General features: G+C 40.8%; 2 protein-coding genes across 4 annotated transcripts; both read left to right on the top strand.

Moving 5' to 3' along the window:
* Positions 1-24960: 24960 nt before the first annotated feature.
* Positions 24961-84190, top strand: LOC148017075 (phosphatidylinositol-3-phosphatase SAC1-like). Of its 3 annotated transcripts, XM_087662643.1 has the most exons (17): positions 24962-25293; positions 25384-25590; positions 25734-25938; positions 26066-26231; positions 44781-45003; positions 45942-46018; positions 46133-46320; positions 46427-46524; positions 46757-46890; positions 47038-47166; positions 47280-47688; positions 48005-48126; positions 48225-48338; positions 48596-48814; positions 49006-49191; positions 79394-79502; positions 83380-84186. In XM_087662643.1, exons 2-17 carry the CDS (start codon positions 25483-25485, stop codon positions 83620-83622), a joined length of 2730 nt encoding a protein of 909 aa, XP_087518769.1. In that variant the 5' UTR covers positions 24962-25293; positions 25384-25482; the 3' UTR covers positions 83623-84186. The 3 variants fall into 3 exon arrangements, with proteins under 3 accessions (XP_087518770.1, XP_087518769.1, XP_087518771.1); XM_087662644.1 differs by lacking the exon at positions 48596-48814 and having other exon boundaries at positions 24961-25293; positions 83380-84190; XM_087662645.1 differs by lacking the exons at positions 24962-25293; positions 25384-25590; positions 25734-25938; positions 26066-26231 and adding an exon at positions 44543-44630 and having other exon boundaries at positions 83380-84185.
* Positions 36847-39719, top strand: LOC148017076 (E3 ubiquitin-protein ligase NLA-like). Its single transcript, XM_087662646.1, has one exon. It carries the CDS (start codon positions 37025-37027, stop codon positions 37784-37786), a length of 762 nt encoding a protein of 253 aa, XP_087518772.1. The 5' UTR covers positions 36847-37024; the 3' UTR covers positions 37787-39719.
* Positions 84191-144179: the final 59989 nt, after the last annotated feature.

The raw sequence follows: 144179 nt of genomic DNA, 5'->3' as shown, positions 1-144179 counted from the left end.
TAGTAACCTTGTCTTAAACATGAAAATATGGTATAACCAATTTACTACACTTTATTAACGCTTGCAACCTCTAGAATCCAAGAATTTGCAATATTTCCCCTAAATAGATCAATGAGTCATGCAAATAGATTAATACTTGCAACCTCTAGAATCCAAGAATCTGTAATCTTTCCCTAAATGAGTTATACAAATTGATCTAAATGAGTCATACAAATTGATCAATTACATGTTCAAACATCCTAAAGAGTAGGAAATATAGCTGCACTAAGTAAATCAAGAGGGGATATGCCTATTACATAATCTTTTTTGAATCTCCAAATCATATATTAGTGCGAACTTTATTAGCTAGGAGAGGAATATCTTGCTGTATAATGCAGACTTAAAATAACAACCATTATACCATGGTTATTAAGACTTGAATGCCCTAGAATCATGCAATTTAATAGGTCTATGATCTTGTCCTAGATGAGTCTAATAGATGGAGTGCTCAATTATTAACATCAAATGACATAAGTCAATATCAATACTATGAAAGTTATAATAGGGATTAGTATGAAAGAAAGAATGTACACATGTAACCATGATTGAACTATTGAAGTAGTTACATGGTATAAGATCTTTAGTAAGCATTTATGAGAAGAGATAGTAATAAAACATTTCATTGAACATCAAACCCCAAAATTTCTACATGCAAAGGTGGGTCCAAATATCTCTCGTCTTATGGATGTGACAAAGAACAATAGGAGTTGCAATAGCCATGGAAATTTGTTCCTTTTGACAGGAAACTTTATTTGGCACATTTTGACTAATAGAAATGATGTACTATTTCAAGGTAGTTTTCATTTCTCCCTTCAAAATTGTAAATGTCATATTTCGTGGTAAGTAGGGAGCATGCAATAGAGTCCCATCAACCAATCAATGAAGGTCAACAAAAAACAAAAGAGATACCCTAAGAGTGTTGTTGCTATTGTTGCCTTATCTCAACCCCCACTTGTAAGTGAAATATGAGAGGTGGACAACATATTCATCCTCATCAAAGATGCAATCACAAGACATTCAAATATGACCCTTAGAAGACACTTGTTTTGGAACCACCTCAACATTTTGAAGGCATTTTGGGCTTCCTCATATGTACGTATAGAGCCATAATGATACATGCCCTAAGAATTGTGCATAAACCTTCACTTCTTAAGACTCCGGAATCGAAAAATCTATGGATGATCATTCTAAATAAATATTGGAGTTGGCTTCTCTTTTAAAGCAACTCTAGTCATGATTGAGGTAAATTCATTTTCATGTTAATTGTCTTTTAGCATCTTTAGATTAAAAATAGGTATAAATTTTTTGTATTTATTTACTTACCAAGTAGAATATGCACTTTCATTGGACCAAGTGTGCTCCAATAGTTATTTGATTCCATCAATTTGCACTCGTGACCTTTAACAACAAAGTATGTCACCTAATCCAAGTAGTTGAACGTGAATGTGCCTTGTCTTCATGTGCCAATCAAAACTCCTCTATAGCAACAAAACTATCATCATAGTATGATAAGAAATAACTCTTGAATCTAAGAACTTTTTCAAGCTACTTCCCACTCATCATTGTTAGATTACCTAGTTATAGTATACCTTTCTATTGTAAGCTAAGGCAATCACTTGTGCCTTCAAAGCCTCCTTCAATCCATTTACAATATACCTTTATACCATAACCCACTGTAGTCACCTGCATTGGCAAAGCCTCCATTAACTCTATCTAAACATGTGCAAACAGCGAGTCTCCAAATATCGAAGCATTAAAATATAGGTTGTTATATTATGAATCTTGCAAACACCAAGATTGTGGATGATGCAAATTGAACAATCAATTAACTTGAATCATCTACCATGTGAATTCCCCATACAATGTAGTGTGCTCACAATAATAATATGATTCACTTAATTTTTAGACTTAACACTTCAAGAAAATAGAAAGAGCAAATACATGAAGTTGAATTATGATAATTATTCAAAAAGTTATAGCCATGGATGTATAAAGAAATGGAGACAAGTTGAGGGTTAAAGAACACCCCCCCCCCCCCCCCCCCAACCTCTTCTAGTCCCCACCCAAGAACGAATGTATTTCTACTCAACCCAAGTTCCTCAGGGATGAGCTTAATTACAATCAACTTAAGAGTGAATAGTATTCTCACTCTCATGAGATCATGCAAATATGCACACATTCACCAAATGCATGAACTTATTTTGCTATAAAATAATCAATTTCTTTTCAATGTGAGAGTAGGAAGAGAAGGAAATTTGGACTCTTTATATGGTTGATTGTACACTAACATGACTCTTTTCTTTTTCTTGAAGTGAAAGTGATCTTCACAAAGAGGCATTGAAATGGATTTACAAATCTATTGTCCTGTAGAATGGCTAACTATTGTACATTAGTTTATAGCTAAGGAACTTTATCTAGAATGAGAGGAAATGTGCTCTATTTATAATAGAAAGATAGAGTTAATTAAAAGAGGAAAAGGAGAGTACCATAAGACAAGTCTCAAACAACCAATTTCTTTTCAAAGTGAGAGTAGGAAGAGAAGGAAAATCGGCCTCTTTATATGGTTGATTGTACATTGACATGGCTCTTTTCTTTTTCTTGAAATGGAAGTGAGCTTCACAAAGAGGCATTGAAATGGATTTACAAATATGTTATCCTATAGAATGGCTATCTTCAACCATTGTACATTAGCTTATGGCTAGGGAACTTTATCTAGAATGAGAGGAAATGTGCTCTTTTTATAAAAATGAAAGGTAGATTTAGTGCAAAGAGGAAAAGGAGAGTAGCATAAGACAAGTCTCCAACCCATGTCATGAATTGGGACAAGTGGTGGAACTCTTGAAGCTTGTGTGACAAGTGTCTTGAAACTTGTCTCGTCGTCTTTATGGCTTTTCCTTTTGGGTTGAGAATTGTTAAGAAATAGAAACAAAATCAAATGGGAACTACCAAAATACAAACTTGTTATTTCTACAATGTCATTCCCATTCTTAAGGATGAGCATTTCTAGGCCAATTCAAAGCTCCTATAACCTAAATTTAGGGACCCCAATATGGGTCTCATATTGAGAGCTCTTTTCAAGTACTTGACAAAAAAATCCTCATATGAGTTTTCTCTGCGAAGATATTGCATTCTAAACTTTTTGTCTACATATGCATATCATACAAATCTTTCATGATCATGCCATCTTACTAATTGTAATTGTCTCTTATGATGATATATCTAGCTCGCACTTCAAGGCATTAATTATTTGTGTGTGTAAGTATGACCTTTAGATTCTTATGTTTTGATCACAAACACCCAATGGGGTCATATGAGTGGAAGTGTGCATTATCTTTCTTTTAACCCATCGCATGGGACCACCATAATCTGTAAGACCACCCTCATTAGTAGCTTGCTCTAATGCACTTCTTTAGATATCTATTAATTGCAAGAAAACAAATTCAATATATGACTAACTATGAAAGTAATTAGACAAATACAAGTTTCTTTTTTTTGTGTTGTGACACAGCATGTGATAGTAGTCGTGTTTACAATCACTAACAAATAAGAGCTACAAGAGAATACATGAAATATAACTATTGGTGCTAAATTAGATTTACATGCAATCCCATTGTCTTTATTACTCTCAATAATAATTTAAATAAGTGTTCTTAGCCTTGTATCTAGGAAAAGGACAACATTTTCCTAAAAAGCATTGCATGGCACTATTCATATGCAATAGTCGATTTTCAAAGGTTCGATGAGCTACCACCATCTCTTACTCTTTTGTATTACACAATTAGATTCTTTATGCATAGAAATTCACCAACATGCATATAAGTTCATATTGAGCCAAAAATATTGATTCATCATAAGTGTGAATATTTTTTAGCAAAATACATCAATCAAGTCAAACTGCAAACTATAGAATGTAGAAGCTTTGTATAATCACCTACAACAACCTTATATCTTCCATACTTTGACATAGTCTTCCCTTTAAAAGAAAAATGTTGTTAGTGATGTATGTTTAATGGGTGCTAGGTGCTCTTTTAGAATTTGTGTTGGTTGCCTTTATGGGCCATTGGGCAACTCATTTAGGGCTAGCTTATTTCTCTTAGGCCTCATCATGGAGCCTATATGTACTCCAATCCTCCATTCTTGCTATATCATATGACGTCCACTTGGAGAGAGGGAGAATGAAGGCATTCCTCAACAAACCACCTATCTCATTCAAGCATGTGCTTTGTATGTTACATCTCGTGCATTATGTTATGGTTAACATTGCATGTGTATTTATTGTTTTCTATGTTCTCTCTTTCACTGTTCATTCTACTTAGTCTCAAGGAGTTGTGATCCTTATGCTTTTATTGCTCATTCTCGCATAGTATCAAGTGATGAGGGTTATTAGATTTAGTGATTTCTATTGTTCTTGTTGTGTCATATAGAGTGTTGGTTGTGTTTCTCACTCAAGGGGTTGAAACCACTTGTGTTTTGTCATTGTAACCTCTCATGTGAGCTAATGACTAGTTCCCTTGTTGGCAACCTACTAGCCATACTGGTTCTAAGCTAGATGACCTATTAGATGCTATTTTTTCAATATGGTCGCTCTTCACAATGCCTCATTAGTTGTATACCTTGCATTTTCTACTTTGATCTCCTTATAATAAGTGATATAGATACTTTGATTCAAGCCATGTAGGCCATTGTCTGCCTATTCTATTAGTCATGATCAATGTGCTTTTCATTGGACTATTGACATCATGGTTCAAAGGTGTTGTTTTGACGTTACATAAACATTTTGGCTATTTCAATTGACCGTTTAACTTTCATCCACATATTTTTTTTAAATTAATATTTTATATTATTTGATTAAATCCATGCTTTAGAGAGAGTTTGCATATATTGATTAGCATATTTCATACACTACAATCTATTCAATATTGATCCTATTTGTATATACTTGATTGAACTACATTTTTGAACTACTAAACCTTTTGATTATTTCAAAATACTCTTCAAATGCCTAGTATGGGCAAAAAAGAAAAATAGTACTTGGCTAGATTGGAGACAAAGATGTGAGTATGTGCATGTTTAGGTGATACACTAGTTGCCTATTTCTAGGATGATTGACAAGGGGTTTAGTATCTTGCTAGTAGTGAATGGAGAGAAAGGCTCTTTTCGTTATGGAGAAAATAATAATTTAATTTTACGAGAGGGAACATTAAGAAACCATATATATCTGTGAAAGGGAAAAAACAATTGTATAATACATGAAGAGCTATAAGCAATTTTGTTATGACTGCAATAGCTCTTGAAAGCTCAAAGTAGTGGTTTGTGCTACAAAGAAATGGATACGGTGGACCAATTTCATAAATCTACAATGACATGCATGCCATTTGGGAAAGAGGAGGTGTGGACAACAGAGTACCAAGGATAGAGAAGGAATGAATGCTTATTAGAGGTCACCGAAAGGTTGGAAGAGACCTCTACCTTTCTCTCTCTCCCAATCTGGTTCACTAATCTCAATTTCATCATCCAATAGTGATTTGGATTCTGCTCCATCCTCTAACAAGAAGATACACATCTCAAAATCTTCATCCTTTCACTAGCTAATAGTTCAAAGAAGCAAAAGCGCACCACAATAGATCCAAGAATCTCTAACACAGAGATACTAAATGCATTGTGTTTTACAATTGCAATTGCATGATTGTGTTGCTACATGCATGGATATTGTTCTCATATTGGTGCATGCATGCATCTATGTTCCTTTTAGCATGCATGTTTGTGTAAATTGATGTGTTACATGCATTTTTCATTGTTACTTTATTATTACGTTCTACTCATAGATTTTTCTCCTTGAACTTTGCAAGGAAAGTTGCATTGATGTCCCAAACGTACCATTCAAAAGAAAGTCATAATAGAAAGTTGCATTGATGTCCCAAACGTACCATTCAAAAGAAAGTCATAACAGAAAGTTGCATTGACTCCAAGAAGGATGCCTGAGTGATTGCTAGGTTTATGGCCTCTGATGATTAATTGTGTTGCTTCAAGAATATGCTGAAGAGAGAGGTTACCACCATAAAGTGAAGTAAAGGGATATAAAGGCAAAGTTTTGGCCTAAATTTAACAAATTATTCACTTCAATTTATAGCATGAAGGTCATGTAAGCCTTTGCTAGGGGCCTTTTATATGAGCACCTCAAGAGCCCAATTGATTAGATATTGTTTGTAGAAAGTATTGTTGCAAGCATGGATGCTATTAAGTTATAGGCTAAAAAATAGAGCTGGAATGTGTTTCATTTCTCCTCCACATAGCAAAATTCTTGATGATTGTCGAGGGTCCTTCATAAAGTTCATTCACATAAGTCTATTCCCGTAAGTTTCTTTCCTACTAGTTCATTTGCACATGTTCCTTTGCACTAGTACATTCACATAAGTCATTCGCACTAGTTTATTTTTTTAAATTAGCTTTAGCTACTCTTAAGTGAGATGCCTCTTGATAACAATATCTATACCATTATATTCGCCATTTCCATGAACTAAACCATAAAAATGATGTGATGTTCTTATACATATCATTATACCATATCGACAACGAAGTAGAAAGGCCTGTTTGCCTTAAACTGTGATACTACTCCATGTGACCATATGTTCATTGAGCAACATTCCTAGCTCTTTCAACCATCCAAAATGAAGCATAGAACAATGTTGAATAAAAAAGCCTCTTTGCCTTATAACTGTGATATTGCTCCATGTGACCATACTCAATGTTCATTGAGCAACATTCCTAGCTCTTCTAACCATCCAAAATGAAGCAGAACAAGTATGAATAAAGGGCTATCATGGATTTTATCATCAAATATACAAATTATACTATTTTTGGACAACTTGCAATATGCATACATGTGATGTGGACAAAGATTGTAACATGGGTAGAGCAACACATAGATTGCACCTGATTTTGTTCTTTGAATGTGTAGTTTTCTACAAAATCTACTATAGATACAACCACATATTCAAGGAATTGAAGTAAACACTCTTGAAATTACTCTCCCTACCATCTATAAATAAAGTTATGCTTTATAAACTTTCTCAAATGATCCTTAAGCAATACTAAATGTTCCCTGCACTACATCTCTTTCATTGATAGACATTTTTCTTTTTTCTTTCTTCCTCATATTTGTATTGCCAACTTGAACATCCTCAAATATCTGTGTTGCTACCATGTGTACTATATGACTCCTCTATTGGATAGATAGATAGTTTTTGTAAAGGTCCACATGACAAGTAATCCTCAATCAAACAATTCTGTGCAAAAAAGTCATTGGGACATAAAATAGATTCCCAAAGCCATGTAATGCTAAAGAAAGTTTTTGCATAAGCGTTGCATTTCTCATCTTGACCACAAATATCGCATTGACAATTGCACTCTTTTCCATGTAAACCATAGAAAACTTGTCTTATATGATTTACAAATCTCTCAAAAATGGCATTTGCATATGAGAGATGCAACAACAAGTGTATTAATCTTAAAGCTTGCATACAAAGTAAGGCTTTAACTTCTCTAACTTCCTTTGTTGGATTTGCACCTTTGGATGACTATGTCTGAAGGTAAGGAAGCCCTCTACTTATATTAAATACAAAAATTAGTAAATGTATTGAGAAAATCCTACCATATTATGGATGAAAACAAAATACTAGCTCTCTTGGATAGCAAACTAATAGCAATCTGGAAGCAGTAGAGTGGTATCAGGTTGATAGTAAAATTTTAGCTCTATTAGGTAACAGACTACTAACAACATGGAACTTGTAGACTAGAAGTAGTAGAATGGTGTCAAGTTGAAAACCAAATGCTAGCTTCCAATTTACCAATCTACTAGCACCCTAGTAGCAAACTGGTAACAAACTAGTAGCATATCAAAAGTAGTAGACTAGTGTCGAGTTGAGAACAAAATGGTAGCTCCCACTTTACTAATCTAGTGGCACACTAGTACTAACCTGAAGCAACACATTGATAGCACTCAAGTAGCACACTAAAAGTGGCAAACTAATATGAAGTCAATAATAAAATGGGGCTCCCAAGCCACCAACCTACCAACACATTGGTAGCATACTAAAAGTAGCACACTGGTATCAAGCTAAAAATAAAATGATAGCTCCCAACCTATCAATTTAGTGGCACACTAATAGTATCACGTTAGCACATTGGTAGCAACTAGTTGCCAACTAGTAGGACCCTAGTAGTACACTAAATGTAGCACACTAGTAGTAGACAAAGCATAGTACTATCAAAAGTGATAGCTACCAATTTGCTAAAGCTAAAAGTGAAATGGGGATTGGCAGTGGACTAGTAATTGATGCAGAACTGGTATCATCCATCCTATAATCTCCCAAGCTAGACACAAAAACTGATAACTCTCAATCTATAACATCTGAAACCTTGAACATAGTAGCAATGTGATAGAACATTTTGTGAACATGGTAATTGAAATGGTAGATTCCAATTTGTAATCTTCCAAACTTTTTGATTGGTGGCAATATGTTAGCTTCCAATGAATAAAAGTGGCACGTGATATTGGTGTTGAATCAAGAGGTTTTCCTAATTATACCTTCTATATAGCCTAATAGTTAAGAGCAGTGCATGGGGCTCAATTAATTAAATGTATGGCAATCGTAACTACCTCAAACCAAAAGTGGTACAATAAGCCTGCTTGGCTAAGCATACTATGCACTTGCTCCTAAATCATCATGTTCATGTGCTTAGCTATACCATTCTGGGGTGGCATATATGGGGTGGTAAATGGACTCTTAATGTCCCTCTCATCATAAAACTACTCAAAGGCTTTAGATACATACTCACCCCCATTGTCAAATCATAGGCTTTTTAGCCCATACCCAAACTCGTTCTCAATAAAAGCAAGCTAATGCTAAAACATAGCCAAGAATTTTGACTTCTACTTTATGGAGTATCCCCAAACCTTATGTGAGTAATCATCAATGAAAGTAACAAAATACTTTACACCTCCTAATGACTTGTAAAATGTAGGTCCACAAACATCAAAATAAACAAGAGCTAGAGCCTCACCCATGCACATAATGCCAAACTTTTTATGTGAACTACGTGTTTGCCTATTATAAAGACAATGATCACAAGTACCAAAACATTATAGTCAAGGGACAGAAGATACTAAAAATAGATAAGCACTTTCATTCCCTTTAACAACATGTACACAAGGCGATGATGTCATAATGAGACTTGTGGTACTATAGCCACTGTCAAAACATGGTCGATAGACCCAAATATAAATAAGGGATAAAGAGTGCCAAACTTGGCATATTGTGCCAAGGCAAGATTTTCATAGCTAATCTTCCATGAGGAATCCCCAAAGGATACAACATAACCTATATCATCCAACTACCTGAGAGAAATTGGACGTTTAGTCAAAGTCAAAACATGACATACATCATGCAAAGAAAAGATACCACCTGAAGCAAACTATAGCTAGATATCTCCAATACTAACAATATTCAATGCCAAGTCATTTCCCAATCTAATAGATCCTATCATGCTGGATAGGAGTGAACTACTCTTGATGAGGGGTAACATGAAATGATACCCTTGAGTTAAGTAGCCAACACTGAGCATAGGTGAACAAGGCATCAGTCAACAACGAAATATCAAGAGAAGAAGATGCAAGTATATAATCATCATAAAATCAATTTGCATAGCATTAATCTCTTCGATATTGACACTGGACTTACTAAGGTCAATGCTATAATCATTATTCTTTTCCTACACTCTTCCCTTTCCCTTTTTCTTGTGCTTGTTATCACACATTTTATTGTGAATATTGCCACAATAATGACAAGTTAATGCTGGCTTATAACCACGGGACTTACTATGAGACTATTCAGGTGACTGAAAAATGAGGCTTTTGAGAGTCTCTCCTATGGCAATGATTACTACTTTTACCATTATTGCCTCCTCTGACTATCAAAGCATGAAAACTATGAGAAGCATCAACATTCTTTCTATTAACCTCTTCACTCAATAATAATGCACCCTCTACATCCTACAATTCTAGCCCATCAACAAGGCATATTTGTGCAAATAGCTATATGGAATATGTCCCATGATTCAGACAAAGTAAATAGCAACAAGAACAAGGGAGAAAGGTTATCCTTAAAGTCAATCCCCTACGAAGACAAGTGGTTGAATATAGAACGAAACTCATTTAAGTGGGTGGACATGGAAGTCCTTTCCTTCATATAAAGGTCCATGAGTTACTTCAGCCAATATCATCTAAGTGGCAGGGCTCTACTTGTCATAGACATTATGAATCTTGTCCCATAACTACCAAGTGGTTTGTCCCTTGGAGACATTATTATTATAGACCTGCTTAGAGAGTAAAAAAATGACTGTAGATCTATATAACTCATCCAATTCATCCCAGTCCTCTACATCAAAGCATTCACGCCTTACATCCTCAGACCTCAATGGCTTAATCTACAATCTTTGCACTAAAATTTGTCATATTTGTGCCTTCAAATAGTTGTAATTAGTGCCATCCACCAGCCATAATGCAATAAATGAAAGCATAGTCCAAGACAAATAGACTGATGTAAATGAAAGAAAAATATACCAAGACAATGTTTAAACATATAAAATCAATAATGAGTAGGACTCTCTGTTAACCTTAGTTCAAGATGATGGAAAAATAAAGCAAAAAGCAAAAAAAGAACAGAAAAAGAGCAAGGGTACAAAGGCGGCCCTTAAAAGACTAAGCTGATGCGAAAGCACAATTTTAAAGAGAAGGCGCCTCAAAAAACTCTAAAAACTCTTGTAAAAGAGCACCCAGCTCCCTCCTATCCCATTTGTAAAGGAATAGATGGGTGTAGGTTTAAGGCATGAGGTGAGAAAAGGAGAATAGGGGAAAGGACCTTGCCACAAAGGCCAGTCATGTAAAAAGGATGGGCGTCCATGGAATTTTAGGCCTTGTATGTATAAAGTTCAAAAAGTGAATGGAAGCTCATTCTTTTGGTGTGTGGCTAACAAGAGACCTCTCTTCTTCCTTTCTTCCCTTCTCTTTGCTTATGTGTGTGCTCTTGAGGGAGGGAGTGTGATAGTGTGAGGGAGTGAGTATGTGGGAGTGAGGGATCAAGAGGGTGAAGCTCTTCACCATCTCCACTTCTCTTCTTCTCCTCTCTTCTCCTTGCTCACACGAGCAAGGCCATGGTGGATGGAGCTTGATAGAGGAGGCTTGAGGGTGCTTGAGCTAGCATCAAGGATCATGGAGCTACCGATGTGCGTGAAGGAGGAGGCAACTCATTTCAGCATTGAGGTAAGCTCACTACATTTGTAGGTTTGAAGGCACGTCGGCTATGTGAGAGGTAGCCATTAGAGCTCACTTGGAACGCTTGAAGCAATAAGTGGTCCATGGGTCTTGGCAGTTAAGTGAGAGCTCCCACATTTTGGTTCCGTTGCCGGGACTAACGGATTCAAGCTTGAGCACTTGCATGCCTCATATCAAGCGTCGAAGTAAGGGATTCATCCCCGAACTGGAGCTTGAGATAGGTAGGAAGTTGGGGCTTTTGATCTTCGATACAAGTAAGTATTCTGGTTATTTTGGATGTTTAATGATTGGGAAAGAAGGGAGATCCTTTCAGTCATTTGCTTTTGATTCTGGTTGCATTTAGCATAGGATAGGATTACGAGATCGATTTGGAGAAGCATACATTTACTGCTATAAAACAGGGCAAAATAGGCACAGATCGAGGTGAATGGGAAAAAAGAGTGGTTGGAACGATTAATACCAGCAAGGGAGTGATTGGGGATGGCAAAACCCTGCTCGGGAAGGGGTTTAAGGGCCAGAGGACTATAGAGGAGCTCATTTTTCACCATAGCAGTGAAAGAGAGAGAGAGAGAGAGAGAGAGAGAGAGAGAGAGAGAGAGCGAGAGAGTGTGTGTGTGTGTGTGTGTGTGTGTTCTAGCATTGATTCGATTCAACCTTGCCATTGGGGATTTCTTTGCATGATTCAGGTATATCAAAACCTCCCTACTGTGTATTTGTTGTGATCTGGAAGGCAGTGTGCTTGGTGTTTGTGCAGATCATTGGATTCAACAAGATCATCCCCGGCGCAGCCGTCGTCGTGCGCGGCTCGGCCTGTCTGAGTGGATTGGGTTTGGGCCGAGTCCCAGAATCGGACCATTCGGTCCTCGGCCCACTCGGACACTAAGCTCTCAATCAACCTACTCAGACAAGTTACCATTCGGCCCTTGGCCAAATCAACAACTTGGCCCATTGTATTCGAATGCCTTTCGCTCAACCCGTCCAAATCAAGCAATCGGACCAACTTGATAGTTGGTCCTCGGCCCACTTTTGTCATTTGGCTCTCAGCCCACTTTTGTCATTCGACCCTCAGCCCCGCTCGGCCCTTGGACATATCTATTCGACCGTCCAAGGTCACCATTCGACCCCTATAACTTGGACAAGTTGGGCCGAGTCAAAGTATTGCACATCTTATGGAAATTTATACTAGACCCAATAAGATCTTAATGGCGCTAACCTTTGTGAGCCACCCTGATGGTCGAAACTCGATTTTGACTCAAAGAATAGGCAATTTCGCAAGATGCAACTGCTTAGTAACTAGAGTAGGTTGTCAAGAGAGTCAGCGCCTGAACGACAGTTAGTGGAGACATAAATAGACAATAGGAGCCCAGTGTAGGACTAAGCAAATAGCAACACAATACTTGGCTCTTCCCGACCTCCTTAGACTTATCAACAGTTTAGTGGAGCAAGAGAACCTAACCATGTTAGAGGAAAGATCAGACCTCAGGGGGAACAAGGAATTCGACTTAGGAGCTTTTCCAGAAGCGATCCAGCAGTTGGTGAGTAGCTATGACTCTCACGCTTGGTGTGAGCACCGTGGTAGAGCGGCAGAAGCCATTATAGCCAACCTAGAGGAGGAAAGAAAACTAACCCACAAAGCACTGTGAGGCATAATGGAATATAAGCGGGATGAGCATACTAAGAGCTTGAGGTAGAACGTGGAGATGAGAGAGATACAGCAAGTGCTGAACCTAGAGAGTGCTGAACCTAGAAGGAGGTTTGACGCTAAGTGAGCTTCTCACGAAGCGATTGCTAGACAACACAGCAGCAGAGCAGAGCGTTGAGCATTGACCACATCACTACTAGTGGGGTTGGGGGTGAACCAAGGCTCTAGGAGCCAGCCTAAGATACCTGTGGTCGCGAAGCAGCTTGATAAGTACCAGCTCCAAGACGATCCGTAGTACGGATTTATAGAGCAGTTCGAGTAGGTCTGCAAGACCAACGGTCTCAACTACTTGACTTAACGCTCTCAAGCATTCGAGCTTTGCTTGGGAGACAAGGATTGGACTTGGTACACCAGTCTAGATGCCGCGGAGCGAGTAAACTTCAATGGATTGAAAAACCTCTTCATTAAGAGATTTTTCGAGCCCGAATACTCGGATAACTTGCTACTATGCCTTATGAACATCAATTAGAAGGAAAAAGTGGACATCCGTGACTATGTGACCCATGTAAGGAGTCTCTTCAACAGAATCCCGATGGGCAAACGGCCGACTGAAAGAGCAATGTCGATGGTATTTATCAGTGGGATACGAAATGAAGAGCTGTATAAAGCCCTAGCAGGAGCTCAAGCTTGCAGCGAGACACGCTAGCAAGGGTGTTCGAAGAGGCCATTCGGGTCGACGACCAATTGAAGGAGAGGAGCTCTAGGACCCAAGATGAGAACCACTTGAGAAGTTTGGAGAGAGCTTCAACATCCGACGAGAGATCAGGCACAAGCACCCAAGATAAGGAAAAGGCTGCAGAAACCAACCAAGAATTGGCTGACATGAAAATGGAAATAACCAAGATGTAGGAAATGCTAAGTATGGTACAAAGGATGAGTCTATTTGATGCCCAAACATCATTCAAGCATTGTATTTTGCAAGAAATGCACTCCTCACCATTGACAAGACATCATGGCTTGTTTGAGTCATTTGATAATATTCATAAAAGTTTTTATTGAAAGGGAATTTGGCAAGTTGTCAAAGATTATGTCATGCAATGTTTACCGTATCAACAAAATAAAAAATCCACCCAGCGGTTTGCTTCAACCATTACCGTATCATGGACTGATTAACTAAACCAGCCCATTTCTTCCCAATGAAGGCCCAAATTTTTGCAAAACAAGTTGTTGATCAATTCATGGAGTGTATCTTCAAGCACCATGGGATACCATTGAAGTTCAATTCCAATTGTGATACCAAGTTCATGGGGAACTTTTGGCAAGCTTATTCACTTCTATGGGGACACACTTGACTTCTATTATGGCCTATCACCCCTAAATAGATGAGAAAATAGAGTGCATTAATAAGCGGACATCCTTGATATTTTGTCATGATAGTCAAGCCTCATGGGACCAATTGCTATGTCTACCTAGCTTTTGTTTCAACAATACTCATCATATGAGCATAGGCATGTTGCCATTTGATTTTATCGATACAAAGTGCAAATACCCTCCATCCTTTTCCATGAAGACATGAATCCACAAGCCAAGGCCAAACTCCATAAGATGGAAATATTAATGAATCGATGTAAAGAAAACATTCACAAATCACAACATGTCATGAAAGCTTATGCAAATGAGAGGAGGAGACATTTAGAGTTTGAAGAAGGCAATTTGGGTCTTTCTAAAGGTTCCTAAATCTATATATATTTCTTTGAGCATAATAAGTTGTCTCATAGGCTCTATGGGCCATATCAAATCCTCCAGTGAGTTGGTGAGCTTACTTACGAACTCAAGTTACCTTCTTCAACAAGTTACCTTCTTCAACACAAATCCATGATATCTTCCATGTTTCTTAGTTGAAGAAGTATGTGGGTTTAGCAATTCAAGTTTTAGAGGAGTCACCTCCAATGGATGAAGATGATGTCATTATATATGAGCCTGAGAAGTTCATTGGAAAAATAGGAAAAATTTAAAGGGGTCGATTAGTGCTAGGATATCTTATAAAATAGCAAGGCTTACCTATGGAAGAGTCTACTTAGAAGCCATCATCATATATTGACTTTTCTCCTTAGCTTTCACAAGAGGACGAGTGAAAGCTTACTGTATCAATTTCTATCATAAAACAGATTGTCATAACTTGATCAAAATGCAGAACAAGCTATACTTTTCCTTATGATAGTCATGTTTGGACGGTTACAGTAATTTGCACACCACACTTGTAGGTCATTGATTCAAGGGGACCTTCTTCAGCATACATGCTAATATTTTAACGTGAATCTACATTCTGCAAAGCTTTCTTTGTAAATTCCCATTGTAACTCTTTCCCAAATTACAAGCTTTGAGGACAAAGCTTCTATAGGTTGAGTAGGCTTGTAATAAAGCATAGAGTTAGGGCTGAGTATAAAAGGCTTGAGTTACAATTTGTGCACATCTTTTTGCACATTAATCAACCTTCCATTAACGATTTCAAGTTTGGACCTCCCAACATAGCAAAGGGTGCGTTCCTTGCTCCACCATAACAAGAGGTGGATATCTTGCTACCTTTCTTCTATTTTCTCCATTGGATTACTTCTTCATGATCATGATATTGGATATGGCTATTGCAAAATTTCTTGGTGTATTTTGAGTATTCCTTAGTTATGAAGAAAGTCCCTTCTTTACAATGCATAAATTACAAAATTCTAATTTTGGGACAAAAAGAAAGATAGAGTGCCCAACCCAATCCTATGTATAAAGGCCAAAAAATGAATAGATAATATCATTCTTGCAATGCACAATCTTGGGAGACCTCTATTCTTGCTTCCTACTTCTATATTTCTTACTTGTGTGGAGAGAGAGAGAGAGAGAGAGAGAGAGAGAGAGAGAGAGAGAGAGAGAGAGAGAGAGAGAGAGAGAGAGAGAGAGAGAGAGAGAGAGAGAGAGAGAGAGGGGTGTGTGTGTGTGTGTGTGTGAGGAAGAGTGAGGGACTAGTGTGTAAAGCTCTTTTTTTCTGCTCTTTTTTTCTACTCTTTTTTCTTCTTATGAAGTGATCTTAAAGCAATCAAAGCTATGTAGATGGAGCATGCTTGAGGAACATTGCTTGAATAGTAGAGCCATTGATGAGCCTTTATGGATAAATTGCAAAATGAAGAGATAAATCCATGAGTTTGCTATAGTGTTCATGAGAGTATACAATAGTTATGTGAGAGGTAGCCATAGCCGCATCTCTTGAAGTGCTTGAATCAATAAGCATTTCGTTAGATCTAGCATGAGCTTGGAAGAGCTCCAATATTTTGACCCTGTCAAAAAGATAGAAATGAAATCAAATGATTGGGTGCATACTCTCTGCACTGAGTGGTGGAATAAAAGCTTATATTTCGAAATACCAAGCTAATCTAGGATGAGTGGATCAAGAAGAGATTGATTTGTAGTGGATTTTGTATTGTATTGTTCTTGTTTTTATAATTAGCATTGAGTTCATAGAGGTTATAAAAGCATTAAAATAAAAAAACTTTGAGCCTCTATGAACCCATAGGGAAAAGAGTGAAACTAGGAGGTTTAAGAAAGCTAAGGGTTTCAAAAAGTAGGGGGCTTCTGCAGGGAGTGAGCCCTGAAGTGGAAGCATAGAGCGGAAGCAAGAGCTATGGTGAAAGGAGTAAGAGCAAGAGAGAGAGAGACACACACAAGATGTGGGAACTCCAATAGTTACAATGTGTGACTGGCCTTCCCTTTATTCAAACATCATTGAAAGAATAAAGAATGAAGTGACAATGATGGGCACCTGCTAATTGCAATGTGTAGGTGTGTGGGTATACTGCCAATGTAAGTAATACACGAGTGGCTAGGCACATGCACCTTTACCCCCAACAACCTCCCATTTAAAGGCAAATGTATCCCTAATGAGAAGAGAACAAGAAAAAAGTGACAAAGTATAAATGTACATAAGTACAACAAGATGAGGAAAGACGTCATCTCATCCAATGCCCATCAACTTCCTAAGGAAGGCAAAATGCTTTGTTGAGAGAATTTTAGCGAGCAAATCTATAGATTTTGGTCAATTGAGATATTGGCAAGCTCAATGGACTTGTCCTCAACAACCTCTTGAATAAAGTGATTCCGCACCTCAATATGCTCTGTCTTAGCATGGAAGAATGGATTCTTGGCCAACTGAGTAGCACTCATAGAATCCAAATGCATTGTAGGGACCACATCGCTAATGCCAAGGTGTGCTACCAAACGGCCTAACCAGAGAGCCTCCTTGCAAGCCTCAATGGCTACAATATACTCTACCTCTATAGTAGATAGGGCTGTGCATTTCTACACCCTAGACATGCAAGAAACAACATCTCCAACAAAGGTAAAGACACATCTAGAGGTGGACTTCCTACTATCTGTATGTCCTGCATAATTAGAGTCTGTATATTCCATGACTCCTATATATTGGCCACCATAATAGATGCACATAGCTATTGTGTCCTTTAGGTACTTCATGATACCCTTGACCACATCCCAATTTTGTCTACTCGATGTAGCTATATAGCGTACCACAACTCCCACTGCAAATTTTATGTTAGGATGAGTGGTTATCATGGCATACATCAAACTATCCATTATGGATACGTAAGGGATCTTGGCCACCTTGGTCTTTAGCTCATCATTAGATTGTGGACAATTGGCCTCACTAACCTTCATGTGAGAAGGTAAAGGATAGCCAGTAGGCTTAACATCCTGTAGATGAAATCGCTCAAGGACCTTCTGGATTTTCTCCTTCTGTGATAAGTAAAGAAGCCCCTTAGAGCGATCGCGCATAATATGTATCCCAAGAATATGTGAGGCTTGTCTCATGTCCTTCATCTCAAAGCTCTTCTTGAGCTAACCTTTCAAGGCATCCAGCTCATCATGAGTACTCCCAACAATTAACATGTTATCTAGATAGAGGATTAAAATCATAAGGCTACCATCGCAAGCCTTATTCGTTATAAACATGGATCCATATCATTGCGAGAATATCCCTGTGAATGCATAAAGGCATCAAACTCGTGATACCATTCCCTAGTTGTCTACTTAAGGCCATAAAGGCTCTTCCTTAATCTACACACTAGGTGTTCCCTACCATGTTCTGCAAAGCTCTTAGGTTGCTCCATGTAAATCTCATTATGCAAGTCCCCATGAAGAAAAGTTTTCTTGACATCCATTTGATAAAGATCTAAGTCAACCTAAGCAACCAAAGTCAATAAAACAAGCGCGTTCACACGCGACACGAGAGACGTGGCCACACGTCAAAAGGAAGAACGAGCTTTGTCAATGTGTAGTTTTGCTCTCTGTCAGTTACTTTTCAACTTGCATAGTAGATTGGCTGATCCAGCTTCGAGGAGCCTTTCGAGCATAAGACTGTGCCTAAGCCTTCAATGGATGCATCAGTGTGCATATGGAACTCCTTTGTCCAATTTGCAAGTCAACGTGCAGAAGCAGGGACCCACGATCACACACTCTCTCTGGGCGCAAGGGAACCCATGACGAACAGAAGGGCGCTGAGGAGCCAGATGTGCAAAAAATAGGCTGAAGACAGACGCGAGCGACAGGCGGGACCCCAGCCGCTAGGAGAAGCGACCAATCTGTTTTAAGACCCATAGGCTTCATGCGATCCTCAAGAAGCTCTCCTAATTCTTCCTAAAGAGCAGGATCTGCAGCTTGTAAGAAAAGCTCAACTTTCTCAATATCCAATGCTCTTTGTTCAGTGGCATCAAGCTAACTATACCTCTCTTCAAATTCTCGTATCGATTCTGAAGTAGCTAGACCTTTGTTTGGCATGTAGACCCACTCTCAAAATGATCGTCGTTTATCCATCCCAAAGTCCTCAAGAAAATACTCCTCTTTCAGGGCCTTCTTAAAATCTTGCCAATGCGAATTTTGAAGGAAAAGATCAGTCACTTTTACCCTCAAGGCGGGTGTGACAAGGTGAAGAAAATATTTGCTCATAAGTCCTGTCGGTACTCCAAAAATTCCCATCTTAATCTCATATGTCTTCAAATAAGCCGACACATTACGGCCATCAAATAGCTTCTTTTCATTTTCAACTGCTTCAATCACCTTAGTCGCGCTGATTGCATTCTCTTGCTCCGAATATTCAAGGGACGAAAGATACTACAAATGAGTAAGCATTTTCATTCCTTTGAAGGACATATGCCCAAAGCGATGATACCAAAGAGATACATGTGGAATTGCATCCATTGCCAATATATGGTCAACTAACCCAGATACAAGCAAGGGATAAAGAGTACGGGACTTAGCATTACTTATGTGCAATGATAAGATTCCCATGAGTAATCTTCCATGACGAATCACCAAAAGAACCTAGATAACCTACATCATCCAAAGTGCTAGTGCTCTTTGTGAGAGCTGATACATGACATACATCATGAAGAGTAAACATGCAACCTAAACCAAACTCAATTGGACATCACTAATACCAATGATCTCCAATGCCAGGGAATTACCTAAATGGATAGATTCAATCAAACTGCGATAGGAGTGAAACCACTCTTTATGAGGGGTCACATGAAAAGAAGCCCCTAAATATATAAGCCAACATTGAGTATACCTTGATAAAGCATTGATCAGCTGTTGTGAAGTATCAAGAGAAGAAGCTACAAGTATGAAATCATAATCAGAATCAGTCTCTACACAACATTAGCCTCTTCAGTCTTAACAATAGACTTGTTAAAGACAATGTCGTGATCATCATTTTTGTCCAGTGCTTTATCCTTGCCCTTTTCTTTGCACTTATCTTCATGCATTTTATGGCATTGTGGTCGAATATGCCGTGCTTGCCCACAGTAACGACAAGTCAATGAGGACTTATAGCCACGGGACTTACTGCGAGATTGTCCATGTGATTGAGAGCGAGATTGCTGAGAATCTCTACCACACGTTCATTACTGCCCCTACCATTATTGCCTCTAACTATCAAAGCATGAGAGATGCAGAAAGTATCGACATTCTTATCTTTAACCTCTTTAGTCAAGAGAGTGCACCATCAACATCATGCAATTATAACCCATCAGTAGGTATATTGACACACATAGCAATACAAAATGTATCCCATTATTCAGGCAGTGTAACTAAGAGAAATAAGGGAAGAAGAGTGCCCTTGAATTCAATCCCCTGTGAAGACAAATGATTGATAATGGAATGAAACTCATTTAAGTGGGCTTACATAGAAGTGCCCTCCTTTATGCAAAGGTTCATGAGTTTCTTTAGCCAATACATCTAAGAAGTGAGGCTTTGTTTGTCATAGACATTGCGAATATTTTGCCCATAATTCCCATGCAAACTCATCTAGAGAGGGACAATATGATGGTAGACTTGCATAACTCATCTAATTCAGCCCAATCATTTGCATAAATAAGTTCGAGCTTGACACCCTTATGATGGTAGACTTGCATAACTCATCTAATTCAACCCAATCATTTACATCAATAAGTTCGAGCTTGACAACCTTATGTTTCAAGGGCCTAACCTGCTTGGAGAGGGATAATATAATGGTAGACTTACATAGCTCATCTAATTCAAGCCAATCATCTGCATCAATAAGTTTGAGTCTGACACCCTTATGCTTCAAGGGCCTAACCTGCACTTTCTGCATCAAAACTTTGCTAGATTTGGGCCTCTAGTAGCTGTAGTTGGTGTTGTCAAACTTGTCAATATTAAAGATAGCACTATTAGTCGAGCCACCAATCATAATGAAGGCAAGCAAGTGCATAAACTGTTAAAACGGGCTGCTATAATTATTACAAATAGCCCTAGAACCACTGCCAAGTCAAGCTAAAAACAAGGGGTACTGACCAAGTAATGAAGTGTCCACAAAGTGAATGTAGAGAATCATCAAATGAAGGTGATTGCTTGCCAAAACAGTGCAGTAAATTGCAATTACAACATGTTGAAGATGAAGTAAATCGGTAAGAAATCAATCCAAAAGAGGGGTAATCACTTACATAAGGCAAATTGCAACTGCCAAGGAATAGCTCCAACTAGTAGTGAGTGAATATGCAACTGGCATTGAGAATCAGTGTAGTAGACAAAGATACATCCCATAGGCATAACCTTCATGCATAGAGTAGGTCTCACGGGTAACAAAAGAGACCAATTAGAGGCACAATGGATTGAGCAATATAACGGAAGCTCAATACGTAACCAACCAAGATGCATACATCACTGACAACATCGTTGATAGATATATGTGTTAGCCCAAAAGCAATGTCAGATCAACCTACTAAGCATCAACTCCATACATAAAGCATGACAAGAGCATGTACATGTCACCGAGCCCCACGGTCTCACTATAAGACCCTCAAGCTCAACTGTATAACCAAAAGCTCAATGTAATCTCCAAAAGTCAAGAAGTGGTTTCCACAAGAACAAATGTCGAATGCCATATGAGAAAACAAACCTCAAAACATCATGTGGAAGGCATCCATACATCCAAGATCCAAGTAGCATATATCTGGGAGAATTTGACCCAAGTATCTTGCAAAGCTCTTATTGAAGCATCAAATGACCATATATGATAGTAAATGACAATCAATGGCAAGATTCAAAGTTTCAATATTAGCTCAAAGGCAATCAATCCAAAAGCATAACCAAGCATGCAACATGAACCACAAACATCAATAATTCACCCAGAATAATCAATATAAGCACCGGGGAGTAAAGGCATATGCTTTTATTGATAAAAGAGCATTCAGCATTGCTTATTACAACAGTAAAAAAACCTTTGTAAAACTAGGGAGAAGAGTGCTCAAATCAGTCCCAAATCATTTCAATACATTGACATAACATCCTTAGATGATCTGACATCAAATAGACATTCCGGGAAGCATAAGTGACCTCCAAACAATGAATGAAGCATCGTCTTGAATTGTATGACAATGAATTGTCATAAATATGAATCAATGGTGGCTAATCCCAATAGCTCCAATTGATACCCAAACTCATGCCAAGAGATTTCAAGGAAGTTTCCAATGATTGCCAAGGGCTGGAGGATGGGGCAGACTGATTAGGAAGGAGGGGGACAACAAAGAGGTGCAAATCACGCCGATATTGCTGCCCTTGTTGCTACTCCTACTGCTAGTGTTGAAGCTTTGGAAGCACTCTAAGGTGCTCAAATAAACTGGGAGAACTAGTGGCAAAAGAGGGGGAAGAATCTGAGTAGGAGATAGAGCTCAATGCATACCTCGGGATGAAGAGTCCATGGCTACCTTTGAAACTGTGAGTTGACACTTTTCTCCACAAGCTATCAGGTTAAAAGCTCAAGCTCTTGGGGAAGATGGCTCTGATACTAGTTTAAGGGTATGAGCCCTAAAGTGGAAGCATGGAGCGGAAGGAAGAGCTATAGTGGAAGGAGCAAGAGCAAGAGAGAGAGACGCACACAAGATGTGGGAACTCGAACAGGCATAATGTGTGATTGGCCTCCCTTTATTCAAAGGTCACTGAAAGAATAAAGAATGAAGTGACAATGATGCACACCTGCCACCTGCAATGTACATGCGTGCGGGTATATGAGTACTATCAGGGTAACTAATACATAGGCAGCTAGGCACGGGCGCCTTTACCCACAACAACTTGAAGGCAACTTATAGCTTTCTACTTTTGAGAACACCCTTGCTTTTGGGCTTTTGGCTTTTGCTTTTTGTGTTTTTTAAAGGAGGCAATTTACATCTCTGTGAGATCAAAGGGCAAGAAGAAGAAGAGAAGACATGCAACTACTCACAGAGGGAGGTGAAGTAGGTGAATGCATCTCTTGGTTGCAATTAAGACATCCACCACACTAGCTCTTGCAACGAATATGTATGGAATTTGCAACTCTCTCCCGGGGTGATTGTCTTGTTTTGGATTTCCTATTTGAACGACATCTCACTCGCTATCTCTTCATCTATAGCTCTACTCACCATCTCGGCCACAAAAGGCATTTGGATCACATTCCACCTCTCATTGCTTCTCCTCATTGTCCATAAGGGGCACTCCACCCATGACTTGACTATACTCGACCTAAAATAGATGTGGCCTTCATAGCCACTCAGCTTGGATAGTCATGACCTCCATGTCACTCAACCATCCATGCTATACACTTGGCCACCCTAGCTAGTCTCTAGGCCATTGGTTAAATGCTTTTGGGCACTTGGCCTCCACACTAGGCCTCTCGGACCTAGTCGGCACCTTAGCCCCACTAGATGACCCCATGAACCTCCTCAAATGCTTGCATTGCCCTCGGCTAGCCCCTTGACCCTACTCCCATCAAACTTGGATGGCGAAGCCCAAATATTTCAGCCTAAACTTTCTTTGCCCTTAGATATTTTGGCCCCAACTCAAACAATCGTGTTCAAGCATCCACTACTCAGACTTGGATGTCACCCAATTGAATTTGCACAACCAGTGCCATTTAGACTTTGTGATCCTCAACCCAAATGGCCTTGGATAACCATTCACACTTCAACATGCTACAACCTCCTCAACCTTGGACCTACCACATTTGACCCTCATCCTATTGCATACCTACTCTAATTTGAACAACCACTTCATGCTTTGATGGCCATATACTAGCCTCAAATGGCCAACCACGGACTTGATTTGGCCCTCAGACACACCAAACACCCTTGGATGTGGTCTGAGTAGGCCACAAACAACCCTTACCAACTACCTTTTCCTTAGACAATAGGCTTGCTTGGATACCAAGGTTCTCCTCAACCCGCCATTAATGAAGTCCCCGCATGGGCCTTGACTTGCACACGCTAGCACGACAAGAGTGCCAATTGGCCATAATTAGGTCCATGGACTTTATGACTAGTCCATGAATGGGGGCTCCTTGATTTAGCCTTAGATGGACTCTACTTGTGGAAGTGAAAATCAATCACCCTTTACCATTGTGTAGTTGAAGGATGGAAAGACTCTATTTGAGTTTCTTGCTCTTTAAACTCCTAATAAAATCAGGGAAGAGTGCATTCTTAATAGCTTACAATGCATCAGTTGAATGCCATCCACTTCTAGCCTTCTATCATTGGTGTTTCATACAAATGATCAAAAGACCCCCTCAACCCATTTCAATTCATTTTGTTATTTCTCACATATCCACATAGATTGCAATCTAACACATTGGTGCACTTTGTTTGTTAAATGTCCCCAGTGGGTCATCCACTTTATTAATCATAACCTCCCTCAAACTTTTGATGGTTTTCTTGACCATTCAATTGAGCACCATTTACTTGAAATGTGTAACATTAGCCACTAGCCATTTGCGATGCCATTAACCCTATCCAACTCTAAAGAATTGAGGGTCCATAAAATTGGAGCATGATCCAAAATGAGGCATCCAAAGCCCACCTCCATGGTAATCATTAGTGGGAGCCTTTGTGTGAATTAGCATCCGTTCCATAGTACTTCTAGTCTAGTTGATCCAATGGGATCCTTGTTGAGACACATGGACATGACTAGCAGTTCAGAAACCAATAGTGGGTTAGCTTTGATGCCAAGCTTATTCTTGTCCTTTGTGTTGATGGAGTGCTCTTTCGAAGCCCATGCCTCTTCCAATAGTTCAGTTGAGGTGATGCTTTCACCATCCATGGTCCTCTTGTGCTTGTGTGAGCTTGATGCTTATCCACCAAAGTTGACTAGGCCTATGTATGTACACTCTGACCCTCTATAGCTCCATACTTTTGAGGAGGCTTGTAGATGAACACATTTGCCAACTCCCATATTAATTTCCTGTGGAGTAAATGCTCACTAATCTACTAACCATTCTTACTCTCCTTCCTTCCAAGTTTTCTTTCTTTTCTATTTTACAAAAGCATTCAAAGAAAAAATATCAATAGAAACCCCCCCAACTTGTGCATCATTGATCTAACCGATTAGACAATAATTTTTCTTTCTTTCGTAATACCATCAAGCAAGAGATCGATACCCTCAGTCACCCTCCAAGAGAAGCAGGCTCCGGAGTCCGTGTATGACAACGTGGGCTTTCGCACCGGCTAGCCTGCGTTTAATCCAGCAACGCACGTGCTTCGCCCCCCTCTCACAGACATCTCTCTCTCTCTCTCTCTCTCTCTCTCTCTCTCAGATCTCTCTCCCCTTGGTCAGGAGATGAGGGAAAAGTGGTCTTTTTGTTTCGAAGAGCAATGTTCCCCCAAGGGGTGAGGCACGACGACGACGGCGGCGATGATGCAGTACGGCAGACGTATTTGATGGTTTCTCTCTTTAAGCGTCGGTGGTAAGTGATTATTGCTACTTGTGAACAAGCGCTCACAGCAAGGTTCGGGGTCCTATACTCATTCAGCTTTTTTGATTGCCTCTATCACAGCAATGTTCCGTACAAACAGACACTGCAAGTGATCCCAAGCTTCTCGGATTTCCAGAGATTGCTTGCTTGAGCATTCTATGATCGTTTCCATCTTGCATCATGCCTCAGCTGAAGCTTGCCAGTCCAAGACCCAAAGCTGAATCCAATCAGGATCCAATCAGCAGCCCCTGCTCCCTTGAAAAGTTTCGCCTCTTCGAAACACGACAGGTTTGTGCCTTTGCACGCTTCGTTCCCATACTTGCACTCACTCATAGTTCCTCTGTGTGTGTGCACATAAGTGGAGGGTCGTTTGCCTGATGTATTGCATTTCATTCAAATGCCATTTATCGGTGCCTTCTTGTTGCAAGCAGCGGTTTTATTTGGTTGGAACTGACAAGCTCAAAAAGCACTGGAGAATACTGAAAATTGACCGATCAGAGCCATATGAACTTAACATTAGTGAGGATCCTGTTCAGTATACACTGCAAGAGCGCAATGACTTGCTGCATCGTATTGGTGAAGGCAATCGTGCTGTAGGTGGCCTCACATTTGTCACCAAGGCTTATGGCATTGCTGGTCTGTAACTCTATCCGTGGATGAGCCTTGTTTCCATTGTAACTCCTTGATGATATGTCAGAGTTTGATTACTGTATTCGCTTATTGGAAGAATCATTATTTAGACCAATTATGTTGTATGTGGCAGGTTGTGTCAAATTTTTGGGATCTTACTATCTTATTCTTATCACCAAACGACGTCAAGTTGGAAGCATATGTGATCATGCAATATATGGTATCGAAGAGAGCCAAATCATTCCTATCCCCCATGCCAGTGTGCAGACCGAAATATCTTCTTCAAAGGCTGAGCTAAGGTTCTTTTCTCATGTGCCTGAAATTGTGCAACTTTGAAACTGTGTTTGCATCCACTTTTGCAAGTGTCGAAGGTGTCTCAAAACATCCAAATTGTATATTGTGTCTAACTGTCAATTGTATGTGACTCGATCTTTCTGGTTGGCATGCAGTCAGATAGCATAATGCATCCAAACATGGATTTTACATGGCACACTGAATTTGGCTTGCATACAGCATGATCATGTCATGAGTGACTACATTCACCTCTTCAATTTTTACACTGCTCTTCTTAGGCTGACTGTCCTCCTTCTCTTTCTTGCTATCATATGTGTTCTTGCCTTTTCCTTTCTCTTTCTTCCATTTGTAGCAGTCACGTTTAAAGTGACCCTTCTTGCCACAATGATGGCATTCAACATCTTTGCCATGTGATTTACTGCGTCCCTCACCATCATATTTGCCCTTTTGTTGTCATCTACCCCTAGTATGCAAAGCACTGGAAGACTTACTGGATGCATTGTTCTGCCGATTCATCTCTTCCATAAGCAAAGCACTCTCTACATCAGCATACAAAAGGATTATATTAGAATTGCTCATGGCAGTCCTGAATGTATCCCAACTCTCTAGTAGAGTGCAAAGCAAGAAAGTGGCCTTAAAATCCTCATCAATAATGAACTTCAAGGCAACCAGCTGGCTGAAAATGGAGTTAAACTCACTCAAGTGAGTAGACATTGCTGTACCCTCTTTCATACGCAAATATATAAGCTTTTTCAGCCAATACACTTTGCTTGCAGCACTTTGTTGTGCATACAGTTCTTCCAGTCTAGTAATGTGGCATATGCAGAATCCAAACCTTTAATGTTGAAGAGCAAGGCATCAGAAATCGATAGCTCTATGGTTGAGCGTGCAAGCTTATTTAACGCATCCCAATCGTCCCGATCCATGTCCGCTATAATGAAGGAGACCTAGGAGAGAGAAGGAGAGAAGGGAGGGACTGCATAGAGGAGAGAGAAAGAGGAAAAAGATGAAAGAAGAAGAGAGAGCAAGACTAGCAGAAGAGAGAGAAAGATAGGAAAATAGAGAGAAAGAGGAGGGAAGCCACGAAAGCTGGAAGGAAGGAGAAAAGAGACTTGATTATTGATAAAACTGATGCCCTAATTGGGTCTCTCAATACCTTATATACCCTGTTAGTATAACTGGGTATTCCCATGCTAATCCGTTTCCTACCCGTCTATCCCCACTCTTTTACATTCCATCCCGACCCCGAAGGTTTTTGCCCTAAAAAAAAAGAGAGGATTTATGGCTCACAGGGAAAAGGGGGGGGGGGGGGGTGGGGTTTGCAGAGTACTACTTTGCTCAGCATTACAAAGGAGAATATAGGTATGGTGAAGTACAATCTCATGGGGAATTGGGGCATAGAATCGTGTATATGATGTATATGACATGTGCAAGTTGATAGCATATGAGTTTGGCCTCCATTTCTTGACAATTAGGGGCTGACAGCAGTGGACAGCATGCTGTCCTGAACAGGCCTGCTGGAGAAAACTGGTTATAACTTCCTATGGGCAGCTCCGATTGAGGCGTGTGACATGTCAAAATGAAGCTCATGCAGCATACTTTCAAGTCATATAGGTGACACTTGATTGTCATTAATGTAGGGTAAAAACTGTTCTGAAATAATATGCTGTCTGTAAGTTGTCTGCATTTCAGACTGGGGCAAATTTAGCTACTGCTTAACCAAAATTGCATCCTTGAAGTAGGGAAAGAACTGCATTGGTGAAATGCTGATCAGGATAGGCTTTTTCCAAGACCATTCCGTTCCCCGGGATCAAATGGATAACCTGCATAATAAGCATTAAGAGCACAAGGGTCATCCATACAAGCATGGATCACCATACTACCACCGGGGTCAAAAGGGTAATTGTGATTCAATGCATCCACTGTATCATAGAAGTAATTCATGGTGTCATCGTCAAGCACTGATGGTGGCACAAGATCCTTACCGACCCATACAGTAGCATGCATTGACTTGTCCATAACTCATTGGGAACCACTAGGTCAAATCAGACTGGAGCAGATGAGGCTGCAATCACTACAACATTCAATGCATCAATCCCTAGGCATTTCATGTCCATGAGTTTCACATGCGTGGCTATTACTGGGCATTCAAAGTTAAGAGCCTTGGGCTGATGGGGCATCTGCTAATGAGCCTGTAGCAGTGAGATGCTCTCATCATGGCATCGTTCTTGAGAAGTATCATGTGGCTCATAAGGATGCGCATGTTGCTTATAGTAATGATCAAGTGGCTGACGATATCGAGCACTCCATTGTTGATAATGATGCTGCTCCCCATGTACATACTCGTATACATTTGCATGATGTTGTCCATGTACATAATGCTGTCTAGATGGTTGTCCATGTATGTGACTAGAATGTAGTTCATAAGAACATATATAGTCATCAGATGCATGCTGCTCAAAATATTCACACTCATCATATGCATGTTGACCATAAGTAGGCGCATGCACTTGCCTTTGCACATCGAACCCATGCCAATGGTCATGGTACTCATGTCCGTGAGAATGCCCATACATGCCTTGTTGACCAAAATGTCCATGGGTGCCATGCTGCCCATGCATTATATGTGGACCAAACTGATTATTAGGGCCTTGTTGCCCAAAATTCCCATGCTACCTATGTGCACCTGCATTAGGGCCTTGCTGCTAAAAATTTCCATGCTGCCCATGCAATACATGCAAACCAAACTGAACATTGGGTCCTTGCTGCCCAAAACTGCCATGTGCATGCTGCCCATGTGCACCCTGCATGCTATGCTGCCCAAAATTTGCATTTTTTCCTTGCATATAGCTTCCACTACGGGGGAGTTGCTGTCCCAAGAATGGGATAGAAGGGTTCGTCACGGGTGATGGGAGAATGGGTTCATCATGTCGCATAGAGGGCTCACCCAGCTCATAGGTGCTATGGAGAAAGCCATGGGTGCCACCAAAACCTTGTGGGCTACGCTTGGTCTCCAAGGTAGGAGGGAGGTTGGCCTCACGGAGAGGGACATGCTCCTTGGGCTGAGCCAAGGAGGGTGCGATGGCGGGGATGAGGCTACCCATGCGCTCGATGAGTAAGTCCATCTTGGCCATCATCTCGGAATGACGATGATCTTGGCGGGTTTCCATCTCCCTATGGCGTTGTTCCAACTCTCGATGTCGTTCGGCATGACGGGTCTCATGTTGGCATAGAGTATGGTTGAGCATAGAGAAGCAGTCTATCTCGGGGGCACCCTCTTCAAACATGTCTTCACGATCCTCTTCGGCTGAGCTAGGATCATTCATTGAGGCACAGGAGTCCCTTATTTCATGTTGGAAGTCCTCTTGGGCCTTTGCTTTACCCTTGTGGCCTGCTATCCCAAGTGCAGTCCACCAGACCCCTTGTTACAGAAATGGCAATATCTTGAGCTAGGGAGCTCCGATCGCCAAAATTTTTGATTCAATTTAAAGCTCTCGATCCCCTCTATGAGGCTATTAAAAATATCTTTGACAATAAATGATCAGGGCTTTGCTGTAATTGACTTTTGTGGGCTGACTGTGTAGGACTGCTGCCTGTCCCACAGTACCTCTGAGCACAAAATTGGGCGTATCTCCCAAACCTTGGGGTGGAATGGGAATATTTTTGGCTTAAATCGAAGGGGACGATGCCCTCTTCGAATCAAGCCATGGGATCCGCGCTCAGTCACATAAGAAGGCTTTGCTGTAATTGACTTTTGTCAGCAGTTTTCCGAGTCTGCATCCCTGCAATACTTTGCAACTTCCATGCATCACTGTGCGCAGGAACCATTGCCAATATAAACCAAATCCTTGCTGATTAGGGCTAATACATTGCCAACAAGAGCATAAACTTGTCAAACATGATCATCTCATGACCACATAAGTATCACTGCAAAATAGGGGTACATAATTGCCAACATAGACAAGTTCATCGATATCTCAATGTTAGCATGAGCATATGAGTGCCACCATAAGTGTCATTGCCAAAAAAAGTCAATGTGTCAATATCCTTTGCAATTATGATATAATCTTTGAGGCATAACCATACCACATCCATAGATCAATTAGCATCAAAACACCTATCATGCATTCCCATGTCTAACACTGTCATTGTCAACATGTCAAATGAGCTAGTCTGAGGTTGACTACAGGGATGCTTGTTGTGATACATGCAGGATAGCACACTGGGATTCCAAGCTTGCACAATTGCATGCGATCATATGTTGTCTGGTGTGTACTCTGATCCAAATAGATCATGCCTTGTTCATCACATTAGTATGTTCAATCTTGCCCGCATACATGATCTTTTGATGGAAGTCAAGCATCCATATCCCCATATCAGCATTGAGCCAATTCTCTTTTTTTGAGTCCTGGACATGTTCAGGTCAAGCAATCAATTTCATTACAAATACTAGTAATTTGCACAAAAATCCCAAATTCTGCACATGGTCTTCTGTCTCAGCATGCTGTATTTGTCCTCTATATCATGCTAAGAATCCCCTCATACATGGGTTGTCATCCACCATATACAATACCATATGTATTGCTATTCTGCTACTAGTGATCGCAACTATGATGTTGGCACCATAGGAACAATAGGAACCAGAGCAGCAATAGCAGTTGTTGTTCAAGTTATTGAAGCTCAAGATAGTCTTGAACTTTTATTGGCTACAACAACATCTACATGCTGAGCTTGAGCATGTGTCTTATTTGCTGACAGTCCAGGAGTAGCTTCAGTTAGCCTCTTTGCTTGCCAAACCGGCCATAGCAACTCAATGGTTGCTTGACACTGGTGTGGTTGGAAAGATTAACTTGCTACTATATAGTTAGCTAGGACATACATGAAGAGGATTGCATCAGAATTAGATACATCAGCAGCATCTGCTGCTAAAGAACCAGAGAGAGAGTTCCTATTACTTCAAGGAATGCGATTTCCTTTTCGTGTCCATCAGCTTGTTGGAAGATTCGATCGAGAGAGCATGCACACTTTCAGAAAGCTCAAAGATTATATAGGTGCCCCAAAAAGAAGGATCCAAATGTTTGGATCAAAGCATGAGGTGGCTACAGAATTGCAAGACAGCATGCCAACCTGAAGCTGCGATATTAATTATATGGCAAAAGGTCAAGGAGGACTCTGATTCGGATGCAATTGATGGGGCCCGAGGTTTTGGATCATTGTCGCATTGCTTGCTTCACTACTTCCTTTCTTCTTGCTGTACCCTCTACATTGCTGCCTACTTTCCTTTGCAGAACCATTGATAGAGTTCTTACTGTCAGAGTGCAGCGGTGCGGAAGCGTAGGACTGAGAGAGAGAGAACGCAGAGAGAGAAGAGAGAGAAAGAGACAGTGGAAGATGAAGATCTGCTGTATAAAGTGTGCTGAATACAAAGATATGCAGATATATACACGGGCACAGTGCGCTGGACTGCGTGTCTCCACCTCGACGATGCAACCTGCTGTTCACCTCGAAGTCCGCTGCAGTTTGCATTGTCTCTTGTCTGAAATCTGCGAACAGAGACGGAATCTACGCGTGTCACCGGTCAGTAATCTGCGAGCAGAGAAGCGTGGGAGATTGCTAGAGATGTCGGCTATTTATAGCCAGAATCTGGACAAAAACAAGGCGTAGAAAATATCCAGCCGACTGCTTGCACAGGTCGGACTGCCACGTGGCAGTCCGACTGCCTGTCCGACTGCACACCTGTCTCTGCCTGGCTGTGATCTCTAACACCCCCTCTTAGAGCCTGGGTAGGGTAGAAGCCTAAGGGATCTAGAATGTCGCCAAAGCCTGGGGAAATGCCTTCGTAAACAAATCCGCAAGATTGTCCTCCGTCTTGCAATACTCCACAGTGATGGTCTCATCCAGAAGCTTCTCTCTGATGAAGTGGTACTGGATCTCTATGTGCTTCGTCCGGGCATGAAAAACAGGGTTCCGTGCCAAGGCAATGCAACTCTCATTGTCACATTGTAGCAAAGTAGGATGAGTCTGGGGGCACCCAAGCTCCTCCAATAATCTCCGAAGCCACACAATTCACATGTGGTGGAAGACGCGGCCCGATACTCCGCCTCAGTAGACGAAAGGGCTACCGTGGGCTGCTTCTTGCTACTCCATGAGATAACACCTGCACCCAAGGTAAAACAGTAACCTGTAGTAGACCGCCTGTGGTCCACATCACCTGTCCAATCCGAGTCGCTCCAACCTGCAAGTATAAGATTTGAACCATCTGTCCTTGCTGGGTAATGAATCCCTAAATCAGATGTCCCCCTCAAATACCGAAGTATCCTGTGAGCAGCCTGCCAATGCACCGTCTTAGGTTCACTCATGAACCCTGCCAAGAGTCCAACAACAAAACAAAGATCAACCCTAGTGTTGAGAAGCCAAATCAAGGACCCAATCAACTGACGATAGCGGGAAGCATCCGCCATTCGAGAAATTGAATGGGAAGTGGCCTTCCAATTCGGATCCATAGGAGTAGAAAGGGCCCGACAATCCTCCATCTCAAAAGACACTAAGAGCTCCTGTACATATCTCTGTTGAGAAATGAAGATCCCCATCTGAGGCTGATAAATCCCATGGCTCAAAAAGAAAAGGAGTAGACCCAAGTCCGTCATCTCGAACGTCCGATGTAAAGCTGACTTCGTCTCTTGGACCTGTTGTACATCATCACCTGTGACAATCAAATCATCAACATATAATACAAAAAGCACACAACCATCCTCGGAAGTGTGAACATAAAGCTGCGGATCGGCCTTGGAACGCCGATATCCCAACTGAGACTGGAGGAACGAATCAATCTTCTCGTTCCATGCACGCGGAGCCTGCTTGATTCCATACAAGGCCTTCTTCAACCTGTAGACTTTCCCATCTGAAGATCCAAAGCCAGGAGGGTGCTCAACATAGATCTCCTCCTTCAAATCACCATTGAGGAAGGCCGACTTCACATCCAACTGGTAAACAGGCCATCTCCTATGGCCAGCCAAGGCAAGAACAGCTCTAATGGTCGCCATACGAGCTGTGGGGGCAAAAGTATCATGACAGTCAATCCTTGGGCGCTGTGCAAAACCTTTAGCAACAAGGCGAGCCTTGTGCTTATCCAAAGAACCATCGCTAAGGTATTTGGTCTTGAAGACCCACTTGACGCCAATCATCTTCTTATTCGGGGGGCGGGGCACGAGTGACCAAGTGCCATTCCTCTCAATAGCCTCCAACTCGGCTTCCATAGCTTTTTTCCATGGTGCGGACTGTAAAGCCTCCTTCACGGAGGTGGGCTCTCGATCCTGCATAACACGGGTCATCAAACAATAGTTAGAGCAAACAAGCTCCATAAAATGTGCCTGGTGCCGCCGTGACCCCCGCAGACCATCCTGCAGTCCCCACTCCTCAGGAACCCCCTTGATCCCTGAATCACGGAGTGTATCACGGGCCCAGCGAGGAGGAGGCCGAACCTCCCCTCGTCTCTCTCCATCAGCAGAAGACTCGGGAATATCCATCGGTGGTAACTCCTCAAGGGTGACCGGTGGAATGGTAGACTCTGTGTCAGAAACAGAATCATAATCAAAAGGCACGGCCTCCAGTGAAACTGTAGAAGGAGCCCAACTCTCCCCTGGATCTCCAAGAACGGGATGCTCCTCACCCGTTGATATGGCCGGAACCTCCACAAACCGCACATCGCGGCTAGTGTACACATCCCGCTTGACGGGATCATACAATCGATAGCCTTGGGACTGGGAGCTGTAGCCAACAAATACCTGTCTTTGGAAAGCTGCTTCAAATTTATCACGGTGAGCCTTGGGAATGTGAACATAGGCATCACACCCAAAGACCCTGAAGTAAGAAACATCTGGCTTCGTCCCAAAGTAAGCCTCAAACGGGGTCATCCCTTCCACGGCCGAAGTAGGGGATCGATTAAGGATGTGGACTGCAGTAGCCACAGCCTCGGCCCACAGAACTTGAGGGGTCTGTCGGTGCTTCATTATGGTGCGTGCCATCTTGATCACACTGCGGTTCTTCCATTCAAGAATGCCATTTTCTTGAGGAGTGTTGGTATTGACAAACTCCTGGTGAATTCCTTTATATGCACAAAATCGAGCAAACTCATTGGAAACAAATTCACTGCCCTTGTCGGAGCGCAAGGTCTTCAATTTCCGGCCCGATCGGTTCTCCTCAAAGAGGAGCCAATCCTTGAAGTGTGAGAAAGCTTCTGACTTTAGTGCCAAAAAATAGGCCCATGTCATCCTGCTGAAGTCATCTACGATCAGCATGAAGTACGAGCTCCCACGCAAGGACTCATTCCTCATAGGGCCACATAGATCCGTAGATACAAGCTTCATCGGTGAAGTAGACCGCCGCGAAGCTGTGTGGGGAATGGCATCCCTATGCTGCTTCCCCCGTATGCAGAAGACACATGGCTGCTGGCTCACCACTATATTCGGCAACCCTCCAACAAGGTGTCCACGTGACGCCCTCCGAAGATAATCATAGTTCAGGTGACCAAACCGAGCATGCCATAACTCTGACTGGGACTGAGAGGTAAGAAGAAGAGTAGAGAGGGCGGTGGAAGACTTCAATTTATAAATGCCGTTCTCCTCATATCCGGATGATAGAACCTTCCTCGATCCACGATCAAGGACTCGCACTGTAGAACTGGCAAACTCCACCAAAAGGCCAAGGGAGCAAATCTTATGAACTGACAGGAAATGGTACCCTAAGCCTGGTACATGCAAAACCTCTGAGGTATGGGTGCCACCTCGTCCATCTGGAATAAGCTGCATCTTACCCCGACCTACAATAGATACTGAAGAGCTGGGAGGCACTACTATCAACGATCCACTCTCGAGCTTGGGGAGCTGTCATCGCAGCATCAGAAGCATTCGGTGAAGCGTCCTCAATGACAGCTAGATGAAGAAATGCAGCTGATGAGGGTGTAGCCACCGCTCTAGAATCCTTGGTGTCCTTGTCTTTGTTAGGGCAATCCTTCTTCCAATGGCCAGTCTTTCCACAAATATGGCATGTGGATTCTTTATCCTTGTCCTTCTCCTTGTCCTTCTTGGACTTGTTATCCCTCTTCTTCTTCTTTTGGTCCTTCCCCTTCTTCTGAGACGCTTGACCTGTCAGCGCCTCCGACTTGGAAGCATTCTGTCCCTTTAACTGTTCCTCTTGGTCCAAGACCATAGGAACCAACTCTTCCCACCGAAGAGTAGACTCTCGCCCCGAAGCAATAAGGGCAGAGTAAAATGTACCGAATCGTGGCGGCAACTGGGCCTCAAAGAAACCCGCTTCATAAGGGTCATCCGGTTGTACATCTGATCAAGCTCCAGCCATATCTCCCGAGCCACCATCAAGTGCTCGATGTGAGCGATCACGGCTGTAGTACATGATAGAAAAAGAAAGGAACAAATCGTGGCATTCAGTTTGTCCCAATGAGACTGAGCCTTGGCCAACTCCGCACGAGCATCGGAAGAGAGTTTGGACTCATCTCTTACCGAGGGCTGGTCGATCTCCTCCTGTACCAGCTTCGCCAAATCATAGGACTCAAGGATGGCCAACATCATGACGCGCCAAATGCGGTAGTTGTCGCCGTCGAGCTTTTGATCTGCAGGAAGAGCCGGTAACACAGGCACCTTCCGGTCCATATTCGACTGGAACTCCAAGTCAATCTCTGTAGACATGTTCACCTGAAAATGCCGTCACAAACGCAAAAGCAACCCCCTCTAACTGTGAAAACTCAGCCTGCTAAGGCTCTTCCGCGTCCTGAAACTTCTTCACCCGCCGGAGGCGATGAAAAAGCAAAACCTGCACTTGTAGGCTGAAAACTCAAACTTCCTCCGCGTCAAACAGCAGTAAACAGCAGCAAATCCACCACCTGGACTCCTTTCCTGTGCGCCCACACTCGCTTCAGCCTTGTTCCAAGGCGCAGCCCTCCTGTCTGCCCTCAAACGCAAAAAACGCAAATTTGTGTCGCGATAGAAACTCCTCTTCAGGTTGATTCTGTGCTCAGTCAGCCCTCTAACACTGCTCTGATACCATGTCAGAGTGCAGCGGTGTGGAAGCGTAGGACTGAGAGAGAGAGAACGCAAAGAGAGAAGAGAGAGAAAGAGACAGTGGAAGATGAAGATCTGCTGTATAAAGTGTGCTGAATACAAAGATATGCGGATATATACACGGGCGCAGTGCGCTGGACTGCGTGTCTCCACCTCGACGATGCAACCTGCTGTTCACCTCGAAGTCCGCTGCAGTCTGCACTGTCTCCTGTCTGAAATCTGTGAACAGAGACGGAATCTGCGCGTCACTGGTCAGTAATCTGCGAGCAGAGAAGTGTGAGAGACTGCTGGAGATGTCGGCTATTTATAGCCAGAATCTGGACAAAAACAGGGCGGAGAAAATATCCTGTTGGCTGCATTAAATGCAGCCGACTGCCTGCACAGGTCGGACTGCCACATGGCAGTCCGACACTGCGGTCCGACTGCCTGTCCGACTGCACACCTGCCTCTGCCTGGCTGTGATCTCTAACACTTACTCCTCGTGTGTTGCACAATCCTGTCCTTCAACATAGCAGCAGATTTCCAGCCTATGAAACATAGCAACAGTTTTCCAGCCTGCGTGTTGCTCAATGGTGGACAACCTCTCATGAGGCAATCTGGGAGCTGTTCTGACTTTGAAAGAGTTATTTCCAGAGCCTGATAGACTTCAGTTCATCCTTGCTGACTTAGGAGATAGCAAAGCTATTGATGAAATTTTTGCCAGCAATGCAATTGATGCAGTCATGCACTTTGCTGCTGTTGCCTATGTTGGAGAAAGCATGGAAGAACCTCTGCGGTACTACAAGAACATTACAGCAAGCACGATGATACTTCTGGAGTCATGCACTTTGCTGCTGTTGCCTACATGGGGAGCAACATCCACAAGTGCAGCCCCAACCACAGCTACAACAGCCCCAACCACCGCAATTTCAGTCAACAACTATGATGGAAAATGTCGAGGCAGAGTTCGGGTTATCACCAGCTTCTTTATAGAGCTGGGAGGTAGCAGCCGTCCTGGGATGCTTCAACATGCAAGCACAATGCCTCCTGCAAATTCATCTTTCCTCAGGCCTGTAGAAGTATATTTTAAGGTTGAAGTCCAGACATGCAGCCAATCACCTTGGCTGGTTGAGTTGATTGCCTTCCATTTAAATCTGAAGGATAGTGCACTTTCTGGTCAGGAGATGCCCCTTCGATGCTCATGTGATTTAGAAGGACCTAAGTCGACAATTTCTTGCTGGCTGTCTGACTCAGTCACTGTCGACATTGATCTCACTTGCTCTATATGTTTAGATCTGGTTTTTGACCCAGTGTCCCTCAGCTGTGGGCACATTTTCTGCAATAGTTGTGCTTGTTCTGCAGCTTCTGTTCCAACAGTAGAAGGGCTGAAATCAGCAGCTCAAACTGCAAAATGTCCACTATGCAGACAGGCAAGAGTATACGAGGATGCTGTTCATTTGTCAGAGCTGGGCTCCTATTGGAGGTTCTGGTATGCCAGACATTGAGGAGGCAGAAGGCGAGGGCATGCGTGCTTGTGATGGTGTCCAAGCTTGCTCGAAAGGCTTCGTGTCTTGCTCGGAAAGAGCTTACAATGGCCTCGTCTTTCACTGGGAGAGATCTTTTGGCTTCAGCAACGTTTCGTGTGAAACTTTCCCCCCACCGCTTGAAAGTTCCCTGCTCGCATTGTATGTCTTCCGAACCTGCCGTTGAAGCTGATGCTGCTTGACTCGAGAAAGAACATCAGAGAGTTTGCATTGAGGACCAGCTTATATATACACGGCGATTGAGGCTCTTGCAGATGGTGGTGTAGCAGCTGGGCTGCCACGAGATCTGTCCCTTGCTCTTACTTCTCAAATGGTTCTTAGGGCTGCAAAGAGGGTGTTGGAATCAAAGAAACATCCTGGACAGCTCAAAGATGAGGTTGCATCACCTGCACGCACCACTATAGCTGGAATACAAGCACATCCTCCTTCAATAATGGTGGGCATGCGATGCCTTCTATGGCTTTTCTTGGCTTCCTGCATCGTCTCAATCTGTGAAAGCAGCGTTGGAGACCGGAATTCTGCATATAGGTCTTGTGTGGAAATATGCGAGAAAACAGGCTGCATCAATGGGAATTGCTTTTCAAGATGTTGGCTCATACTAATAATCTTTAGGGACTTGTGATTCGAGCTCTTCTCGCTGATTGCATCTTGCCACATTGCACTGTCTGCTGAGGTATGATTAAGAATTTCTGGAGTACTGGTTTCACAGTCCAAGAAAGTGACATCCTGCCTCAGCACAGACCGGAGGTATTTGGCTCGTATCCTCACAGTTTGCCACTTACCCTCAATGCATCCAACAACTGACCTCTTCAAAATTGGCTTGGGATTGAAAAACGAGCTACCATCTTTGTCTTTTGGCCTCCAAATTCAGTCAAACCTCCTACCATAGCTCTTGTGTGTCTTCCAAGAAAGTTGCCATCTTTGCCTGTGTACCTGCAAAGTAGGGTTTATTGTTGGAAAATGAGTCTAGATTTGAGGGAAAGGAGAGAGAAAGGAAAGATCAAACTAAGCTCCGATACCAACTGTAATGAAGGAGACCTAGGAGAGAGGAGAGAAGGGAGGGACTGCAGAGAGGAGAGAGAAAGAGGAAGAGGATGAAAGAAGAAAAGAGAGAAAGACTAGTAGAAGAGAGAGAAAGACAGGAAAATAGAGAGAAAGAGGAGGGAAGCCATGAAAGCTGGAAGGAAGGAGAAAAGAGACTTGATTATTGATAAAATTGATGCCTTAGTTGGGTCTCTCAACACCTTATATACCCTATCAATATAACTGGGTATTCCCATGCTAATCTGTGTCCTACCCGTCTATCCCCACTCTTTTACATCTGCGGGCTTTGTCTCTTTGGTTTTGATCGGCTTTGCTTGCTTCTTTTGTAATAGGTTATTGTAGCACTGCTTTTGCCAAACTGCAAAATTGTGTGCGCCTTCAAGCTTCTTTATGTGCATCAGATTATTGTTGTCATTGTTGCCAGCCATTATTTTCAGCCCAAATGTGACAAAAAAACCAGCAAATGGAGGCCCAAACTGTCACCCAAGTGACCAAGGTACAAACAAGTAACAATCAGCAATAAATGACCACGTAGAAGCACAGATTTCAGATCTGTAATTAAATATTCAGAAGCACCAAACCATGTGCTACAGCATTATCCAACTGATTACAGCTGTTGCAAGGGCGTATACATCACATTACATGAGGAATCCCAAAATTTCAGCTGCAATTTTTGTTGTACATGTACCCACGGGCATAAAATTTGACACGAACGGTCAAAAGCCCCAAATTTTTGTGCTCAAAGCATCAGACACACATCTGCATTCCCTGTGTCATGCATAGGACGCCAGTTTTGCCAAAATAGAGCAATTTCCTAAATTTTACCAAGTGTTGATGTCCAAATTGCGCGGAATTCAATCTGCATGTACATAAAATGACCAAACGCTGCATAAATTTTGCCCAAACTGCAAAACCTCCAAATTGCACGGGGTCTAATGTGCCTCAATGTCAAGAAATTGGGTAAATTTCAGCCCAATTTGTGCATGTACATTAAAAGCCCCAAATGTCGGAGGCAAGATTTCACAAATTCCTGCAATTTTGAGACAAATTTGCTTGTCTTGCATCACATTCCCCAAATTTGGAAAAAGCCCCAAATTTTCGGGCCAAGATTGCACAGATTTCAGTGAAATTGACTCATCCAAGAAAAAATGTCACTTGCATTTGAGAATCCCTCCCAAAATTTTTTTATGAGGCATGCGCATTCAATGTTTGCAATTTCTGGTTCAAAGAACATTGCAGTGTGTGTCGGGCACAAATTTGGAAAAAACCCCCAAATTTTAAGAGAAAAATTTGCACAGATTCGGACTCTGTGCTTGCTCACGTGAACATCCAGAAGAAGGGAAGTAAATCTTACTGAAATTTTCTGATTTCAATTTAAAGGAAAACTGGCGTTGACTGCCCGTGGTTCAGTTGCACGACGTCTGTCACTCGTGCAGTCCCCCCCATTGCCCGTTACGCGCGAGTCAATCGTGGAGCCCCCCGTCGTGCAGCAGGTTGACAGTTGCGTGGTAACCTGTCAGCAAAGCCCGCTGGCGTCGTGGTCCACGCTAGACCCTTGACTAGTTGCCTGGCCCGTTACGCTTGCACCTAACTGTCCCGTCAGTCCTTGCTAGTTGTCGCCACGTTGGTCAGCTCGTTTCGTCAGTTGCCGTTGCCTATTCACGACCTGTCGCACCCCATCTAACAGTTCGTTGACTTGGACTTCGTCAGTCCTGTCGCCCACGATGCTTGTAGCCCAACCTGCAACTTCGACTCTGTCGTTGACTCTTGCAAGATTGATGGAGTGTTGAGCATGTGGGCTCTGATATCAGTTTGTAGTGATGGGTTAGGCACGGAGATCGAGACAGACTGTCGTTATGCGCAGTGAGAGATAGAGTGAGAGAGAGCTGAGTAGAGAGTGAGCACGTTTGTAGGTATAATGACGAGAGTGCCTTTAGGTTTTTTAGATAGATATATCTGTGCAAGTACAAGTGCTAAGGGTGTGTTCACACCTGAGCACATTTAAAAGGCACGAGGCCTTTATTCTCAATACTATTGGTCTGACTCTATAGCCTAAAGTCCTAAGAGTGCGACACTGAGAAAAAGCTAAGAGGGTTGCTACCAACACATATGCCCACTAGCGGGTAGTGGCCAGTGAGACGCCTAACGAGGTGGTGAGGTAGTCCCAGATGAAGGCAAATGTGATGTGGATGCATAAAGTGCGGTGGGATTGGTGCTAGCAGACTACTCAGTTAGCCCTTAGGAGTAGAGAAGGATGGCCACTAAGGCTGTTTGTGTGCCACATGTCCAGCAGCCGTGGGGGTTGAAGGAGTAGATGGGGCAGTAGTGGGAGGCGTAGCCCCACTAGATGGTGTAGTCATAGTAGTTTGCTGTGGTTTTCTAGAAGGAATAACTTGGGCTTTGGTATAACACTTCTCGTCCACATGGCCCCCGACCTCTGGCGGTGTATGTAAAATCTATTTTTCTTAGGAATTTGTTGCCAAAGGCAGAGGAAGTGGTGTCACTCTTGTTTTGGCTTGTCTTCGCATCTTGCGAGTTTTTGCCCATGGTGGTATTCGCTCCCGAAGAAGAGGCAACCAACCCTTGCCCCTTTGAATACATGTGAGTAGAGGACTTTTCGTGGACTTGATCATGTAGCCTCGTGTAACGCAAGAACTGATACTCAAACTTGTAGAAGGTCGGAAATCTAGGCAGTGAGATAATGTGCTGGATAAAATGGAAGTATTTGTTGTGCAACTTGTTGAAGAAGAACTTGAATTGATCGTCATCTGACTTTGGAGAGCTAGTAGTGGCAAACTCAACTAGTAAACACCGATATTTGGCCACTTGACTTTTAGATCATTCCCTTCCTTAACTAAAAACTTTTGAAGCTCAAAGGTGATGTTTATACACAGAGTATGATCTCTAGCCGTATAGTGGTCAATGAGATGACTCCAACATTCCATTGCAAGAGGGAAGTGCTGTAATTGAGAGTGAAACTCAAGAAGCATACCCTACATCAGCTCGACATTGGCTATGGCATTGCGAGCTTACCATTAATGAATGTAATCAAGATGGGCTAGGTGAGGGTTAGGCATAGGCTCAAGATCAACAACGAGGTCCCAAAGATGTTGCGACTCAAGCACTTGTTGCATATAGTTTGACCAAGTAGTGAACCCATGGTTTGTGAAGGCATTCTTGGTCGAGGCAACAAGAATGGTAGTGCTTGGATAAGGTGGATAGGGTGGATAGGGTGGGTATTGTGGTGGAGAGGAGTATACTTGAGAATGGGTCTGAGAGTGCCCACCGGGCATACGAGAAGTGTGCACGGTGGATTCAAATGTTTGCACAGGATGGCTAGGCATGGGGATTGTTGCCACATGAGTACCCCATGGTGGAGGGGTAAGGATGCGTGGAGTAGAGGATGGAAAGTCTTGTGCAAGAGTGACCATGGAAAGTTTGATGACGCACCATAATTAGAGGATGGAAATCCCTACATCTAAGGGGTCAAGGTGTGTGTGTAGCTGGGGGTAGTGAGGAGGATGCCTATCACAGCCGTCCCAGTGAGAAAAGAGGTCCCGACATGAGGAAAGGTAGAGGAAACCATGTTAGAGGGTGTCATTCCCTAGAATGAAGCCCCATAGTGCTTAATGGCTTGTGGGAAAGGGTAGATGACAACGTTAAGAAGTGGGATGCCCCCTGACAAGGCACCGTGCTATGAAGTGGTAGGTAAGTGTGAATTTGGAATAGAGAATGAGAATGTTCTAGGAGTAGAGACAAAAGGTCCAACTCCCAGTGAGGTGGAGGCAGATGTGGAATGTAAGTGGAGGTTTTGAAATGAGTGTGATATGGCTTCAAGAGGAGAGGATAGGATGGGAGGGAGAGAAAAAGAGTAATTGACTTGCTCAAATGAAATAGAAGATGTAGGTATACTTGATGATGAATGTCTGCTTCTTGAGCCTCTATTAAGATTTACATACATTTGACGATCTAGATTCTCTACACCAAAAGGCAAAACAGGAGAGAGTTTTGATTTGAACAACTCAAAAGGGTTGTACGAACCTAACACAGGGCCTGGCAAAGATGATGAAGATGGATTGCTAGTCGTCCCAAATGTTGTATTACTTCCATGATTAGAAAGGTGGCTAGCCTCACCAACCGGTTCGGAAGGAGTAGCAAAACTGGAAGAAGGGATGTTTTCTGGTCCATACTTATTGCGTAGGTGCTCCTCAAACTGCTCCTCTATGAGGTTAGTGAAATTTGGAATATTTGGCATGGGTGTAAACATAGAGGGTGCAGCGATGGCAAGCGATTGGCGGGTTTCTTGAAAGGATGGACTAAGCTTTATAGATGCAAGTGCCGCTATAGGGAATTGTTAGAAATAGCTGAAAACCCCTTGCAACAAAAAGCAGGGTGAATATGGAGTGTTGCCTTCATTGCGGAGTTCATAATGCTTCGTTAGTGCCTCCAGTGATGGAGAAGCTTGATAAGACATCATGGGGTCATGAGAAGAAGGTATCTGTGACATTGTGATTTGGTTACGAGTTGTATTATGTGCCTTGCGCAAAGACTAACACTCCACAATAGCTGTAGGACACTCTTTATAAGAGCTCCAACTTTGATACTATGTGAAGAAGATTGTGAAGGCATTACTAGGTTTTGCATTGAGGAAACACAGAGTGTACGACCATGACCAAAGCACAACGAGACAAACGCAAATGCAGAACACAAAACACAAACCCTAAATGTAAAACTCAAAACTCAAACACAGAAACTCAAACACAAACAAAAGAAGGGATAGAAAGAACACAACTTTGAAGTGAATGAATGCTGTAAATGAATGTAAGAGTGCATATTGTGCCCAAGAGCAGAGCAGTGTGTCGGAGAGTGACGTCTATTAGAGACGGATCCCAAGTCTGTGACCACCTGTTGGAGTGTAGGATGAAGAGGATGCAGCAAACACAAGTGTTAGGAGGGCCTGAAGCATCAAACACATGTAGGACAGGTGTGGAAGAGGGTTGGCAGCTGTCATCTGATGTGGAGGAAGCTGTCGCCTGATGGAGGAAGCTGTTGCTTGATGTGGAGGAGCTGGTGCCTGATGTGGAGACGCCAAACGCAAGCTGAAGATGCAGTCGCCATTGTCAGGCAGCTACAAACACAAGGAGAGGAGGGTCAGAAAACTGTCGACAATGTTGATGGAGGAGTGCTAGATGCAGAGGAAGGTGTGGCAGCAGTTGTTGAGGCTAGACAGCCATGTGTGTGTGGACTGATGTTTGAAATCTGCACTCAAGGGTGAGAAACCTGCGGACCGGGATTTGGCTGAGTGGGGGCAGCTTGTCTATTTATAGATGAGGATGGACCCTCCCAAATTAGGGTTTCACTGAACTCTCTCAAACTGCTCGGTGTTTTAGGGTTTTCATTAAATTTAGCTTGTTTTGGGGCTGTTTAAGTGGCTAATTAGCATAGAATGCATTTCTTAGCTCAACAGCTTCTTCATCCTTTCTGCTCATCAGATAGTCATGGAACTGCTGACAGCTGCAATGCTAATAGTGCAGAAACTGATCAGCATCTTTTAGTTCAAGGATAACCATGACAATTACAGCTACCAAGACTTGACAGATTCACGAGATCTTTAGGTTGGAGGATTTTTTTCTTCCATGTAATCAAGGAGTGTGATCATGCATTGATGATGACTGACAACTGTGGCTGTTTGCTCAAGTTTCAGACAATGACATGATCAGGGTGGCAGTTGCTATACTTCTTGTTATCAGTTTCAAGATATGTATGTCCTTTCTGCCATTAAATTTTGATCTGCTAAAGGGGTCAAAGACTTTGAAGAATATTTCATTTTCAAATTTACTAGTGGAGACTTTCTTTCTACAGAAAACATGAAAAAGAATAACTAACATGGTTTCACATTTATACATTTCAGATATAAGAAACTCCTGTCGAGCGTTGACTTGACAAAAGATTTCTTCTTCAGTTGCACTTATCCAATGATGCAGTGTTTACAAAGAAACATGCTTGTGGACGAAGCTGAGCGAATGCCTTACGAAAACATGTTTGTATGGAATGCATTTTTGACTCGTTCTATCCGCCAAAGACTTAATAATACTCGGTGGACAGCTGCTTTGATACATGGCTCATTTGAACAGGTTATAACTACTTAATGTTGCAAAAACTCTCAGCTGGGTTGTTATGTTTCGTTGAATGCATTTTAACCCCCAAAAAAATCTTTTTGGCCCATCAGAACTTTAAATCACCTCTGGCTAGTGCAGGTTTTTTAATCAAAGGGTCCCTTCAGAATTTTGAGTTTTGCTTAACTTTTCTAGGCATTTTGCTAGTGTGTGTGGATTTTCCCCGTATGCGACTGTTCTCCTGTGTATGATAGAATATTGCATATCCTTCTAAACTGCGTAAATTGTTTGTTGTCAAACTTGTTGCATGCTATTTAGCTACTCATCTATTGCCAGAAAGTTAAGATAGTTTTGGTTTCCTTGTGCTGTCCCATGATGATATGTGTATTAGAGATCTATAAGAAGCATTAGGTGTGCCACAGAATAGCTCAGTGGTTGATCTGGCAGTATGATAGACATTGTTGGAGCCTATCCTGATTTGGACAAGTTATTTCAAGTCGTGTTGAAACCCATTCATATTACTTGACCTTAGAGAAAACTCTTCATTTTGAAAAGCTGGCCTCAAGATTAGCCTAATTTCAGTAGACTACTTGACTTCTTATCAGCCAGGACTCTTAACCTTGAAACGAGTGCGTGTTTTGTGGGTACTGGCTGCGAATGTGATCTAGGAGAGGCCAAGATTGTATTCAGAGTGGACCTGCCAATGTTAGCCTGGCTAGAGGACCGAGAGATGTGGTCAACGTATTCAGATCTTTAACACTCTGCATATCGGTGTCTATTTTCTCCTGCTTTGATAGCTTTGTTTTGCACCTAACTCATGAATCAATCATATGCAGCTTATTTTGCTAGTGTGTGCCTGGTGCATTAGCTGATATGTCATAGGTCTCTCATTCAAAAGGAATTTCAGATTTTCTATTCAACTACTTGCTCTATCTCTACTGCCTTTGTATTTGTAGGTTAAAATGTCAATCTTTGGACGAGTCTTTGCAATAACTCTTATTGCTAGAAGATCCCGTCATTTCGCAGGAACGAGGTAATCATTTAAACCTAATTTTTATCTTAATATTCTTAAGAGTATAGTCATCTATTTGGATGAATACACAGCTATTCAGCAATTTACTTAGCCATGCTTCTTACACATGTTCAGATATCTCAAAAGAGGTGTTAATGATAAAGGAAGAGTGGCAAATGATGTTGAGACAGAACAGATCATAACAAAAGAAGAATCAGGGTTATCACGTTGGGAGGTGACATCAGTGGTTCAGATGCGAGGATCTATCCCTCTTTTCTGGTCTCAAGACACATCACGTCTCACTCCAAAGCCGGACATAATATGTGAGTTGTTTTCCAAAATTCATCTCTGTAATTTATTTAAAGGAGACTTTTCATGGGATTTCCTGTATATAGATCTAACCAGTGACCACTTTCTCCGATCTTTCAGTGCAAAGATATGATCCAACATATCAGGCAACCAAATTACACTTTGAAGATCTGGCCAGACGATATGGAAACCCCATTATTATTCTCAATTTGATCAAGGTGCTTACATGAGTGTCAGTCTTTTCTAACAAGTCAATTTTGGAGTACAGCTTGTCTCTTTCATCTATGCCATTCGAATCTTCATGTTTTCTGGAGTTCAAAGCGATTTTCAAGCTGTAGCCAAACTTATTGAGTTTTCTTGTCCTTCACAGAATCTGCATATTATTTGGCATCAGTGCAATTCATGTATGCATTAAAAGTAGAAGTTGAAGGTGTATACTGGGTGACACAGACTGTTGAGAAAAGACCACGCGAAATGATGTTGCGACGTGAATTTGCAAATGCTGTTGGCTACTTAAACCAGATTCTACCCAATGGAAGTCGTTTGCAATTTATCCATTGGGACTTCAACAAGTTCGCCAAGAGGTTCTGAAAATTTTCTCTTGATATCTGTGATAATTAAAAACTTATTCCAAATCTGGTCTCAAATTTATTTCCTGCAGTTTGTCTGAAGTATTGTCCTTGTCCTTGTGATTTGCTAACACTCAGTCTCTGTGTTATTGGTTCTTGCAGTAAATCTGCAAATGTTCTGGCAGTTCTTGGTGGGGTAGCCAGTCAAGCCGTTGAGTTGACTGGTTTTTACTACAGTGGCAGACCCTCCGTGGTGAAATCTCGAATGTCGAGCATGCCTTCTTCATCAAGGTGTGGACACAAGTAAAGATTGACTCTGATTTTTGGGAGCTATGCAGCTTTATGTACAAGCACATGCTATTTTGTGTTTCAGTTACTTACCTGATTTGATATGTCATGAACAGAGAAAGCATATTGAGGCGAGTGTCTCCATTGAAGGATTTCAGTGGATCTTCAACTGATTTAGCTGATATCTCAAAGTATTTGGATATTGGGTCTTTTCGGAGTAGTAGAGGGAGTCAGCAATCATGTGAAGATCGCCTGAAAAGAAACAATGAACAGGAAAGGGCAAAGGAACGGAGGTATCAGAGTGGTGTCTTGCGAACAAACTGCATTGACTGTCTGGATCGCACAAATGTTGCACAGTATGCGTATGGGTTGGCAGCTTTGGGACTTCAACTATTTGCATTGGGCCTGACAGATGTGCCCAAAGTGGATCCAGACAGTAGCATTGCTGGGGCACTTATGGACATCTATCAAAATATGGGAGATGCATTAGCTTTACAGTATGGTGGCTCTGCTGCTCACAACACCGTAAGTGTTGCATGTGACTATAAAGATTTCTTGAATAACTTCTAAAGCATGCCTATATGAAGGATTGGCATAACCAGACAGCAAAGCATTCCTATACGAGGGATTGACACATAGGCCTAAAAACTTATTAGTGGTCTCCTGTTCAGCAGAATCTCCTAAGGCTTCATATGTTTCCTGCAATATTCAAAATTCATAGTGGTATTCTTTACAAGGAGACTTGAAAATAAGCTGCAGTGCAAAACCCATATTGCAGGACTCAGGCTTATTAGTATTTAGTGATGCCCAGTTTCATGACTAATTAGCTGGTTTTCGATAGGTATTTCCTGAGAGGCATGGAAAATGGAAGGCAGCGACTCAGTCTCAAGAATTTTTGAAATCAATCAAACGCTACTACAGCAATACCTACACAGATGGTGAAAAGCAGGACGCCATCAATCTGTACATTTTCTGACCTCAAATTTTTGAGGTGCAATATGTTTCTATAGGTTTGTATCTGGTTGTGGAGATAATGTTTCAAAATTCTTCGTGTTGCACAGTTTCCTAGGTTATTTTCAACCACAGGAGGCAAAACCTGCACTTTGGGAATTGGATTCTGACTACTATTTGCATGTTGGAAGCAATGGAGATGACTCATATGTGACAGATGCAGGGTAAGTACTGTAGCTTAATGTACGGTCTGCATTGTTTGAGGAATTGTGAAATCTGTTATTCACTTTTAAGGATGGCTTGTACAGTTACAATTAGCTTTGTAAAAATCACAACACAATATGCAACACTTTTCTTCACAATGCTGCTTGAGCCTTTTAAAAAACTGCTTTGCTAGAACTAGAATCCTTTATTTTGAGAAGTCAAATATTATCTGTAAAGCAGTTGTCAGGGTCTGAAATCTTTCTGTTTTTGGGGGAAGATCATTGTTGCAGCTCAGCACCAATACAACAACGTTGAAGAGAGCAGTTAGTGTATTGTGTAATTCCATTGGTGGAGATACAGAGCGCATAAAGCTAACATCATTTGATAAACTTATTGAAGCTACTTGTGGATCGATCAAGAATGTACGCATGTGTAGTGAATCTGATGCCAAAAGTAAACTGGCTGCTCATGTAACAGGAACTGCACCTGATGCAGCGTAAGTCTGCTCTATTTCCTCCCCTGTTAGGCACACACACCCGAATGCCCACAAGGGGGAGCACCTGGTTATGTTATCATCATATACATTCAAATCAATGTGTTTAGCCTATGCTAGTTACTAATAATGGTACCCTATGTTTATCATTAGCTGCAATTAATCTTACCCTTTAGTAATTGGCATTTGTGCAGTGAGATCCAGTTGAAAAGTCCAAACTGGCTATATGGAACACGCAAACAGGAAGAAACTAGGCTACAAAGAAACATTGTGGGAAGTTCTCCAGGGAAAGCGAACAACAAGTCAGAACATCAGGAGAACAATGATTTTAACAGACTGTTTGCATTAGAGAACTCTTGTGAATTGGAGGTATTTGAAAGGTAATATTGATCTTAGAGGCTTATGTATATGTTGGTTATAAAAGTCCCACTGCACCGGGGAAGAAGTTTCTTAGTGCTTCTGATCAATACAGGGTGGGGAATAAGTACTGTTTTTGGCTAGTATTTACTGAATGCTCCTTTCAATTTAGAAATCCAAGGAGCAGCTTTAAGTCTTTTATGGCTGCTTTTTGCACTCTTTTATTTTCTGTGTATACTTTCTACATTGAAAATTTGCTGAATGAAAACAGACACCTGGATGGATAGTCTAATTCCTTATGGTTAGGGTCTGATGAATGGCATAATTTTGCAGGATTAGGGTTAGTCTTTGATTAAGGTTCTTGCAGGCTGATACTAGGACCATTGGGTGTAATAGGATATAAGCAAGTGGTAAAGCAGAGAGGTACTGATAAGGTTGGTGGACCTACATCCAATAGGACCTTTGCGTTGGCCTGGGGTGTCCCTTATAAGGATTTCAGTATCATCAGGACGAGTTGATAGTGGTGGAACACAAGTGGATAAAAATGTTTTCAAACTGGCACGTGCATAGGTGTCATACTGGGTTGTGAGAAGGTCCTGGCTTTTTTTCCCGACCCTTGCCTCTTCCCCATGGCATGCCTCTTTGGTCGTCTCTCCTTTTCCGGCCTCTTCTTCTTCCCTCTGTCCTCTAGTTCCTCCCTCTTTCTCCATCTGCTCCTTCTTGTTTCCAACCACAACCAACACACCCGTCCCCAATGCCTTGAGGTGTGTTGGGGAGGGGTGGCCGGGGGACATGGGGTGGGGAGAGGAAGAAGAAAAAGTCACCCTTCTTTTGTGCTTGGTCCCCTACATGCGTAGTGTTTTTCCCCGTAGTGACAAATCTCTGAATTTTCTCTCTCTACAGCATTCTCTCTCTTTCTCCAGCCTTTTCCAAGATTTGCTCTAAGTTTTACAAGAATCCAACCATTGGAGGTGGAGATTCTGGTGAATCTTTGTTGTAAACCCTAATTTACAGAAATTAAGGTTTGACACTCACCTTGGGAAGCATGCCTAGATTTGAAGGCTTTGGACTTGAATTCTCAGAGCCGAAATTAGTGTATTTCAAGAGGATTCAAGGGGCCAGCGAGGCAACATTGAATTTGGGGCTAATTTATTTCCCAAGGAGCATGGGTAAAGGCCATTTTCCTAGCAAATCAGGGGGTGAATTGATTTTATGGCCTGCTGGTCATTTACAATAGTAAGAGGCTCTTGGATTAGTGGAGGAGGTTGAAAAATTTCAGTTGTACTCCATCCATTTGTAACACAAGTTAAAAAAATACTGCAAGGGGCACCAAGTATTGGGGTGAATCGTGTGTCGGTTGTCCAAGATTAAGTGGTAAAGTGTGTATTTTATTTTATATATGAATTTACTTTTTGTTATAATCAAGTGTTAATCATGTCATTATCACCCTTTTGAAGAAGGAAGGCTGGTTTCAAGGTTCCATTGCAGAATACTATCAAATCCTTTGAATTAGTGGGTTGAGACACGTGATTGGAAGTCAGAAGCTTTACTCAAGTGCTGAATTTATTCTCAGTTGAGCATTTATAGCAAGATGTCTTCATATAGTGAGTTGGGATCAAGCAATGATGATGCCTCTTAGTATGCACATTCACATGGGGAAGAAGGAAATGAATTGCTTGATCTTGGACAAGGCACAAAGCATTGACAGGAAGTTGAAAATGTTGTTGAAGATCAAGTTGTAGGGTCTTCAAGACAAAAAGATGCTAATGGCGAGCAAGGGGAAGAGAAATTTGATGACCTGTTCTAGAATAAAATGAAGACAGCAGCAAGATCCTTAATTTAATCAACTTTTGAATGCTCCAAAGAAAGACAATAAGGGTAGGAAAAGAAAGCGATATTCTAAAGTTTCAAGTTAGTAGGATGCACCCAAAGAAATGCCTAAGCCGTCTCGAGATGCTTCCAAAGCTATGGATGAGGAAAAGCAATTGGTGCCAGTGGGGCAAGAAATGCAATTGCAAGGTCATCATGGAAGTGCCAATTCCATGGATTTGGGGCAGCAAGGCATGCATTCAATTATGGGGCAGCCGGGATACTTTGGTGGTGGCACCACTTTTCAGGCTATGATGGGTCAATGATTGTGTACAGGGATGTATGGTATAACTTCTTATGGTATTTAGCAACCAATGCTTGGTGCGTAAGGCCCAATGTATCTAAGTATGGTTGGTAGTATGCATAACCCCATGTATGGCAGCATTGACATGATGCTTGGGGCACAAGGGGCATGTATATACACTTGCACCTGCTAGTGTTTCTGGGGCTCAAGAAACGAGTGTTATGCCAATGTTTCATTTGGTGTTGGTCATGATGCGATTACAACAAATGCACCCTTTTTGCAATAGCTGGTGTATGATAACTTAGCTTCCAAAGGGGTAGCAAACGACTACGATGAGGGTGGAAGAGGGGTGAAGTTAACTTCCAAGGGGCAACAAAAGACTATGATGAGGGTGGAAAAGGGGTGAAGTTTAAGTCCTTCAGCGGTGCACAAGATAGGTTGAAAGTGTTGACTTTTATTTAGTAGTTTGATGCAACCTATTCGGGAGGCAACTTCACCGAATCCTTAGAGATTTAGAAGGCAGTCACTTTCTTGAAGGGAAATGCATTGGAGTGCTGGTTCATATTCTTAATGAAAGATAGAGCACTATCAACATGGGTATAATTCAAGCAAATATCTGGTGTCGAATTGGTCAACTAGTACATTTGAGGTGGATATCATGACAGCTTGAGTAAGCTCGATGCAATGCAATGCAAGAATCTGAAATAGTACAATAAGAAGTTTTGGGTGATTTGCTACTAGTAACTTTTTATCGTTCAACTCCTCTTCATGAGCAAGCTTTTTATTATCCAATTTCTCTTCATGAGCAAGTGGAAAAGTATGTATGTGGGCTACCTAAAGTAATTAGGGATTTTTGTATCAAATCCATCGCATCTAGCATGTCTTAGCTCATAGAGACTGTTATTACAGCTGATGTTTTGTTGTGTGGGAAAGATATGGGCTTTCAAGAGAGTGGTTAGAAGCTGAATAAATTTTTGCAAAGGATGATAAAAAAAGTAGATTTACAAAGAGGACTGAAAAGAGCCAAATATAGTAGGATAGACCCTATAAAAGCGTTGCACAATGTTTTATTTGTGAGCAAGAGGGACACATGGCAAGGGGTTGTCCTAATAAACAACAAGCAAATAGGGCTGAAAACAAGGAAGATGCAAAAGGGATGAGACCCAAAACTTCAACAGGTTTAGTGCCTAATGTGGTTAGTGATTAACCCAATGATAATGCTATGGAGCTTTGTAGAGCATGGGAGAAAATTAGGGACCAACATGCATTGATATTCTTTGATAATGATACTAGAGTCAATTTTATCTCCATAGACTTAGCAGCTTGTTTAGGCATCAGAGAGGATGAGATGGGATCCATGGGAGAAATTCAAATAGCATATACAGGACATGCAAAGCTTGTTACATCTCTCATTGGGAAGCTTTGGTTGCATATGCAGAGTTATGTGAACAACGAAAACATTTTCATTGCACCACTCTAGGGTTGTGATGTTTTGCTTGGTATGCCATGGTGCCATAGAGTGCATGCAAATTCTCATGATAGTGATTACTTTACAACATAGGGGCAAGATTCATATCCTTGATGTAAAACTTAAAAGGGGAATTAGTCCCTGTTGTATTTGCTTCTTTAGTTTCAAAAGTATTGAAAAGTCATCTTTTTCTATGCTTAGTCTTTGTTAAAGATAAAGATGATAATGTTGATGGCAAGAATGTGACTAAGTTGGATAAAGATTGCATTTCATTTCTGAAAATGTATGTTGATTGCTTTTCTTAGTCACTTCTGTGACAGCTACTCCTTGAAAGGCCTGAAGATCATGGAATAGATTTGATCTGTGGCAATAGCTCTCCTAATAAGCCACCTTATAGAGGTAGTGGAGCCCAACAAGAGGAGATAATAAGTCAAGTGAATGACTTGTTGAAAAAGCGATGATTCAGTTCAACTCATTCTCCTTTTGTTCTCTAGCTACTTTTGGTGTAGAAAAGGATGGCCCATGGCGTATGTGCATTGAATGAAATCACGATAAAGAATCAATCTTGAATCTCGTGGATCGATGACATTTTGGATAGATTGCAAGGGGCAGCCATTTTGAGTTCATTGATTTGAAAATGGATATTGTCACATACACATTCGACTAGAGAATGTACCAAATATAGCTTTTTAGACATCTTTTGGGTCGTATGAATTTCTTGTCATATCGGATGATGGATTATATCTTCAGGTCACATAGGGGATTTGTGGGCACCTTCTTTGACGACATGATTGTCTACTCAAAGAATGAGATAGAGTATAGAAAGCATTTGGACATTGTGTTCAATGAATTAGGTAAGCTTAAAGCATTTGGACATTGTATTCAATGAATTAGGTAAGCACAACTTGGTCGTTAATGACAAGAAGAGTAAGTTTTACTTGTACGAGATCCACTTTTTGGGACATATTGTGTCAACTGATGGCATTTGTATGGACCCTACAAAGGAATACGTTCATGGCCATTGTTGAAAAACGTGCATGAGATTTGTAGCTTTTTGAATTTATGTTCCTATTATAGGAAGTATATGTGCAGCTTTGCTGAAATTGCATCTCCATTGTATGGTTTATAGAAAAAGGGTATGCCTTTTAAGTAGATAGTAGTGGAAATTCCAGCATTTGAGAAGCTAAAGAAAAAAAAGACCTTAAATCTTGTGCTTGTGTTGCTTGATCTAAGGAAGTCATTTGCTGTTTAGTGTGATGCATGTGGGAACAACATAGGGGCTGTTTAATGTAGGATGGTTGAGTTATGGCATATGAGAGTCATGTTCTCCATGTTGTAGAAATGAATTTGTAGGTTTATGAGAAAGAGTTGCTTGTTGTAATTCGTGTACTTTCAACATGGAAATACTATCTCTTACGGGCTCATTTCACAGTGCAAATTGACCATCAAACATTGCACTATTTCTTGACTCAGACTAAGTTTCTTAGAAGCACAAGAGATGAGTCAACTTTCCATCTATGTTTCACTTTCAAATTGTACATATAGATGTAACAAATAATGTGGTGGTTAATGCATTGCCACTTAAGCCTTAGATATCAGCTGTTACTGTGGTATATCACATTGAATTCGATGCCATGAAGGATTAATATGCTGTTGATTTAGACTTTGCGATGTATATGATCATCTTTGCAATGTCTTGAGGCACAAGCACTTAGTGCTTAGAGACGGTTTTTGATGATGTATGGACTACTGTGTGTCATAAAGTAGTTGAGGCCTAAGGTGATCATGTAGAGTCATGCTCCTCATTATGTTGGACATAGAGGTATTGATACTATACTTAAAAGCAATAGAACAATTCTTTTATTGGTCTTTGTTGAGACATGATGTTGAGCAGCTTATCAAGACATGCATCATATGTTAGAAAGTGAAGTATAATATGTAAAAGATGTCAGGTTTATTGTAGCACTTGTCTATTCCAAATCGGCCTTGGCAAAACTTTGATATGGATTTTATCCTTGAGATTCCCAGGATACCTATAGGGATGGGATATGAATCATTATTTGCAGGTTCAGTAAGTAGGCCCATTCCATTCTAGTGAGAAAAAAGATAAAGGCTGATCATATGGCATGCTTGTTTTTGCAGCATTTGTTTAAGTATCATGGCATGCGAAAGTTAATCACATCAATGATTGAGACCCTTAGATGACCAATTTGGTTCGAAAGAATTGTTTAAAAACACGAATATCATGCTGAAATTTTCTTTGTTCTTCCATTTGCAAATAGATGGTCAATCACTTAGAAGAAGCAAATCTACAGTGCTTGACCTCTTGACATGCTATGTATTTGAGCATAAGTCATAGTGGGAGCAGTATTTGCCTTTGGTAGAGGTTGCATACAATAACACTGTGCATAGTTCCTGTTGGGGGTAAAGGCGCCTCCGCCGTGCCGCCCCGTGTATTACTACACTGACAGTACCCGCCACTGCACACTGCAGGTGGCGGGCGCCCGTCACGTCACTTTATTCTTTATTCTTTTAGTGACAGTTTGAATAAATGAAGGCCCGGTCACACATTGTGATTGTTGGAGTTCCCATTTCTTGTCTCTCTCTTTCTTGCTCTTGCTCTCCCGCCATAGCTCGCGTGCAAGCTTCGATCCTTCTCACCTTTCAACTGGTATCAGAGCTTGGCATTCTCTTGCTCGAGCTCGACTCGGTGCTTCCCGATCTTCGCATCGACTCGCTTCACACATTGGGTCTCCATCCCGGCAGCCATAGCCGACCTCTTGAGCTCCCGACTCTCCCCGGCTTCCCGAGCTCCATCCTGGCCTTCTTGAGCTTCATCAGGGCCTTGCCCTTGAGGTATTGCTTCAGCATTTGCAGGCATTTGAGTGTATTCTCAGATTGAAACAGGGCAGGAACAAAGGGCAGCCACTCTTCTTGAGCTCCATAGCTCATATCTTCCCTCCCCTTTGCATTGGGCCTTCATGGCTTGGTATGTGCCTACCTTGGGCCATCATTGAGCCCCCCATTACCCCCTTTTCAGCCCATGTGGAGCAGCAGCAAGTTCAGCACCAACAGGGCAGATTGCATCATTTTTTCCAGGCTGTGAGCACTCATCTACTTCAGCTCCACACTTGGCCATTGCTTCTTGCTCTCTACCTTGATCAAGAGGGCTATAGACTTCATGTTTGATGTCATTCAAGCTTTGGGTATTGGTCTTGATCTTTCGGGGCTGATTTCTTCAGATTTGGGACTGTCATAACAGGCTGAAAACAGGGCAGCACCATTGGCATTAGCATTTGTTGCTTATACTCCATTCCGGTTGTGCTATTTGATGCCCGTATGCGGTCTACATGATGCCTAGTGCCTTGGGAATGTATGCACATGATTATGCCATGATTTTGGCTTGAAATATTGGCTGATTTGGGACTGTTATTTACTGTTATACAGTGTTGGAAACAGGGCAGCCACACTTGGCATTGGCATTTAATGCTTATACTCTACTCCGGTTACCTTGTTTGATGCCCGTATGCGGTCTACTTCCTACCCGGATGTATTGGGGATGTATGCATTTGGTTTGACCATGATTTTGGCTTGAATTTGGGGCTGAAATCTACTGTTTAGAATAGTAAATACATGCTGGAATAACAGTGGGCTGAAGGTACTTTACATGCTTTGGCACTTACCTACCGATACCGGATGTATGCTTTGAGCTTTGGCATGATGTCTCTAACATTTGGGGACGACTTGGAGCATATGTATGAGATTATGGGATGCTTTTGAGCTTCGCATTAGCTCCGTCTTCATTGGCATTTGGACCAACTTGGCATGCTCGTGGACCACCTATGCCTCATGTCTCTGCTTGACAGTTAGGCTTTTGCATTACATGCTTTGGTTCGTGACATATGCTATTTGGTTCGTGTATGCCATACCGACATTTGGAGCTTAGATTTGGATGTATTTGAGCATTCTCGGCTTACTTGATCACTGATCTTGGTTGTAATTTGGATGTCATTGAGTTGACCGAGAGCTTATTTGGGCTTATGTATTGCTTCATGGTTAATACGACCGGTGCTTCATGTATGTCATGCTCTCTCGGATGCGCTTGATGCATTGACAGGGTCACTTATCACTGGTGCTTTCTCTTGGGTTGTTTGAGCTTCTGAGCTCGCTTTGTATGCCTTTTGTGCCAGTGGGAGCATTTTACATGCTTTCTTGACCTTTGACAGTTGCATGCTATTGGAGCACTTACATGTATTTGAAGCAGTTTATGTCTTGAGCAGCTACATACACATTGAGACTTTGGGATCATACTCCGATCTTTATGGATATGCATTGATGTACTCTTGGTTCACAGGATGCTTATGAGCTGAGTCTCATATTTGGATCTTTCTCTTTGAGCAGATACCTATTTGTGTCAGGTTTTGGCAGTTACAGGAACACTTTGCCTAGAGTGTCTGGGGGTGTGCCTTTCACTGGCAAATGTTATTTTGACATGCTTGGTGTTGAGCTCATGTTCTTTTCACTGTCATTGGCCTTGCTTATGTCCGTTTCATGCCGGCTTTGGACCTAGCATTGTTTGCTTGACATTGGATCCTATTTTGGGACAGTTTGCTCTCTAGACTGCATACCTGCAATTTATTACAGCAAGCAGTTATTGGTGGACTGAGGTGTACTTTTCATGCTGAAATATCTTGATTTGGTGTACCGCACCTAGTACTAAGTGGGCAGCAACTTTTGGCACACTTTGCTCACCCTTTGGACCCCGTTTTGGTCATTTTTGGGCAGTTTCTGCAGTAAAACACAAGCAGTTTTGGACTGTTTGGGCATTTCCAGCCTGCATAATGGCGTCATCTTCGCATGATAGTGCCATCTTTAACATTACAAAGTTGGATGGTACCAACTACTCTTACTGGAAGAGTCAAATATGGCAGGTTTTGGTGCAGAAATCTCAGATTAAGCCACTTCGGTTGAGTGGGGAGCAGCCTGAAACTATGGACATTGACGACTGGCTTGAACTTGATGAGCTATGCAAGTCCACGATTGTATTGTCTCTCACTGAACAGGTACATTATAATGTATTTGAGGAAGCACAGAGTGCATGGGATCTATGGAATAAGATCAAGAATCTTTATGATAAGAAAAGTCCGGCGAGTCAGATGTACTGGTTGAAGCAGCTTATGGATCTGCGCATGAAGGATAATGCGACTATGTCTGCTCACTTGAGCCAGTTCCATGCTATACTGAAGAACTTGACTTCGCAGGATATCACCTTTGGAGAGGAAGTAACTCCTCTTTTCTTGCTTGGAACTCTGAATGAGTCATGGGATGTATTCCGCACTGCTCTTTGTGCCTCTAGTGCTACTCTAAAATTGGCAGATGTTGAGAGTGCTCTTCTTCAGGAAGAGGTGAATCGCAAAAACTTGGATGCCTCTCGTGGTAGTCATGCTTTGACAGTTAGAGGCAGGAATGACAGGTATGACCGTGGTAATGGCCGAGGCCGTGACTCGCAGAAGGGTCGGTCTAAATCTCGTGGTGGCAAGTCGCGTAGTAAGTCGCGTGGACGCAATGCAAATGTCACTTGTCATCATTGTGGGAAAAAGGGCCATATTAGACCACAGTGTCATGAGTTGCGCAATGAGAAGCGCAAGGATAAGGGGAAAGATAAAGTGCAGGAGAAGTCCTCTGATCGCAGCATAGTACCTGCGAAGTCCAACGTCAAGATTGAGGAAATTAATGTCACGCAGACTGAAGAGTCCGATGGTGGTGATGAGTTTATACTTGCAGCTAGTTCTTCTGATGCTTCACACTTGACTGAGACACCTAGTATGTATGCACAGTGCTGGTTATTGGATTCAGGTGCGTCCTTCCATGTGACGCCTTACCGTGAGTGGTTTCACTCTTACCGTACTGTATCTGGATCAGTCAAACTTGGAGATGACAGGTCTCTTGATATTGTGGGCTGTGGAGATATTCAGTTGCAGTTTTCCACTGGCAGTTCCTTTTTGCTCAGGGATGTACGTCATGTACCTGCGCTTACGCGTAGTCTTATGTCTGCAGGACAGTTGGATGATGCAGGATTTTATGTCTGTTTTGGGGATTCTACCTGGAAGATTACCAAAGGCAGACTTGTGCTTGCTAGAGGCGCCAAGGCTGGCAGCCTCTATCCTCTTGTTGTATCTGGGTCTTCTGTAGACCATGTTTTGGCAGTGGGCTCTATCCCACATGTATCACTTTGGCATGCCCGTTTGGGGCATATGTCTTTGAAAGGAATGAAAATGTTATCTGGTTTGCAGTATCTTCCGCCTTTGGATTATGCATGTTTTGACTCGTGTGATCATTGTCTTTATGGTAAGCAGAATAGGTCTACGCATAAGAAATCGGGTAGGCCACGCATGAGTGAGCCCTTGGCATTGGTGCATTCCGATGTTTGTGGGCCTATGCCTTGCATGTCTATGGGTGGCGCGAAGTACTTCGTTACCTTCATTGATGATTTTTCTAGGAAAGTGTGGGCTTATCCCATAAAGCAGAAGTCCGATGTCTTGGCAGTTTTTCAGAGATGGCTTGCTCTTGTTGAGAACCAGACTGGGTATAGGCTGAAATGCCTTAGGACAGATAATGGGGGAGAATATGTCTCGCATGCTTTTGAGCAGTTTTGTGATGACAGGGGTATTAAGCGTCAGTTGACCGCCCCTTACACCCCACCCCAGAATGGTTTGGCTGAGCGCATGAACAGGACTATTCAGGAGCGTGTGCGCTCTATGCTTAGCCATGCAGGCCTACCCCCGAGTTTTTGGGCTGAGGCAGTTAGTATGTCAGTGCATGTCATAAACCGATCGCCTTCCAGTGGATTGGATTTCCAGGTTGCAGAGGAAGTTTGGGCTGGTAAGCCACCCTCTTATGCGCATCTCCGTGTCTTTGGATGTGAGGCATTCTGCCATGTGCCCAAGGACAAGAGGAGTAAATTGGATCCAAAGAGCATTAAATGCATATTCCTTGGCTATGGTGAGTCAGGAGAGATGGGCTATCGCCTATGGGATCCGCAGGCGCGGAAAATAGTACGCAGCCATGATGTCGTCTTCCATGAAGACAAGATGCACAGGCAGCCTGAGAAGGTGGTTGAGATCCGCAGAGTGATCTTTCAGGAGGAGCCTAAAGCTCCAGCACAGCCAGTAGTACAGCCTGCAGCAGTTCCTCCACAGGGCCAGGATGTTGGACAGGTAGTTAGACAGGCAGCAGAGCCTGCGGTGAGACGGTCTGCTAGAGATAGACGTCCACCTGACAGATTTCAGCCCTCTATGCATTATGTTTTGGTTACAGATGCAGGAGAGCCTTTCACTTATGATGAGGCTATGCGCAGGGGTGACAGTCACTCCTGGGAGAGGGCTATGCAGTCTGAGATAGACTCCCTGCATAAGAATGAGACTTGGGATTTGGTTGCCTTGCCTAAGGGCAAGAAGGCTTTGCCATGCAAGTGGGTGTACAAGCTGAAAAGTACCCCTGGACACCCCAAGCCGGCATACAAGGCTAGATTGGTAGCAAAGGGTTTTAAGCAGGAACATGGTGTGGACTTTGATGAGGTCTTCTCTCCTGTGGTTAAGATGACCACCCTGCGCTTAGTCTTGGCTTTGGTTGCACAGCTTGACTTAGATCTATATCAAATGGATGTCAAGACGGCTTTTCTACATGGGGACTTGCATGATGAGATCTATCTGGATCAGCCTAAGGGCTTTGCAGAACCTGGCAGGGAGCACCTAGTGTGCAAGTTGAAGAAGAGCTTGTATGGCTTGAAGCAGGCACCTAGGGAATGGTATCATAAGTTTGATGCCTTTATGCAGTCACAGGGCTACAGCAGGAGTGCTATGGATCCGTGTCTTTACACGAAGAAAGCCCATGATGGCAGTTTGCTTATCTTGGTACTTTATGTTGATGATATGCTGATAGTAGGGAAAGCTCATGATGAGCTAGATGCTCTTAAATCTCAGCTGAAGAAGAGCTTTGAGATGAAGGATTTGGGACAGGCCTCACATATACTTGGGATGCGCATTAAGCGCGATAGGCATCAGGGACTTTTGTATTTCTCACCGCGGGAGTACATTCATAAAGTCCTTGAGCGCTTCCGCATGCAGGACGTAAAGCCTATTGGCTGTCCATTACCTTCTTATGTGAAGGTATCACAAGCCGATTGTCCGCAGATAGATGAGCAGAGGGCCGAGATGGCCAAGATCCCTTATGCTTCAGCCGTGGGCAGTTTGATGTATGCCATGATAGCCACTCGTCCAGATATTGCGCATGCAGTTGGTGTTGTGGCACGCTATATGGCTACACCTGGCAGCAGACATTGGGATGCCGTGAAGGGTATCATGAGGTACCTAAAGGGCACAGCAGATATGTGTATTTGCTATGGCAGCCAGGATATAGGGGTCGTGGGGTACACTGACTCCGATTATGCAGGACATGCAGATAGTAGGAAGTCCACTTCTGGCTATGTATTCACCTATGCTGGCGGGGCTGTCTCTTGGATGTCCAGGGTTCAGAAGTGTACGGCTTTGTCTACCACTGAGGCCGAGTATGTTGCAGCCACTGAGGCTTGCAAGGAGGCCATATGGTTAGGCCGTCTAGTTGCTGACCTTGGGATTGATGCTACACCTACACTGCATTCGGATTCTATGAGTGCCATTCAGTTGGCTAAGAATCCGGTCTTCCATGCGAAGACAAAACACATTGAGGTGAGGTATCACTTCATACGTGGTGTCGTGGAGGACAGGTCTGTTGACCTTGTCAAGATCTCCACTGACGAGAATCCTGCAGATTTGCTCACGAAGAGCCTCACTACTGAGCGCTTTGCCTTCCTCAGGAGGTTGATGGGCGTTGGATGAGATGTCACCTTTCCTCATCCCTTGTACCTATGTACATTTGTACTGTCTTTTCTTTTTCTTTTCTCTCTCACTAGGGCAGATTCGCCTTTAAGTGGGAGGTTGTTGGGGGTAAAGGCGCCTCCGCCGTGCCGCCCCGTGTATTACTACACTGACAGTACCCGCCACTGCACACTGCAGGTGGCAGGCGCCCGTCACGTCACTTTATTCTTTATTCTTTTAGTGACAGTTTGAATAAATGAAGGCCCGGTCACACATTGTGACTGTTGGAGTTCCCATTTCTTGTCTCTCTCTTTCTTGCTCTTGCTCTCCCGCCATAGCTCGTGTGCAAGCTTCGATCCTTCTCACCTTTCAATTCCATTGTCAAAGCTCCATTTGAGGTTGTGGATATTACATCTATTGTGTTTCTCTTAAGTTTTAGTGTGAACACTCCCTTATCCACCATGGGCACATTTTACCTTATAGTTGGAAAAGGGTTTTCCCCTGTGTGAACATGTGTTAGTAGGTGTAGTGCTTAGTGCCTTAGGGACTGTACTTTCATATCGTATTCACATAGTGGATGTAACAATTCAGCACTCTCCTCTCTTGTTGTTTACTTGTTCATTGTGAGTGTGTGTGTGTGAATGCGTGTGTGCTACTGAACCCTAATCTAATAGTGGTATCATAGCCTGTCACCACCACTGTCACCGTCGCAATCGAGCCACACACTCGGCCGTTCTCTGACAGCACGCTTCAGTCCCATCAAATCTTGCCTGCTACGCGTGACATCTGCTTGCTTGTGTTGACCTGCTCGATAGTTTGTGCTGCCTCATCCTGATAGTTCCTGCACTGACGGCCTGCGTGTCTCATATCTGCTGCACACTCCTCGAGTGCTGCCTGCCCCGACATGTCTCAACCCCCACAAGCACTGTCAGTCCACACACGACAGTTTTGTGCCGAGTTGGTAGGCCCAGCAGCTTATGTGATGGTCTCTTTTTTCTTTGACAGCCTGTTCCTCACTTGCACTGACCAGCCATGCTACTCCCAGACAGGTCCATCTCATTACGTGTAGCCTGTCCACGTCGCTGACAGCTTGATAGTGAATGTTTTTAAAACTCAGAATGCTACAGGTTCTTCTAGCTCATCCATTGTTACTCTAGTGGATCTTCTGCTCCAACTCCTCCTGCACCTCCCAATGTAGATTGATTGAGATGGGATAGGCATGATGTCCAAGTTCATGCTTTGATTGCACTCTCGTGCAAGAGAAATGTTATCCCCAATATTAATATTCTGTTGTGCACAACAGCTAAGGATGCTTGGGATAAGCTCGCTTTGTTGTACTGGGTACGTAATGAGGCTCGTGTAGCCTATTTGCATTAGCAGCTTGAGATGGAGTACATGACAGAGGATGATTTTGTGGATGCATACATTACACGTGCCAAAGATATCTCAAAGCAACTTGTAGAAAATTGATGAAATAATTCCCGATGCCTCTCTTATATTTACAATCTTGGTTGGTCTACTTGATACTTAACAGAGTTTTACCACTGTACTTCACTTACTTGTAAAAGGAGATGCCAAGGCATACACATTTGATGCGTTGGTGTCATTGTTATTGTAAGAACAAAAATCAAGATAAATATGGATAATTAGGCATTTGCAGCCAGCCATCAAAACAAAGGGAGGTCATGGCAGCCCCCAAACTCAAAGGGTAAAGGCAAACATCTTCCTCCATGGACTCCTCAAGCACCAAGGATGATGGTGCTAACAAAAAGAGATGCAATTATTGTAGAAAAAAAAAGGGCTTGTTATTGAAGAATGCAAAAAGAGGATGGCAAGTGAAAAGAGGAAACAGTCGGGCATGGGTGTTGCTGAAAACTCAGCAAATACGAAGGATGCAATTGCACACTTAGCAAGCTTGGAAATTGAACAGTCTTATGCTTTTGTTGTGCGTTGTTCATATGATCATTCTAACATGAAGATGGTCTTTTAGTGGCTGAATATTGCAACACATGGTATTTTGATAGCGGAGCTTTCATATTGATAACATCCTTTTGTGACTTGTTTGTCTCACATGCAAATGTATAGAAGGGGGGATCCATTGTATGTGCAAACAATGCTTTGTATGCAATTCAAGGCATTGGTCAGATTCCCATAGATTGGAAAATCATCATGCTTAAAAAGGTGTTGTATGTGCTAGGCATAAATAAAAATTTTCTTTCAGTTTCAGCCATTGCATGTGTTGGTTTTGTGGTTGAATTCCACATAGATCGATGTAGTGCCTATGATTGTAGTGATGGGGATGCCCTCATTGTCATTGATACATTATACAATGGGCAATATTAGCTTGATTTGTGTGAGAGGAGAGCATCAGAGGATGCATTATAAAAATGGCACCAATGTGATGGCAATGAGTTATAGGATGTTGTCACGAGGATGTAAAATTTTGAGATGTTCTAACCTTGTTGATAACATTTGATTAAGATATTAATCAAATGTGCAAGGTTGTTTAGCACATGTGATGTACATGGCAGTTATTTCATGGTAATAGGCCAAGGACCCTAGGGATGCGGTGGGTATCAAAGGCAAAAGTTGTAATAAGCTATATTTGACAAGTACTAGTTAGTACTTGCTGTCAGCTTTTGGGCTAGACCAATTTATTGGCCACTAATGTCAGTGGTGAATGCGAGTCTAATTTAATTATTGGCTAGTAAAATTATTTTTTTGAAAAATAATTATTAAATTAATTTCAAAACTAATATTCTAAAAATTAATATAATAAGCTGAATAATGTTGAAAAATGGGATTCAAAAGCTGTCACTTGGCAAAACTTGCCAATGCTGCAAGTGAGAAAAACGTTTTTAGGGATTGGTAGAAGTCTATTCTAACCATTGTGAGAGAGGAGGCTCTTAGAGAGCAAGGAGATGTTGATGTGATTTGTAGCCACCATGGTGGTATTCATGGAATGCCGGTTAGCCCTTCATGGATTGCAAAAATTGGCCCAATATGGGGCCATGGACATGTTTGACAGTTTGTTGCCATTGTTTAGTAAAGTGCACTTGATTTTGGTCAATTTCAGCAACCTATCGAAGGTCTACAGTAGCAAAATCTGCAGCAAACACATGTTGAACAACAGCCTGATTTTTAGCCTAGTGATCAAGGCATCGTTGATGATGAAGTAGCCAATGAGTAGGCTGCTATTTGGGAAGTTGAAATTGTCCATAGATGGTTGTTAGATATATTATGGAACAATAAACAATCCGTTCCAGTTCCCAGTAGAACTAGAGCAACCACTTACCATGCATAGGGTAACTTGGTTATGCAGACACTCTTAGCTACTGTATGCTATAAGAAACATGTCTCTTACATGATGCTTTGCAAAATGAACATTGAATAGCAGTGATGCAATCAGAAATGGACTCTATTCATAAAAATGGAACATGGGAGTTATGTGACTTTACCTGTGCGCTTGCTGGTTGGCAAGCATGCTATAGGTACAAAGTGAATTTACAAATTAAAATGTAGATTTTATGGTAGCATTGATTACTACAAGACACATCTTGTTGCGAAAGGGTATGCCCAACGACATGGGATTAACTATGATTAGACGTTTGCACCCACCTTACATATAACCACCATTTGCACTGTCATCGCTTTGGCTACTCATTATAATTAGCTTGTGTATTAGTTGGATGTGAAGACTATTTTTTTGAATGGTGATATTCATGAGGATGTTTATGTCACACAACTTCTTGGCTTTGCTTAGAAAGGGTCAGAAAGCAAAGTGTGTCGTTTGCATAAGTCCCTCTATGGTTTAAAGCAGGTACCTAGGGCATGGTATGAAAAGATACTTGCATACTTGATTGCTCTTTGCTTTAATAATTCACACACCTTATGTTCGCAAAGATGGGGATAACCTCTTATGTTCGCAAAGATGGGGATAACCTCTTGATTCTCATTCTTTATGTGGATGATATGTTGTTGACTGAACCTTATGAGACACAGATTTTACACTTAAAAAACTTAATTGTAGGATGCTTTTGATGTGACAGATCTTGGCCACTTGCACTACTATCTTGATATACAGTTTAATGCAACTGAGGGGGATATTATTTTGCAATATTCTAAGTGCATCGGGAAACTTCTTGAGCGTTTTAAGATGCAAGATTGCAAGCTTATCTCTACTCCCATTGAGACGGGCCATAGGTTTACACTTAAGGATGGAGGAGAACCATTTGATGCTTCTCTTTATCAGGAAGCAGTTGGCTATTTATTGTATTTGTGTAATACATGAATGGATATTTAGTTTGGGATGTCTTAGTTGCACACTTCATGCATATAGCCTTGGTACTATACATTGGCAAGTAGTTGAACGTGTCTTTTGTTGCCTCAAAGGCATTGAAACAATGGGCCGTTTTTATCCTAAAGTCAATTCTCTTTGCTTGCATTATAGTTACCAGGAACGGGGGACGGGAATGAGAACGAGACCCCTTGGAACGGGGGGAACACCCAAAGTTAGGAAACAAGAACGGAGGGAACCACACACACACACACACACACACACACACACACACACACACACATATATATATATATATATATATATATATATATATAGAGAGAGAGAGAGAGAGAGAGAGAGAGAGAGAGAGAATCAACACTTAATCAGAAAGAGAGAGAGCGAGAGAACTTCTTCTCCTGATGGCTTAGTGTCATCAACTATCTTGTAATCAAGTAATCTTGTATTTTTCGTAATTAATACAATTACCTTTTACAAAAAAAAAAAGAATCAACACTTAAGTCTTATAATCTAGAGAGAGAGATCGTATTAACCATAATTTGTGAAATTAAAGACATAGTTTGTGAAATTATAGGCAGGTGGGAGAGGCACCAGGTAGGCAAGAGAGGCGGGAGTCCAGAGGTGGGCTTGGTAGTTGGGCAACCAGGCAGTCAGGCTAGGCAGTTGAGAGAGGTACGAGAGGCAAGAGCGGGCCAGTTGGTGCGAGGCGGGAGAGGCGGGAGCGGGCCTGTTGGCGCAAGGCGGAGCAAGAGTCACGACAGGCGAGCTGTGACAATAGTCACGAGATGCGATTGTCGGGCTAGTTGGCGCGAGGCAGAAGACATGACATGATCAACGTTTAAAAAAAAAGCCCCGTTGCTGGAACACCCGTTCCAAATAGGGAAGGGCCAGGAACGGGATAGGGAATGGGCTGGAACGTTTTGCCAGTGTTTCCTGGGTTGGGACCTCTCGGAATGCGTTAATCCATTCCTAAGTGCCGGAACGGGTGTTCCCTGTTTCTATTGGTTGCATGCATTCACGGATGGGGCTAGTTATTTTGATAGGAGGTTTTTCACTAGTGGTAATTGTTTTATGCTTAGTGATTCATCTTGAGAAACACGGATCTAGAGCTATGCTAGCTATGGCAAACGAAAGTTATACGCATAAAACATGACTGAGATAAAGGATTGTAACTCAAGGGAATTAGGTTCCAAGATAGATTAACTTGGACTCATAGACACAATCTTGAGTGTCACAAAAAGATGGTACCTTACATTGAAAATAGAGTCAAGTACATGCTTATATAGCTTTTGGATGGTTCCACTCTTCCTCAAGGTGCTTATGGGATTTAGGACATCTCTTCCTAGAGCATACATCATTGTCTATCTCTCATACAAAGCCACTTATGGGCAAGTCTCTCTCCACCCTGTATGGCATACATTCATTTGATTTCTCAACAATTCATGTATTTCTTGGTTGAGCAAGAAGCAGTCTATAGTGGCCACATCTAGTGCGAAGTTGAATACATGGCAACATTTATAGTTGCATTGGAATGTGTATGGCTCAGATGCCTTTTGACAGCAGTCACATACTCCTATCAATAGACTGCTATGGTAGCTGCGAGGAATCTAGTTTCTCATGCTCGCACTAAGCACATTGAGGTGCATTATCATTACGTTAGAGAGAGGATCCATGCATGAAAGATTGACTTGTTTTATGTCCCTACACATGACAACTTGGCAGATGTGTTTACAAAAGCTCGCACATGACAACTTGGCAGATGTGTTTACAAAAGCTCGCTCTAGAGAGAAGTTTAAAGCCTTTTACTAGGCTCTAGGCTTGATGCCATTTTGATTTGTCTGTATTTTGTGTACATTCACATCATTCACTTGAAGGGGGTTTGTTATACCTCTCATTTTTCTCCTAAGTTATGATATGAATGCTCTCTTATCCATAGGTACTCTTTATCTTCTAGTTGGAGAAGGGTTTTTTTCTCGTGTGAACTCTCGTTAGTGGATGGGATACTTAGTACCTTAGGAATTGCACTTTCATATCATTCTCACATAGTGGATATGATATTCCAACACTCTTTCTTTCTTACTGTTCACTTGTTCATTGTGAGTATGTGTGCGTGCATGTAGTTGAATCCTAACCTAACAATGGAGGTGGGCAAGAAGGTATACTCTATTTTGCACACAAAAAAGGACAAGATCTTTGAGGTTGATTGGTATATGGAAAACATGGATGCATGCTTTGCAGCTTGCAAAGGGCTATCTATGATTAGGATTTCTTGCACCCAGAATAATTGTAGTTTATTATAGGCCATTAGCTAGATCCTTGTTAGCGATTTTTCACATTTTAGACGCACTCAAAAGTGGGGGTATGTGCATTAGGCGTTTATATGGGAGGTATACTTTGGCATATGGGGACAAGCACTTAAAAAAAGGCTATCTATGAGAACCATATGCTCAAGTAAATCACAAATCCTAGACATGTATCTTGTTGGGACTATCTCCTAAGCAATAGTGCCAACATTGTTTTAACTATGATACCCTATAGAAATTGTAGTATAGTATACTTTGCTTTGCCACATTGTAGTGCAATCGAGGACGATTGGTAGGATTTCAAGGGAGAGGTTTGTCACGGGGACGTGAAATTTGAATGCTTTGCTTAGCATTTGATCAATTTAATAATCAAATGTGTAAATGTGAGATGCACAATTGATGTGTGCAAGTAAGTTATTTCACGGTAGTGGGCTAGGGATCCCAAAATATTACCAATTTAATTATTGGTTGGTGAGATTAATTTTCTAAGCACTAGAAAATTTATTAAATTAATTTTTAAAAGTAATATTTAAAAATTAACTTAATATTGGAAAATGGGATAAGAAGGCTGTCACTTAGCAAAACTTGCCCATGCAAGCGGGAAAAACGTTTTTGGGGGCTGGTAGAAGTCTACTCCACCAATTGTGAGAGAGGAGATTGTTGGAGAGGGAGGAGAGGTTGCCGAATTGTTCTATAGCATTGGAGACTTGCCTAGTTGAAAATAGTTGTTTGAAGGCCTATAGTAGTAGGTGATACCCCCAAAAGGGCCAGAACATGCAGGTGATAGTAGGTAGAGGTTGGTTACAGCCATTTTGGTCTCCCAGACTGAAGGTGACTGCAGAATGGACTCTCCTGATCAGGGCAGCAACAAATTGGAGGCGGTTTTTGCAAAGAAAATCACAAAATTCTCTTCACAACATTCTCTCTCATTTTCCAGCCATTTTTCAGCTTCGCTCATCATTTTCCAGTAGTTTGTGTCATCAAAGGAAGAGATTTTAGTCAATCTTTGATATAAACCCTAAATCATAGGAGAAATTAGGGTTTCGACAGCTACATTTGGATACATGCTCAAAATTGAAGGCTTAAGACTTTAATTCCGGCGGCTAAAATTGAAGAATTTTAGGGAGATTTAAGAGGCCAGCTAGCCCATGTCAAATTTGAGGCTGAATTTGTGTTTCAACGAGTAGAGTGAAGGCCAATCCCCAAGCAAACCAAGGGGCAAATCAGTTTGGAGGCTTGCTGGTCAAAGTTCACAGCAAGAGACACTTGGGTTAGTGGAGGAGATCAGAAAATCTTTAGGGTTAAGGGTAACTGAAAGAAAATGAACACAATGAAGATTTGAATGAATGAATAAATATAATACGATGCTCATGTAGCAAACAAATAGTGTAGGGAATAAAAACTGTATCTTGAACTCTCATGTCTCGAGGATCGAGGCAGAGGCAATGAGTTGGAGAGTGTGTCGTATTCCTGAGGGATCTTGAATCACAGGAAGGTAGCCTCTAAGATGTCTCACAATGACAAACATAGCAAGGGAGATGCCGAATCAATATCGCACAGGCAGAGGGGAGGAAACTAGAAAAGGTTGATGATGATGTTGTGAAGAAATGCTCTAAATGTAAAAAAACATAAAACCAATCATACAACAGAGCACAAATTGATGAACACAGAACGCAATTAGGGTTAGGGTAATATAGGGACACTAATATAATGAATGATGAAGTGAATGACTACTGAATATATAGTGCTCATGCAGCAAACAAACTATGCAGTGAATACTAAACCTTGAACTCTTGTTATCTCTGGGATCAAGGCAAAGGTTATGAGCTGGAGAGTGTGTTGTACTCTGAACGGATCCCGAAAGGCAGCAATGCAAGCTTCGTGTGTCGAACAATTGCAAACCTAGCATAGCAAGAGAGACTCGATTTGATGTAGATAGACAATGAGAAGATAGAAAGACTAAAAATACAAGTACTTGAGGAGAGAAAATTAGGCGACAACTAGAAATGATAGACAATTGTGCAAAAAGTATAGGTGACAATTGGAGAAGAGAGAAACTCAGTAAACATAGGATTTGAATGATGGTGATAGCTCTAGAATGATGACATTAGCAGCAAACACAAGTTTCAGATAGTAGGCGACAGCTCTAGGTACTAGGCGATAGCTCTTAGATGCAAGCGATAGCTTAGGGCAGTAGGCAACAGCTCATAGGTGGAGATGAAGGTTAGAATTAGGTGCCAAATGGTAGCAGACAACAATGGGAAGTTCTAATCACGATGTCCTCCATGAAGAGGGTGTGGGCAGCAAAGATATGGCTCATGAAACCTGAGGGAGAGTGGTGGATTGTATGTCTATTTATAGACAGCTTGGGGTACTAAAATTAAGGTTTGGCATGTGGGACACAATAACTCTCTATGTTTACGTTTCTTTCTAAAATAATAATGTTTCTTCATTATATAAGTGTGTTTTGGAGCTGTTTAAGTCAGAGTGATGTAATTTTAGCTCAACACCCCCTCTCAAGGCTAAAATTGAGCCATGAGAAATAAACCCTTGTGTTTATTTTCTTTTACCCCAAGATGTCTCACCTCAAAGTAGTCAAGGCATCGGGCAAAGGGTGCATGTTGGTTGCCCAATGACCTACCAAGACTACAAAGGCGATGATTACCTTACCAAGGGAGTCCAAGTGATCACCCTAGAGAGGCTAGGGTATCAGATTAAGGGTGCTCATCGGTATTTTTTTTTGTTTTGTAGGGCTTTGTTTCAATTTGTTGCAGAATTTAGCTTTAAATGAGGGTTTCAAATTCGTGTTCGTCCCATTGAGTCAGTGTGCCTTGAAGTACGAGAAAAAATGATGGATAGCCCAACTACCTTTAGAAAACAAGCAAAACAATTCCATATACTACTAGGATAAGTGCTTAGGGATTATCTAAGGGTGGGTGTGTGTATGTCAATTATATGGACAATATGTGGAGACAAGCAATACAATGGGGGAGCAAGTAAGACAAGCGAAGCCGGCATGTAAGCATAGGCAAAAAAAAAGTCTGTCTTTGGGGATTGCCGCGTGCAATTCCATGAGTATGGTGGATCTAGAATTGACCGCTCCAAGGGTGTCTGAAAAATGATAAATGCACACAAATGCATATTCATATGAATAGAATGCCAATACATGGGGTAATGTAAAGGATGATGCAAAGTTTCATGCTTATGTAGAATGCAATGCAACGGTGTGTTGGGAATAAAGGGCCATCGTGCCTTTTATATGTGCACGGGTGTGAACACACCCTTAGCACATTGTACTTTCATACATATATCTATCTAAAACCTAAAGTGGTGCACTCGTCATTGTACTGAAAAACGTGTTCACTCTCTACTTTGCTTACTCGCACTCTCTGTCTCTCTCACTGAGCGTAAGGTCTGTCTACCTCTATCTCCGTGCCTAATAGATTCCTTCAAACTGGTATCAGAGTGTAAGGTGCTGAGCGTGCTGAGCACGATCGTCAGTTAGGCTGAGGCACTTGTGAGCTGCAGAAAGCTGACAGGCTGTGGAGAGTGTGCACTTGGCCCCCAGCGTGGAGCAGCGGGAACTATAGCCGTGTGGCCCCAGCGTGGAGTGACGGGCGACAACCGGTCGAGCAGGTTTGCAGTATTGCAGCGTGACGTGGCGGATAGTGGGCAGTAGTCAATGCGTGACGAAACCAGCAGCGGGCAAGGACAGGCTTGACGGGGCGTGCGACGGTGACGGGACCAGCAGGCGAGCGCGCAATGGGGAGGCCTGACGGGTCAATAGACCCATCATTCGAAACTTTTTTTTTTCAAAAAAATCTTTCTCTTAAACTCCTCCCCCTAATCAAGGTTCGCGCGTGCAAGTACAGAACATAAAATTTGTGCAATTTTGGCCTAGAAAGTTGGGGCTTTGCCAGATTGAGCAGTGTTTGTGAAAACTTGAGGTATCTGCGTCGGATTTGTAGACATCATGCGCATTTGAATTGGGGATTTCGCCAAAATTGTTGAAATTTTACTCATCTGAGTGAAATTTCTCAACATTTAGCCCGAAAATTTGGGGCTTTTCCCAAATTTGGGAAATTTGATGCAGAACAAGCAAATTTGTCTCAGAAATTGCAGGAATTTGTGACATTTTGTCCTCGACATTTCGGGCTTTTCATGTACATGCACTAATTGGGCTGAAATTAACCCAATTTCTCGACATTGAGGCACATTGGACCCCGTGCAATTTGGGGCTTTTGCAATTTGGGCAAAAATTGTGCAGCATTTGGTCATTTTATGTAAATGCAGGTTTTTCCGCGCAATTTGGACATCAACACTTGGTGAAATTTGGGGGTTTTGTTGAAATTGCTTTATTTTGGCAAAATTGGACAGTCCTATGCATGACAGAGGAAATGCAGAAGTGTGTTTGACGCTTTTGAGCACAAAATTTTGGGGCTTTTGACCGTTCATGTCAAATTTTATTCCCATGGCTACACGTACAACACAAATTGCAGCTGAAATTTTGGGATTTCTCATGTAATGTGATGCACATGCCGTTTGGAACAGCTGTAATCAGTTGGATAATGCTGCAGCACTTGGTTTGGTACTTCTGAAAATTGAATTACAGATTTGAAATCTGTACTTCTGCGTGGTCATTTATTGCTGATTGGTACTTGTTTGTACCTTGGTCACTTGGGTGACAATTTGGGCCTGCATTCACTGGTTTTTTGGTCACTTTTGAGCTGAAAACCATGGCTGGTAGCAATGACAGCAGTAATTTGATGCATATAAAGAAGCTTGAAGGCGCACATAATTTTGCAGTGTGGCAAAAACAGTGCTACAATATCCTGTTACAAAAGAAGTAGGCAAAGCCGATCAAAACTAAAGGGGCAAAAGCCTGCGGACATGGATCAGGATGATTGGGATGAGTTGAATGAACTTGCACGCTCAACCATAGAGCTATCGATTTCTGATGCCTTGCTGTTCAACATTGAAGGTTTGGATTCTGCATATGCTATATGGACTAGAGTGGAAGAACTGTATGCACAGAAGAGCGCTGCAAGTAAAGTGTATTGGTTGAAAAAGCTTATGGATTTGCGTATGAAAGAAGGTACATCAATGTCTACTCACTTGAGTGAGTTTAACTCCATTTTCAGCCAGCTGGTTGCCTTGAAGTTCATGATTGATGAGGAATTTAAGGCTACTTTCTTGCTTTGCACTCTACCAAAGAGTTGGGATATATTCAGGACTGCTATGAGCAATTCTCATGTGATCCTTTTGTATGCTGATGTAGAGAGTGCTCTACTTATGGAAGAGATGAATAGCAGAACAATGCATCCAGCAAGTCTTCCAGTGCTTTGCGTACTAGAGGCAGATCATAGCAAAAGGGCAAATATGATAGCAAGGGACGCAGTAAATCACGTGGCAAAGATGTTGAATGCCATCATTGTGGCAAGAAGGGTCACTTCAAACGTGACTGCTACAAATGGAAGAAAGAGAAAGGAAAAGACAAGAAGACAAATGATTGCAAGGAAGAGAAGAAGGGCAGTCAACCTAAGAAAAACAATGTAAAAATTGAAGAGGTGAATGTAGTCACTCATGACAGTGATAGTGGGAGTGATGTACTCTTTGTCTCTTCACATTTTGGTGCACATGCTCTACTTGCAGATAGAGATAATGACATGCGTACTTGGATTCTTGATTCAGGTGCTTCCTTTCATGTCACCCCTCATCGTGAGTGGTTTTCCACATATACAGGGGGTTCTATCTTAGGGACAACTATGCATGTGAGATTGCAGGTATTGGCAGTGTGCAGTTACAGTTTCAGCATGGCTCTGTTTTTACACTTTAGTATGTACGGTATGTACCTCAGCTCAAGAAGACCTTGATCAACACAGGGCAGCTAGATGATGATGGTTTTCATATCACCTTTGGTGATGGAAAATGGAAGATCTGTAAGGGATCTAGGGTTATTGCGAGAAGTTGCAAGAGTGATACGTTGTATCCACTTCATGTATCTAGTGTGCGTGACCATGTTGTTGCCGTGATCGAGTAGCCAAGTGTTTCTATGGCCATTGGGATCTTGGATGTACTTGGTTTGCTTCTAGGATACTTTATGTTGATAATATTTTTGCCATTGGGATTACTATTTAGTGTACTAGTCACTATGAGTTGGTATGCAGATGGATATGGTTTTCACTGCATCTTTGAAACTATAAATTTGCATCAGTATGCATCAGTCTATGATCAATAGAGATTATTATCGATTGCTGGTTTTTAATGTATGATCATTAGTTTTTAGTGGTACACAACTAGTTTTGCGGACAACAACATGTTTTATGAACTCCATTGATAGTTCACTATGGCTTATACTTAGTTTATGTTTTCCTATGGTTGTTTGGCCAAAACAATCGTGATATGCTATTGAGATCTGCATTTTATGGGTTTCTTGTAGAAGTTTTGGGTCCTTTATGAGTCTCATGTTATATTTATGCTAGTTGGAAATTTCCAGTAAGTGTTTGGCATTAGCATGGTTAAACAACAGTGGCCAACGTTATTTACACTATGATGCCTTTTGGAAAATTCCAGTGCATTTTACTTTGGCACATTGTGGCTAATGGAGGATGATTGCAAGGGGGGAGGTTTGTCATGAGGACACGAAATATTAATGGTTTGCTTAGCATTTGATTAAAAGTTAATTAAATGTGCAAAGGTGACTTGTACACGTGAGATGCAAGTCGATTATTTTATCATGTGGGTCCTAGGACCTCGAGATAACAGTTGGTGCCAAAGGGAAATGTTGTAATAAGTTACGCTTGACAGGTATTAGGTGGTACTTGCTTTCAAATTTTGGCCTAGACCAATTTTGAAGTTTGCACTAAAATTGGATGAAGAACAGATTGAAAAGGGAAAAAAGATAGAAAGAGTCAGCATTTGTATCATGCTACTATATCAGTGATAACATTATAGATTAGACATCAATCAATTAATTAATACCAGTCTAAGGGTGAATAATTGCTCAAGGACACTTGGGAGAGGAATTGGCTTGACCAATTTAATTATTGACCGGTGAAATTAATGTTTTGAGCTCTAGAATAATTATTGAATTAATTTTTAAAATATTAATTTTAAAAATTATTTAACAAGTTGATTAATGCGGGAAAATAGGATTAGAAGGTTATCACTTGGCAAAACTTGTGCATGCAAGTGGAAAAAACGTTTTTGGGGATTGGTGGAAGTCTATTCCAACCATTGTGAGAGAGGAGGAGGCTATTGGAGAGGGAGAAGAGGCTCCTAAACTCTTCTATAGCATTTGAGACCTGTTGAGAAGCTGGAAGCTGCTGTTTAAAGGCCTACAGTAGTAGGTGATATCCCCAAAAGGGCCAAAATAAGCAAGTGATAGTAGTTGGAGGCAGAGTTCATACCTAAAGTAAAATTCAAAAAACTAAATCACTATTATGTATAGGGGCTAACGTCGAACTTGGTGCCTTTGCATGTCCTTGAAATTCAGCTTGAACTTGTAGAGGCTATCAAGACTATTGGATGGGAAAAATCATTCCTTATCCTAAGCATCCATATTTAGAACATCATTACTGCCAGGGCAAAGTGATTTGGTGGAGTTAGGGTTATCACATTACTAAGTGGCAAGATGGATATTTTACATGTGATATTCAAGTCTATTGCCATCATTGTCATCAAGTTCTTACTAGCATTCTATTGAGTGCAATGTTAAAGGAAAAAATGTACCTGTTTTGTACCCTCTCTGTTGATTAGACTTTGATTATCATAAGTACGAGTAGGTTGACTATGATGGCAAGTTATATCAATGAAGCTTGGGTTTACACATTGTATTTTGATGGAGCTTCTTGAGACCTACTAAGTATGCAAGTATAGGGATTTTGTCATTAAAGATCCTTGTTATCGAGTAGTTTTGAAAATGGGAGTATATTTAGGCACTGCTTTTACAAATAACATGGCAGAATGCAAGGCCTTGATTATGGGATAAAATCTAGCCAGATGTGATGGTATTTACCAATTTATCGATGAAAGGTGACTCATAATTAGTGATCAATCAATTGAATGGGATCTATAGTGTGAGAGATTCCATTCTAAGAATGTACCATCATGCAACCTTGGGGATGCCCTTGAGATCTTTGAGGTAGTGACTTGCCAACTTATTTCCTGATAGTAGAATTGGTTTGCAAATTCCCTAGCTAATTATGCCTTTGTTGAAGATGTCTTTCTTAATTGTGGTCTTGAGGGTTTTGTACAATTGCCTCCTAATGTTAATCCAAGGCTATTGTGGGGACTGCTTGTTGCTGACATGTAAATTGGAGGTGGTTTTCGTGAAGAAAATCACAAAATTATCTCTCTACGTCATTCTCTCTCATTCTCTAGCTAGTTCTCAGCTTCCCTCATCAGTTTTCAGCAGCTTGAGTCATTAGAGGAAGAGATTTCAATCAATTTCTTCTGTAAACCCTATTTGACAACCATCTCGGGATGCTTGCTCAAAATTGAAGGCCTAGGACTTGAATTTTACCAATTGAAACTAGAGAATTTCAGAGAGATTGAAAAGGCCAGCCAGCCCATATCATTTTCAACGAGTAGGGTGAAGGCCAATTCCTAATCAAACCAAGGGGAAAATTGGATTGGAGGCTTATTGGTTAGACTTTATAGCAAGAGACACTTGGATTAGTGGAGGAGATCAAAGAATCTTAGTTGTACTCCATCCATTTGCAATAAAAGCTAAAGAATATTTGCAAGGGGCACCTATTTTGGGGCTAACAAGCTATCTATTGTCCAATATTAAAGTGGTCAAGTGTGCATTTTCAATTTATGTGAATTTTATATCTTGCTGTAATTGTTGATTAATCAGGTCATTACCACTCTCTCCAAGGAGGAAGGTTGGTTCCAATATCTCAACTTCATCAATTTTCATCTCTTCAATCCACCTTGTGTTTTTTCCTCCCTTGTAAAAGCACAAGGCCCAAAACAACTTAATGTAATGGACTTACTTCAGAATTTGTCTTTTGAATGCAATAGAATGCATTTATTCTCATCTTGAGTGTTGTGTATGCTGATTACCTTGCTCAAATATTGTTGCATAAAAAAAAATCCAGCTTAGAAAGTTAGCGCATTTGCTTCAATTGCACACACATCCAAACATTTTGTTGTGGTAACCAGGTTGAAATCCACTCATATTTCATTCATCTCCATCTAGTTAGCATAGGTGACTTGCCATGTAAAAAAAAGCCTACTGGTTGAAACTTGGAGAGATACATCCAATGCTAACTTTTCTCTCCTGGCCAGCTTAGGTTGAAGAAATCAATCTTGAGGTAGAGTTATCATTCCCTAGTCTGTCTTTACAGTTTCTCAATCCACTGTACTTCAGCTTGCCTCCTCTGCCACAGTCATCTTCAGCATTCTAACTCTTCTGAATCTTAGTTCAAAAGCCCTAGTAAAGACTGACCATATAGTTCCTGCAAGATCTGCTGCGACAAATTCCTAGACAGCAGGATTTTCCTGATAACAAGCTTCACACCATTTAACATTGTTATGTTGTGCTTCTGATCTATTAGATGTATCTTCATAGCCATAATCAAACCTACAAGCTTGCAGAAGCAGTTATACTTGCTATTAAATCAAGCCCTTGCTCACTTTTCACCATCTGAGCATCATCTCGATTCTGATCATGTAGGAAATCTTCAAGTGAATTCTAATGGCAAGTTCCCTCTCCATCAAGCAGTTACAATGTGGCTTTCCAGAAGTGTGCTAGTGCTTCAAGTTCAAGCTGAGATTTTAGCTCATTCTCTGCACAAAATCAGTGGATTGTGAATGATTTTGAACACTTACAAGGTCTACTGGTATCTTTAAAATATAAGAAGAAAATGCATACATTTCCAATGTCCAATTGCAAGGAAAAGAAATTCAGAGATGCAAATCAAGGTTAGCTCGAGAGGGACATGATGACCAAGCTTGGTCACTAGGTGAGTTTTTCTAAGTTTTGAGTATACCTGTTCCATGTCGTCTTAAATTCCATGCAGAGTTTGATGACTGAACATGGTATTCCTATTAAGGTAGATACAAGAGATGGTGATTGCAATTTGCCCAAGTGTTTGGGACTGAAGCAAGATGCTAACAACCCTCAGAAATATGTCAATCACTGAGCATGTCACTGTGTGTGCATCCTTTTGATCTTGGCTCTCTTTTGGGCATAGTAGCTGTATCTTTGTTAAGCATCAGTATTCCTTTCGAACCATTGAATCTTTAATATTCTATAGCATGTTGATCAGGTTTCTTAGAATGTGTACTCCTAACCCGTGCAAAGCTCTTGATGTGATTTTTGATACTTGCTGAATTTTAGCAACTAGAATTAGTATACCTTAAACCCACTTCAACTCTGATTTGAGTTTGTCTACGCCTGTATCTATAAGCAAGCCTTCTGTTTGAGGGGGAGTTTGGATCTTTTGAGATTTGCTCTATCATTTGGCCATTGATATTGTAGTCAATGGAGTCGGCATCAGTGTTTTCTTCACTTTTGTTGTCTATAAGTTCTTCCTCTTTGAGTTCTCTTTCCTCCTTGATGTTTACACTTTGCTCTCACATTAGGGCTACAAAGAGGTTGTTTTGGTAATCAAACAGGACTTGATGGAGGGTTATCCATTGCTAATCGAGGCTGTTGACCAAGTCATTGAAGATTGAGAGGTTAGCTTTGGTTTTATCACAAAAATATGGCCGACAGTGGCTCAATAACTTGTGCGGCACAACCTTTTTTGTAGGGATAGGATAGCCTTTGGTATGGGTTTGTGGCATTTAGTCAAGGACCATCATGAAGAGAGGTACAGAGATATAATGTAAGGGAGGAATGATTAATTAAATAGTGGGTTCTCATGCTCCTTACTGGCTCAGGCTTTCAGACTCATGGTGCTTCAACAGGTTGACACCAATTGTTCTTGGTATTTCTCAATTCAAGAAATAAGGATCACTGTTGGTACTTGGAGCAAACTTGATACATATATTTAAAACTTGGCTTCGCTTTGACTTCCTTCTGTGATAATGTGTCTTAGATTTGCTGAAAGTGTTTCTTCAACTCAGCATAAACAGTCATAGCATAGACTCTATTTGAACATCAGATCTTATGATATGTGCTGGAATTGGTTTGTAGCATAGCTGATACAACCTCGTATGGTGCAATCCTGAATCAGGTATCTTAAAGTTGCTACAACGGAAAATGATAGCTGGTATGGAAGTGGTCTTCTTCCGGGCACTGTAGCTGATAGTGAAGCCAACAAGCATTATGCTCAATTCTGTCAGGTGTGTGGAGATCGTGATTATCAAATAAGTGATATAGATATGTGGAGTTGCTGGTTTAGGGCAGTAAATTCTCTACAAGATAGTTTGTTGTTTTATGTACTGCACCATTTAAATGCTTGGTCAACAGTTACCCCTTTTTTGAAATCTTAGGTATAGTCTTATGGTCAATGCCATCACATTAGACACACATAATCATAAGTCTTAGGATGTATATTAGCTTGATGCTGCGTTTTGACACTTGACTGCAGGCAACATATAATTTTTAAGAGTTGCATGGTTTGCCTCATCTTTCTGATTGAGGAGCCGCTGTGGTATTGATGTTTCATAATGGCATGCTTATCACTTTCTATTGGCAAATATTTTCCTGGCAGACATGGATCTGCCAACTAGCATCTCAGTTTACAACATCTATACAGATATACTGTGAGCATTTGAGATGGTTTCCTGAGCAAGAGGATCATGAAAAGAACAAGATTTGGAATGAGTCCTGCAAAGAGTATCATTTGACTTGATCTATGGAGTAGGGTCCATGAAACAAAAACTGGAGAGTTCAACTTGTGAAACAGATGAGAGATTGATAAAGTAAGATCCAGATTGGGTTGGCCACAATTGCAGAGTTAAATCTAAAATCTGTTCTTTCGGAATTGATGGACCTAAAGCAGTGAAAGTCACAGGTGAATCTGTGAAAGTACAGGTCAATGGAGGGCAGATTTCAAAGATTGCATTCACTCATATGCACTCACAAGTGCTGAGAACCTTGTGTGCTGTTTTGGAGACAGATATATAATCCAAATTTTCCTATGTAGAAAGAAAGTTGTGCAAGAAAGGAGTGTGAGTTTTTGTGGAAAAGGATTAAAAGCAAGCACTGACAGGTCCAAGCGAATGGCATTTAGACAGGCAAATATGTACAATGATGAAGGAAGAATCAATGTGTGAATGAGCCAAATATGCACAAATTAAGGAAGAAAGTGTAGGTGGATGAGCTTCTCAGACTTCCTCTTAGATCGTAGATGGGCTTGAAGGCTTAGTGAGCTGAAAAATGCGAAGTATTGTAATGGAAGGCCCTTCATAAAGAGATCTGCAGATCTTCCTCCTCGCCGTTGTGAAGTTATGGATCAGTTTCATGTCTTGTTGAGATGACATAACATGCCTTGTGCAATATGAAGCCACTAGGAACTCTAGTTGTTGCACTGAAGCCATGCTTGGCTGCTTAGGAAAAGGTGATGAGTGTAAGCAACATTCTCAACAGTACTGGGTAAGCTGGGCAGAAACAATAGTGGTCCTCTGCTCTGCCACTTCTGGAGGGGGAGCAACACTTGGCTGCTACCTTACTGCTCAATGATCTGAAAATGACAGGAGCCCATAACAGATCTCCAAGTCTCAACATTCCCAACATGTTTGGAATTTTGACTATCCTCTCAAGGTGAGGCCTCTAATTACATAGTGCAGATGCCTTGTAGATTTCTGAAAACCCTGCAAAGTTGACATATTTGTGATCCCTGTAGTGACAAGCATCCACCAACTCACTCTTGGCAAGTGGAAGGCTTTGACTCTTAAGAGATTGCATGCTTCTCAACCACACAAAAACCCCAAAAGGACCCCTGTCATGTAACACTGCTATGGGATTAATTTTGTAATGGTAACCCTCAACTCGACTAAAGGCTGAAAGTAATTCCATCATGTACCATTGTTGGGAAATGTATATCCCCTGTTGTTTGGCGGTTCTTTTTAAAACCTTTCTTTTGAAGATAGGAGCCCTTTAAGGCAGCGTGTGAAGGTCCTTCATGGTCAATGATCAAACCTTCATGGGCTGCTACTCTAAGTGGCCGCCTCATTCCTTTATGGGTTGTGATTGTTGGCCTTAGTGGGTCGGCATCTAAGCTTTGACTGTTTGCTTCCGGCCAAGCATGTGTTGTTTTGGAGCCCTCCACATGATCAGATGGACTTGACCTGCCATATTGGCTTGCACAGCATCAACTTTGGGCGAGCCTTAGTTGACGAGTGAGCCTTGACTAGCTTTCTCTGATCACTACCCTCCTTCAAACAACCAGGCAACATGCCTGACAAGTACAACTTCGACTTGATCCAAAGTCCTCTTCTTTAATAGAGCCCCATTGATCACAATATAATCAATTATCTTCTTTCTCATTATTGATCACCCATCTCTAGTTTATGAAAATAATGTTGAGGTAAAAATACTCACAGTAGTAAATTCAATAGTAATTTATACTAGATAAGGACATTGAATCTTCTCATTAGTACTACAACCATCATAAAAGAATAACTTTTAATTATGATGCACATTTGGACTCTAATCACATTATGCTAGGGCAAACAAAAAGAGATGCAAAATATATGACAAGTGGAACAGAGTCTGTAGAATGCTTAGGTACAGAATGAATTAATATGAAACAACAGGGGCCGCAAACTGTCTTGAGGATTAGGGATGAGGTGAGGTGAGGGTGGTGTCGGAGATGTTCAGAACAGCTCTGAGAGGGCGCCGTACCCAGGATGGATACCGAAAAGTGGCAGCAATGGTCCCCTGGATGTAGGTGATGTTGTTGTAGCAGTGAAGGGAGTGAAAACAGTCCTCCAGGCAGCAGGATGTCTCTGATGGCTCCGGGCAGCAAAATGCATGTATGTTGGCTGTGTAGGCAGCTGCATGAACACGAGGGTGAGGCAAAAGATGATGACTGCAGGCTGTCCAAGCCAGTTGCAGCAAAATGTGGGTGTGCTGATGTAAAACACAAGGCACAGCAGGTCCTCCGGCTGGAGCAGCAGCCGTAGAACCTCTGGCAGCTGAAAACACATGTGCCCAGGCTGGCAATGGCAGAAGTCAGCTAGACAAAGCAACTTGGATGATAGCAATAGCAGCTGGGTGCTCTGAAGGGGATGGCAAAGGGTGATCCAAGCTGGGCGAGGGGTGTGGCAGCTGGGCAATGGCTGGGATAGGCCTCTGATGTGCTGGTGATCTCCTTGAGAAGGTGTATATAATTTGCATTTTTACAGCAGCAGTCAACGGTTTCATGATGGGACAATCAGAGCTCCTTCAGCTGTTTCCAAGAATCTTATGTGTCATGTTTCCACAAAGCAAATCGAAGTATAGTATCACTATGTTTGAGAGTGGATTCTTGACTGTTTGGAAGTGGGATATATTTTAATCACCTTGAACTGAAGATTCCTCATTTGCCTTCTGTCATTATCATTTGCGCACAGTAGGCATTTCTCAGGCTGTGTACCGTATACTGTTACATACACCTTAATGGTGGTGCTTTTCAGGTCAGATGCCCGTGGTTACCACATTATTGGTAACTAGCAGCCTATGAAACCCTGTTTGTATAAATGGCTGGTTCAGAAAAGCACTGTTTCTCTGATGGTGATGGTACTGCTGTGCAATGGGCTGTAATCAGATTTCAAGCCACTCATGTTTTCTTTTCTCATCTGTTCTAAACTTATGATGCAATGAACCTAGTTACCTATGTATGGGATATCCTGTGACTATTTTAAGAATTGAAGCCACATGAGATGGTGCATTAATGGAGCATCTTTTTGTTGTGAATGTCTCTGTGAAGGTACATTCTTTTGGTAGTTGGTGCAAGTTCTGCTTTCTTGCTAACCACATGCTAATCTCATTCATCAAAGCCCAAGATTTCCCTTTTGCCACAATGTCTTTCAAATTGAACTGTTTATGCATCGGAGACTAGGAGCTTTCATACAGTAAATTGTCATGGATGTATCTCTCAGCAATTGTTAAGCTATTGTAGTGAACGCCGTCTTCACTTTGCACATCTGATGTATTCATTTGTTGGTTTGAGTGGGCTTTACAATTCACATAAGAAAGCTAACCAGTTTTCTTGGTGTTCGTGAGCTATTCCAGGATACGATGTGGGACCCTTTTGAGACAACCCTGGATGAGAAGGAAGATTGCAAGTATAATCTACTGGATGGAATTGGTGAAGCTGATGATGAGACAGTTACCATGGCAATGGAATCTGCTCTATATGAGTATGAGCACATAGGTGAGGATTTGAGTGACATCGTGAACGGATCTTATTCGAAGGACAGAGATCCTTTAACACACTGGATTCTAGGAGGAGATAAGTTACGTGATCTGCTGTAATTGATCCATGGACTCTTTTCTCCCAATCGGGAAAACTTTTGTTCATCCAAGTTTCCAACCTCAAAACAACATAAAATGTCTCCCACACCCTTGTTTGTTCCATAAAGGAATGAACAAGAAAAACCTCGAGGCAAAAGTAAAGAAGCGTAGGCTTCACAGTAAAGTCTATCAAGAAAATATGGAAACAGTGGCAAAACGCGTCCATAGCAGAAACAGCAGAGCCACCAGCATGGCAGCAATCATATAAAGATTGTCATGATGAGAGTCTAGTATAGGTGTAAGGTTGAAATAATGGAGTATCCATGAAAGTCTATATGATCCTTTGAGTCTACAATCTTGAAAGTGCAGTGTGTAGCCCAATGAAAGAAGAGGAATATTGAGAGATCCTTAGAAAAATCTTCGAAAAGCCCACAATAATATTTCAAGTGTTCGAGTAGGAAATTGAGTATGCAACTATTAAGAAAGGGATGCATGTCGCTGTGTTGTAGCCCAAGTGGTTTTTGTGTGTGGGTGTGTACACAGGTGGGTGAGTTCAAGCCTTGGGTACAACCTTGAAGCATCTTGCATCTTTCAAATTTCAAGCCTTCTCTAGAAAAAAGAAAAAGAAAAAAGAAAGGCATGCACGTGAGTATCTCAAATTATGAAGTTTGATGTAGTATTGTTACAAGTAGAACTATTATGCATCTATAGAAAAAGGCAACACTTCTTTTTCAAATTCCATGAAGTTTTGATTTTCACCATGTCAAGGACTTTAGGTACCATAGTGCTTTTCCATGCTTGTCAACCTAGGGTTCAAGTAGGGCTTTAGATTTGTACGGTAAGATGGCTTGCAAAGAAACAAAATGACAACTTATTATGTAAGTTTTTGGTGATTAAAACTTTAAACGCATTAGCTAGAACAATGGCACCACCATAATATGAGTTTGTGGATATTGACTTGTGTAGTAAAATGCTACAAAGGACTCGGGGCGATCTTATTTTATATTGATTATCGATGATTACCGTAGGAGGATGTGGGTGCACTTCCTTCGTGAGAAGACAGTAAGTTTAAAGAATGGCTAAAACTTGTTGAGAATGAAATGGGGCAAAGTGTGAAGAAGTTTAGAACAGATAGTGGTGGTGAGTTCAACTCAAAGGAGTTTGAAGACTTTCACAAGAGCAAAGAAATTAAACATCAATTGATAACACCTCATACACCTCAGCAAAATGACATTGTTGAATGTCAAAATCGCACCATTGTAGAAATGACAAGGTGCATGCTTAAGGGCAAGGGATTGCCTAACTAGTTTTGAGCATCAATTATTAATACTATAGTCTACATTTTCAATCTAAGTTACACAAAGGCTCTTAAGGACAAAACTCCTCATGAGACCAATTTTGGTAAGAAACCATCTATCTTACATTTTAGAGCTTTTGGATGTGAATGTTATGGACATGTTTCAAAGGATAAGAGAAACAAGTTAAATCCAAAAAGCACAAAATGCATATTCTTGGATTATAGTGATGAGTAAAAGGCTTATAAATTGTATGACCAAGAGGCAAAAGAAGATCATAGCGAGCCGTGATGTGGTGTTCAAGGAGCAACTGCATACAATGGAGGAGAATATAAGTTTTTTCACTTTATCATCTAGCGAAGTAGTCCACTATGAATCCATCCCAAGAGTTGTCCCTCCTCTCAAGGAGGATAAAGGATTATCTTGGTTTATGATACTTAAAAGATTTTTTAGATTTTATGAGGTTTGATAGATTACTTGGTGCATTCATTGCCAATGGTTCTATAGTTGACATACTTAATTTTCAAAGAGTTGCCTTGTGAAGGAACATGCCTCACCACTAAATGAAAAAACGTTTCCTTTTAATCTTGCATTAGATAAGTGAGTATTGATAGCATGGCATTTTAGTCGTGAATGTGACTTCCACTTCCTAATGGTCCCTAATGTGGTGTACAACTGCCATTTAGACACATGGCAGTCAACATGATTTCTTAAGGTGTTTCTTTGTGAGAGAGAATAACTACCAAGGTAGTTTTCTTGGTTTGACATGATAATGAATCGCAATCTCAAGTATTTTTAAACTTCAATGTGCTTTGGAAGTATACATTCAAATGCATATTTAGAAATCTTGATGCCTTGAGATCTATAAAAGTCTTCAAAAGAAACTTTGTTGCCTAATACATAAGCGCATAATAATCATTTTTAAATCCAATCAAGTTAGTAAAAGTTCCATGTCTCAAGAATTGATTGGATTATATGAAGCCTAACATGTGAGGGCTAAGTTGAGAGTTCCTAGTATCCTATTTTACTCTAGCTTTTGTCACAACCAATCCATTGGTCGCAATGACAATCACAATGTTCCAAAATCAACAACTTTGGTAGTCTAGTTGCCAATTCAAAGGTAGGTAGTGCTCATGAAAACTTGAAGATCTTGCATATCATTTTTAGATATCAAAAGAAATTATTAACATGGGATTAGATCAAATAATGCTTTGCACCTAATTGCGACTCGTACATTCTAGTGTCAGTAAGTTTGTTCATATATATTGCAACAGTGGTAAATGGGAGTAGCATATAACAAATCACTAACCTAAGACCATGTTTGAGGCATGGATCGATCTTTATTGTTTATACATTGCACAATTGCATCTACTAGTAAACGATATTGAATAGTTTATGCACCATGCCCTCTTTTTACATTTATGCACCATGCTCGCTTTTTACGTAGTATGTGATTTAGAGTCTTAATGCATTGTATTTTCACATGCACTTGCATAATCAATACATCTTACGAAGTGTAGCTTGCATCCTCACTAGTAAATAGTCATTAGTAAATAGGGTTGATGACATTATCATTACTTTTCCTTCTAACCACAAACCCGTGTTGCGTGATGTGTTATAGATTACTTGGAAGCATAATCGACCACAAAAAAATGTAAGGGCTTTGTAGAATTGTTTTAAAAATATCACATGATAACATCATGTTTTCATTTATTAAGTAATTATTGATGTTGGCAGGCAAAATTCATCTTCATTAAGACAATGTATAAGATCATTTTGAGGTCATATACAATTTTATCATCATATCATCCTATTTGGAGGTTTACATTTATCCAAATGTTTGAGTGCACAATCTAATTCAATGTAGGCAAAAATTACTCCAATGCCATTCTCAATTGTGTCAAGTAGCATCATAAGAAAATTCCATATTAACATTCGTAACATCAATTAAATATGGAAGTTGGTGGCTAAGAGAAAGCTTTCGTGAATGTTTTTGTACATATATTTGTTAATTCAAACTTAATATTCATGAGTCATAAACATGTTTTTTAACTCTTAAGAAAAACATCCTTTGTCTACCAGCATGTAAGCTTTTAGAAGTGGAGAATATACCAAACAAGGTAGGATAGATAGCCATATGTAGCACGTCTAAATTCTAGATGTGATTAATAGCTACTATTTATATATAATAATATCTTATAGGTCATAGATGTGCCATCTAGTTGAATATTGAAAAGTTGTACCATCCAATGGAATGTTGAAATGTAGACTTAGTCATTTTGGAGAATGGTCAAGTAATAGGAGGGAATGATATGTCATATTGTACGTTTGAAAAAGAAAATAATATTGAGCAATAAAAAATGTTACTTTTCTATACGAGCTCAATTATTGAGCATTATGACAATAAGTATAACCCATGACTTTGGCTTTAAAATTTTGCACAAAGATTTTTGCAATTTAAGGCTAATCACAATGTTTGATTTTTGCATTTAAATTACAAAACATTGGAATACTAGTAGTATTGTCATTACGATGAGGAGATTTAATAAAATTGCTACATATTAGTGTAGCATGTCTTCCCACATTTGTGCATGAAATCTAGATGTTTGTAAAGTATAATGTCCTAATCTCATAAATCTCTTGCTACAACATATATCGAATTACCAGTCATGTACCATGCTCATCATTTATAAGCTATTGATCTCATTGCAAATCATCCCTTATGACCACACAGATTCAAAAAGTGTTCAAATCCAATATATAGAAGGTGTCATGGTTAGCAAAGAAACCATGTTTTGTAGCCAAATTGTATTGATTATGCTATTGCAACCATAATACATCTTGATGTGTAATATTTACTTAGCCTGCACTTATGTTTCACATCTTATTGATGCAAATGTTTGAAGATGCACAAACAGAATCGAATACACATCAAACAACTATAATTTGTTTTAATTCTTCTTGTTCATTTAATAATTTAGTTTGGTTACCAATTTTAGGTAGCTTTCTTAGGGCCTTAGCCCAAGGTTTGAAACATTGTTATTTAAGTTTTGAATTAAAGATTGTTCTATTTGTTACCAAAAATGGTTTTTGTGAACATTGCTCAACCCATGTTCACACATTGATGATAAGTCAAGTGTCATAATGTTCATGCATGATCATGGTGGCACAATCATCCTTTTTTTGATATAGAGCAAAGGGGAGGATCCTAATAATTTCTTGTTGTAAGCAACTATTGAAGGATGCAAATCATTAAAACCACTAGGCTCCAACACAACAACTCCTAATAGTGGTTTGATCCCTTATGCCACACCATTAGAACAAGGAGTTCACAATTTAAAAAAATTGTTATCCAATTTTTTTTTTGGTTAATTCTTAGGTACACGTGAAAGAAAACATTACAAAGAATCAAGGAATTCTTTATCGTGCAACACACATGGATTGTAATCATAAAAGGCATAATGTTTACTAAAAACAATCTTAAAAAGTTCTCTCTTTTGTGGACAAGCATTGTTAGAAAGCAATGGAGCATTTGTATGACATTGTGCAATGGCAAAGTGTGCATGTTTCTGCGCACAAATCACTTCTCTTTCCTCACAAAAAATCAAGTAGTACACCATGCATAACAAATGGTATTACACATAATGAAATGTTTTTTAAAGGTACTTAAAGCTATAATACTTTTTTTTGGCAATTATTCTTTGTAGCACTTGCTCATCATCCTTTTGAGGGGATTTGGAACCCTAGCATCTTAAATAAGGGCTCATGAAAATTCAAACAGCCATTTTTTGCAATTGGTATTCCCTCTAAGGAGTCCATTAACAAAGACGAAAGGCATTGCAAACCTGCCACCTATTGAAATGTAACAACCTCTCTCTCTCTCTCTCTCTCTTTCCTCCTAGGAACAAAATTATAGATGAATTGATGGTTTCATGTATACTTGCATCAATATCTATTAAAAGTGAACCCGACATATCATGCTAGCAATCGAGTATTTGTATTAAGACAACTTTATGGGTCATAAATCCAACATATCTATGAATTGCATATATTGAAGTACAAAACCCTTACAATCTCAAGAGGTTTAAAATGATTTAAGATGATCACAATGTTTATGTATATGAAAAAACATGGGGTAATTATGCATAGGCAAAGGATAAGGATTTATTGTCTACATCTACATGTTCATTATAGACTTCCACAACTTATGCTATTCCACGCAGAGAGGAGTGACTTTTGTAGTCGTTGCTGCAAATTGTAGCTTATAGACATTCACCAGACCTAATGTTCTCAATACATTTGAAGTCCAATCTGTTTGTATAGATATTTCAAGAAAAGCATATTCTTATCATGTTCGCGTGTGAAAACCGCGACCGTATTCAGGTTTTAGGAAACGTTTTTGGCAAGCGAAATTAAAGAGCGAAGCCTTCGTTGTTGGGCTGATGCCACCTCCCTCCCATACAGCCGCCTCGCTCTTCGAAGCCTCCATCGTCTCGCCTTTCTGTCGCACCCCGCGTGCTGTGCTGCCAACCCCCTTCCATCAACTATCCATACTCTCGATACGCTTCCATACCCTCGGAAGCTCTCCCCTGACATACTTGGCGCAGACCCAGGCGTCCCTCGCCACCGTGTCCTTGGAAGTGCTGCCGCACCTCAAGCTCAAGCCCGCCAGAGTTGTGCCTGCCTCCCAAAGCTCACCCCCCTCAAGCTATGAGCTGAGGCTACCTCCCCAGTGCCATCTCCTCGCCATTGGGTCGCCATTGCCGCCTGCATCGAGATCCCTGCCGTCTCCTCGCCATCACTGCGCACATCGAAAGCACCTGCATCCACTCCTTTCATCCCTGCTGATCCTCTCCTCATTGAGTATCTTCTGGCAGATAGCACACCTCATTGTGCTGCCGTCTCATTTGCTCTGCAGCGGCAGGCTCAGTTCAACCACCGGTTCTTCACATACTTCATTCTGTTGAAGAACTCTCTAAGTCCCAGTAGAGGATGAACTCCCAGAGAGAGAGAGAGAGAGAGAGAGAGAGAGAGGGGAAGAAGAAGAGGTCCATTTAGAGTAGCCCAGCTTCATCGTGTTGAAGAACTGGGTCCCCGACTAGAGGATGAACTCCGAGAGAGAGAGAGAGAGAGAGAGAGAGAGAGATGACCCAAGGCTGCCCTCCCAAGGGTCTTAAAAGACCTCAACGAGTTGGGATCCACAGTCCAAATTGCACTCCATAACCCACCCCGTGCTTTTTGATAAAGTAAACTCAAACCATCGAAAAGTGATTTCCAGAAAATTGTTATTAAAGATTGATATGCCAAAACTTGGTAATTGCTACATACTTACTTTAAAATTTGCCAATTCCTACATGAGTACAATGGATAGTGTAATGATTGAAACTTTCTTGTGGTTAAGGTTGTAAGTTTAAATCCTCCAAATCTTGAACTTCTCTCTTTGTTCATATTTTAGTCTTTTTACTTCTCCCTAGAAATTTTAATATTTAAACCTTACCTTTTACAAGTTTGCATTTTTATTTTGAGCCCCTCTTCCAAACTTTTGAAGCCCAAAGTTAAGGAAATTACTTCTAGGGGGAGAGAACAAATAGTTCCGAGGAAATAACGTTCACAAAGAAACAAAAATTCTAATGGAGAAATAATAAATTACCAAAGAGTTCAGAAGTTTAAAGATTAAGGAAATAACTTCTAGGGAGAGAGAAAAATCCTGATGAGAAATTATAAAGAAATAACTTATAGGGCAAAACAAAAATTCAAAGGAGAAACAGAAAATTACCATAGAGAGAAGTTTAAAGATAGAAAAGTTCGGAGCATTTATAACCTCTCAAAAGCGAGGGAGATGTTCAACCAATATACTATCCATTGTACATATGTTGAAATTGGTCATGATTGCTCACGTGTATTAGGTGCAATTCGGGCCGTAGGTCCCAACTCTTTGGGGTCTTTAAGACCCTCCTCAGAGATAGTGATGAGGAGAGCCTACCATGGTTATTGGTTTCATCCCCATGTGTGTAGACTCTGATAGCTATGGCTATGAAGCAAGGCATGGCATGCCTAAAATTGAAGCTAATTGAGGATTTGAGATTGAGGCATTTTGATGCCATGGAACAAGTTTTGGGTAGGCTTGCATCTCAAAAAGAATAGAGGGGAGATTTGTAATAGGGACTATCTAAAAGTTTTGGGATATCAATTCCTTTTTTTCATGAGAGAGAGAGGAGCTATTCTTACTATGGTTTTTGGGGTTTTTTCGGTGTATGTGAAAAAAAGAAAGAGAGGAGTTGTTCTTGCCATGTTTTTTAAAAAAAAAATTTATGGGGGAGGGGGGGCAAGAGGAGGTCAAGTGGTCAAAACTTAAAACCCCTCCAAGGCACGATTGTTTTCATGCTTCTCCCTATCATGTGCGGTATGCTTTTTACATGCAATGAATAGACTACTTGCACTACTCGCAATGGATTTTGTGGGTCATTTGGAATCGATGATCACCACGAACTCCAACCCCTTTGGTGGCCTTTGTAACATGAGCAATTAATTGCCTTCAATTTATTTCATGCTATGTAATTGTTGTTCCTAACTTTGACAAGTTGTTGGTGGTAGGCCTCTATCTACTTAAATCAAAGTAGCATTATCAAAAGTGTAGTGCCCCTGTGTACCGTAGAAATTGCAATAACCATCTTTATGTAATTATCTCAGAATTTGATGTACTCTTTGGATGCACAACTTGTTAATCCCGCTTCTTGAATTTGACTACAAATGTGACATGCCATCAAAATACAAATAGAACACTAGACATTGTTTCATGCATGTTGTTTGCACAAGGCATGCATAGTCAATACCTGGTACCATGTTTCACGGATGTTGGCATTACTATACAAATGAGGCATTTGCTAAGAAAAGAATTATTGAAATTTTCATGATGAATGAGAAATTGTCAGCATAAGAATTTATAATTTTCAGTTAAGTACTGGTATGTTACTATCCTAGAGCAACCTATTGTTTAGTTTTGTGAAAAATTTTCAATTATGATATTCCTTTTGTAAACTGATCATTTTCTTCTAAATATTTTGGTTATACAGTTCTATTTGGTCATTCCATGAGTTGAGTGGATAAATAGTCATTTTTGTTGGAGATAAAGATACCAGTGCTTATGCCACCCGTGTATTCACTACACTAATAGTAACCACATACTTGTACATTGCCAATTCATTCTTTATTCTTTTAGTGACTAACGAATAAGGGAAGGCTAGTCACACATTTTGATTTTTGGAGTTCCCACATCTTGAGTCTCTCTTTCTTGGTCGCTTGGTCCAGTTGCTATAGCTTGCACCTTCCTTACTTCCTCTTGCTTGTGCTCCCACTCGGGCTTCTCTCTTTAATTAGTATTAGAGCCCTTGATTCATAGCTTCATTAGCAACGATTGCTTTAGCTTGAAACTCAACACTTTAGCTCACTATTCATGGCAACCCTTCAACTAGTATTAGAGCCCTTGATCAGGAGCTTCATTAGTGAGATTGCTTTATTGTCCAAACTCAACACCTATAGCTCATTGTTCATGGTAGTCATGGCTTTCTCCCATTTGAGGTGAGCATTGATCTCTTGCTTCTTCCTGGTCTACTTGGACTTGTTTTAGGACTTCATATGGCTTCCTTGAGTACCTTAGTGTGCATCTTGTGCCCCATCTACCTCAGCAAGAGCAACAACATGTACAATAGGTTCAATGTGAATTGCACTTGCTTTGCTCCCCCATTCTTAGTAAGTTTGCCTCCTCCTTGAGCTCTTGGACAACCTTGGTAACCTTGACAACCTTGGCCATCATTTTGGACACTCCCAATATTGATCTTGTGGGTTTGGGCATAGATTTGAGGTCCTACACCTCTATTATGTGTTGTAATATACATCAAACTTGCTATTGCAGACCTGGAACATTGTACTCTTAGAGATTCTAGCTCTTGTGTTGCTCATACAGATGCCCATTTGATACTAGATCTTTGGTACATACTTGGTGGATGCCTTGAGATGTTTATTAAACTAATTTGAGCTACCATAGCTTAGTTTATGCAAGGTATTTAACTATTGTAATAAATAGAGCATCAAGCTAATTGTTTGCGATATCACTCTTTGATGCCATTTTTGAGTACTTTTGTAATGTCCCCATTACTTAGTTTATTTTAATAAACAATGTGCGTACATTCAAAAGAAAATTGATTTATGTTGCACGTCCACACATGGAAAAAAAAATTGCAGAATCTCTACACAATTTACAAAAAGTAGGACTGGTTTACTAGAATAGTCTGAAATCTCTAGTATCATGTTTAGATGACTTAATTTTGACTTAAAATGGATCCAAATATATACTGTGACTTATTTTGAAGGGAATAAGTTGTCCAAGACAAAAGATGGATAAAAATAATGTGATTTTTAAAAATCTTTATTTTAGAATATTTTTAATGGATTTTCGCAATTCTACTAGCGTCGCTTGTTGATTATATGCATTCCGATCGTTTTAAGTATCCAAACGACTGTATTTGGGGTTCATATGATGAAGTTATGATCCAAACAAGTTGCAAGGCAAAAAAAAAAGAAATCTTTGTCATCGATGATATCATTAAAAATGCCAAAAAGCACGCACCCTCTCTTTACCCCCTTCCCTCTCACTACTATATAAACAGGGGTAGAACGTTATGTAATAGACACACAACAACCCATGCAAAAGTCTCTCTGCTACTATGTGTGAGAAAACAGGGATCTAGAGCATGGCAGGAGCTATGGAGGATGGAAGATGAAGACAAGACTCATGAGAACATAGACACAGACAAGACCAATTGTCACACAAATGAATTAGGTTTCAAGATTGAGACTTGAACTCATAAACATATTCTTATGTGTAAGGACAATGACACTGACACTTGATTGAAAGGACAATAGCATTGCATTGATAAATGAACCAGGTACATGTCTTTATAGCTTTCCAGCTTGTTCCACTCTCCTCACTGTGTTTATGGGATACACAGCACCTCATCCTGCAACATACATCATTTGTCTATTTCTCAACACCCCTCCTCAAATGATGAATCTCTACCCTTGCTGGCTTTTGCCCCCCTGCATACAAAGATGGACCAGGAGACTAGCTCTGTGGCAGCCTAGTCAAGTTAAGGCTTGAAATTGTACATCTTTGGTAGTGTTTTTACAAAGTCAAATCCACTAAGGAAAAGAAAGATCCACTATGGGAAAAAACATATGAAATATATAATGAAAGTTCTTCAAAACAATCTGTCAGAGTTGTTGATGGTAGCGGAAGCATCTTCTTCTTCTTCTTCTTCTTCTTCTTCCATGAACTGGCTCTGGTGATGATCACTTTGCACTTGTTGGGCTCTTTTCTTGTGGAAACATTCATCGGCTACATGGCCAGTCTTACCACAATAGTGACATATAATCCGATCCTTGTTGTTGTTGTTGATGAATCCTCGACCTCTTCCTTTAGGTCCAACAGCTCCTTTGGTGTACAAAAGATTGTCCCTAGATGATGAGACGTCGTCTTTTGCATTCTTGTTTTTTACTTTGCCTTCTTCATCGAGTAGTGAGTGCTCAATATCTTTACGTGTGAGGCTTGGAACATTACTCAAAGGGGACACAAGATTTTCATATGGATCCTTGTTTACACTTGCAAGTAGTACAACTATTGCTTCATCTTCATCAATATTCTTTTTAAGAGTTGCAAGCTTGGTTTTTAAACTCTTGAACTTATTAATGTGTGTGGTCATGGAAGCACTATCTTTTATATCTAGCTTATAAAACTGCATGAGCAATTTTACCTTTGAATTCTTTACTTGAGTTCCAAAGATTTTGTCAAGCTCTTCCCAATACCTTTTTGCATCTTTGATGCCAGAGATATGATACATTACATCATTAGATAGATCCCAGGCAATGAAGCCTAGTGCTTTGTTATTCATCCTCTTCCACTCCTTGGTTCTTGGTGGAGCTACTGCAAGGATCCCACTTTTAGAATCTTCTTTCTCGCCATTTGCATCAACTTCATCATCTTCAAAGAGAATGTCTACCATAGCCTACAGGACCTACCTGCCTTGGAGCTCCTTGATCTCTCCATACAAGGCGTATCTCACTGAGGTGTCTTTAAGGGATTTGTTCCTTGACTCAGGACGCAGCATTATATTACTTCACAGCATAACATTGGGCACTATTCACTTGAGCATTTTGAATTTTCTCCCTTGCGGCCATGTTTTTGATAGTCGTCTGGTCGTACAGCTGAGACGACCTGCACTCATCGTGATCCGTCCTGCGAGCTTAGGGGTTTTAAAGCTTGCCATATGAGCCTCCTTCCCTCCAGAGATCTCGAGAAATAATCGCCTCTAGGAGCTGCTATAAGCAAAAGTTCAGTCGCCTGTCTGCTAAACCCTAGTTCCAACCATAGCCATTGACCTTCAAGGTTATAAAACGTTTTATTTTCTTACTTCTCTCAGTCCACTGAAGACTCTGTCACTCTAGTCTTACTGGGCAATTAGTTTCCAGCAAACCATCACACTAAATCAGCAAGCAAGAAGAAGACCAAGCATCAACATCCGACATTGAGCTCCAAGATAGTATCTTTTTGATACTCATGCAATGTTGTTAAACACTAATCGTCTTGTGTCTCTTGACACGTTGAGGTACAAATCTTTTGCTGGCTAGCTTGTTGCTGATAAAAAAATGGCAGAGCTTGAACAAATAGCCAAGTTCAACGGTGAGGGCTTTCATGCTTAGAAGGAAAAGACCATGTACCACCTCATGAGAAAGGACCTTTGGGTTGAAAATGGAGTCATGAGCTGGACAGAGGTGACCAGAGGTGAAGAGAGAGTAGAGAGGTAGTGTATGAGCTGTGCCATGCTCAGCTGAGCTTTGATATTATGTGAGAAAACATGGATCTAGAGCATGGCAGGAGCTATGGAGGATGGAAGATGAAGGCAAGACTCATGAGAACATAGACACAGACAAGACCAACTGTCACACAAGTGAATTAGGTTTCAAGATTGAGACTTGAACTCATAAACACATTCTTGTGTGTAAGGACAATGACACTGACACTTGATTGAAAGGAAAATAGCATTGCATTGAAAAATGAACCAAGTACATGTCTTATAGCTTTCCAGCTTGTTGCACTCTCCTCACTGTGCTTATGGGATACACAGCACCTCATCCTGCAGCATACATCATTTGTCTATTTCTCAATACTATGGACATGATGAAGCTCTGTTGTAATCAGTCGAGCCTCTGTGTGTGTGTGTGTGTGTGTGTCTCTCTCTCTCTCTCTCTCTCTCTCTCTCTCTCTCTCTCTCTCTCTCTCTCTCTCTCTCTCTCTCTCTCTCTCTCTCTCTCTCTCTCTCTCTCTCTCTCCTCCAACCCTACACGGAAGCGTTGCCCGAACCCATCAGGCTTCTTCCATGGCTCCCATGAGACGAGGAAAATGGAGCAATCCTGACAGGACGAGACACTGATCGAGAAGGAGGAGAAACTGTTCCACGAGACGAAGAGACATAATCCCGTTCAACCCAAGGAAAGGGATACACTGAAGGTCTCTCATCCTCTTCTACTGTGATTCGAGAAGAGAAGACACTGAAGAACTCTATCCCATTCTATCATACCTCTATTTCGTCATGGCCCCGAAAAGAATTCAAAAGCAGAAATTGCGAATGACCCTACTAACGTAGAAGCAACAGTTGGAGTTGCGAGCACGGGAGTCACTAATGGAGTCACAGGCGTGGATAACAACCCTTTACCAATCGCGATACCACAGGTTTTTCTTAAAAAGTTCTATCCAAATTCAATAGAAATACGATAAGTCTCTTGAGAAATACGGACTTAAGGCCAAGAAACTTGGTTGCAAGAACTGGGAAGTTACAGGCCCCAAAATCTAAATGCCCCTGGTTAAATTCCAAGGGGAAGATTTCATTATGTTAAACTCAAATATCGATTGCTACTAGAATTAAGCATCACTTGAAAGTTGCATGATTGATTGAAGTCATAATTGCTTGTAGACATCAATCTTGTTTGTCATCTTCTAGATTAGATCCTCATTGAATTAAGAATTGGAAGAGATAAGAATTGAGGAGCCCTATGCCTCCCCCAAGGATAGTTGCTAAATCCCCATACCAAGAGGGGATGTTTTTACTTTCGAGAAAGCATGGAAGGACCACCTACCTGGCTCCGATGGCGAGAGGTCTCCCAGCAAGGATTGTATTAAGTAGGAGGTGGATAGGGTGCCAGGGGGGGTCTGGCTAGTAATTCCCTTTTCGCACCTAGGAACTACTTGGTCCCCTGTATGGCCTGAGTTCTACTTGTGACACCTATGAACTCTAGCTACAGGTGGATTTGATCTTGGTGATGCGCAGATGCGACGGATGAGGCAGCACATGATGTGCAGATTTCGCCGGATGAGGCATCACGTGAAATTGTAATTTTTCTCCTATATGGGCAAGAAAACACACATTATGGAATATAATCAATGAACTTGTTTTATTCTGATTGTATGTCCCTGAGTAAATTACGTAAACGAACAACTATGCATAAAGGAATGTTAATTAATGAAACTATTTTTATATGTTTCATGTAATGTGGTAGGTAATTAGATAACTAAGAATTTCCATAGAGGGAAGTGAGTGGATGGATTCCTGACAAATCCAGTCCTATGGCAGAGTGGTCTCGGTTAGCCAAGAGGTTTCCCCAAAAACAAACAATAGGAAGAAACTCTAGGAAGGGTCGATTCGCTGACTTACCTAGGGTTTGGTCTCAGAACCGAACTATAAATTATCTTAGGGGAAAGATATGGCGATTGTGCGAGAGCACTGCAAGGGATTTTATAAATCCTTAGCCTGCTATTGGAAAAAATGGTTGTACTCTATGAACCAAGGGTAATGGCAGTTGCTCATTTCGGATAAGAAGCCTCTTGAAGACACCTCCGGATGTGAGTTAGTTGTTGATATGTGACTATTAGGTCAATTAGGAACCTTCAGGTCGGTCCTCCATTGGTAACGGCAGGACGCTTCCCTTGCGGGGTAGACCTAGGGTTAACTAGCCGAACAAAATTCGATCATTCTAGTTAGAGTATGGATGGCGACGACTGGAAGATAAAATCTAGGCAACTACTAAAATGTTACTTGTCACGTAATCAAAGGCTGATACGTTACAAGTGGTATCAGAGCGAAAAGAAATATAAAAAAACTTGGTATTGTAGCTTGAGATATGAGTTGTTTTTTTCTTGGCCAAGGTAAAAATGTCGAGGTTGAAGCAGAAATATGGATCGAGTCCATGGAAGATTATTTCATTGTTGCTAGAATTACCCCAGCTAATCAAGTAATGATCCGCAAGTTAAAGCTAACAGGAGAAGCCGAAATTCAGTGGAAAAAATAGTGTAAAGACCAAGGAATCTCCGAAGTGTCTGTTAGTTGGGATGTATTAAAGGATGCAGTGCGAGGCCGGTATCTTCCGCCAACATACTGCACACAAAAGATGAATGAATTCTTTGTTCTAAAGCAACTTGGAATGACAGTGGAAGCCTATTACTCAAAGTTTGTAACACTTCTCAAGTATGCACTGTCTATGGACATTGCGCAGCAAGTATCCAAGTTTTGCCATGGATTGGATGATCCCCTGAACACACGGCTTGAAGCAATGCATCCATTTGACCTCCAAGATGCATTGATAAGAGCAAGACCGATCGTACATGAACTCCAATCCAAACCAAGAAAGGATAAGCCTTGGAATAATAAGTTCCAAAACAGAAATATAACTAGGGCCTATGCAAAAAGAGCCCAAGGTCAATTCCAATCTACTAATAGCAAGAAGGCTAAGACGTCGACAGTGAAGAACTTTATTGGTGGTAATAAGGATACTTTCAGGTGCTATTATTGTAATGAACCTGGCCACACCCAAAGGTGATACCCAAAACTCAGAAAGAATGAATGCTATTATTGTAACGAGCCTGGCCATACCCAAAGGTGATGCCCAAAACTTAGACAGAATGAACGCCAAAGCAAGTTCCGTAACAACCATAGCCGGACAATCACAACTAGAGGAAGATTTGCAAGCATAACCCTTAAGGAAGTAGAAGGTGATGAAGGTCCCACCTTGGAAACTGACATGGAAAGCGTAAGAATTCTTGCCTCTCTCAACAAAAAGGGACCAAATCGATAGCTGCAGGCTTTGATGAAGCCGCACTGCCCTTGTTGAAAGTTGTGATTATTCACACATTGCCGATGGCTAGATGAATGCATTGTGATTGGTGGTCGACATTGCATAGTGTGTGCTTTTTAAATATACGTCCTAATAGTGATTCTGTACTTGCGACCTTCGTATTCGGCAACACATAAAAGGTCATGGGTAGGCTTTCAGAGTCGATAGAGATAGCAATCTTGCACTTTTCCATAAGTACGTATAATCGACCCCCATATGGGCTGAGTTTGGCATTAGTGGGCTGCAATTGTGGTCTGCCAATTTGAATCCAATGATCATGAGTCAATATATTAAAATCAGTGCCCTCATTGATCAATGCATCAAATGTATGTGTTTGTTAGGCAGTGACAGTCACTTGGAGGTAGGCCAGAGCTATAGTTTCCTCATTTTCATCTTTAGTTTCCATGATAGTGGCCACTCATACCTTCATAGGGAATTGTAGCAATGGAAGCTCGTGTAGTGGGTGTGTGGGAGGGTAGTACTTCTTTATGCGGCTATCATTGCAGAAGCCTATGCCCTCACCTTCTAGTTTCGAGTTCTACATTACTGGTCCAGTTGATGGTGTGAACTCTAAAAGGTTCTAGTCCTCTAAACTTTATCTTCTGTTTATGGCCTTTGATTGAGTACAACAGTTGTAAGTCTCCATGTTCGAAATCCCATTGTTTGACGTGCTTGTCAAACCAACTCTTTCGTCGTGCCTTCTTGCATATGAGTGCATGGGTGGCTAGAAGTCAAGTCTCTAATAAGCGTTCTAGCTTAATTAAGCACTCCGTCCATGCCTCCCTTCCGTCCCATCTTTCCTAAAGAGCAATTCTCAAGCTCGGAACAAAGAACTCTATGAGTAGAATTTCTTCAGTTCTGTAGGTCAACCTGAAAGGATTCTATCATCCTACAACTGTTTTATAGGATGTTCGATAGGCCCACAAGGCTACCATTAGTTTATTATCCCACTACGCAAAGCAGAGACTACTTTGGTCAGGATGTTTACTAGAATCTTGTATGTGGACTTAGCCTGGCCATTCGCTTGAGGATAGTATGGTGAGGGTTTTCGATGGATGATCAAAAAGGTGGACAAGAGGTGAGCGATCACTTCATTGATGAAGTGTGTGTCCTAATTAACCAGTTCCACGGGGTAGCCGACGAATCGTGAGATGACTTGCTCCCATAGGAACTTAGATGTGGTCCGAGCATCATTTTTTCTCATAGCTCGTGCTTACGTCCATTTCATGAGGTAGTCGGGTGGCAACAATGATGCATTTGGCCTGCGAGTACTATGCTATGGGACTAATAGGCCCAATGAAGTCAATCCCCCACGTCTCGAATGGTTGTCTTGAAATAATTGGGCTTAACTCCATTTTGTCCTTGCAAATAAATACCTTGGTCTGTTGGCACTCGTTGCAGTGCTTTACGAATCATGCTACATCTCGAAAAAGAGTAGGCCACCATAGTCGAGACTACAGCACCTTGCAGGCTATTGTATCTCCGCTAAAGTGTCCTCTTGCAACTCCCCCGTGTGCCTCTGCAAGTACTTTATGCATTTCATGCTTACACATGTATCTTTGCAACAACCCATCTTGCCCTAGCCTATAGAGTTGGCCTGCTATCAAGTGATAGGGTTGGACTTTAAAAATGAGTTGCCTAAGTCAGGCCTTTTTGATGGGTCTTTCAAGCAATCTGTGTTCAAACACTTGGACTATGTCGTTTGCCCAATACCTCTTTTCCAGCTACTCGCTCGAGCATATGCTCGATGTAAAGCAATGGGCAATTATCTCTCTTGGTAGCTGCATTGACTTTCTTGTAGTTGATGCACACTTTGATCTTTCTCTTTTTCTTTAGTATGATCACTATGGGTGAGGCCCAGTCCGTATGTTCAATCTCGTAAATGAATCCCACTCTCAACATTTTATTGATTTCTTCTTTGATAGCATGAATGTACTTGAGATTCATGGGATATGGACCGGCGTTGCATCGGGGGTCATGGGTATATTGTGAGTCACTACACTCGGATCTACCCCTTTTAGCTCATCGAGAGACCAAGCAAAGACATCTATGTACTCTTGTAAGAGAGCAATGAGACTAGCTTCCTCTTCCTCAGTTAAGTCATTGGCTATAAAGACAAGTCGAGGTGTCTTCCCTTCCTTAGCTAGATTAACCTCCTTGACTTTGGTTGGCCCTTCTATTGGTTCACTTGTTTGCCCATGTCGTTTGGCTCCTAGCAAGATCACTACCCTATCACCCTTCTTAAACTTCATGAATCGTTTTGATAGGTCTTGTGATGTTCTTTGCTCCTCAGCTTTTGCGGTTCCTTCAACTATCCCCTTCGTTCCTCCTTCAACCTTCGGCACCTTAGGTGGACTGGTAGGTCCCCCTTTGTATGTTGGTCTTAGGCGATTGAGGTATCTCAATATCACTGTTTGAGCTTAATTCTGACTCGGAATCACAAACTCTCCGTGTTCGCTAGAAGAAGGATTCTCTCCTAGTGGTTGAAGCTCGGATGGCGACTCTACCCTGAATAATGAAACGGCGCTTGGTTGGGCTAGGCCTGCTTGCTCATAGTGGATTGCACCTATGTGCTCCAACCATGTGCAATCACAATCAAGCAAAGATATCTAGAATCCAAGGGTAGATACACATGAAAGTTTCTACATACCTGATCCAAGCGAAAGACTCTTGGTCAAGCCGATTGATTCACCGTAAGCTCAAAGTCTCACTCACACTCATAAGCTCTCACTCTTTCTCTCTTTCTCTGTACTGCAGAACTAAAAATGGGCCTTTCAACCCTCGTCCTTGGGTCTTAATCCCTTGTCCTAATGCCCAAGTGCTTCCCCGTTAATGCTCATGCCTTATCAACAGATTGCATGTCCATTTTTTTCCCAAATTTGCCATGTTTTGGCCTGTGTTACACTAGAAATCCTAAAGCTTTTTCCTTCGATTTCTTAATCCTATCCTACTCTAAATGCAACAAAAATCAAAACACAAATACGAAAATGAATCCTCCTTCTTGTCTACTCATCAAAAATTGAAATGCTTACTTGTTTTGAAGGTTAAAAAGCCCAAATCTCCTACCTATCTCAAGCTCCAGTTCGAGGATGAAACCCTTACTTCATCGCTCGATTTGAGGCATGCAAGTGCTCAAGCTTGAATCTGTTGGTCCCGGCAATGGAACCAAAATGTAATGGGAGCTCACGCTCAATCGCCAAGACCCATAGACTGCTTATTCTTTCAAGGGTTTCAGGTGAGCAGCACAAATGGCTATCTCTCACCTAGCCGACGTGCCTTCAACCTATGGGGTTGTAGTGAGCTTACCTTGATGCCCAAATGAGTAGCTTCCTCCCTCAAGAAACTTGGTAGCTCCACGATTCTAGATGCAAGCTCAAGCAACCTTAAGCCTCCACCTTCAAGCTCCATCCTCCATAGCCATGAGCAAGAGAAGAGAAGAGAAGAGAAGAGAAGAGAAGAGAAGAGAAGAGAAGAGGAGATGAGGGAGATTTTCTTCTCCTTGATCCCTCACCCTCACACATTCACTCCCTCATACTCTCACGCTCCCTCTCTCGAGCATACATAAGAAAGCAAGGAGTAGAGAAGAAGAGAAGAAGAAGAGATTACTTTTGCCACACACCAAAGAATGAGCTTCTCATTCTCTTTTTGAGTTTATATACAAAACCCTAATCCCTTTTGGGCAATCATCCCCTTTTTTACATGGCCGTAGCCCTCTTTCCTATTGTCCTCTTTCCTATTGTCCTCCTAGCTTCTTAGCTTATTTTCTACCGCTCGTCTATCCTTACAATTTGCACAAGAGGGAGCATGGCCCTCTTTTACAAAAATTTTAGGGGTGCCTTGCATTTAGAAATGTGCTTTTTCCTTTGACTTAGCTTTTGAGACCGCCCTTGCTCTTTCGGCCGTTTCCCTTTCTGCTTCTTCCTTTGTGTGTGATTTCCTTCCGGTCGCCTCTTTTAGCTCCCGACTTGCGCTTTTCCACTTTTTCTACTTTGCGCTTTTCCACTTTTCCTACTTTTTCTTGTGCTGACGTTAACAGAAGTCCTTGGTGAGCACTTTCACATCATAGATAACTATCCTAGAAAGAAGAGAGTGCTAAACTATGATAGTTGTAACAACATATTCTTTGACATGAGGACATTGCAAAGAGTACTAATCAAGTTTTACATGCTAGAGCATGCAAAAGAAAATGGCATTGCCATTTTTATTATCAAGCTAGATGAAACTGAGATTATGAAGGGCAAGAAAATAGAGAGAGTTTCTATCACCTTGATGAACGGGGCTCTTCACCCACATATCGAGGGAGGTGAAGGCTCGAAGGTCTTAGTGCGCTTTAGTGTGCAATCAAAGCAAAGAATCTGGTGGTTGGGAGCATTTCAGGTCCACACGTACATTTTTCACATGTTGGATTGAGCATTTCAACAACATTCTACACTACTTGAGGTGATAAGTGCTCAACAATCAAGGGAGGAACTAAGCATTGAAGGGTTCAGATAATATAAAGTGGAGTGGCACATGGCCACAAATTTAAAGATACTAAGGTGCATGTATAATCTGTCAAAAGGTGCTAGTCCTTGCATATACTGCGTGCCCAAGCAAAGTAGTGTAATTCTACTTGTTGGAACAAGGCACCCGATAGACACACCAAAGATCCATACTTTTAGGCCGTTCTAGATATCCCCTTAACAAACATCCACATGTGCACATTTCTTGGCTTGTGCAGAATAGTTGAGAAAATTGTGCATCAATACATTGGATTTGCATGGAAATTGCAACCCCAAAAGGGTAGGAATGGTGCTATCAGGGCTATTGAGAGGGTTTTGTTAGACATAGGTAATATTATGATCAAGGCAGATCCTTAGAGACCCAAAAATAGAAATAGTATTCCCAAGTTTGCAAGGATAATAATTAGGTGCATCCTCTAGGTCGGTAGGGACAATAACTAGGCTTTCTTTGCCTTTGCTATGAGTAGCCTCCGCCGCCTCCTCCTGCGCATCAAAGGCTACTATCTCCTTTGCCTCATCAACCTCTCTATTAGTAAGTGCATGTTGCCTCCTATCACTAGCATCCAGTGCTTGAGAAGCCCCTTACAAGTCATTCCCATTTGATAGGAGATGTAATTAGCAAAGAAATGCAAAGGAAGAATATAATAGATGACACCTCTTTGAATGTACTAGGTAGTCCTCTATGCCTCTATGTGTAGTGGCAAGTAATTGGTCCAATGTCCTAGCTAACTTTCTCTTGGTGACTTCGTTGGTCATGAACCCATCTAAGTGAACATATTCCTCTGCATCAACGGTCATCGTGCTAGATGGTGTGATTCTTTGAAATTGCTCCATTTACTCAGCTAGCATGTTCCCAAAGGAGCCCAATACTTTCTCAATATGAAGCGGTGAGTTGCACATGTGTGACAACTCAACAGCACAAGAAAGAGCACCAGCATTATAGAGAAACATATATAGCTTTTCATCCAAGTTCTCCTCCACATCATCCTCAAATACCAGCTTGATCTTCATATTTCCTATGTCCAACAAGAAATCCAAAAGTGGAAAACTATTCTCCAAGCCAAACAAACCGCTTTAAATCAAGCATCCTTCGCCTAATGGTGACCCATAGCACATGAGGGTTAACACCAAGTGACCCATTTTGCCCCCCCTGTGGCCTCCCTCAATCAACGATGACCCGTATGGCATTCAATGCATGTGACAGTCACCACCAAGTGATGTGGGTGCTCTCGTGCCTAGGGAGAAGTATCCATCACCTGGCGGTGACCCATATTGCATTCAATGCTAGGGAGAGTCAACACCAAGTAATGCTTTTTTCCCACCAATCAAGTGAAACCCCCTTTGCTTGGTGGTAATCCCATACTGCTTTTAGTGCATATGAAGGAAAAAATCAAGCGATGGAGACAAGTTCATAAGAGAGAGATTGTAGAGGAGGCACGAGTGGGGACAAGAGTAGGTAAGGGCTTTGGAAGAGATGACAAATGCCATACGAGGTCATGAGGAGGCCATGGAAGAAGCTCATTAATGGGTTGAATTGAGACAAGCTATAGAGAGTGGGTCACAAGTGGTGGAGGGGAAACTGCAGAGATCAAAATCTCTTTCAATTGGCATGATATGAAGGAAGCACATCAACCCTCCCACAGCCACAACCTCCCCACCCATCCAATGACAATCTCGAGGACAACCTCACCGCCCTCACTGACAACCTAGCCACACTCGCAACTGAGCCCGCTCTCGAAGATTTGGCCCGTACCCTTAAGGAGACCCTTGAACTTCACCTTCAAGATCTCTGCATTGTTATTTTTTTGTGCTAATTTTCCACTTTGTAAATGGAAATAGAAATGCAGCAAGAGAAAAAAGGAAAGGTTCTCATACGTATTGTTATACATGTTGACATTTATTTGATGGTATAGTCTTTCTTGAGTACAAAAGTCCCGTGAAACATTTACCTTTCTTTTGAGGAAAATGCATATGTCTGTAATTCTGCAAAGGCTAGTTCATTTTGATTATAAGTAGGCTGATATAATTATTTATCGTGTGGGTGAACCCTGTGAGGATCGCCACCTAGGGAATGAGGCCCCTCCCTAGGCCAAAGGGCCCCACTTTGCTTGGTGTTGACCCTTGTATGCACTGAACATTGTGTGGGTCACCACCCATAGCAAGAGAGGCACCTCCCCAGGAGGCGACAGCCCCTGTATCACTTAGTCATGACCCTCTAAATGTAGGCTATTCAAATTTGGTGCCATTCTCAATTATAGTTAGGTGTGATGTGATATGCTCATGGCCCAAAGTAGATCAATACACACTATATGAGAGATTACTTAAATAAGGCACAAGGAACCTGCATTTATGAACCTATTTATCATATACAAAAAGTATCTAGATACCACAGAAGGGTACTGTGGGACTACCAATTTTAATACTCAAAAGTACTAAGATTATCAATAATGGTACAGTGAGATAGACAATAATGGTACTAAGGAAGTACCAAAAACTACCAATTTTGGTATCTTGGGACAGAGGAAAACCACTAGTAAAGTCTTGGACGGATGTATGGAATGATTCCAAATACAAAATAAGTATTGAGAGCTAGGGAATGTGCTATCCAAATGCAAATTGTGATGCTTAAACTTCATCCTATTTTACATTTTGTCAATATTACAACTTCTTCTCTATTTCTATGTTCTCACTCTCTACCTCTGTCTATCTCTATCACTATCATTGTAGCAATCGTATCTCTTTATAGGAGTGATGCTAGATTCATTTTGTGATTGCCAAGTGTAGATGGCCTTCTTTGGTGATCATGATATGTATCTTCTTTCACAATCCAAGCCTTGATTTTAGGTGCATATCCTTGAATTTTACAAGTAGGTGCCTAGTGTCTTGTAATTGTGTAGTCCTTGGAGGTAGCTCTAACGGGCTACTAATGGCAACACAAATGCACATCATTGTTTGCTATCTCTTACATAAAGCTCTTTTCTTTTCTTATTGGGACCTAGTAGATATTGAGAGAGTAGTTAGATATAAAGTGATGTAAACAATTCCTTTGATCATGTGAATGTAAAGCAAGATATACAATGCAAATAGCAATGTACCTTTTTATCATCGACATAGAAGCTAAATGAAGTAGGAAGTTGGATGTCTTCATTGTGCAAGTTCATCCTCAATTGTTGCAATGTGCACATTGACCCTACCTTCATAATGATCATAAGTTTACCATCCATTCAAACATCAATTTCTAATGAATTTTCAAAAACTTCCCTCGTGTCTTGGTCTAGTGGCACTAGTTTCCCACAAACATGGTGTCATCTTCTATACAAAAATATCATGATGAAGTTTTGAGTGGCAATCATGTACTTGCACACAATAGAATCTAATTGCACCTTACAAGAGACTCCATCTTATACCTTTGTATCATGTATTTGCAAACTCTAGGATATTGTTTGCATCTGGGTGCTTCGCTAGGAACATGATTCTTGAGGTCTATACTTCAATGCTTGAGAAGAAGTCCACGAAAATGGCTATAGGCATAAAAGTGGATATTTTACTTTGACTACTTAAAATGTTGGGCTTTAGGCATTTCTGCACCTCTTGAAATATTTTGCACCTGTAACTCTTGTTTATTCTAGTTTTCGATAATGGTCGCTCCTCCCTGCTTCTTGAAATCTAGAAGGGGAAGGTTGGACAAGGCTCCCCATTGCCCATTAAAGGAAGGTGGTATGTAAAAATTGTCATAAAAGAATATGCTTTGGTCCTTCCATTGTAAAGTTCTTTGCCAACAAAGTTGAGGATAACAGCCAGAACATCTACCACACATTCTATCGGCTGCCATTCTTGGATGCTTGAAGCATAAAAGCTTGTTAACATCAAATGGTCTTGTCAATTTACAAGGTGAATAAGAAACAGGGACCTTCATTTATAACAAAAAGTAGATGTAACCAAAATGCTTTGGTCCAAGGAGAGGGATATTAGAGGTAGTGCGCTCAAGGTGAAGCTCCTTATGTATGAAAACATGTTGCATGTGCACTTCTTTGATTGTCTTCTTGGAGCCATCAAGCCTAAAAGTTGTTACCTTGCCATTCTAGCGTGATAAAAAAGGGTTGACTGTCAAATATCTCTTCGTCTTTCTTCGCTACATGATTATCCAACTTCCTGTCATTATGGCCAAGGGAACTCACCTATCCTTCTCATTGAGCGTATTGAAAGTGACTATGGACTCAATAGAAACACTAGGTCTTCTACACTAAGAAGTCGTCTCCATGGAGTAGAAAAATGTAGGGCAGATGTATGCAGTTGAGTGGTGAGAAAATAAACAGAAACTTCAAAGGGTGTAGATTAGAGGCAAGAGAGAGGGAATGAGCATTGATCACTCAAAGATTTCAAATGAGGAGAGGCTTCCACCACCCTTTTTCCCCTCAGTAAGAGAAACAGCTGAAATATGATGGCAAAATATTACTATTGAAAAATGGCAGTACTCCACTTTACTATTGGAAAGTGATAATTACTCTACTCATTTAGACAAAACTAATACTATAGTAAATGCCAAATTTATTTTTTGAGAATACCAAAAAATGAGAAAAAAGTTATGTCATGGAAGCCTTCTCCTCATCACTGGAGCACACTCTCTCCCTACATGCTAAAAGGCAAAAAGTGATCGCAAAATCTCGCTAATGCTAACCATCAATTGCACCTTCTAGGACCCCTTCCCCATCTCGTCGTATGTGATGTTGGCCACACACTTAGCTTTTCCATTTTTTAGACTTCTGTTGCATACTTACATACTCATTGCATTGCACTTTGCTTTCTTTTGTTTTCAATTTTTTCTTTGCTTTCTCATTTTTACTTGCATGATATTGGCACCACACAAATACTGACATCTTCAAGCTCCTCTTCCTTCTTTGGCATGGATATCTAGGCTGAGAGGTGGTTTCTACCCTTCTTAGTATTCAATAGGTTTCAGCACTTGTCTTTGACATCGACCTTCTACCTATTGTACCTTTCCTTATGCATTTCATAATTTCATTATCTTTGTACTAGGGCGCTTGGACAAGTGAACAATTTTCACATGTCCACATTGTCCAAGTGGCACTTGCATGAGTATTCTTCAGCATGTAGCATACTATGCACCCCATTGTTTGGATCCTAAGATGTTTCCATTAGCGAATTACATCACCATCCTTCTTCCCATGATACTTCATCACCTATCCCTCATCATCGACATCCTCGAGTGGCGGGGTAAGCTTGCACTGGTTTGTGATATGTTGGGTGTACCATCCCCACTCTCATCTTCTATGTCACCATTACTCAAATGGCCACCACCCATCCAATTAGCTTTCTAACCAAACCCAAAAAAAAAAACAAATTAGAAAAAAGTTCAATGTGGTTCCATCCACCTTTGTAGGCCTTGATTGGCCATTGGGCAGCTAATGAGCACCCTTTTTCAAATACCCTATCCTCTCTAGGATGACTACTTGGACTCCTTTGGTATGATAACCATCACATTTGTAGTTTTGGGGTGGGATGCCTTGGGGGGTAAACATTTCCCACCTTTCCTTTTAGACTCAGTTTTGGACATGAGAGGGGGTGTTGTGCTAAAACACACTTTATAGTTTATTACATCTTTAAAATATCCCTAAAATATTTTTAACTAATGAAAAATACAAATTTGATGTGCGGTTCGAGAGAGCTTCAGTGGTCCCCCAAAATCCTAAATTTTTTGGGTACCCTTCAATATCTATAAATAGATAAGTTGCCAACCATTCAGCCTCATCCTTTTGTGCAAGTTTCTCACTCTATCATGCAAATTTCAGCCATTAGCCATCTACTATCGATTGTCCAATCATCACTAATTTTGCATCCCATCAATATCTAGCCCTAGGCGACGGCCTATTTTTAGCCATCACCCTACTATTTAGAGGTCTACATCTATTATGTCATCATAGCACATGATTAGCCTACATTTTCAACATTTGGTGCCAAACAACAAGCATCTACCATCTCTCCCACTAGATGACTACTATAGTACCTACGTTTTTTGTGTCCAAGAGGTCGTCTACATCAACAAACACATCTCTTGTTGTCACCTTATAATTCTCTGCCTTGGCACTCTCTCATCTCTGACTGGCGGTTACTACACTTGGGATTCGTCTATGGTAGCCATCACTCTCCCACACTGCATTGCTCTATTGTTGGGCATTTTGTATACTCTTACATTCATTTATAACATTCATTCACTTCAAAGTTTTCTTCTCTTTGTGTTTGTCTTTGTGTTTGAGTTTTGAGTTTTTGTGTTTTGTGGTTTACATTTTGTGTTTAGGGTTTGAGTTTTGCTTATCGCTATCTAAGTCTTTATGTTTCAATCTTGGTTGTACATGCTATGTCTCCTCAATGCAAACCCTAGCATATCTTTACAAGGAACACTAGTGTGCAAGTACAAAAAGAGCCTTTATGCTTTCATGCATTCACAAGGATATATGTGCAATGATATGGATTAGTGTTTATATATGAAGAAGGCCCATGATAGCAGCCTTATGATTTTTGTACTCCATGTGGATGATATATTGATTGCTAAAAGTTCTTATGATGAGCTGGATATCTTGAAAACTTAGCTAAAGAAGAGCTTTGAGATAAAGGACACGGGATAGGCGTCACATATTCTTGGGATGCATATCACACAGGATTTCTATAAGGGTCTCCTTTACTTGTCATAGAAAGAGTACATCTAAAAGGTCCTTGAATGGCTTCATATGCAATCGGGATGTTAAGTCCATTGGATGTCCTTTACCTTCTCATATGAATATTAATCAAGTTGATTGTCTTAGTTTGATGAGCAGAAGGTTGAGATAGCCAAGATCCCTTATGCATCTACAATGGATAGTTTAATGTATGCCATGATAACCACTCGACATGACATAGCATTTGTAGTGGAAGTTGTGGCACACTATATGGCTAAGGGGGTATTGGGATTTCATGAAGGATATCATGAGATACCTTAAGGGCACTACAAATATGTGCCTATATTATGGTGGCCAAGATACAAGAGTCATGGGGTACACTAAGGTGCAGAAATGCACGACTCTATCTACTATACAGGCGGAGGATGTTGCAACCAGTTGAGGCTTGCAAAGAGGATCTCTAGTTAGATCGTGACCTTAGTCTTACTGATGCGGTCCCTACACTGTATTCAAATTCTATTGGTGTTATTCAATCGGTTAAGAATCGAGTCTTCCATGCCAGGACAAACGACATTGAGGTACGTTGTCATTTTATCAAAGAGGTAATCGACGACAATTCCATTAAGCTTCTCAAGATCTCAAGTAACTAAAATCTTACATATCTACTCACTAAAAGTTTCTCAGCAAAACGTTTTGCCTTTCTTAGGAAGATGATGGGTGGGGAATGAGATGAGATCTTTCCTCACAATGTTGTAATCTATGTACATTTATACTTTATCAATATTTTTTTATTTTTTCCTCACTAAAGGCACATTCACCTTTAAGTGGGAAGTTGTTGGGGGTAAAGGTGTAAGTGCTTATGTTGTCCATATGTTCACTACATTAACAATACTCACACATCTATACACTATAGATAGGTGGCGAGCACCCATCACTATTACTTTATTCCTTATTCTTTCCAAGAATAATGAATTAGGGAAGGTTGGCCACACACTGTGACTGTTGGAGTTCCCACATCTTGAGAATCTCTTTTAATCTCTTTCTTGCTCTCTTACTCTATCCACCGTAGCTCGCATCTTCCTTGCTTTTGCTTGGTCATACTCCCACTTATGCTTTTCCCTTCAATTTTTCCATCATAATTTTGTTTGTTTCAACATCATATGGCTAAGATCTTATATGTAATGAAACTTTATCTAAATTATGTATTTTTGGAGGGCCATCGAACTATGTAATCAAATTCATACACTACAAACATCTCATGGTCTAATTTCTAACTTAAATGTTACTATGTATCATGCTCGGGGAAGTTACTATATGTATATCCTCTACATCACGTGCGTTCAAGGCTTATTTATAGATATCCTTATCTGTGAATTTTTCATGAATAAAATATAACCCTTTTCTATTCAATCTATAAATATCTCCTTTATATTACACCCTTCTGTATGTAAAAAATGTATAAAATTGGTATTTTAAAAATACCTTATTTTGAACCCACGTGATGCACACATATATTCATGAGTAACTTACCCGAGGTATCATGGCATATCTTATCATCCAATTCTTCTTGTTATACCAATCTTTTGAAAGGGTTCTTATATCAAGATGCATTCAAGACTACCATCTGGCCTAGTTGGCATTATCGGCCATGCCATTGTTTGTGTAGACTAGTTGCTTGCCAGCATGGCAAATCTATTTTCCACGAGATAGCATGATAATGAATTGATTGTGTGGCATATGCATCCAACTTTTCAAGGTTCTTAAATGGTAGAGATGTTTGTTAAAATATGTTTTTGAATGTGAGAAAGAGAGAGAGTGAGAGAGAGGATCGTAAATAGCAATGACGATATAAATTTGGCATAATAATTTTTGAAAGGTGTTCACATATTCTTTTCCAAGGCATGGAGGGCACTCTATGATTACCATGTAGGTTTGGTTTTTGGTTCGATAGATTCATCAATTATAATATTTTTTGAAAGATTTTCACATATTCTTTTCCAAGGCATGGAGAGCACTCTATGATTACCATATAAGTTTGGTTTTTGAAAGGTGTTTACATATTCTTTTCCAAGGCATGGAGAGAACTCTATGATTACCATCTAGGTTTGGTTTTTGGTTTGATAGATTCATCAATTATAGTATAGTATAGTATAGTATAAGCATAGATAGTATAGATATAGATGAGCCAATTTTCACTTCATGCCATCGACTTTGCTAAAATTCCTCATTCATTATAAATGGTAAAATTATATATTGGAGAAGAAGTCGAAGGGAGCTCTATGGGTGAGATTAGAGAGAAAAAGAATTGAATTTGGAATTCATATTTTCCATAGCACACAAACTCCTTTTTGGAGAATTAAAGGTGGACATCTAGAAATCATAGTACTTCTCATTGTCTCGGTCAGCCTTGGTGACTCTTGAAGAGAGGATGAGGCAACCTTTTCTCTTCAAAAGTTAGATCACAATACTTCTCATTGCCTTAATTAGCATTGATGACTCCTGAAGTAGAAATGAAGTAACCTTTTCTCTTCAAAAGTTGGATCTTATCTTAGAGAGGATCTATGACCAATATATCATATGAGATCCTTATCATAGATTGCTAGAATTATTGAATTCTCCTTCTAACTTGTATAAGTAATGATATGCATGGTGTGTCAACTTGCCACAAATTGTGACATTTATATCTCCATATTGTGTGCAGAGATAAAGCATTTGCATTAATTACTTACAGAAATGCTCAAGCTAGGTAAAAAAATGGGTGTAGTATGCAAATGCAAAGACTAAAAATAGAGACTTGTCAACCTACGCTATGTGCATCTATCTGCCCCAATAAGACATCAATTTTTTGTAAATGGTATTAGATGTTATGTTTAGTATCTCAAATGGTCCTGCGAGCCACAATAAAAAATTGTGCTCGTTTAAATTGAGCAATAATGATAGTGAAATAGTTATGTGCAGTGTGATAATGAACCTCAAGGATTCCTACATCTTTATGTGTCTTCAATGCAACAATATTGGTCTTTGATATAGTTTTGCACATTGCATTACCAAACTTGACATACTCGAAAATCTCTACACATATTGCATGCTTCAAAATTGTGCATGCATAGTGCACTATGGAAATGCTTTACTACATGAATTGAAGTTCACATGATCATTTTCACAAACATGTATCACATTGTCTTGCAAGCTACAACAAACAATATTCCTTGTTTTTGTGGAACATTGTCTTCAAAGCAGTTATTTTCTAAATTTCATATGATCCTGCATGTTGCATAGTACTCAAACAATGCTTGATTTAACTAGACACGAATCAGCATAAAATGATTTTGTCCCATGCAATTGCAAATTTGTTAGACAACATATACATGCATCTTCACACCCTTGGGGTAGGCTCTTGCATAAGCTATTTTTATGGGATGTTATGTTGTTGTTAATGTCACAAATGAGTATGAATGTAAAAAAATAGTGAGATGCAATAAAATAAATATGTTGATAGTATGTAAAAGTAGCTATATAAGATGACAACATTGCACATTGCAATGTATGTACATGGGTGGAGTGGTGGTTCTTTACTGTGGTTGATATGGATGCTCTTGCTCCTGCAAGTTCAATTTTCATAAATCCTCTCACAATTATGGAATGATCATAGTGAACATTCACTACTAGAAAAACATGATGTCAATACACAACAATGGTGAAGGAGATGATTTTGATATGATGGAACTTGATGGCCTTTCATCACAATAACCCCACTTATTTCAATGGATGGGTGTACTACAATGTTTTGTATGCATACTGGCTTATGAGAGCCACAAGTACATTATTGCCTCCACGCAAAGTGCAAAGGGAGCATTAAAGTGCATAGTTGTGTGTTGTGCACTCCATAATATTTGCCTTGAGGGAAACCAAATGATAAGAGGATGCATGTTCAAGTTTTAACGAGTGAAGGTTCCCTTCCACCATGCACCAGCAAGAACCTTTAGCATAAAAATCTAGAGGGATTGCATAGCTCTCTAGATAGTGCATGGTCCAACTTAGTTGTTTTTTTTTTTCATTACTTGTATTATTTTACTAGATTCAATCTTGTAAATGTATCGACTTCTCTATTATGTCCGATACAATAATTGTTGTAGAATTATTTGAATTTTCAAAAATTGGAACATGGGATGTATGCTTCTTATTATAATTTTCTAATACAAAGAGAACAATCTCCCAAAGACCCTTCACAAGAAAAAAAAAAAGATTTATTATAGCAGGGTTTGATAGTACAATTGAATATCAAGAACCTGTTTAGAGCAAATACGGGATACAACGAGATGAGATAATTTGTGTGGAAATCAATCAACATGCTTTCATTTCAAGCCATGAACTCTATCATAGAATTTGAATCCGATGCTCACATTTATAATGTGTCAATGTTTACAAATAGCACATGTATCTAAGGACTCTCTCTCGGACTTGAGAAAAGGAATAGAGGGTGCCATTTCATGCACATTGATCTCATTCACATCTCTCTCATTTTTCTTGCGAGCCCGAGCATTCTGAATCTGCTGATTGAGCCACTCCCTTTGCAAAGTGAGGTTTGCATCTAGGAACTTCCTTTGGCTGGACAAGGAGGTTTGCAATCACTCCCATGTGGCTCACCTCTCCTCTGTCTCTGCAACCTGTTCCATCAACTGATTGGTTGTCTCCTCCAAATCTCTTCCTAAGGTTGATTGGTTAGGTTTGTGGCTCTTTGGCTTGTATCCCCTTGAGCCGATGTGGCTACAATTGCAATAACGTTTCGTAACAATAATTTATTTGATCGCAGCTTGAAGATCTTCCGAAATCACTGAAGCAAGCAAGCAAGCAATCAGCACTAAAAGAATCCATGGCACATGGAGCATCTACTGAATATGCGTGAGGGACATCAACAACATGTTGGGCCCCAAATGGCTAGACTTGCTGGTGTTGCCATGTCGAATGAAATCGGTAGCTTCCTTCACTTCTTTACTCCAGATGTCATCTACCAGTAAGACGGATGAGCAAGTGGAATCTGCCATTTAATCCCATTCATCGCCATCTTGTCTTGCAGTGCTTACGGATGGTGCGAGCATCGGACTTGACGCATTGCCGCAATCAGGAGCAAAGTCTCCCCTCCCGAGCGTCCCATGTGTACTACCGCGGTGTTGGAGGCCTGTGAGTCGTCTGCAAGACGTTGCGTTGGCCCTGATGCTGCTTTGCGAAATCTGCTTGATGTAGAGACGTGACTGTAGCCTATGGTGTCTGCTCTTCATTATTTGTAGAGGTATCTTTTGCTAAATTGTAGACAATCTTTTAGTTACAATCCCACCAACTTGATGGTGAAATGTGTTGCGCTTGGACCAAATATGCTATTAATCCTTGATTGAGATTATGTTTGTGGAGTTGGCTACCTTGGTGGGAGCATGAAGCTAAGCCCTTGAGATTAGTTTCCTCTCAGATTTTGAATGCTGTTGTTATCTTGATGGTAGGGTTACCATTAAGAGGACATCAAAGACAAATGAAACAAGATAAAAAATTATGGGGTGAGTGCTTTATCTCATTTGGATGCACAAGTTTATGCTAGGTAGGTGGTGCTACAAGAGTTGATGGGTGGTAGAGGGGAAAGAGATATGTTTCAAGGTAAAATGAGGCAGAGGAATTGAGATTTATATCTAAGAATACTATAATGTCATAGCCTTTTTAATAATGTGATAAGAACATATTAAAAGGATATATACATCATAATGTCATCGCATTACCCAAGGTTTTAGTGACATCACAATAAAACAATGCATGATAATCCCTTTAAAACTTAAGTTATTCGTTAATTCCTTAAGTTCTTAGGGCCTATTACCTTCCCCTCTATCATCATGTCACTTGATACCAAAGCAAATTGAGCCTAGAAAGTGTTTTGGTCTTGGTGGGCACTTTGTTTTTTGCCATTCATACAAGTTTGTTACCATGGATGTGTTCAAAACTATATCTTATATGCAAAAATTAGTTAGTTCACTTATTAGGCTAGGTTGCGTTTGTAAATATCTCAATTAATGCAATGAAATTAGAATGTCTAAGTTTCTTTGATTAATGTGTAGTAAATTGAGGTATGCAAGTATGCACTTTATGATGATTGGTTCATTGAAAAGGCTCACTAAGTGCAACTCCTTTCCTTTCAATATTTTAACCAATCGTCCATGTTTCTTTGGATCTTCAACAATAGATTCATTGTGGAGTTGAACCATCAATTGAAATGTGGTTAGGACTACAGATGCATGCCATACTCCATTGGTTTCTAGCCCTAAAAGATTGTGCATAAAATTGCCAAACATGTGCTATCCTATACCTCAGCACATACCACGTTTTTAAGAAAGGTCTACTACTATGTACTTCTTCTTGAGAGTGATCTCCTTACCAGTGTGAACATGCAAACATTTCTTAAATGTAGAGATTATCCCAAGTGGTTGAATGATGACCTTTGAGACTAAATTGATTTACAATTATAAATTGTGCTCCTCCAAAGAGACATGCCACATCTTAAGACACATTGCTTACTATAGGCACTTTGTTCTAATTTATGCAAGCATTGTTGGATCTTTATACAAGGTACTTGTAGTGCTTTTCTAGATGGATGAACTCCAAGAAGCATATGGGAAGTCAAAAAATACTCTTACTACCACATCTATTTTATGAGCCCTAAACCAGTCAATCACATTCTCTCTCTCTCTCTCTCTCTCTCTCTCTCTCTCTCTCTCTCTCTCTCTCTCTCTCTCTCTCTCTCTCTCTCTCTCTCTCTCTCTCTCTCTCTCTCTCTCTCTCTCTCTCTCTCTCTCTCTCTCTCTCTCTCTCTCTCTCTCGCTCTCTCTCTCTCTCTCTCTCTCTCTGTGCGTGTGTGTGTGCAAAGAAATGGCCTATAGTGTGTGCATACTTACACACTCTCATATTAGGGAGCAGGAGCAATTGAGTAATGGTCCTGGGATAGAGCAAGGGTGGTAGGACCAAAGATAGGAGTGGCAAGACCAAAGGCAAAGCAAGGGTGATAGGAGCCAAAGGTAGTTTTGGGGTGGCTAGGGGCCTAGCACTGAGCATGAGAGAGAGCACAAGCAATTAGTAGTAGGAACCAAAGGCAAAGCAAGGGCAACTACTGGGCTAGCGGCTAAGCAAGGGTGGCCAAGGGGCTAGCGAGTAAGGATGAGAGAAAGCACATGCAAAAGTAGCCTCACTAGCAGGGAGAGAGAGAGAGAGAGGAACAAGAGAGAGAATGATGAGATGTGTGTGTGTGTGTGTGTGTGTGTGTGCATGTAGAGAGAGAAGAAGACTCGAGAAAAAGAAGAAGAAAAAGTAGAGAAAGAGATAGAGAGAGGTGAAGGAGAACCATAAAAAGGGGAGAGAGAGAGAGAGAGAGAGAGAGAGAGAGAATAAGTCACCAATGCAAACAACAAAGGGCTAAGGGACATCCTTGACAAAGGGACTTAGTGAGGGCAATCTCTTTAGGTACCCCCCAAATTAAGCACTATTCATGCAACTCTATCATAGTTGTTTCTATCCATAAAAGAAATCATTTGAAGGCAAAACTCATCAAAGACATTGATTCTTTAAGAAAGTACCAACTCACATATTCAAAAGCTTTTCCATTTCAAGGCAAATGAGAGATGAGAAAGTAGAGACAATGGGTCCTTAAGCTTATCAACATAAACTTAGAATAGTTCATTTGGCAGGCCATCCCATCCAATGCCTTTCTCACATGAAAGATACAATAGAACCTCCTCCATCTCTTCATCGGTTATATATACTCCATAAAATTTCCCCATTTAGGCTTTCAACAAGTTTCATATTAATTCATCAAGAACATTTGAATGATAGCTTTGGATGAGTCATCAATGCCTTTCTCACATGGAAGATACAATAGAACCTCCTCCATCTCTTCATCAATTATATATACTCCATAAAATTTTCCCATTCATGCTTTCAACAAATTGTCATATTAATTCAAGAACATTTGAATGATAGTTTTGGATGAGTCACCAATGCAAACAACAAAGGACTAAGGGGCATCCTTGATGAAGGGACCAAGTGAGAGCAATCTCTTTAATTACCCCTCCCCCCCCCCCCAAAAAAAAATTTAAGTTTGATGGAGGCAAGCATAAAAACTGTGTGTGTGTGTGTGGGGGGGGGGGGGGGGAGGAGAGAGAGAAGAACATTTTAGAGAAGGAGGGAGAAGAAAAACAATTAAAAAGAAAAAAGAAGAGAGAGGAAAAATTTTAAAGAGAGAGGGGGGAGGAGAAGACAAAGAAGAGGCAATAAAGGTGAGAGAAATATATGAGCAAGATGAAAGAGAATAGAAAAAAGGATGAGAGATAGAAAAGAAAAATAAGAGGAGAGAGAAAATAAAAGAAAAGACAAAAAGATGTTTGAAAGAGAGAAAGGAGAGAGAAAAGAAAATACAAAAAGATATTTGTGTGAGAGAGAGAGAGAGAGAGAGAGAGAGAAGAAGAAGAAGAAGAAAAGAAGAGAGACTAGAGTAAAGGTGTTAAAAAAGGGGGATAGAGGGAGAGAAAAGAGAAAAGAGAAAAGAGAAAAGAGAAAAAATAGGAAAGAGAAAAGAAAAAGGGGAGAAGAGAGATAAAAGAAGAAAAGAAGAGAGCCATTGGAGAGAAAAGTGTTAAAAGGAGAGAGAGAGAGAGAGAGAGAGAGAGAGAGAGAGAGAGAGAGAGATAGAGAGATAGATAGATAAATAGACGGAGAGATGAAGAAGAAGAAGAAGAAACAGAATTTGAGAGAGAAGAGATGAAGAAGAAGAAGAAGAAGAAGAGAGGGGAGACAGAGAGATAGAGAGAGAAACAAGAACATATGGATATACACACACATAGAAAGAGAGGAGAATAACCAAGAAAAAAAGGAGAGAGAGAGAGAGAGAGAGAGAGAGAGAGAGAGGAGGAGGAGGAGGAGGAGGAGGAGAACAAGAACAAGAACAAGAAAGAGAAGTAGAGAGAGAACTAGATTGGGGATATACTCAATTTAATATACAATATTACGTTTTTAATTAGCTTATATGGCACTAACCCAACCAATCATAGAGAGGGGGAGAGAGAATGTGTGCACATTCCCTTCGGTATGATTTGAACCGTACAAGATAATAAAAATTTAATAAATTAGACTTAGGTATTCAATTCAATATTTTCTTAAAATGTATGGTTTATCTAAGGCATTAAATGAATTATACTTGAAAATGATGCATTGATAATGGTGATGAACTATATAAAATAAAATTTCATTAACAAAAATTTTACCAATGTAGTGAAACAAAAGAGAAAATCTATTTTGTCAACAAAAGTTTGTGGGAAGTAGCTTTTTCAAGGCTCAATAAATAAAGGGTCCATTTGTTACCTACATCCATACAAAGGAAGAAGGTCAAAACCTTGATGTCGAGCACTATCCATGTCACACTTACAAATAACCTAACAAAAGTGTGCTTTAAGGATTATATTGTCTCTTAATATAAAGAACATTTTCCTTATTATGCAAACATTATTTATTGAGGTCTAATTGTGTATTTTAAGAAACTCCAATAAAATGAAAGCCAACTAGATTCATTTTTTACAATAAAAATAATAATAACAATCATAATGAAAAATAAAAATAACAACAACTAGGTTCTTTTTTTACAATAGAAATAACAAAAATAATAATAATGAAAAAAAACATAAAGATTAAAGCATTGGGATAGTTTTGGAAATACTTGATGCCCTAAGAAATTATATTATGCCCACTCTAGAAAAATGTTAACCCTTCAAAATACATTAAGTTAGAAGTATAATGACTAATGCTTACTTTGTAATAATACACCTTCTTACTACTTAATGAAAAGAAGCTCATGCAATGAGAGCATATTTTAAGAGCAATAACTATGCCATGAAATTATATTTTAAAATATTTGACTATGAATATAAGTAGGTGTTGTAAAGGTAATGCCTTTTCCAACAAGATTTATAGTGATACAACAAGTAACATCAAAGCAACCCAATGGTTTGAATTCCATGCATTGTTCAACTATGCTTGCATTGTCAAACTTACAGTAACAAAAGTATCATTTATATTTATCCATAGTTGTGTCCATTACTCTATACATGTAATCCCTATGCATGCATTGTAAGGAGAGCATACCCACTTAATTGACCTCAACCAACCTTGAATTATTTTGTGGGAGTAAGTGTGCATAAATGCATAAGCTAGTCCATAACAATTTGTGATGGTGAGAACTTTATTTGTATGATTGTAAGAGTGATGCAACATTACATCAAACTAGTATGCTAAAGTATTTGAAAGGCAGAACTCGAGTGGAAGCACAAAGTGGAAGCAAGAGCAAAGCAAGAGCTGTGGTGGATGGAGCAAGAGAACAAGGACAAAGACACCATATATGGGAACTCCAACAATCACAATGTGTGACAGGCCTTCCCTTATTCAAATGTCACTAAAAGAATAAAGAATGAAGTGACAATGATGGATGCTCGCCACCTACAATGTACAGTTGTGTGGGTATTGTCAGTGTAATGAATACACTGGTGGTTAGGCATAAGTGCCTTTACCCCCAACATAGTATGTAATCAATCAATGAGAAAACCCACCAACAATATGGTCCTAAGTGGATGGTGGTTTCACACATTAAATATCAAACTAGACATGAGCTTTTGTATATACCTATCTTGGCTAATAACTACATGATAATTGTTATAAATCAAAACCCTTAAATAATATATCCTTTACCAATATGGTCATGTATGCTAATAAGCTAGGAACAATTATTAACAAAGGTTATCCAAACCTATCACCTGGATACCATATCAATGAAGTTCTACCATCAATGGATACCCTATAATTAGAGCATACAAACCAATTAAAGTATTTGATTGATAATGTGAGACTTACATTACTATAAGCACAATATCTCTCCTAACAGAAGGTGCCAATGTCAACAAGTTATGCAGACCCTAATGGGAATATATTTTTCTATTCGAACAACACATAGCCTATTTAAATTTCTATAAACATCAATGCAACAAGTATGTTGTAATTGAGCAGACAAGTCACTAGTCAAGATATGATACGACCTATGATAAATGCTTATTGGAATCCTCCTATCTATTTTGATAGTGTCATAATACTTGCTAGGATCAAACTATCCATCTATATATACCATACTATTTTAGTTGTAGATTAAGGAGACCCCAAACCTCTGAAGGGTCTCTTGAGCCTAAAGCATAGCCCAAACCAAATTCAAATTTGAAATTCCCACATTTTCTTAACACAACTATCCCTCCCTCCCTCTCTCTCCCGTGCAATGCACACATACATACATACATACATATATGTGTCTCTTCTCGGTTGCAAGTGGGGCTATAGGCCAACAAGTGAGGGTGCAAGCTAGATGAGAGGTAGAGGGTAAGGTCAAAGACATGCACACTACATGGAGTAGATGTAGAGACAACATCATGGTAATAGGTAAGGTCACCCATGGAGGCAACTAGTATTCACGAATGAAATGCTCCTTTTGAGATGCAAGGTAAATGGCCATAGATTAAATAAGCATCATGTCTCATCTGCCTATTTTGCTAGTAGCCACTTGATTTGATGAAATGTTGGTCTTCTAGGCAAGTTATCTCCTCATGATGTATATGCATGCATGTATGTCTTAGATCCAATAATGTGCATGTGATGTACACATGTACATACATGCACACACACGCATTTGGTTGGATGATGAAGTGGCCACGATTACATGTGCACTTGGTAAGGTTCTTGAGGTACTGGCTATAGCATTGGCTTTTTGAGCTCTAAAGCCTAAGAAAAACATTTTCATTTTGTGGAACAGAAGGAAAGATCCACTTGAGTACTTGGAGGTTCATGACAAAAAGGGATTTGAGATTGTTCTCCAAGTCAATTTTGATAGCTTCCCAAACTCATCTATTTGTAGACAACATGGACATTTCACTAAGGATTGTCCTAAGAGAATGGAAAAAGTTGGTAAGAAAGATACAAATGAGCCCAAGAAAGTCACTTAGTGTGATCGTAGGAAGTGTCACTACAATCAAGTAAAGAGTAGCCCATACTTGAGAAGATGGAAGCAAAGAAAGACACCCTTGAAACCAGCTATTAAAAAACCGATCAACGTGGCAAAGTAGCCCAACAGCACTGCCAAAGATAAGGGGGAGGAAAATATTAACCCTAAGATGGATGAAGAACATCTAAGTAGACTAAGCACTCAAAAGTAGGCATACTTACGACTTGTGGATGGCAACTAGTACACTGTCATTGAAGGGGAAGGGGAGCTTTGTGATGTTCCTTGCTATTGAGATGAAGTCTAGTAGAAGAATCACTACTCTCACATGGAATGCGAGGGGATTTCTTTTGCCAACAAGAGGAAACCAATGGTATATGGTGTGTCAAGAAGATAAAGTCTAAAAGAGTGGCTCTTTAAGAGATAAAGCTTGTGGAGTCTAAGGCTTTGAATCTCTATGTCCCATACTATATAGCCCTTGCCAAAGGATGTACAAGAGGCATATGTGGCTAGATACTACTAGTGAAGGAGGTGCTCTCACTAATTCTACAATGGGCAAATGACAAAGGTACCATAGTAGGGATTGAGATCTCTATTGATGGCAAGAATTTACTTGTGTCTCTATTTATGTATCTAATTGCTCATCCAAGAGAACTAAGCAATTGGCTTTGATTTCTAAAAAGTTTGTATGACATCCCTACTATCATCTTAAGGGATTGGAATATGGTAATGGAGCCTCGAGATTGCTCACATGGGTGTACTTTGATGTTTACTTTAGAGAGAGCTACTTGGGATCGTGTGTATGCTACAATCATAAGAAGTGTGATCCCAAGTAGCTCTGGGTATGCAAATGATAGCACAATTGCCTTGAATTTGCAAAATCTTAGTGTATGCAAATGATGACACAATTGCCTTGAATTGCAAAATCTTAGTGGTGGCACAAAAAAAGGACTTCCTCCTTTTAGGCTCAATGTGTCCTTCCTAGAAGACCCAAAGAGCTTGACAAACATACGACACATGTGGTTGACTACAAGAGCTAAATGTATGAAGCATGTGGAAGCTTGGATCAAGTGCAACTCAAGGGTTATAGAGTATTCAACAAAGCATGGTTGAATCACTGCTCATAAAAGGAGAAATTTTATGGATCATACCTCTAGAATTAGGGCTAATACTTCAACTATTGTTAGTCTTTGTCCTAATGATTATCTACTAGTCAATTAATACAAGAAAGTGAGGTTTTCATTATTTTCCTCCTCACCCATAGTTTTGGTAGTGATATTGGTAGGATGCTCCAAGAAATCACCAAATCACCTTCATGTAATGGAACTATACAATCTTTGCCCTTGTTGCCCTAAGCCATGACAAACCCCCATGATTACATCTATGGCATTACTCCTCTTCCTCTAGTTGGTAGGTGGACTCCCTTTCTCCATAACCATCTTTGCCCACTCCATAAAACATAGGTAGTTCCAACAATGTTAGAGCCAAGTCACAAACAAGTCGAATTGACTTACATGAGTCCATGGAGTCAAGTTTATGGATGTGTGGCCAAGCTTATTAATTGGAACTTTGGCTGATAAACTCAATAGTAACTAAAAATGAATGTACTAAGGTTTGCTCTATTTACTTATACGGTCTAGTTAACATTGGCACCTCCTCAATAGGCCTCACCTCAAAAATATTCTCTCTCCTCCTATGTTTCTCTCTCCTCCCACATGGCATTGGAGTTGCTACCAAAGGGAGCCACTCTGTACTTTGCACTTATACATGTTCGTGGTTCTTGATCTTCTTGCCTACCAATCCGTAGGGGTGGGGCTCTTATATGGCCAGAATGCTCTTCCATAAAAAGTGATAAACATGCACTCAAATTTGGCCCATAAAAACCACACTCATTCTTGCCTTGCCATAGTCTCCGCCATCCTCTCCCTCACACAGTTTCTCGCCATCCGTAGTCTTCGCCATGCATCTCCGTCACACCACATTCCTCATCATCATCTCCCTCATCGACACACATATACGTTCCAGCTGGCCCATTCATTGCCTCTACCACTGTTCACCCCCAATTCATTACCACCAGCTCCTATCCTTCTTGCCAGTATTGCTTGGCTAGAGCTGCCACCTTGCCACCACTCTCACCCCTAGTCTTTCGCGATCGTCGAGCTTAGGATAAATTTCAAGCTCCTTCCCTTGTCATCTAGCGGGAAGGAGCATGCGTTCCCTCTCCATGTCACAGAGTGGGTCCAGTACTTGTCACAAGGTCCCCCTGTCGGAAGTGCCGCTGGAACAATTTTTTACCACATATGTAAGAGTTTCTCAATAGTATGAGGCTTTTCTGTAACAATACTGAGTTGCCAGTTGCTATGGTGTCAAGCGGATGCAGTGTTGGCTATGCAGTGTTATTTGCAAAACATAGGCTCTCTATATACGTAAGGCACAAACATTGTCTTCATCGTATCAAACAAAGAAAAATAAATACTTACGTAAAACGTAAACCTTCCATAATTCACCACATTAAACAAAGAAAAATCAAGACTTGGGAATCATGATTACAAAAAATATATATATATATCTCAGCGAGAATAGATATCCAGACCTCCATCATTAGACTAAATGCTGCATACACATATGCTACATGAGTTTATTGACTCTCATCATGATAGATTACATTATATTTTATTAACTTTGGAAAAGCTTACCATCAATTTCTATTCCCGACATGTCACACGACTAAATTTCATCCCAGCGAAACAAATCGGATCCACCCTATGAGCTTGAATTTTACCATGAGCGCAGCCCTCCTTCCCTTGTCGTCTAGTGGGAAGGAGCACACATTCACTTTCCATGTCACAGAGTGGGTCCTGTTCATGTCGCAAGGCCCCTCGCCGAAACCAACCATGGCTAGTAAGAACAATTTTTCACCATGTATGTATGTAATAGTACTAAGCTGCCAGTTGTTATCGTATCAAGCAGATGCTGTCGTGTTAGAGGCCAGAGGTTCGATTCCCAAACCTAATCATTTTACTCACGATATTTTATTTCTCCTTTTCTTTCCATTGATGATTTACATATGCTTTTTCATTAGATGTTTACTAGACTGTAATTGATATGATTTTTATGTGACGTTTTTTTATAAAAGAACATTTTGGCTATTAGTGTTGTTTGCAAAACGTAGACTCTCTATATATGTAAAGCGTCAACATTGCCTTCATTTCTTCAAACAAAGAAAAATCAATATTTATATAACGCGTAAACCTTGCCTTAACCACATCAAACAAAGAAAAGTAAAGATCCGGGAATATGATTATTATTTTTTTTAAATGAGAAAAGCATCTCACCGGGAATCGATGTATAGAGCTAGACTAAATGTTGCATACACGTGCGCTACATGGGGGCTTAGAGATACTGATCGTCTCTAAGACAGGTTACATTATATTTTATTTGATTGATGATTTAACTTTGGTAAAGTTCATCGTCAATTTTCTATCCCGGACGCGTCGCCGCGCTACCAAATTTTATCCCGGCGAAACAAACGCGACCCAAGACATGGACTCTGGAGAGCGATCGACGACGACGACGACAAGGGAAGGAGCTCGCTGCTCCGGCCGTCACCTCCAGCACGCCGGTTGTTGTGACAGCCCCCCGTCGCCTTCCTTGCCAGCCCACCCTTGGCCGCTCTCTACCCTTCTCGTCCTCGCCCACCCTCTCTCCTCCCCCCAGTTGGCTCAATATCGTGACGATTCCCTCTCTCTCTGTAGCGTCGCTCACTTGGCAGCTCCTCGTAAAAAGCAGCCAATGGAAACCTCTGTCTGCTCTCTGACATTGGAGCACCCCACATGTGCAGGTAGTCCTAGCTTCAAAAGAATGCAGCCTGCTCCAGAGAAAGCATTGGAGGCCATCGTCTCCTTGGATAGGTCATGCTTCACTCTCTATCCGGAGCACAACTCAAATGACTCGCTTCACTCTACCTCGTGCATCGCGAAGGAGATGCTGATGGGACATGGCACATTTATAATGGTTTGCTTGGCAATTCATTCGAGGATCAATACGGATTGGTTAGCCGTGGATGGTGGTGATAAGGCAGTAGCTGGCTGCTTGGCGCAAGTTTTCGGGAGGACAACGACCCGCCCGACGGAAGCTGCGCTTAGCAAAGCAATCACACTGACCTCTAAAGCAGCTCAAGAGATTATGACTATTTATTTGGAAGGCCACAATGAAAGAAACAAAATGGGGCGGCACGAGTGATGAAAGAGACGATCTAAGCTTACAACATCTGGTTATTTGATGGAGAATCTGATGAGTACTTTTGTGGTGATTGTAGAGAAGCTGAGAATATCCAAGTCTCTCTATCCAAGATAGGTAGTTGTGTGGTACAACTCTCATCTCTAATGGCTCACAAAGGAGGATATTATACCTAAATTTAACCTTAATTCTGAGAAGAGGGGATAGTTTAGAGAATTCTTTTTGAAGAAGAAGGATGAGTGGCCCACTGCTCACATTAATGTTAAATTGATGCATCCGGTTTGCTACCTTGAGTCAAAGAAAGGGAAAGTCCTTGACATGGACTACAACAAGAGAAAGGGCTTATGATGATGGTTTTGAGGGCTTCCATATATTTACATGATACAATAATTAGAGGAAGTGGTATCCCCAAACTAAACTTGGGACATGGAACACGAGGGTGAGGAAGATTTGGGAGCACCCCCTCAAGAAGACTTGAGTTGATTTTGTGGAAAACTATCATAAATAGGTTTTGTACAAGAGAGATCAGACTTAGAAAAACAAAGCAAAATTTTTGTCTACATATCCTATGGAAAAACAGATAAAGACACTAAAGCATCTCATGTAAGACATACAATAGATAGAAAGCTTCTGATCCCACTTGAAGAAGGGGAAGAAGAGTATGAGGTTGCATGGAAAGGTCATACCTAAGATTGCTTTGTTTTATGACACAAGACAACCAAATGAAGGCTTAACAAAGCAATGGGACATCATTCAGGAAGTACTTTTACATTTATTTGGAAATTTAAGATTCTGAAAGAGTTCAATCTTTACCTTCTTCGAATAAAAGGTATGCAAAGAAGAGATTTCAGTGTTTTCTAGGGCTTCAAGAAAAAATGCTTGATGTATAGAGCTACTTGTATTCTCAAGAAGTGTAGAAAAGTTTAGATATGAAGCATCCCCACAGTTGTGGATGTACATTTATATTATGTTAAGAATGAGGGGATACTCATTTCTCACAATCTCACTCTTATGCATGCTTGTAGTACTAAAAAATAACAAAAGGATATTCCTCTCTCACAATCTCACACACTCAAACTCGTGCTCTCACTCTTGCATACTCAAGCTATGGAGGAGAAGGAACTGAGAACAAATAAAGAGACAGAAACTCCAAAATTTTACGCACAAGAATAAGCCTCTTCTTGAAATTCCCAAGGTTCGAGTTTCATGCTTACACTTCCCTTATTAGCCCTTTACAATGTCTATGAACTTTATTGGCATGCCCTTGGGATTTAATTACAACATGCATGGGAAAGAGCTTAACTTTCATATTTTGTATTTGTTTGCATGTAACATTTATGTGCATACTAAACTTTTCGATATTTGAAGTAGATTTCACATTGTATAAAATAAACTCTAAGATATAATAAGAATTTCAAAAGTTTATTTTTCAGCTCCCACTTAACATTCCAATTACTATTTTTAGTAGATGTTATTTTTTGTAACTCTTTTCTTTGTTATTCTTCCTTTTTTTTCATAGCCTCTTTTTTATGTATCTTTCATTTTATGTTAGAGGCTTGCTCCAAGTTATCATACTATGGTATTTGTCATGGACATTTGCATTTCAAAACAATTGCTTAAATCCCAAATCACTCAAAAACCTTTTCTCAAGGTAAAATTAATGGCTTTACCTTGACTATACTTAGAGTTGCATCCAAACATATAAGAGGGCTTGTAGAACCTATATGATATAGCTTCATGCATGCCTAACAACTGCAATTCACATTGGAAGGAATTCAAACCCAGTTGGAGTTACGTCACCAAGAAAGGCCATTCTTGAACCCGTAATTCTACCTCAAGTCATCATCAAACACTTCTAAATTGTAAATCTATCTTAATTTAGCCTAAACAAGTTATAGTGTAAACCAACTAGCATACTAGCATCAATAGCAACTTAGAGCTCAAAATTGGCTAGTTTTAATGCACAATTCAATGCAAACTGCCTCAAGGTGGAACCTAGTTTCAACTTGAGAAATATTTTGTGTCACATTCAAATAGTCAAAAAAGCTATAGGTCATATCCACATAACCAAATGATCACAAGAACTTGCCTACAATGAGCACCTCAATACCTAGAGATAGTTTTCGATGTGAAGAATGTTTAAAAACTTTTGTGAAACTTTTTAAATAAGTTATTGGACCTTGCATGACCATTGGGTTTGACCAGACCCAAAAACATAGGATAGAGACTAGGACTCCTACTAGCAACACCATTGTTATTGTAAATGTTTACATGTGAGAGGTATATGTAACTACGCAATGGATCTAGGATAAATACACTTGAACTATCCATACCACTTAGTCTAGTATTTAGTTTAGATTAGTCTAACCTCTCCTTGAGAAAAAACCTTATTGAAGACCATGTAAACCATGTAGAAATTCTTATAGATATGGTTAAACCAAGCATGGACCCAACCATCAAATATGTGTTAGAATAAGATATCTCAAAGGGTACTAAGAACTCTAAAAAGCTATAATAGTATGGCAAGGGTCATGTCTAAAGAAGAAATTAGTATTCAAAAACACTTAGATAAAATCAAAGAGAAAAAGGAAGAGGTTAAAAGAATCCAATAAGTCATCAACAATACCAGATAGCTAGCACATCAAGAGATTCAATCTCATCCAAAATCTAACCTCAAGCAACTAGTCCCCTATGGATGCTAGTGCTAGATTAGCAAATTGATTAGCATCCAATTTGCTTAGTGGCCTAGGGATAGGCACTTCTATATTGGATAAGCCAAAACCCCACTTATGGTAGAGTAGTTGAATAAGTATCAATTGGGCAACAATTGTTATAGCTTCAATTGTTAGTTTAAGAAGTGTTGGGCTACAACCATGCTCAATAGCTGGTACAAGACTAGAGTTCCTATGGTTTTAGGAGTTCGATCATCCAACACAAATTAGCTCTCACATAGTCTCTCACCTCTCTCATTCAATGGCTACTCTCACAAGCAGCAAAAGAAACCAATGGGACTAAGTTTGTAGTAGACACACCTAGGGCTCACTCATCATTGTAGTCTCAGCAAACCAAGGTAGTCTCACGATTCAAACGGCACTGCCTCCTTCTACAAGCTCTTGAACCAAACGTGCAATCCTCCACTCACCTCTTACAACCATCAAGCAAAGCATGCTAAGATAAAAGAAGGTGGAGGATGGTCGAGTGCTTCACAACCCATCCCTCACACTCCCCGTGTAGCCCTCTCTCCCTCACTCTCTCCCTCTCTCACTCTTTCTCTCAATGGCACACACAATAGCTTCAAGAAATAGAACATAGGTAGCAAAGATCTCACTCAGAAGTTGGCAAACACTCAAATGATCTCTTTCATTAATTTTTGGCTTTTATATATAGGTTTAGACGGCTCCACTCCCTTCTGCCCCTTGGGTGCCTAGACCATTCTATTGTCCATCAAACTTGACCTTGCATTTACAAGTAGATGTTAAATCTAAGTGGGATTCGACTCTACAAAGATAATAATAACTTGCATGAGAGCGAGCTTGATATGAATTACATTGGCTACTTCTTGGCATTACCAAAATTGACATTATTATTAAAAAAATTAGCACCTTACTTTATTTCCCGTCACTTGTCACCTAATGGGGTTAACATTATCCCCCTTTTAGACAAGTGTCAATCCCATGGCACTACTATGGGGAAGGTTCAGTGGAGCAAACTAAATTGGAAGAGGTGTTGAGATATTCTGCAATCACACCTACTTCAGTCCCTTTGTACGTAGCAGTGAGGGCTCAGAACCAGAATCCCATATGCACAGTAGGAGAAAGTACCACCACTCAATTCCTATAAAGCATTGTACTTGCACTTTTTTTCTAATGCAATGATAGTACTCTTTTCTTTCCAGTAAAGTGTCTTGTCACTATCAATACACAAGATTGTGTTTATGAGTCCAAGTCTCAATATTGGAACCCAATTCACGTGTGAGACAATTTGTCTTTGTAAGGAACAATGTCTTCATGAGTTTCTTCTTCCTCTTTCAACCTCCATAGCTTTCGCATCTGCCATTCTCTAGATCCCGTGTATTTTAACATGGTATCAGAGCGCAGTTGAGCATGGCTTAGCTCGTTTTAGTAGCTCTTCACTTCTGGTCCATCTCCACTCAGGTCAGTCTCAGCCTATGAACTCACTTTTCATCTCCACCTTCAAGCTTGCCTTCGTGGCTGCCATAGCCAGCAGCACCCTATCAGATTGAAGCTTTCATATCTCTCTCCACAAGTCAAATCTCTCTGAACTTTCTTCTAGATAAGTGTTTTTCTGCTTTTGGATCTCCTCTTTGTCATCTCAGAGCTCAACATTAGGCCAATTCGAACTCAGCATTGTGATTCTTCACAGTTGCTACTAGTGTGACTGCCATAGCTTGAAGGACCTACCTGACTTGGCGGGATGAGATCTCTTCAACCAAGGCACATCTCTCAAAGCTTCCTTCTAAGAAGATCTTCTCCAAGTCAAGACGCTCCATTCTATCACAAAAATCGTCGAGATTGATGCACGATGAGACCAGCATTGTCGTTTTTACAGATTGCTGTCAAAAATTTGTGCCTAATTAGGTCGGGCTGCTACTACATGCTCTACAAGGTGCAATCCCAGTCGTTACCCTAGGGCATTGATAGCCCTTGAATTAAGCTTCATCCTTATATAAAAAAATTTCAAAATGATCAAGTATAGCTCCTGCAATGTCAGAAAAACTAGGCTGCCGCTAAAAACCCAAACTGTGACTCCATAGCCAAACTTCACCAAGCTAAAAAATCTCATTATTTTCTTCTTAAAGGATTTTGCAGATTTGGAAGACTCAAGGAAGAAACATAGTGTCTATTGACACTCATTTTTTGTGCTCTAAACACTTGTGCCTTTTGATGCATCTCAACCAACTCTTCTACTCCTTAATCCTGATAATTCTGAAGCTGATTTTATGTTGTTTCCACAAGTCTAACATGGGCAAAGACTCTCCAACTGCATGTTTTAAAGTAGTCAGGTTTCATACCTAGCAAACCCGCATCAAACTCATCTTGATGAAGAAGGGCCTTGGGGCCATTACCACCGGAAAAGAAAAGAAGCCTCGTGATGCAGACCTTGCTGTCACTTGGCAAAAGAATGATGATAAGGCTCATGTCATTATCAAACTGGAGCTAAACGATAGCTATATCCACCATGAGGATAATTGTGAGACTTCATAGGATACATGGAAGGGACTTGACACCTTGTTTGGTGCATAGTCTAAATCATCAAAGTATGGTCTCTTGATTGAGTTTTTCAAGCTTGAAATGAAGTCTAGCACATCACTTGCCACACATCTGAACTACATGGAAGGACTTCTAACCCAACTTGCAAGAATCAACATTAAAATGGAAGAAGATGTTTGCATCGGTGTTCTACTTAAGAGTTTGCCTCCTGAATATAATAATGTATAAACAACTTTAATCAACATGCCAAACCCTGAACTTGTTGATATCCAAGCATCACTGTTAGAGGAGGAAAAGAAGCTAAAAAATAAGGAAGAACCAAGTACCTCTAGAGATGAACATGCATTATATGTTGGCAACAGGTACAAAGGCAAGAAGGATTAGCTCTTCTGTGACTTCTACCAAAGGATCGGACACACCAAGAAGTTTTACCACACCAAAAAAAGGTCCCAAAAGGCGTATCTAGTTGTAGTCAAAGAAGAAGAAGAAAACGGAGCAAAGAAAAAAGAAGAAGAAGAAGACCACCACGAGAAGGACAAACCTCATCAGTCCTTGTATTCAGATAGACTTTTGTAGCTTTGTATTTCCTAGCCCTAATGCTTCAAACATAAACTTGTGAACTCCTCACTTAGCCTTGTACTACAACCTCTATACACTTTGTGAGGCCCTTGCTAGAGCCTCTGAATGACCATCATGTTTGTGGTACCCACACTTAGCCTTTTCTGCTATAGCCTCTAGTGTTTTGCCATGTTTATGGTGTGCCCACATTTTGCAAGTGTTGCTCTCACTAAAGCATCTACACACTTTGTACTTCTGGTTGTGATTGAGGAGGGGTGTTGAGATATTTTGCAATCACACCTACTTCAGTCCCTTTGTAAGGAGCAGTGAGGGCTCATGACCAAAATCCCATATGCACAGTAGGAGAAAGTACCACCACTCAATTCCTATAAAGCATTGTACTTGCACTCTTTTTCTAATGCAATGATAGTACTCTTTTCTTTCCAGTAAAGTGTCTTGTCACTATCAATACACAAGATTGTTCCTATAAAGCATTGTACTTGCACTCTTTTTCTAATGCAATGATAGTACTCTTTTCTTTCCAGTAAAGTGTCTTGTCAGTGTCAATACACAAGATTGTGTTTATGAGTCCAAGTCTCAATCTTGGAACCTAATTCACTTGTGTGACAATTTGTCTTTGTAAGGGTCAATGTCTTCATGAGTTTCTTCTTTCTCTTTCAACCTCCATAGCTTCCGCATCTGCCATGCTCTAGATCCCTCGTATTTTAACAAGAGGGCATCTGGGAATGTCTGTTGTGCTATTGAGACAATGGGAGAATAGTGGCTGATGCTAGAAGGGAAAGATAGCTTGCAACTAGGGTAACACACAAGGCATGTGGCACATGGCTGGATGTGGATGATGTCAAGCCACCAATGTTGATGGGTATCATGCCATATTCACCATGCATGTAGATCTATTAGTGCTCTTGCTAAAGTGTGTGTTCCCCTTAGTAGTGCTATGGATGATGCATGTACTGGTGCAACACTAGGAGTTGGGTTAGATTCCAACTAAACTCAAAATATTGTCCCACACTTGAGGAACCACTTGGTGCATGGTGGAGGGTGTAGTGTGATGTTCAAGGAGGTGGGTCTATCAGATAATCCGGGATGTCCTGTCCTTGATGAACCTTGAATCTATGTTGTGGGGGGAAGGCTAGGGGCTCAAGCTTTACTTTGAGGCCCGAGGACCCCTAGGTGCAATGTGCTTGTGAGAACTCTCTCTCCTTTTTTTTCTTTTTCTTTTCCTCTCTTTTAAAAAATAACAAAATAAAAACATGCTTCACTCCTTAGGTAGTGATTGAAGCATTCTAGTCAAGCAATCTCTACTCAAAAGATACTCCTTATTTGTGTCTAGCTTCAAGCGGAGGTGGGATTATGGATAAAATGGGTGGGTGCATAGGGTGAACCGACTATCCACCATATCTCCTAGGATACTCATGAAATATATGGATAGGAGCAAGTCACAAAGATGCAGCCATAACATGGTAACTGTGTCTATCATTGCATTCACCTCAAAGAAGAGGGGCGACATCCTATATTTGTATAAGGTAGGTGATTGTTGTAGTCATATAATGAGCACCTTCAAGTAATTGCAAGTGGTGATGGAAGCCTCGTCCTGACAGTTATTGAATGTTTTTACAAACATCTTGAACAAGGAAACCAAATCCCTTGGCTAGAAGTGATTTGGCTTCTCAAACTCCGGGGCTTGGACATTAGGAACCTTGGGAAAATTATGCCAATGATGCTCTTCTTTGTAGTATTGGAGGTGCCTATGAGAATAGGGGCAATATGTGGGGTTAACTCACTCATTTTTGTACCTGCATAACAATAGGCATCCTGGGCAATTCCATCATTTTCAAGAATGGGATAGCACCATTCCAACCACCCTAGAAATGCCTCTCAAGGTCATTGATTATCACAATGGCTGCTCCTTCATGTAGCTATGATTCTACAACTTCTCTATGAGGGGCTCCTACATCTTATTGATTCAACCATAGTTGAACGATTCTCTCTCCTATTCTAATGAGTAGGTGCACTATCCTCAAGGAGAGGGGATCTCTATATCTAGCATCTACATATACCTGGAAATCAAACATGACCATCTCACTCTGTTCCTACCTCTCTTCATACCTATATATAAGTTCTTTTGGGCTCTTGCTTTGTTCTTCAATCATTTTGATGATTAGAGAGACATTATGCACCCTTTGCGATTGTGCTTTCCATACTCTCTTCATCCTATCATAGATTACCTATTGTTTAGGGGTGCCTTTTGTGTCTTGCTCTACTGTGCTGATTGGAGGATTCATCGGGAGCATTGAAGTCCAAAAGCTCAAGCCAATCCTCTACAGGTGTCATCATCACACTGAGGGTGGGTCCCATGCTACCTCTATAGGCAACAAGTGGTCTTCAATAGAGGAGGAGGAGGTAGCACCCAAAATCCCATGTCCTACAATTTTTCATCACTGTAACCTATATATTGAAGTTGGGCAACTAATTTCTCCCTTGTAGGCTCATAAATCATCAGCTTGAATTTGACCGCAAAGTCAATCTTTTAGAGAGACACTATGGCAACTCCTGATTGGGCTTTGAGCTGTTTCACCTTTTTTTTTTGGACTTCACTACCCCTATCACTGCCTCATGGTACATTCTTTATTGAGCAGCAATAACATGTTTGTATACAACCACCTGCTCGTTGTACTAGCTCTCCTAGCAACATGTCCAATTGCACTTGTTTCACTTCTACAATCTTCACTACTTTGTGAGTAAGAACGGTCTCCACTGTGGTTTGTAGGCCTATGAAAGCGCTTTGCATTTGGGCATGGGCTTGACTAACATTTCCTAGCTTTCGAATCAACCCTATCACCTTGTTTCTTTCCTACTCAAGCTATAATATAGTTTCACCTGACTTAATTCTCATCTCTTCTAATTGCCTCCTTATCTCCCCCATCCCTTGGATTTTCATCTTCAACTCATCAAGTTCCTTGCCTCTGTTTTCTATTTAAGCTCAAAGGTCTTGTTGCTATAGGGTGTTGTGCTTTAAGTGCTCCTAGTAAGTGACCATCACCTTATCCAGCCTAGCCTATAGCCCTACATTGTCTCTCAAGACCCTAGCTTTTTCTCACTTGAGTTCTTTGCACAACTATTCCAAGGTAGGCAAGTTCCCTTCTGTGATCATTACTTGGCCTCCTTGCTCTTGAATGCCTGTTATGGAGTCATCAGGTTGTCCATCTTTCCTAGAGGATAGTTCTTTTACTAATCCCCATCTTTTCAACTCTCCAGATAGCTTAGCTTGCATGGCTTGGAGCGTGTTCAGTATCAATTATAGTTCAAGTGGTCTCTCATCTACCTTGCTCTTTCCTCGACTTTCCTCGACTAGATGTTTCTCCTTGCCTAACTTGGAGTGTGTCAATTTTGCTAATGAGCTCTTGCTTCCTCCTATATAGGTCTTCTTCCCTTCTGTGCAAGTCTTCTAAGTGAGACAGATGTGTGACTATAAGGAAATTCACATGTTCTTTTAGTTGTGTTGCATGCTCTTGTTGCAAATTTTTGAAGGCCTCTATTAAGGTTGTTGTTGCCCAACATGCCTTGGTTCTCTTTTCCCTTCTAACTTCCTCTGTTATGTCTTTTGTTGTAGTGTCTATCTCATCCTCTCCTTCTCTTCCTATTTTCCTCTATTCTACTTCTTGTGCTGATGTGCCTTTTGCACCCTGATCTCCTCCTTGCATATGTTCCTTCCTTTGCATGGTGGTAGTGGTGGTGATGGTTGTGGTGATGAGTGAGCTTTCTTTACAAGGCCACAATCTATCCTCATCACCAAGCCAATCGTAAATATTATTTCCACAGATGCACTTAATGATGTGCATATCACTCTAGTAAGAGCTGAACCATAAGTGATTATAGCTAGCCTTGCTTCTAAGCTAGTCACCATTCCTATGGGTTTGCGCATCACTACATTTGCTCTTGCAAGCAATTCCACCACATTATCAATCCAAAGATTGTGTAGATTTTGCTTAAAGATAGTTCCAGATAGTATGTCCTCCATGAGTCCCTTTGAAATCATGTTGGCTAATGCGTAGGGCTTATAATATGTGGAAATAAAGTGGAATAATTGGCCACGACTCTCAATTCCTCATTTAAGATTTCACTAAACAATATTCCATCATTATTGTTTTTTCATTCCACCTAGCTACCACCATCATGACTTTCTTTATGGACTCATACTTTTCATCCTTCTTTGGTAATCCCAAGGTTGCCTCCACCCCTAGTTCAAGAGTGAGGACCACTAGGCAAAGCTTCCTTTTAGTTCCTTCTCTGATGTTGACTAGCCCTTTCTTGGCTTCACCATCAAAGGTTTGTATGAAGTCATGTATCCTAACACCTATACAAGTTCACACATTGTCTTAACATAAGTGCCCAACTTACAATTTGAGATTTGCTTCTTGGCCAAGGTGCTATTGTCACTTATCTTATCTAGGTTTCCTAGAAGGCAGAACTTTAGCTCCCCAACCTTGTACTATTGGGGGTGGAAGTTGAACTTCTCTTGTTGTTCAAGGGTGATTATATTTTTTACATCGTACTTGGTGTCTCCATAGCCATCTACACAAAGGAAACATCCATGTGAGGTCTTGTCTACTGAAATTGACAATGGAAGTTAACAATGAAAGCTCAATTTAGAGGTATGAAAAAAGATTATTTCCACTAGCACTTCAACATTAGTCAAGCTTGACATCTTTAATTTGACACAAGTGTTTGCTTTTGGTGTTTTTGTGTCTTTGGTCTCCCTGTGTCCCCCCCCCCCCCCACTTATTGGGTGCAATACATCCTAGGGTTGCAAAGGTCGCAGATGGGACAATTATAGGTGTGCCTTTTGTGGTTTTTTGAAGAAGAATAAAAGAAATGAATGGCACATATGTGCACACAAGGTGGATGCTACATTACACGGTTTGCAGGACCTAATAGTAAAATTGAGGGCTATATTCCGATGTTGCATAATGATCCATGTCATGTGAGCATATGCCAACATGTGTTATGTAGGTCAAGACATCCATCATAGGAAGTCTCCTGAGTTCATCATGGTGGCGATGTGAAGCTCCTCCTCACTGAGAATTCTATCAAGGCAGGGGTGGAGTAGGATGTTCTCCTCAAGTGGTTTGTTGCAAGTAATTGCAAGGATGCAAAATGAGGTAGGGACAGGGTAAGTTAGATCATACTCCAATATCTTAATGGCATGGTGTTGCTCAGCATTGGTCACGATTGTGCACATCGTGTTCTCCCACTGTGCATGCAATGTGAACCACTTTTATTAGAAATCCACACTCAAACACAACTAGTTGATCCAAGTGTGTGAGGTCTCAAGAGTGGTCGATACATGGGTGCATTGGAAGGAGGTGATAAGATGGCCCTTAAGAGATTTTTCTCACAAAATTTGTATTGCGATCAATTCATTAGTGATTGCATGGACCTTTGTGAAAATAAATTTGGATTCTTCCCACAAGCAAGGCAGGGAAACGACAACTTGAGTTGTAGTCTTATCCACCAAAAACCCATGGTCGAAGCCTATTGTAGCTACGAGCAAACATGGTGAAGGTATTATCCGAGTTCCAAAAGCACGAGGCTATATCTTCACCTGTGTCAAAAGCCAAGTTAGCAACAAGTGTTAGAATGGATGGCTACATGTAGGAAGGTTTCAACTCGGATGGAGGAGTTGGCTTCATTTGGCATGCTCATTGACGTGATTGATCATGGTGGGCAAGTTGTCAAGTTGAGCTACAATGGTGGCATTATTAGGGATGGTTTGGGCAATCTATAGCTCTTAGTTGGCTAGTATCGAGGGGATGGCATCAGCCACAAGAGTCACATCACCCTCATTAGCCTTTTATGATGTAATGAGCCATGTGGGCCTTGTGATGGCTTAGAAAGGTCTTGGTCATTGTGCCTAGAGGGTAACTGAGACTTTTTGCACCTATAGATAAGTTGGAGTTTAGATGCCTTGGGTGGAATACAAGTAGTCAGTTTATGCGAGCAAGGTGGAAAAGACAGGGGTGGAGTGGGTCAATTGAGGGATGCAATGAGATGCAAGAGTTTGGGCAACCAAATCCAAGAGTTGACATCATAATAGCCTTGTGCCTGCAACAAGCATTTCGGGACCCACTTAGCTCGGTTATGGCTACAATGTAGACATCTCTTGCATGTGGGATTTCTCCTAAGGGTTTGTGGGCCATTATACATGAGGTTGTTGGTCCATAGCCTTGCAATTTGTTTTTTAGATCCACCTTTGTGGTTTGGTTTTTTTGCCAAGCAAGCTTGCTCACTAGCTGGCATCATTCTTCGTGTATTTGAAGCAATTGTTTGAGTAGGTCATGGTTCCTTTTTATGGAGGTCATGTTTAAGTAAGGGTTTCATTGGTGGCTATGTACCCTTGCTAAAAGTACTGATGATCTGTATGTTGGGTAATTCCAATTGTATTGATTAAGTTTCAAAATCTACCAAAAACTTGATTTGCCATTAACATTTCGTTCCCTACCCCCCTTCCCTATTAGGCAACATGTAGAAGATGGTTGGCAAGCTTTCAATCTCGATGCTCAATATCTCTTGGCATTTCCCTAGCAGTTTGTAAGGCATGCCTCCATAGTATGGGTTTACTTTGGTAATAGTTGGAATAAGTGTGGGTAACTATTCCAATCATCATAGGTCATGGTATTACATCATGTGCCTTCATCAATGAGGGCGTCAATCATATGCTTTTTCCTAGCCATTAACTTGACCCTCAAATAAGGTGCTAGAATAGGCTCCTTATCTTCAAGATCGAGTTCAGTAATCATGACACCGTGAATGGCAATCAACAGTAGCACTATTGGGGGTTCATGTAGTGGGTGCACTGCAAATAATTATTTTTTATTCAACTACTATTAAAAATGCATATACCTTCATTGTCAACCCTCTAGTTCCACATTGCTGGTTTTGTTAATTGCATGCACACAAAATGGACCTAGGCCCTTGAATATCATTTTTTGTTTGTGCCTCTTGATGGATTATAATAGCATAAGATCACCCTTTTGAAAATCTCATTGTTTGATGTGTTTGTCAAACCAAGCCTTACGTAGGGGTTTTTTGCATATGAGGGCATGTGTCGCCAACAGTCAGGTTTCAAACAATCATTCTAGTCCTAGCAAGCAGTTAGTCCAAGCCTCCCGTCTTTCTTACATGGCTACTCTCAATCTTGGAATGAAAAACTCGAAAGGCATAATTTCATCAATCTTGTATGTCAACTTGAATGGGGTCTAACATTTCATTCTTGTAGGCTATTCGATACGCCCACAGTGCAACCATGAGTTTATTGTCTTAATTGCTTTGCAAAGCCAAGACTATCTTAGTTAGTACATTAATCAAGATTTTATTGGTGGATTCAGCCTAGCTCTTGGCTTGCACGTAATAATGTGAGGAAACATGGTTAATAGATGTGTAATCACCTCATTGATGAACTACGTGCCCTAATCACTCACAATTTCAATCAGGCAACCAAATTGAGAGATCACTTGCTCCCATAAGAACTTGGTCGTAGTTCATGCATGCCCTAGTTTCTCCCCTCTTAGTCAACTTGATACTCGATCCCTTCACCCTCAACCCGTTAATGCAAAAGCACTCAATACTCAATCCCCACATCCTAAACCAATTAGTGCATGAGATCTTCCATTAAATTGAACTTCACAAGCATTTGGTTATTTTCTTACTCTCACATTCACTTGCTCCTCTATTCTAACTCTTACCCAACTAGTTGTACCCTCCACTAGGCATGTCGAACCTCCCAACTATGTGAGTCCACTAGCCATCTATTGAATCTTCTGTGCCCTCCATTGGCCCATCGACACTACGAGGCCGCCTCCAAAATAAGCAATATGACACAACACCAATCCCATTGTGACCTATTGAATAGTAAAGCTTTGTTTTGTTTTGTTTTTTCGTGACCTATTCATTGCATGTTCAATGTTCTTGTTTCTAAGGCTACCCTTTGCCTAGGTTAGCCTCTATCCCTTGGCAGTGACCCTTATCTAGTGTTTTGGTCTTCGATGGTCACCGCCAAGGGGTATTTGGCTACCCTTTGCCTAGGGGTAGCCTCTATCACTTGATTGTGACCCTTGTTTAGTATTTTGGTCTTTGATGGTTACCACCAAGTGTTTCGTGACAACCCTTTACTCAAGGACATCCTCTATTACTTGATGGTGACCCTTGTTTAATGTCTTGGTCTTTGATGGTCACCACCAAATGGTTTGTGGAAACTCTTTGCCTAGCGACACCCTCTCTCTCTTAGTGGTGATCCTCGTCCAGTTTCCTTATCATCAAGGGTCATCACCAAGTGGCTCCTGTAGCTTCCCTTTTCCCAAGAGCACCCTCTATCACTCAGTATTGACCCTCATCTAATGTCCTTGTCATCGAGGGTCACTGTCAAGCGGCTCGTGGCTACCCTTTTTCCAAAGGCTATCTCTATCGCTCAATGCTTGTGGCTACCCTTTGCCTGAAGGAAACATCTATTGCTTGGTGGTTATTATCATCCAACATCCTTGTCATTGAGGATCACCACCAACCAGTCCATAAATATAATGTACCAATCTCTCTGGCTCTATGGTCACTCTTTAGAGTCTATGATTTAGGGTCCATGGCCAACTCCCTCGTGTGAAAGGCATAGAAGATATCAGTCTCATCGTACAATTCTTAGAAAGCTATGTAGGATAGAGAGGCAAATCCAATCTACAATACCACACTTGCCCTTTCAATGACTGGTTCGGGAAATCTATGATCGCTACCCACGCCTAGTTTTTCACTGATTGTAGGAGCTACAATGGATCATTTTGAAAACTTTTTTTATGGAAATGAGGCTCTCTTTATGCTCTATAAAAGCCCTATGATCATCATGTAGATCACTACAAAGTCGTCACGCGCAGAGCAGATAAACATAGGCAGGTGCAATTTCAGACACAAATGACGATTTTTGATCATGTTGGGCTGGATGATGAGTAATGTCAAGCTTTAAGGCTACAACAGGGAGCACCTTGAGGTTAAAAGGATATCCTTAGAAGGAATCTTATAAAGATATTGCCTCTAGAGAGAGATCCAAGTACTCCATGAAGGGTATGTCCTGCACGCCACAAACTGAGGTTATGGCAGCAACTGACAAAAGTGCCAATGCTAAGCTCTAGATAGGGCAATGTCAATTTATTATGTGATTCAGAGAAGCTTTGGGAGTGAAGAAATAAATATTCAGAAGGAAGCTTGGAGAGATATGCCCTATAGAGAAAGTTATAGAAGCTTGAAGGGAGATAGGTGTAGACCTGGCTATGGCTGCCAAGATGGAGCAAGTGGAGATGAGTTGAGAGATAAGCTCATTGAGCTAACTTGAGGTTTAAGAGGGACTGAGAGAGCAGAGAAGGGAGTCATGCCATGCCTGCTGACTAGGCTCTGATACCATGTTAACAATCGCAGATCTAGAGCATGGTAGATGCTATGGCTGGTGGAAGATGGGGACCAAACTCATGATGATATAGACAAGTAGAGACAAACTGTTACACAAGTGAATTAGGTTCCAAGATGGCAGCTTGGACTCATAAACACAATCTTGTGTAGGACTGACAAAGACAAGACACTTAACTGAAAGTACAAAGCATCATGACATTGTATTCATTCCATATGAAAGTGATAGTCAAGTACAATGATTTATAGAAGCTGGGTTGTTCCACTCTCCTCACTGTGCATATGGGATTCAGTACATCTCTTCCTGGAGCATACATCATTTATCTATTTCTCAACACGGCTGTGTTATGATAGGCTTCTAAATCCTGTGGAGATCATAGACTATTGCATGCGGGAAATTCTTATTGTCCCATCTCGTCATTAACGATGAGCTAAGGCAAGATCCCCTTATAAACATAAGAGGGACATATGCTTATAGAGAGCACTAACAGTAAAAGAAGATCCTGAGCCTAGGACAAAGCCCGTCAACTATGTTGATGCTTGGCAAGAACATGACCAGCACCCCAATCCAACGCTCAAATAGAGCCCCATCCCATTGAGCCTGCCCAATAACCCACTAAGCCCCATGCCCCACGAGCTTGAGCCCCACCCCATATTTGTGCCTACGAGCCTTAGCTCCACATGCTCAAGCCTCACACTTAGGCCCAACTTGAGCCCCATGAGCCCAAGCCCCAAGCCTAAGTGCCCCTGCCCCAGAAGTTCGAGCTCCCCCCACCCCAGTCTAAGGCCTAAGTGCCCCCCCACCACGAGCCTGAGCTTGAACCCTAGTCCTAGGCTCAAGTTCCCTTGCCCCACAAGCCCAAGCCCTAGTTCCAGTGCCCTCACCCCACGAGCCCAAGCCCCAGTCCTCCCAAGTGCCCTCGCACCACGAGCCCTGGCCTCAAGTGCCCCCACCTCACAAGCCCCAGCCCTAGCCCGAGTGCCCTAAATCGAGACCCACCAACTATCAACCCATGCCCCTTCCAAACAGTCTCTCTATTGTCCATCTCCATTGCAACTCTGGCCCTAGTAGAGCTCTCTATTGTCCATCTCCATTGCAACTCTAGCCCCAGTAGAGCTCACCAACCACCAACACTTTCAACAAAGGAGGGGCGTGTTCTTGAGAGAGAGCGCGATGCCTTCCTTGGCAAGTGTGTGGCATTGCTATCATAGAGGTTCCTATGAAGGCCATTATACCCTTGAGAGGGAATCATGTGTGGGTTGTTGTTGACATTCACGTGCTCTCTTATCCTCATGAAGAGCCGTTGACCGACTCCATCAGCATTGGCCTACAATAGTAAGTTCTTATTGTTTCTTTTTTGGGCATCTTTATCATTGATCTCTTTAGGTATGTTGCTTTAATAATATTTTTAAAACCCCCCTAGTTTTTGATAGCTATGTTGTTACTTTGATGCCACTACCCTTGCACAATTGCATATATTGTCTTGAACTGCTAGTATCAAGGGCCCTACAAGACAATGAACAATCACTTTGCAAATATTATTGGCAGAGGCTACTATTGAAGAGCCTGATAATAAGTCTCTTTGTCTCTCCTTTGAGGTTAGTTTGTGCTTTTTGAAGGTATCAAGAATAAACTTGGGCCATGTGTTCCTAGGTTCATGTGCAAGCTTATTGTATGCATGGAAGGCCTTCTTACTAATCAGCAAGACCTTGTTGGTACCATGACCAACCATATTGTGCGAGTCTCACAATAGCTTGATCAAGACATGAGTTGTGGGTGAAGAATGTGCCTCAACGTATTTCTGATCCTCAAGACTATATTTGATCTTTCAAACAAGAGTGGTTTCTACATGCAAGGTTTTTGCATATTGAAGCTCGCATTTTGTAACTTTCTTTTAACAAAGGATATTAATATACAAAGTTACTCAGATTTTGATGTTAAAAAGTTCAAGATGACTGCCCTTCAATTCATTATAGTCTTATTACCCAATACAGTGGAGAGAGGGTGCTTCAAAGAGATGAAGTGGATAGAGAGACTACACATGAATGGCACCAAAATGAAGAAGTTCGCTTAGCAACCATGCATGAGTATGAACTAGCTAGATGGGAAATTTAAAGCCAACATGGCAGATGTCAAAGAATGGGTACAATCAAGGCAAGGCTGTGGAGAGCAAGTTGCAACCATTGAACAAGTAGCCACAAGGGATGGAGATGAGAGGATCGATATTGGAAGCTTTGTGGCATGATATGGAGGACACTATCACATGTCAAGTCCAACCCCAATCTCGTCACCAATTCCAATCCTAATCTCATCACCAATCCCAAAGTGTCACACACGA

Source organism: Lygodium microphyllum, chromosome 22 (assembly GCF_053477565.2).
Source record: "Lygodium microphyllum isolate KBCC chromosome 22, Lygodium_microphyllum_v1.1.10, whole genome shotgun sequence".
NCBI classification, from domain to species: domain Eukaryota; kingdom Viridiplantae; phylum Streptophyta; class Polypodiopsida; order Schizaeales; family Lygodiaceae; genus Lygodium; species Lygodium microphyllum.
Note: the sequence above shows the minus strand (reverse complement) of the source record. Positions and strands in the feature narration are given on the sequence as shown.

Excerpts from the sequence above, each read along its gene's own strand:
- LOC148017075 (XM_087662643.1), top strand. The coding sequence starts at position 25,483 with ATGCCTCAGCTGAAGCTTGCCAGTCCAAGACCCAAAGCTGAATCCAAT. Across the intron at positions 25,591-25,733 it reads GCCTCTTCGAAACACGACAG|CGGTTTTATTTGGTTGGAAC; the intron begins GTTTGTGCCTTT and ends TGTTGCAAGCAG. Across the intron at positions 47,689-48,004 it reads GCTCTGCTGCTCACAACACC|GTATTTCCTGAGAGGCATGG; the intron begins GTAAGTGTTGCA and ends GGTTTTCGATAG.
- LOC148017076 (XM_087662646.1), top strand. The coding sequence starts at position 37,025 with ATGCACTTTGCTGCTGTTGCCTATGTTGGAGAAAGCATGGAAGAACCT.